General features: G+C 40.9%; 7 protein-coding genes across 16 annotated transcripts in view; 2 read left to right on the top strand and 5 right to left on the bottom strand.

The window, feature by feature from the left end:
* Positions 1-782: 782 nt before the first annotated feature.
* On the bottom strand, positions 783-15983 carry slc5a11 (solute carrier family 5 member 11). 2 transcript variants are annotated; one of them, XM_089018952.1, is made up of 16 exons: positions 15760-15983; positions 15324-15467; positions 14841-14912; positions 13896-14000; positions 13747-13806; positions 13564-13668; positions 13372-13477; positions 10383-10463; positions 10103-10308; positions 8452-8587; positions 6286-6393; positions 6062-6212; positions 5816-5984; positions 3568-3783; positions 1967-2099; positions 783-1105 (listed from the first exon to the last, which is right to left on the bottom strand). In XM_089018952.1, the coding sequence occupies exons 2-16, from the start codon at positions 15465-15467 to the stop codon at positions 876-878; spliced, it is 2022 nt and encodes a 673-aa protein (XP_088875078.1). In that variant the 5' UTR covers positions 15760-15983; the 3' UTR covers positions 783-875. The 2 variants fall into 2 exon arrangements, with proteins under 2 accessions (XP_088875078.1, XP_088875079.1); XM_089018953.1 differs by lacking the exons at positions 14841-14912; positions 15324-15467; positions 15760-15983 and having other exon boundaries at positions 13882-14000.
* Positions 15984-16586: 603 nt separating this feature from the next.
* grid2ipa (glutamate receptor, ionotropic, delta 2 (Grid2) interacting protein, a) lies at positions 16587-52546 on the bottom strand. Of its 4 annotated transcripts, none has more exons than XM_089019087.1 (23): positions 52252-52546; positions 48382-48635; positions 46585-46917; positions 44848-45002; positions 33076-33351; positions 31003-31088; positions 30848-30917; positions 30436-30732; positions 30014-30165; positions 29012-29158; positions 28457-28563; positions 28255-28375; positions 26788-27119; positions 23930-26035; positions 23412-23499; positions 22895-22984; positions 22591-22787; positions 21857-22012; positions 21035-21121; positions 20762-20891; positions 20540-20658; positions 20155-20319; positions 16587-19800 (listed from the first exon to the last, which is right to left on the bottom strand). In XM_089019087.1, the coding sequence occupies exons 1-23, from the start codon at positions 52331-52333 to the stop codon at positions 19720-19722; spliced, it is 5631 nt and encodes a 1876-aa protein (XP_088875213.1). In that variant the 5' UTR covers positions 52334-52546; the 3' UTR covers positions 16587-19719. The 4 variants fall into 4 exon arrangements, with proteins under 4 accessions (XP_088875213.1, XP_088875214.1, XP_088875217.1 ...); XM_089019088.1 differs by having other exon boundaries at positions 26788-27038; XM_089019091.1 differs by lacking the exons at positions 44848-45002; positions 46585-46917; positions 48382-48635; positions 52252-52546 and adding an exon at positions 44416-44556.
* Positions 52547-53422: 876 nt separating this feature from the next.
* Positions 53423-64171, bottom strand: e4f1 (E4F transcription factor 1). Its single transcript, XM_089018325.1, is given in 15 exon segments — positions 53423-54565; positions 54814-54875; positions 55779-55970; positions 56043-56241; positions 58932-59149; positions 59357-59456; positions 59611-59838; positions 59904-60091; positions 62095-62247; positions 62319-62439; positions 62525-62617; positions 62619-62707; positions 63181-63256; positions 63520-63641; positions 63861-64171. Coding segments are annotated over 15 exon segments (2295 nt in total). The 5' UTR covers positions 63949-64171; the 3' UTR covers positions 53423-54199.
* Positions 64172-64314: 143 nt separating this feature from the next.
* ciao3 (cytosolic iron-sulfur assembly component 3) lies at positions 64315-69305 on the top strand. 2 transcript variants are annotated; one of them, XM_089018320.1, is made up of 11 exons: positions 64315-64452; positions 65054-65149; positions 65230-65373; positions 65535-65664; positions 65850-65984; positions 66071-66189; positions 67245-67374; positions 67441-67513; positions 67579-67716; positions 67792-67949; positions 68919-69305. In XM_089018320.1, exons 1-11 carry the CDS (start codon positions 64387-64389, stop codon positions 69158-69160), a joined length of 1431 nt encoding a protein of 476 aa, XP_088874446.1. In that variant the 5' UTR covers positions 64315-64386; the 3' UTR covers positions 69161-69305. The 2 variants fall into 2 exon arrangements, with proteins under 2 accessions (XP_088874446.1, XP_088874447.1); XM_089018321.1 differs by having other exon boundaries at positions 64334-64452; positions 65292-65373.
* A 2223-nt stretch (positions 69306-71528) lies between these two features.
* Positions 71529-77114, bottom strand: hagh (hydroxyacylglutathione hydrolase). Of its 2 annotated transcripts, none has more exons than XM_089018322.1 (9): positions 76995-77114; positions 75607-75791; positions 74650-74714; positions 74078-74195; positions 73893-74001; positions 73677-73780; positions 72566-72667; positions 72400-72479; positions 71529-72321 (listed from the first exon to the last, which is right to left on the bottom strand). In XM_089018322.1, the coding sequence occupies exons 1-9, from the start codon at positions 77059-77061 to the stop codon at positions 72222-72224; spliced, it is 930 nt and encodes a 309-aa protein (XP_088874448.1). In that variant the 5' UTR covers positions 77062-77114; the 3' UTR covers positions 71529-72221. The 2 variants fall into 2 exon arrangements, with proteins under 2 accessions (XP_088874448.1, XP_088874449.1); XM_089018323.1 differs by having other exon boundaries at positions 75607-75833; positions 76995-77113.
* A 1749-nt stretch (positions 77115-78863) lies between these two features.
* On the top strand, positions 78864-80252 carry fahd1 (FAH domain containing oxaloacetate decarboxylase 1). Its single transcript, XM_089018324.1, has one exon. It carries the CDS (start codon positions 78928-78930, stop codon positions 79588-79590), a length of 663 nt encoding a protein of 220 aa, XP_088874450.1. The 5' UTR covers positions 78864-78927; the 3' UTR covers positions 79591-80252.
* A 9939-nt stretch (positions 80253-90191) lies between these two features.
* LOC148885795 (heparan sulfate glucosamine 3-O-sulfotransferase 6-like) overlaps positions 90192-101019 on the bottom strand; it is a 45912-nt gene continuing 35084 nt past the window's right edge. For all 4 annotated transcript variants that reach the window (XM_089018360.1, XM_089018361.1, XM_089018362.1 and 1 more), the window contains one exon: positions 90192-92540. In XM_089018360.1, coding sequence (XP_088874486.1) covers positions 91922-92540 — 619 coding nt within the window. In that variant the 3' untranslated portion in view covers positions 90192-91921. The remainder of the gene's footprint in view (positions 92541-101019) is intronic.

The raw sequence follows: 101019 nt of genomic DNA, 5'->3' as shown, positions 1-101019 counted from the left end.
CAAGCCCGGAAAAATACAGAGGGTTGTGCCAGGAAGGGCATCCGACGTAAAAGCTTGGCCAAAACAAACATGCGAATCAAACCCCTGAAGATGGAGGACACTGATTCGCCGTGGTGACCCCTTGAAGGAAAAAGCCCAAAGGAAAAGAAGAAGAAGAGTTGCCTGGTGCTATCCTTAAAAACCACACAACTTCTGGTTTTATTTTTTTCAGGAAAAAAAGCTTACAGGTGAAGTGTATTTCGTTATGTAATCCCTCGTTTTTCATGGTTAATGGGGAGCAGGACCACCCGCGATAGACGAAAATCCGCAAAGCAGAATTATATACAGTAATCACCTATGTGATAAAACAGAGGGAGGTGATAGGCGGGGCTGAGAAGATTCAAAGCCGATCCACATGGCTATAAACCATGAGTCATTGGGTGACATCAGCGCTGGGAACCAATCAAGCTACAGCCATGTACAAAACCTATGACTTTTATTCTGAACGTTTTTTTCACCCGAAAAAAAAAATCTGATGCATTGAAACTGCGATGACTGAACCGCAAAGTAGCAGGGATCACTGTAATTGTGTTTTTATATTTGTTTTTTAATTGGTACCCTGTTAAAAACGTTCAAAAGCTAAGGGACAACAGTTTAACATAAAATTCCCAAAGTTAAAAAAAAAATTGCTCAAGTCTGTAAAATAGTGAATGTACACACTTGAGTAAAAAAAAAACCTTTATATGTCAACACATTTTTTTTTTTCAAGTAAAAAAGTAAAATTTGGCAAAATTTGTAAATTTACACGTCTGATTGGTTGATTTGAAGCAAGTAGTGTGTGTACACAACCTTGTAAACTCAGTGAGACGTTCCTTGAGAAGGGCGAGGCAGCCCCCTCAAGCCCAATATGCGATGATGAACACAGCCAAGCAGAGACAAACGATGAGGTTGGCATTGAGCACCTGTTTCAGACATGGATTTTCTTTCAGTTGACTGAGGTCAGGGGCCGTTGCAGTCACAAGAATTTCCTTGGACTCCCTTTTCTGTGGTTTCAACCCACAGAGCCAGTAGAAAGCAGACAGCAGCCGTGACTTTGGTCTCACGTCGGAGTCCGAGCCTGACGAATCTGCAAAGGAAGGGAGATTGGAAAATAAGCGGTGGATGAAATGAGGTTAAAGGACAACCGACGTCTCCGGACAAGTTGTGTCCATAATTTGTAAAATGGCTTCAAATGACTTCTACTGGGTGTATTTTAATAAGATTCCACCGCATATAGCTATATTTTACATTTTAAGACTCGCTCTGAACATTCAGGAAGTCTTGTTTTTGAGTTGGTTACGAGTCCTCACGTGACGTCAGAAAAGGACCGCCTCCTGACCGTAAAAAAAGACACATTGTAGCGTCTTTCCATCACGTCAATGTATTTTGCTGTACTGTTTTTTTGAAACCCTTGTCTTACATCCAAAAGCTGCCAGCAGAGGGAGTCAAGCTCCATGGAAGGAATGTATCAGCCTGTGGAAACGAGCTGATTCATTCCTCACAGCTCGGTGGCCATTTTCTGCCTCTTTTTGGGTGAGACATTTCCCCCCAATATTGCCTCAAAATGGCACGGAATAAATTCTTTAATCGATTGCAAACATGTATGCTTTCCTCTTCAGAACTATTTGAAACATATTCATAACTGGATGTGTAACAAGAAAGCATATTCTCCGAATCTGAAGCCATTGTTTTTATTCTCCAGCAATGCAAGACGTCTTGGCGTGACGTCACGAACTGGGGGCGGGACTTTCTGAAAATGCCCAATTCGCAGCTCATTTTTTTGCAGATTTTGGACACTTTAAGTCATTTTTATTGGTGTTTTGCATTTGAATAAACATATCATACTGCGTGTTTTGGGTATTTTAGATGCTATAAAACGTTTTTTCTGGTGTCAGTTAAAAAACAAAAAAGTGACGTTGGTTGTCCTTTAAGTAAATGTAAAAACTACCTTTTCTTGTTCCGTTGTCTCCTTCGTTTCCTGTGACCGCGATATCGGCCATTTCATGATCCGTAACCTCCTCCTGGGGCTGCTCTGTGACTTTCACGGGGCTAAATCTTGTGAACCAAGTCAGACGATCGATCTAAATAAATAAATAAACACAAAATAATAATATCATAATACATTTAATTTATAAGTGCCTTTCAAAACTCTTAAGGTCACGACAGTCACAGGATAATCTTTTCTGTGGGTGACAGCCACACGCGACAGCGTCTACTCAACCCGGAAGTAACTCAAATAGATAGAAAGCTCGCTAGATAGCTAAAATACCCCCACAAAAATCGTATTTCCAATTTTATCTCATTCACTGCCAAATGTATTCGGGAATTGAAAAACATGACGTGGAGCACCGGATTTTGTTTTTTCTTGCAGGGGGCGATAAAGCGCTAGTCAGCCCTCTGGCAATGTTTTTTCCTCCCATGAAGGGGCAGCATTTGCCTTTTTGTACAACCGTCCCCACTTCAAGCTCATATAACTCCAGACTCATATAATTGAGGAATTAACTTTTTTTCTGATGAAAGAAGAGAATCTAAGGTTTCTTACACAGCATTGATTGTTTATATAGCCTTAAAGGACAACCGACGTCTGCGGACAAGTTGTGTCCATAATTTGTAAAATGGCTTCAAATGACTTCTACTGAGCGTATTTTAATAAGATTCCATTGCATATAACTATATTTTACGTTTTAAGACTCGCGCTGAATATTCAGGAAGTCTTGTTTTTGAGTTGGTGACGAGTCCGTACGTGACGTCACTAAAGAAACGCTCCTGACCGAAAAAAAAAGACACATTGCAGCAGTCCTTCCATCACGTCAATGTATTTTGCTGTATTGTTTGGTATGAAAACCTTGTGTTGCACCCAAAAGTCGCCAGAAGAGGGCATCCAAGCTCCATATAAGGAATTTATCAGCCTGTGGAAACGGGCTGATTAATTCCTCACAGGAGGTCGCCATTTTCTGCCTCTTTTTGGGTGAGACATTTCCCCCCAATGATGCCTCAAAATGGCATGGAATAAATTCTTTAATCGATTTCAAACATGTATGCTTTCCTCTTCAGAACTATTTGAATCATATTCATAACTGGAGGTGTAACAAGAAAGCATATTCTCTGAATCTGAAGCCATTGTTTTGATTCTCGAGCAATGCGAGACGTCTTGGCATGACGTCACGAACAAGGGGGCGGGACCTTGTGAAACGGAAACTTTCTGAGGTCATTTTGAAGCAGTTTTGGGACACTTGAAGTCATTTTTATTGGTGATTTGCATTTGACTAAAAATATCAGCCTGTGTGTTTTAGATGCTATAAAAGGTTTTTCTAATGTCAGTTAGGAAACAAAAAAGTGGTGTCGGTTGTCCTTTAAAACTCAATATTCTGAGGGTCCTCCAATTTGAGTGAAAATGACAAAAACCCCTGGCACTGGAGTGGACACATTTTCACACATCTGGCAGTGAATGAGTTAATATTGATTTTGGTGACACATTGATTGACTGGTTTGCACATCCACCTCACTGAGCAGAGGTTTGGTGATTGATTCGGGCCTTCTAGTCTTCACCTGCTCCGCTTTGGGCTTGTCAGTAGCCAGACTGACCAGCACGACCACGACGAGCGTGATGAAGGACAGCATCGTGGAGAAGTAGAGGTAATGCACCGATTTGACCACGGCGGGCCTGTTGTCTGGCTCAAAGCACAGTGGGGCGGGGTAGATGAAGTCCATCAGCATCCGGATGCAGCCGATCGTCAGACCTACCGCCACGCCCCAGAATGCACCCTGCCGGGGAGAGAGGCCAACGGACATGACATAAGTTCGGAAAATATGTTTGGGAACGGATGTCAAAAAAAGATGGTCTGCCACTGGCCTGCAAATGGTGGACCGGTTCAACCAGATTTGAATGTTTACAACACAGGTGAAAGTCACTTTTTGCCGGGGGCCAAATTGTAGTTGCGGTTTCCTCTCGGGGGTCGTTATGAATTTGGGGAAGCAATTAGAAAGTTTCATCCCCTGCACAAATTCCATAGAAAGCGCACAAGAAATTGATGAATAACTAGTTTTCAAATTTGAAGTAAAAAATAATGACTCTTATTGTGGTTTACGTGGGGCAAATTGACATTTTGGTTCGGACTTTAGCAAGCATCATGGAATTTGAAGTTTGTTTCTGCTTTCAGGGGCCCCTGGGCCTTGACTTTGACACCCTGTGTAATAAAGTGTCTGAGTTGTGCATGTTGACACACATATTATATTGCATCAATGCAAGAGCCAAATTGTCTTTCAAAGACAGTGAGAGTGGAAAATAGAGGATAACACATTAATAATACATTCACTGTCGCAAAAGGTTGATATATTTCCGGAGTATAAGTCGCACCCCCAATGAATGGTGTATTTTCAAGCGTTTTCCATATATATAGTGATACCTTGGCTTACAAACTTAATTGGTTCCCAGACAGTGTGTGTAAGGCGAAAAGTGTGTATCCCAAAAAATAATTTCCCATAGGAAACTATTGAAATGAGAATAATCCGTTCCCAGGTCCCCATAAAACATAATTTTCTAAGCTTTAAAACTACACAAAATGTACCTTATTTTATGTATAATAAATGTGCTATGGTATTATAATTAAAGAAATAAACTGTACAGTATAATAGAGTCGTTTTATTTCCCTTTGTGATGGTCGTGGCTTGATGGAATGGAGTGGCCGGTTTCATCAGCATTAAACACTTGATGAGGAACGTAACCTACTTTCACCATCTTGAGGAATGATCCCTTGTAGGTGCTTTGTCTGTGATAATTTTATCTAGTTCCTCATCAATTGTCTTCTGTTTAGCTGGGCTGATAGCTTTTTGTATCAAGTGTACAGATGGCTTGTGCGGGTTGTTTGTGGTGCCTGATTGATGGGATATTTTAACCTTGCAGTCTACACTCTAACTTTGAACTACCAAAGTTGAAACTCTCTCACTGTCACCTGCCTGTCTCTTTAATGTTTAAACCACCCCCCTCACTGCTGCGTTCTTGACCAATCACGTGGCTTTAACTGAAGACTGGGGGCGGGGAATAGAGGACAAAAACAGTCGTCTGCCATTTTGTTGTTAGAACGGGCTCGTTCGCGAACGACCCATCACTCATTGAGGCAGCTCTGTGTACGGAAAAGGTTCGTATGCCAAGGTAAAGTTTGTATGCCAAGGTAAAATTTTCATAAATGTAACGTTTGTCATTCGAAAAGTTCATAAGCGAAGGGGTTCATAAACCGAGGTATCACTGTACAGTATAAGGATCACCGGACTATAAGGTGCACCTTCAATGAATGAAAAAACATTGTCTAAACTCTAAATAGAATATACAGTGAGACCTCAACTTACGAACTTAATTGGTTCCCAGACAGAGTGTGTAAGGCGAAAAGTGTGTATCTCAAAAAAAAAAAAATTCCCATAGGAAACCATTAAAATGGGAATAATCCGTTCCCGGGTTTCCATAAAATATACTTTTCAACTAAATAAGCCTTAAAACTACACACAACATACCTTCTTCTATGTATGGGAATTTATTTTGAAAATAGCCATTGCTATCCACTTTTGGCCTCCCATGGACCATGTTTACCAAAAACTGCCCTTCAACTCGCTTCATGTTTTTTTATTCTGACCCAGGTAACACAAAACTATTATATAACGGTCGAACCCTTTTCAAATACATCCTTGCAGGGCTAAGATTTGGTTTCTCTGTGGTATTGAAACACGGATGAAGACAGCCAAGTGGTCACTGAGGGTCCAGAAAACAAATGCACCGCCCATGACCGCTTGATTGTACACACACCTTCTCATTAGTCCTGGTCCAGAAGCAACCCAATAGGAAGATGATGGACACGGGGGGCTGCAGGTAGGTGCTGATGGACTGGATGTAGATAAACAGCTGCCCACTTTGACTGGCTTGAATGACGGGAATCCACAAAATGGACACCACCACCAGTATGAGCACAAACACCCTACAGTGTAAAACATCTATTTTAGTGATCTAAAAAGAGAAGCTAAGGTAATATATTTCTTATTTAACCAAACGCACCGCCCCACGATCATGAGCTCCCACTCAGACGCCCCGGATCGGAACGTCTTCCACAGGTCGATGGTAAAAATGGTGCTCGCGCTGTTAAAGACGGATGTGAGGGAGGAGACTAGCGCAGCAATCATAACAGCTGTCATCAGTCCTCGGAGTCCTGAAAGTGACACAAAAGATATTTTATATGAATATTCAAAGGTAAAAAGAAGGACGTATCGAGTGGAAGTCACCTGCAGGCAGAAGCTCCATGACCAGTCTGGTATAAGCGGTGTCTGTACATCCGACTGGGTTGCCGCAGATCTGCTTACACAACTCTGGATCGGCACACGCCACATCATCTGGATGCATATATTTCAAGGTTCATCTGTGTAAGCTCTCAGTCGTACAGGAGTGGTCCAATGATGAGAAGGTTTCTTCAGCCGTCATCTGTACTTCTTTAAAGGCGTCGGACGTTTCGCTTCTTATCCAAGAGGCTTTGTCATCTAACTAAACTTTGCTGATAGTTTTGGCCCGATCCGTGCTGTTCCCAGCACTGCGCATTTCTGGAACGAGATATCCGATGTTGTTCCCGGGATCTGTTGCAACCACTCGTCGGGTTTGGGGGTCACTGCCCCAAGTGCTCCGACCATCACAGGCACGACTGTCACCTTTATCTTCCAGGCTCTCACCAGCTCCTCTCTGAGCCCTTGGTATTTCTCGAGTTTCTCATGTTCCTTCTTTCTGATGTTTCCATCACTCGGGACCACTACATCCACGACAACGGCTTTCCTTTGCCCTTTATCTATGACCACGATATCTGGTTGGTTGGCCATTATCATCTTGTCAGTCTGTATCTGGAAGTCCCACAGGATCTTTGCTCGGTCGTTCTCTACTACCTTGGGAGGTGTTTCCCATTTTTACCTTGGGGTTTCCAGTCCATACTCCGCACAGATGTTTCGGGAGACTATGCCAGCCACCTGGTTATGGCGCTCCATGTAGGCTTTCTCTGCCAGCATCTTACACCCTGCAGTTATGTGTTGGATTGTCACAGGTGCCTCTTTGCACAACCGACACCTTTGGTCTTGCCTGGTGTGGTATATCCGTGCCTCTATGGCTCTGGTGTTCAGGGCCTGCTCTATATATATATATATATATATATATATATATATATACAGTAAGACCTCAACTTACAAACTTTCTGTCTTACAAAAGCCACATTTATGAAAATTAAACCTCATAATAAGCACTATTTTCATAATACACACCCACCACGGCTGGGGGAGTGATCTTCGGCGGAAGCACACGACCGAACAGCATCAGAGGTTAAGTTACCAACAGTCCTTATGGAAGGTGACTCTCCTTCCATAAGCCATCAACGACCATCGAAAAGGTAAATAAAACTTTATTTTACAGCACAGTTTATTTCTTTAATTACAGTCGTCATGTAATGCGCCTCTCTTTCCAAACAGCAATTCCCTTTGACCTTCGACCTCCAACGCCATTCCATCAAGCCATGAATGACCATCACAAATGTAAATAAAGTGACTTTATGATACAATGCAGTGTATTTCTTTCATTACAATACAATAGCACATTTATTATACATAGAATAAGGTATGTTGTGTGTAGTTTTAATGCTTATTTAGTTGAAAAGTATATTTTATGGAAACCCGGGAACGGATTATTCCCATTTTAATGGTTTCCTATGGGAATTTTTTTTGAGATACACACTTTTCGCCTTACACACTCTGTCTGGGAACCAATTAAGTTCGTAAGTTGAGGTTTCACTGTGTATGTATATATATATATATATATATATATATATACATAGTAAAGTCTCGTTATATCGATATCGGATATATCGATAGTCCCGGTTATATCGATACTATTTCTATGCACGCACGGAGACAATTACATGCAAACAGGGTCGGATATATCGATAGTCCCGGTTATATCGATATTTTCCACCACTTGGGAGGTGTTTCCCATTTTCTTGGGGTTTCCAGTCCATACTCCGCACAGATGTTTCGGTAGACTATTGAATATCGATATAACGAGACTTTACTGTATATATACACACCTTCAAAGAAGTACAGATGACGGCTGAAGAAACCTTCTCATCGATTTCAAGGTTCAGTATTTTCTTGAACTGAAACAATCAGTTGAAAAGAATCGGATAATTAAAAAAAAATAAACTGTTGTTCAGGCTGCAGAGTACAATACTGCAATGTTGACAGCTATGCCATGTTAACACTGCAAGCTAACGTCTGTTTAAGAAGTACATATGACGTACGGATGAAGAAACCTTTTCATCAACGGCAAGCTAATATTTGCAGTATGTCAGTCACCAGTTTACATGGGCAAAGGGAACAATTATCGCTTTGAAGACTTCACGATTAAATGTGTGCGTTTCTCACCTGTGAAAAGTATCCTGCTGATCATGCCGGGCAGCATAATAGCAAAGAAAGGCAGAACCTTGAGGTAAGCAGCCAGCAGGGAGCCGCCTTTTGCATGGCTTAGCGATTTTGCAGCCAGTGAGCGCTGCACGATCACCTGATTCACAAGAACACACGAAGCACAGTGCTGCACATATTCGTTATCAATTTACATTTATACATACATTTATTTTTCGTCTCAATTACAACATTTCTTTGAGATGATATTTATTCGCAATATTTATGTATATAAACTAAAGGTCCCAAGCAGTGATCTGATAATCCATGTGGAATGACTCATGTTGCCTTGTAGTACACACCTCAGTGATGCCAAATTATATTCCTTTTATGACAGTCTTGTTTTTACAAATGGTGTATATCTTAGTAAAGACGCAAAAAAGGACAGAATACGATTTTAACCAGTGATTTTTGATATGTTCTATTTTGTTGAACTCGTTCACTGCCAGACCATGTGCAAAGATGTGTCCACTGCCGTACAAAGTACATTTATTATGCATTTTAAGACGGGTACAACGTACAAGAAAATCTGTACGGAATAACGCAAATTTGTCCAGCATGGGTACAATCCGGTATGCATTGACTGATACAAGCTTCAAAGAAAGCTGTGGAATATTCGTATTGTGTTGCTTGCAAAAAAGACGTGAAAGTAGCTGCCTCCGGTTTCTATGATTTAAAGACGCATTTTGATACAGAGCCATGCCAAAAACGTAGCAGTCTGGAAAACATATTGATCATACAATAGCATACAATAGAGAACACTGTAGTAATTAAGCAACACCTGTAATGTCATCATTTATTAAGAATATGTATAGAATGATATAACGAAACACGTGTACAATATAACATGTTAAACTACATGAATAAACACGTTTGAAAAAAAATATGGTGTACGATTATTTTGTATTTTGTAAGGGAAAATACGACAGTTTGTCACGGCATGGAGCCGTGGTTGACAGGTATGCCACTCCAGTGCCAGGGTTTTTGTCATTTTCACTCAAATTGCAGGACCCACAGAATATTGAGTTTTAGGACTACATAAACATTCAATACAGCGTTAGAGACCTTAGACTAAGAGTTAATTCCTAAATTATATGGGTCTGGAGTTATATGAGTTTGAAATGAGGGTGGCTGTCCAAAATACAATGCAATACATACATATCGGTTTATATCGCGTTTTAACAACAGCTGAATGATGGAACAAAGCGCTAACATGGGAAAAAAAACTAAATGCTGCCCCCTTGCGGAAAAGAAAAAAATATTGCCAGAGGCCATGGCCAGCGCTTTATCGGCACCTAAGTAGTATGAAAAAACAAAACCTGAACAAATTTCGGCATGGCGCTCTGTCATAGATTCAATTCCCGAATAATTTCGTGAATGGTAGTGAATGAGTTAATAAAGACGGAGAAGAGGACAGAAGAAGGTTTTCACCAGTAATTTTTTATAGGTTCTATTTTGCTTATTGCCAGCCAATTGCGGGGTCAATTAATTCTATTTTACATTAATAAGACAAAAGGAGCATTTAGACGACAATGACAAAAGTAAGGGTTTTTGACATGAACCTTGAGGGACACCGATATACTCTTCTCTTTCAAATAAATAAAACAAATCTTACCTGATCAGAACACCAGTACCACATGGAAGGAATTGACATGCCGATGATGATGCCAGGCCATGGGAGGTCAGAATCAACTGCGTCCCTGAATACGTGGAAGGAATCTTCTCGGGGGATACCGCACGTCGTGTTCGGCACGCGAACTGACGGGATGGCATTGAAGTAGCCCTCCATCAGAGCATTCCAGCCTCCCACCTTTGCAAAACCTTAATGCAAAAATGAAGCCAACATTAAAAAAAATTACGTCACTGCTAGCGTCATGGTTTGCGGGTGTGCTTACTAAAACCCATGAGGATGAGCGCTCCCGCCAACATGATAACTGTTTGAGCAGCATCAGTGTAGATGACTGCAGCCAAACCACCTGAGGAAAAAGACAACACATTTAATTTTACTTTGAAACAACTATCAAAAGACATTGTAAAATCTTATTGGCCATAAAATTATGACTACGGTACGAACTTCCACCAACACTGCATGTGGTGCATCAGGATTGCCTCAACCTCAAATAAATGCCTCGCTTGTGTGATTTCTCAGGTGAAAAAAATGGTGGAAATTACTTTTATAATTTACATGTATCACAAGTGGTCAATAAAATAATAATTCTTTTGTTTATCCTGTTGTCCGCGGACTGTTGAAATGTGCACTTGACCCAACAAAAATATCTTACAGTCATATAATATTGAATGAGTTCATTTTGATATAACTTCGTCTAAAGTGCAATAAAATTTAGTAGAGAAAAACTAGACTGCTGCTCACAAAGCCAGCCCCCCCCCCCCCTTTTTTTTCCAATCCAAATACACGTAAAGTCGTAGATAGTAGAACATGAGAATGGCGACAACGAGGGGACGAAAATAACATGTACCTTACACGCACGTAATTATGGAGGCTTTGATCCTCTACTTTTTCAGCTGGAACTGCTTCATGCAACAAAGAGGGTGCAGAAAGTCCTTAAGATTGAATGGTTGTCTGTGTCCTCACATTATTTATTTTGTTTTTTTGACTTCAAGATGGCGCCGTGACAGAGGCTGTCTTTACAGCAGCTCCTGTATTTGGTTTTTGCTTCTGTTAAATGAAAATGTCTCCACTGTGAGACTAATGAAGTCTAATGTAATCTAATCTAATTTGTATTTTTATCCGTTGAAAGGACAACCGATACAATTTTTTGGTTTCCTCACTGACATCAGAAAAACGTTTTATAGCATCCACGATACCCAAAACACGCAGGCGGATATTTTTAGTCCAATGAAAAACACCAATAAAAATGACTTAAAGTGTGCTAAAACTGCAACAAAATGAGCTGCGAATTGGGGATTTTCAGAAAGTCCCACCCCCAGTTCGTGACATCACGCCAATACGTCTTGCCTTGCTCGAGAATCAAAGCAATGGCTTCAGATTCAGAGAAGAAGCTTTCTTGTTACTCATCCAGTTATGAACACGATTCAAATAGTTCTGAAGAGGAAAGCATAAATGTTTGCAATCAATTAAAGAAGTCCTTCCGTGTCATTTTGAGGCGTGTGGACTGCAATGTAGCGTCCCTGAAAATGCACAAGATGGCGCACAAGCTCCGTTGGAAATGGGCTGATTTGTCTGCAGGGAATTTGTGTCGGCGCGTATCAAATACAGTAAAGTCTCGTTATATCGATATTCTCGGGAGTCGGAAAAAATATCGATATAACCGGACTATCGATATATCCGATCCTGCGGCATGTAAATTTTCTCCTTGCGGTTCATTGAAATAGTATCGTAATAAGCAGTACTATCGATATAACCGATATCGATATAATAATAGACTTTACTGTAGTTGTATTGGTGCAACACACAACGATTCACCATCACGTTATTTATGGGTTTTCTTTCTAATTTCGGCATCAACACGGATCAACACGAAGTTTTCAGACCAAACAAATTACCCAAAATGCATTGTGTGTCGCTTTCTTGGTCAGTGACGATACCTACCGTGATGTCACGTACGGACTCGTCACCAACTCAAAAACAAGACTTCCTGAATATTCAGTGCGAGTCTTAAAATGTAAAATATAGCTATATGCTGTGGAATCTTTGTAAAATACGCTCAGTAGAAGTCATTTGAAGCCATTTTACAAATTATGGACACAACTTGTCCAAAGGCGTCGGTTGTCTTTTAATGGAGCTAAGTGAGTCACATTCAGGTGGGTCGTCTGTGTAAGCTCTCAGTCGTACAGGCGAGGTCCATCGATGAAAAGGTTTCTTCAGCCACCGGTATCACCTCATAAGTATTCCTAATCCTATTTTGACGACAATGAGGTTAAAATCTTAGCGAAAGAACATAGATCAGGGGTCTCAAACTCACGGCCCGTGGGCCAACTGCGGCCCCGAAAGAATTTTTTGCGGCCCGCCTTGATATGAAAGATTAATGATAGTGCGGCCCGAATGATTGATACGAATGAAACTTGTGTGTGAAGCTGAACAAGTAGGCAAGAGAAGCCATGTTTAGGACAGTTCATGTTCAATATTTTATTTATGTGAAGAAAGCTAAAGGTTAAAGAACTGTTAATTCAGACATTTGTAACTATTAAAATAATGAGTTTTCATGTGGCTTTCTCAGTCGTCTGTATCTGCCTTATGATCATTATAATTATTTTATTTATTTATAATTGGTTAATTTATTTTTTGTTCATGTTACCATTTATTTATTTAATTCATTTTTTGTGTGTTAAAAATAAAGATTTTGAGAACATTGGAATGTTTTATCTGTGATTTTCTTGTGGAAATCATGATGCGGCCCAGCCTTACCCAAACTCTGCCTCTAGCGACCCCCGAGTAAATTGAGTGTGAGACCCCTGACATAAATGGTTTGAAAGGGGAGTAAAAGAAGCGATTTTCATAAAACAACTGAATCCTTCTTTAAACGGATATGGTGGGATGAGGTTCAATTTGGACCGTTCGTACAACAGCCTACTTAGGCAACATAGGATTAGGAATACTGATGAGGTGATACCGGTGGAAGTGGGGCAATCAGGCCAGTCGTTAGTCAGAAAAATAGTAACAATCAGTGAAGCAGCTGCAAGGGAGTAGTCCTCTGCTCCCCCCAACCTGAGAGCAGGGACCTGTCATCGCAGAGTCCGGCACCGCCATGTCTGGACAGTAGGGATATATATATAGGGCCTAAACTACCAGTAAGTCTTTAGTTTGCTGACGAAGTTTCTTGGATAAGAAGCGAAACGTCCGACACCTTCCAAGAAGTACAGATGACGGCTGAAGAAACCTTTTCATTCAGGTGGGTCGCTCACCTGCTATAGTGTAGAGAGCAGTGACAGACAGTAGAAACACGATGGCCACATAGATGTCCCACTGTAAAGCCAACTGTATGAACAAGACACCGGCGTACATGTCCACCTGCAATCACATACAAAAGACATCGATTAAATCCACATTTGGGCATCTTCAATTCAGTCGTAAAGGTAAAAAAAAAAAATTGATACCGATATCTTGGTGAAGATGTAAATAAACAAGGACAAGACAGCTATAAACAAATGTGTTCTTCTCCCGCCGTATCGCCTCTGTAAATATTCCGGCATGGTTGTGACCTGGTGGGAAGTGAGCAGAAAAATGGTTTCAAAATGATCCAACGAAATCCATGTACAGTACGCGTGGGCTCATTTTACCCCAGAGGCCAGATAAATGGGCAGGAAGATCCACGCAAGGAGCAACACCATGAACATTCCCTGTCACGGAGCAACATTGGACATTTGAGTATTTTGAGGCTCTTAAGAGTGACGTATCTCTCACCGGTAACTGACTTGGCATATCGTACATTCCACTCGTAGGCGATTGCCCCGATACCTGCTGCTGCTCCGGAGCCGGCCAAACCGATTAGGTGTCCACTACCGATGTTACTGGAAAACAGTGAGGCCCCTACCTGTAAAGAGAATGGATCTTCAAACCATCAACGAAGCTATTGAATGTCTTACAAAATGGAGTATTTTCACATTATTAACTCATTCACTGCCATTCCTGAAATTATTCAGGAAGTGAAAATATGACGTGGAGCGCCATTCCCGATTTTTCTTCGGGTTTTTGTTTTTCTTGCGGGGTGCCAATAAACGGCTGGTCAGACCTCTGGCAATTTTTATACGCCCAAAAGGGGGCAGCATTTTCCTTTTATCCACTGTTACAGCTTCAGCTCTTGTTAAAACGCTATATAAATCAATATGTATATATTGTATTGTATTGTATTGTATTTTGTACAACCACCCCCATTTCAAGCTCAGATACTTCCAGACCCATATAACTTGGGAATTAACTCTCTTTTTCTGACAAAAGAAGAGAGCCAAAGCCTGGTTTCATACCCTGCATGGAATGTTTATGTAGTCCTAGTCCTTAAAACACAATACTCTGTGTATCCTGGAATTTGAGTGGCAAAAAGCCCGGCACTGGAGTGGTCACATTTTTTGCACGTCTGGCAGTGAACGAGTTAAATAACTGAAGTAAGTGGGTGGGAGGGATATTGTTGGGATGTCCACTTGTGGTAAATATTTTCAAATTTTATTGTAGTAACCGAGACTTTGACAGTGAATGGATTTAAAAGGTGTGGCTTGGCCTGGTGAGTGATATGGGTGTCAAGCGAATGAGAGTCTCAAATTGTCTGAAAACGATACCAGCAACTGGGTCTGGATCAGTGAGGACATTTTGTCTCAAATATTTATAGATTTGCTTTATTTTTGTGTTCAGAGTTAGTCAGTTGCATGTTTGGACTCACCGGCCACCAAGTCATGCTCCTCCCTGCCATGAAGTAACCATCCACTGTGCTGCGTTTCGTCTTCCACATTGACTAGGGGGACACATGACATATTACGAGGACAGAAACATGAAGTTGTAAAATGACATTTATGATGTTCAATGACCACTTTTCCTTGTCAGGGAAGCTGAAACCAACATTAATAAGTCACGGTGTAGAACGCTGCATTTTCCCATGCATTACAAGGACCAGCACGATATACATGCTGAAGGCTTTTGGCAGATTAAAATAATCAAGGTTGAAACACGACTGGACAAAAAAAGACATTTATCAAACATCCACAAGAATAGATGAATCTCACTTCATGGATAAAACTTGGAATTTGTGATTGTAAATTTACCTTGCCGTGATTTTTTTTTTTAAATGGAGCAATTTTTCAATAATGCTCTTGTAATCAATCTCATTAGATGACAGACATCCTGATAACAACCATCATGGACTTACCCAAAAACCCACAGCCAGCACCAAGACAAAATAAAGCACCAGTACCACGATGTCCACGTTTGCAAAGGCAGCGCTTCCTCTACCTTGAAACTGTGTCGTAGACATGGTGCTCCCTGGCTGAGTGACAGCAAGATCTAAGGTCATCTGGAAAGAATCTTGATATTAACAATTGTGGTTAAAATATTATGCACTTCGTTCGTGAAAGAAGCACCACTTGCATTTACGCTTATATTGTACATTTTAAAAACGCCGAGTCACTGAATTTGTTTATTTTGATTAAAGTGCTGTCAATTCAAATGACGAAGATAACTTGGATGGTGAATCTGTCACAAATAGGGAAATGGCAATGGATTAAAAAAGAGACAAAAAAACAGAAGAATCATCAGCTGTCATGAATTCAAATAGTGTTATCATATTGTAAAGAAAAAAAACTCACCTCTGTGCGGGTTGCTAAAGACAATCTAGCACGACAGGGAATTGGCCGAGGAAGGGTGAATGAGCTCGATTCCTTTTGGCAGGAGAGCAAACTCCACGTTCAACATGTGCGCACGGAGTGTTAGTTAAATTGTAAAAGATTTATTGCCCCTCACTCGCACAATGCACACGTGGCAAATATATCAAATGAATGTTCATCTCACAAGTACGCATGCAACGGATGTCGTTACAGTGAGACCTCAACTTAAAAACACCTTCTTACAAACTTTTCGTCTTACAAACGTCACATTTATGAAAATTAAACCTTATAATAAGCACTATTTTCATAATACACACCCACCACGGCTGGCGGAGTGATCTTCGGCGGAAGCACACGACCGAACTGCACCAGAGGTTAAGTTACGAACAGTCCTTATGGAAGGTGACTCTCCTTCCATAAGCCATCAACGACCATCAAAAAGGTCAATAAAACTTTGTTTTACAGCAGTTTATTTCTTTAATTACAGTCCTCATGTAATGCGCCACTCTTTCCAAACAGCAATTCCCTTTGACCTTCGACCTCCAACACCATTCCATTAAGCCATAAATGACCATCACAAATGTAAATAAAGTGACTTTATGAGGAATGCAGTGTATTTCTTTCATTACAATACAATAGCACATTTATTATACATAGAATAAAGTATGTTGTGTGTAGTTTTAAGGCTTATTTAGTTGAAAAGTATATTTTATGGAAACCCGGGAACACATTATTCCCATTTTAATGGTTTCCTATGGGAATTTTTTTTTAGATACACACTTTTCGCTTTACACACTATGTCTGGGAACCAATTAAGTTCGGAAGTTGAGGTCTCACTGTATTTTGTCCATGAACAGGAAATTCACACAGAACTCATCGAGAGGAGATAAATATGTCTTTATGTCAGTAGCGGTGTTAAATATACAATAAATTATGCACAAGCAATACATTTCAGGTCATAAATGCACAGCCGGCCGGGAGAAGGGAGAACATAAATGGGGGCGATTGATTAGCATCAAGGGACAGCTTATTAGTGGTGACTGGTTTAAAATGACAGGTCAAAGGTATTCGATGCCTACAAAGGTCTGCATCAGGAATACAGTGAAAAGAAATACTTTGAAAATGAAGGCAACAAATTACATGAATAGAAATTGAAATTTATGAGACAAAAAATACTTTCAAGCAAGGGGGTCAAACTCAATTTTTGCTGCGGACCACATTGTCGTTACGGTTTCCTCTCGGGGGCCGTTATGAATTTTGGGGAAGTCATTACAATGTTTCATCCCTTTCACATATTACATACAGAGTGCACAACAAATTGATGAATGACTAGTTTTCAAATTTGAATTAAAAAAATAATGATTTATTGTGGCTACATGGGACATTTTGGTTCAGACTTTAGCAAGCAGCATGAAATTTCACAAGTTTGAATTGCTTTCGCGGGCCGAATGAAATGATGTGGCGGGCCAGATTTGGCCCCTGGGCCTTGACTTGGACACCTGTGCTATACAGGATTTGGTTTTAATGGTTGTGGTTTTAATTTTAGTGGACAAACAATTTTTACAGATGGATAATCTTGTCATTTGAGAGGGTGCAAATCATAATCTCACAAGAATTCCGTTGTAATTTTCAGAATAGGAGTTGCCATCACAAAGTCAAGATCTTATTGGAAGAAACTCATAATATCACGACAAAGACATCGAGCTTGACAGGAAAAAGAAGTTAAGACGCCATGGGATTAAAGTGATATGATTTAAAAGAAAAAAAGATAATTGACGGATGATAAATGTCAACATTGATGAATACGAACTGAGAATCTCAAGAGGAAAAAAAAGCAGAATTCGCAAAAACTGTAGCCTAATAGCATCGTATTTTCTGACTTACCGTCACAATCTCGGTCAATAAATATATTCTGCCATTTAGAATAAAAGATTTAGACAGAAACAGGTGCTCACCTGGGTGTTATACACAACATTGGCTTACATGAGAGGATGGAGTTTGCAGTAATTATGAGCTCTTTATGTACAGTACATTAGTGCAGCTACGACACGAAAAGTTAAAACATCTGCATATTATTATGAGTATTTCTTTTTCTCAATGTGTGCAGCACAAGGCAAACATGAGCATATTGCACACTGCCCGCTGTCAGCAGCGAGAAAATATTACAGTACGTGCAAATTTGTCAGAACATTTTCCAAAATAATATCTCGAGACAATCGCAGATATAAGCAACACTTCATGAAGACCTTTTTTTACATTCAGTATGGTGGGCAACTTAAGAAAATAAACAGAAAATACTCAGTCCAACTTCTCCTCAGACATCTATGCTACACATAAAGGATTTTATGGTGAAGCTACAGCGCCACCTAGGTATGTAGTGGCCTATATCAAAAGTAAAAGTACAGTATACGAGAAAAGCATATCTGTTTACGTAAAATGCTGCACACAGTTGGCAGAAATTGATCATCCATCTCTTAATCATGATTAATATACATTTGAGAAAGCAAGTTATCAGAATCAGAAAGCCTTTAACTCATTCAGTGCCATTCACAGATTTATTCGGGAAAGCTCCATTCCCGAATTTGTTCAGTTTTTGGTTTTTCTTGACAATGTTTGCTCTTTTCCACGAGAGGCCAGCATTTCTCTTTTTTTCCATGTCAGTGCTTTGTTCCAGCTTCAATTGTTGTTGAAGCGATATATAAATCAATATGTATGTAGGTACAGTGAGACCTCAACTTACGAACTTAATTGGTTCCCAGACAGAGTGTGTAAGGCGAAAAGTGTGTATCTAAAAAAAAAAAATCCCATAGGAAACCATTAAAATAGGAATAATCCGTTCCCGGGTTTCCATAAAATATACTTTTCAACTAAATAAGCCTTAAAACTAGACACAACATACCTTATTATATGTATAATAAATGTGCTATTGTATTGTAATGAAAGAAATATACTGCATTGTATATTTGTGATGGTCATTTATTGCTTGATGGAATGGCGTTGGAGGTCGAAAGTCAAAGGGAATTGCTATTTGGAAAGAGAGGCGCATTACATGAGGACTGTAATGAAAGAAATAAACTGTGCTGTAAAATAAAGTTTTATTTACCTTTTTGATGGCTTATGGAAGGAGAGTCACCTTCCATAAGGACTGTTGGTAACTTAACCTCAGGTGGTGTTCGGTCGTGTGCTTCCGCCGAACATCACTCCGCCAGCCGTGGTGGGTGTGTATTATGAAAATCGTGCTTATTATAAGGTTTAATTTTCATAAATTTGACGTTTGTAAGATGAAAAGTTTGTAAGATAAGGTGTTTGTAAGTTGAGGTCTCACTGTACCTGTATGCATTTTGGACAGCCACCCTCATTTCAAGCTCATATAACTCCAGACCCATATAATTTAAGAATTAACTCTTTTTTTCTGATGAAAGAAGAGAGTGTAAGGTTTGTAACACTGTATCGAATGTTTATGCAGTCCTAAAACTCAATATTCGCTGGGTCCTGGAATTCAAGGGACAATGACAAACCCCGGGCACATTTCTGCACGTCTGTCAGTTAATGAGTTAATATTCCCACAATTGGGAAATTTTCAACATACAGCAGCTATACACACACACACACACACACACACACACACACACACACACACACACACACACACACACACACACACACACACACACACACACACACACACACACACACACACACACACACACACACACACCTTACACCGTATATATAAACCTTCATAGTCTTACTTCAAATTATGACCATTATAAGTAACACTGTTTAAGATTATGGGTTTCAATCAAAAATGAGAGTGATGAGGGTTAGAGCAGGCCGTATGTTGTCACCGGCTATACCTTTGCCCATATAGTGTGTATGTGTGTGTGCGTGTGCGTGTGCTTGTGTGCGTGTGTGTGCATATTTGCATGTTTTTTCTCTGAGCTACCAGGCAAGCGGGGAGGCCATTCGAAGACTTCTTGGACTCTTGGGATTCTCGGCTGCCTGCTGATCACTGAGAACCCACTGTGGTGAATAAAAAATATCGTTTAAAAAAATACACATGACTGTCACAATACTAGTACACCCCGGCATATGTGTTGGCTTTATTTCGTGCCTGAATAATAAGGATGAGAATGTTTTGAGATTGAAGTGAGAAAACTTTGACGATTAGCAGTTCATGAGTAGCAAATAAAACTAGTGACAGCCATACAGTACAGAAGGAATACAGTTTTGGATTTGTTTGATCTCCGCACTCTAAGTTTGGCATTACAGGACAATTAAGGTTTGTCAAGTCAATCTATATGAGGGATGTGAAGGACACCCCCCCGCCCCCCAAAAAAAAAAACAACAACAAAGCATTCACACTTTCCTCCTCACCTCAAACTTGTTGATGAATTCAGCAAAAATGCCAAAAAAGGCCTCCGTGTCTGAGCTTTTGCCATCTTCCCCAAAGTAGGAGGCCGTTCGAGAAAACTCCTCCAGAGAGCTCTGCTGGAGAGACTCCAGAGACTGCACGGCCGGATGGCTGTTTTCCAGAAAGGTCTGCACAAGTCTTAGTCAAGGAACACGACTGCTAATACACAGGTGTCCAACTCATGGCTCACGGTCTCAATCTGGACCTCCATGTCATTGGCGCTATTTCACTTGACCAAATGTTCAAAACCAGTCATAAAATTCAGCTGAACACAAAGCAGATGTGATTATGTATTAATAATAAGATGAGGTTGTTATTAAGAATATAGACCCAGACGCCAAAGGATACACTCATGACGGCGGTGAAGCGGTCCTCAGTGGTAGCGGGCATTTTCTGGCAAGCCGAGCGAATGTTCTGGATGGTTCCGTGGAGGTCATTTACGTCGGATGTGATAGTCCTTTGGTTGACTGAAATGATTGAATTACAAAATGAGGACATTGAAAGAATTTAGAATTTTGAATTGGAAGAATTCATTACTCTTTTTCCAATGATTTCCAAGATGATAATCACCTTTGGCTGCAAGAGGAACCGTGGTGAGATCTTTGGAAAAATCCAGCACATCTGGAAAATGATGACACAATGACTTGACCAGAATGTGCAAGAATGTCGACTTGCCATCCACCGTCTTCGTTGTGCTCAGCTGCAAAGACGAATGAACAGTGAGCAGAATGAGAACCAAGGCATCCACAAAGCACCTTGCTATTTTGAAATCTTGTGGTGTTTATATATTTTTTTTAATCAGTTTTGAAAGGTGCCGCCTTTAGATTTTGTTGGATTGTATACCTCGGTCAGGAAGTTGATCTTGAAGCCAGTTGTCTTGTTGGTTTTAGGCTGGCTGTTATTCAGGTAATTCCCCATGGCCAACACAAACTAGGCAAAGAGGTACACCAGACACTAATAAACACAAAGTTAGTAGAATGCTAGCTTCCATTTTGGGACAGCCTTATTAACAGTGACCTTTGTTAACTTTGCAAATGCATGAAGTCCTAATTTATTTAAAAAAAAAACAGGTTTTCCTGTTTAATAAGAAGAATTTTAGGCCTTACTTGAATGAAGTCGAGTGAAATAAAACTCACTTGTACTCTGGCATTTGACTGAGCATGATTTAGACTTGATCTTAGTTTTACTCCCTGATGCTTTCTACTATCTTTGTGACGACTTTATTTTCCTGTATATGATAGTTATCCATGTAAAGTGCTTTGTTACAGCTTCAGCTGTTGTTAAAGCAATATATAAATCAACATGTATTGTATTGTAAAATAAAGGACAACAACTGCAACAGAAATGTCAAAATGTAATGAGACCCGAAACGCAAACGCCATAGTAACTCAGACTTTTTATTTAAGACAGTTATTTTATCATTAGTTTCAATTAAAGTGATGCTTATTAATGATACTGCTGTTTGCAATTTCGCTGCAACCTTCGTGAAGTGCACACTAAAGTCGAATAAAACAAGATAATTTGATACATCTTGCGAAACTGATCAATCTCCCCCATGATAGCCTACCAGAAGGGTGACCCCGAGTACCTGCACTAGTGTGGCTAGATTAATTTAAGATTTATTTTAAACCAAGAGAAAATCCTCCTTCAACCTTATGACTGTACCTCTAAAATCTTTGCAAGCTTCTTGCTGCTCCTGAGCTCCAAGGAGGCCTTGTTAATGCATTCGTAGGCCCCCCTCAGCTCTTCCGTCTTCTCCTGCAGCGAGCACTTGAAGTGTAGGCTCTCCAGACGGCTCTTGTATTCAGGCACTGACAGCATCTATTTTATTTAATTAGTCATAAAGAAAACCACAAAACTTCAGAAGGCAGTTCATGCATATGTATGCTACGCATGCTTATGTACGCCAAGAACGGTGGCAAAAACGAGTTGCAGGGGACTCGGTTTTTCATTCGTTTGAAAAGATAAGAAGTTACAGAAAATGGTGAATACCTCAAGCTGCTTTCCGACTATGAAAAATAAATTCACCTGACTAATTCAACTACTTATTTAGTTATTTCATAAAATTATTTTTTTTGCAGAGAAAACTGCACTGTATAAAATAATGCTAATTAATGTCATTAAAATTAAAGGGAATGAGTCGAGCTGCTTCGATCCAGGCCGGTTGTGTTCACACCCACAATGGCACAAAACGCACATTTTAAAATGTGCTAAGATAGACACATCTGCTACTGCACAGATTTTGACCGTGCCTCGGAGCAGACTTGCGCCAGTAACAACAAATAGAGCCCTACAATGTAATTTTACAAATGTAATCCATTTTACCGTGATATTTTGAGAGTAGTATGAGTAGTCGTAGCGATCCCAAAAGACACACTATTGTCTGCATTTTACGTTACCTCCTGCACAAACTGGTCCGGCTCGCTGAGTTTGCTTGGATCGTCCCTGTATTCTTGGTACTTTTTGACCTCCTCTGCGTCAGGGGCGTAGAGCAGCAGTTGCTTAATGTGCGACGGCTCCAGCCTGTCGGAACTCATGCTCATCAGTACACGACGGAGCTCTCCGGGGGACAGCTTCAGGTGAGCTATCAGGATGGCTGGAGAAAGAAAGGAGAGTAAAAAGGGGAGCATCGTGAACATGAAATGTTAAATTCATTTGAATGTAAATGTGAGGACTGTACACGGTGCGCAATTTCACACTTACATGCATTGTAGGCCTTCTTGTGCGATAGAATTTCAATGACATCTTTTTTCTTAAATGTTTCCAGTTGTGGCAACGGCAGCGGCGCAAGCACTAAAAATATGATTATGTTGAAAACAAAACATATTAAACATTTTTTTGAAATATGTCACATGAAATAAACAGTAGCCAAGGGTGTCAAAGTTTTTTTTTCGCAGGCCACATTGTAGTTACGGTTTTGCTTTGGTGGTTGTTATGAATTTGGAGAAGCCATTACAATGTTCAATCCCCTCCACATATTACATATTGAGCACACAACAAATTACTGAATAACTCATTTTCAAATTTGAAGTCAAGAATAATGACTGTTATTGTGGGTTACATACGACAATTTTAAATTTTGGTTCGGACTTAAGCAAGCAGCATGGCACTTGACATGCTGTATTTGCTCTCGTGGGTCGAATAATATGACGTGGCGGGCCAGATTTGGCCCCCGAACTTTGACCCCTGTGTCATAAGTGAAGCCAACAAATAAACTTACGAGAAGCTTTCTGTGTTCCAAAGTGCATCTCCAAGTCCAAATACTTCACCATGTCATGTAGTTTCTCATGGTCAGAATTTGCACCCAACTACCAAGACATACAAGGGGTGCAATGTTACTAATAATTCTAGAGTCAATGTAAACTATCGATAGAGTTGAACCCTAATGTTAATGCAATTTCAAGGAATTAGTTATTCCGAACAGCTATCTAAGTAAATAAATAAATAGAAGTAAACCAACAAAACGTCAGGTGGAAACATGTCTGTCCAAACATGGTCAATTTCAGATTTTTGTGTGTAATGAAAAAGCAACAACTCAGAACTATTAATGGAAGGAAGGTCCAGTGCCATAAAGGTCATCTGTTGGAATTTTATAGACCTGTTGCAATTAATAGGAAGTAAACTCCGAGATCCAAAGCACTGAGCCAATGCATATAAAAAAAGACGGCATACATTTTGAACTTAAATATCTAAAATGTAGCCTTAGCACCCTCCCCATCAAACTAGTCCAGCATTCACCTGGCCCCAGATGGTGCCTTCAGAGTTCTCCACCTGCTCCCACCGCAGCCTCTTGACACTCATGTGATGGGACTCCATTCTGGAGAGGGTGGGCCTGGGTAAAGGTGGAGGGGAACACGGAGGAGGCAGGGGCGGTGGCGGGGGTGGGTGAGGCCCCAGGTTCTCGGTGGGGTCAGATAGCGAGTGGGGGAGCGACTGGGGTTGAGCTTGGCTCTGAACCTGTTTGAGCTGAGACTGGCTTTGCAGCTGGTGCTGGGACTGCATCAGGTGGTGGGACGGTTGGGAATGAGGACGGGTGGTTTGAGGGGCTGACTGGGTTTGGCCATGCTGGGGGAGGGCCTGGAACGTCGAGAGTGTGGGCTGGAGTGGCTGGAATGTCGAAAGGAGTGGGTGGGACCTGTGATGTTGCTGCTGAGGATGGATGACTTGAATCTGGTGCTGGTAGTCCTGCGGGGGAGGTTGCGGGGTCATGTGGTGGATGTGGTGGATGTGAGGTGTGCTGGTGTGCTGATGAGTCTGCTGAATTGAATGGGGCCTCTGGGCGTGTGGCTTGATGGGCTGAGGCTGATGCGTTTGGTGGACCGTCTGGCCCTGAGGTGAGGCTTGGGTCTGTTTGTGGCTTTTAAAACTCCTTTGGCTCTGATGCGAAGGGCCTTCCCGGATCTTCTGAAAAGGTTGGGAGGAAGGCTCTTTCTGGACTTGATGGAGGAGCTCTGTGGAGGAGTGATGACGGGGCTTGGCTTGGTGCATCTGCTGGGACTGGTGGAGTAGCTCCATGGAGGAGTGGTGGGGTTGGGTTTGGTGTATCTGATGGGGCACCTCGTTGGACGTATGGTGGGGCTGCCCCCGGTGCATTTGGTGGACTTGATGGAGGAGTTCGGTGGAGGAGTGGTGAGGCTGCCTCTGCATCCTCTGGTGAGCTTGATGGAGGAATTCCGTCGAGGAGTGATGGATCTTGGGCTGATGGATTTGATGGAAGATTTCCGCAGACGAGTAGTGGCTGCTGGGTTGCTGCAACATCTCCGCTGGCACTGCTGGGTGGATCTGCGCTTGTTTCAACTGGTAGAGCATCTCGGCTGAGGAGTGGTGGGGCTGGGCCATGAGGTTTTGGTGGCTTTGAAAAATGCCTTCGGGATATTGCTGACTTGGGTTGGCCGTGGGGAGAGGAGGTGGGTGATGCGGAGGCGGTGCCGACCGGGACAGGCGTCGGTGGTGGTTCCTCTGGTACTGCGGCACTTGCCGCATTATAGAAAGAGGGTGGCGAAGGTGATGGTTGGCAGATTCTGGAGCAGGTAGTGGAGGTAAGGACTGGTGTAGTTCCTGGAGCGGTAATGGCGAGTGGACGTTGTGCTGGGTGGTCTGGACAGGCATTGATTGGTGGCTCTGGTAGATACGTTGCATCATTTGGTCCTCATAAGCTTTTTGCTCCTGGAAGGCTTGTTGCTCCTGAAATATTTGCTCCTCAAATGCTGTGAGCTCATCCAACGCCTTCTGATCCTCATAGGTTTGTCTCTCCTTAAAGATTTGCTCCTGGTAGGAATGACGCTCCTGGAAAGCTTGTTGTTTCTCAAAGGCCTTCAGCGCTTCATATGCTTGTTGCTCCTCGCACGACTGCTGCTCTTGATAGGCCTTTAGCTCTTGGAAGGCAGCCTGGACCTGCAGCTCTTCTTTAGAGGGTAACACTTTGTGCAAAGAGTGTCGTTTTGGTGGTGGGTTACTGCGGGGTGGGGGTGGGGGTGGTGGGCCAGATTTCCGGCGAATGGACACATAAGCTCTTGGCGAGTGTTCAGGAGTGTAACACTGCTGTTCTTGTTCCTGTTGTTGTGATGACGGTTTAGACAGCGCAGGTACAGCTGGAGGAGCCGGCGTGTCGTTGAACTGACCGGGCGGAGGCGGAGGTGGCGTCATGGGGGGAGGAGGGATGTGGTCAGAAGAGGAGGAATAGGTCAGGGAGGATGCATTATCGTCGCCGCTGCTGCTGTGGATGTCACTTGGACTGCTAAGCTCGGGCCCCACAAATCCGCCGTTTTCTTCTTCATCTATGGTCAAGTCTTCATCGTTATCTTCTTCCTCCTCATCATCTGGGAATGGAATCTGGACAACCTCCTGCCATTGAAAGGGGAGAAAATTGAAAATAAACTTCAGGATTGCTTGTATACTAATTGAAATGTGAAACTAAACAAGCCAGAGAATTGCTTATTTGCCTATTTCCAAAAATGCTATTGTGAGCGAGCCCTTGTGGTATTCCATTAATTTAATAAATTCCCCCACAATGTGTTTCTCTGCCCATTGCATGACCAGTTTAGGCCAGTTTTAAAGCAATGGCCCAAAAACAAATGGTGAGTCCTGAGGCATATTCGAGAACATAAAGCGCTGCCGCCAAGCATGAAATGACTTTTATTGCTTATAGAATAATGCCTGAGTGACATCCAGCACAAATTTACACACACGCTGGGTGACAAAAGGAAGAAACTAGCATAACCTGTGTTCTCTGCACTAAAACTAAATTAAAAAAATAAAACGAAATTTAAAACTTCAATACAATTAAATACAAATAATGAAAATAACACACAATAACATAAAAAATAACATTACATTTAAAAAGATAAATATAATTCAATAAAATTACATTAAAGTAAAAGAAAGTTAAGTCAAGGAAAGTTCAGTAAAATAAAATAATGAACTGAACCACTGTTAATTGTTCCACAGTCACCCACAAAAGAAAAATCTGCAAGATTTTAATGATTCAATACAATACGGGTTGACCCCTCCCACATGCTTAAAATGCATCTAGACTTAAAAATGAATGAAACAAGATCACTTCAGACTATGGCTGGAGGAACGCTGGATAGAAATACCTCTTCATAGTCATTTTCAGGAGTGAGAAAGTCATCAACGATTGACACTTGTTGGCCCAGCTGCTCACTAAGTGCGTCCAGAAAGTGGTCGGTGTCTTCAGACCGTGGTGGCTTTGAGAATGTATAGCGCCGTTTGCTGCTTCGGTGCGGCGGCGGACTCGAAGGCAAGTCAATGAGCTCCGGCGGCGAGGGCGGTGGGCTGTCCAGGCTAACGTAGGGATTGGACTCCCCGCTGTTCTGGCTCGTCGGGCCTGAGGGGTAGAATTGGGAAGCGGGGGGGCTCGGAAGAGGCTCTTGCCAGAGAATCGCAGACGGGGGGGCTTTACGACTACCTACGGCAAGGAGGACATACATGTGTTATGCCTGACCCTAAAGATTGCACACATTAAAATACATCTTAGAGAAAGTGAGCATGAGCAAACATAATTGACGGAAAGAGACCTTGCCATGTTTCCCATGTATTGTATGGATCATGAAATCCATGTTGGATTGAATAGATTTGCCTTTATTTGTCTCGCAGTGGAGAAATTTACATTTCACAGCAATAAAGTGATGATGGTAAGAAAAAAGGAAGAAGTGGAAAAACAAAATACAGGACCTGCTATAAAGGCAGCCACTCACAACAACAAAAACTGAATAACAAATAATGTGACACTTTCTACACCCTCTTTGTTGTATGAAGCAGTTCTAGATGAAAGAGGATCAAAGTGTCCTTTTTAACCAGTTGACCAGGGACGTCATGGTGAAATGTGCATGTCTGCTACAAGCTAAATGTTGAAAGCAAACACGAAGCTGTAGCATCCATTGAAGAAAGAGATTGTCTCACATCTCCTGTCCCACATAAATCCGCTTCAATTCCAAGCCACGACAGTTCCACATACGCATAACTGCACTGTGCTGACGCTCCTTTCTTCTCATCGCGGACTGCTTGAGGATTTTTTTGCATTGATGCAATGTAGCAATTTTTCGTCATTGCGTCGAGTCACTCCATTTGATGCCATCTTGAGAAAGACGACAAACATGCAGATGGCTGTGGCATATGCTAACGCATTTACTGCCAGACGTGAAAAAATATGTGCATTCCAGTGCAAGGGTTTTTGTCATTTTCATTCAAATTCCAGAACCCACAGAATATTGAGTTTTTGGACTACATAAACATTCAATGCAACGTAAAAGAGTTAATTCCTAAGTTATATGGGTCTGGAGTATTACGATGTGCAAGTGGGGGCGGCTGTACTAATAATAATCATCATCATAATCATCATGATAATACAAAAGGCAAATGCTGCCCCCTCGTGGAAGGGAAAAAATTGCCAGTGGTATGACCAGCGCTTCATCGGCACCCCCCTGTAAGAAAAACCAAAACACGAACAAATTCGGGAATGGAGCTCCACGTCATATTTTCAATTTCCGGATAAATTCAGGAATGGCAGTGAATGAGTTAAGTAACATGTGATGTAGGCGAACCTGTGCGGATGGGAGGCTCTCGATCCACCAAAGTTTCAAGGGTGGACGGAGGGCGAGTGTTCAGGGATTTGGATCTCTTGGCCGCATACATGTTCTCCAGTTCAGCGTACACAGCTGATAGCTTGCATGGGAGAAATGTCAAAGACATTCAATTGTCGCGCAAATAGTCATTTTACTCCAGACGAATCGGGCCGCCACGTACATTTGTGAGGTTGTTGGGAGTTTCTGGAAGAGAGGTTCCATCCCCTGACTGTCTTTCTCCTGGAGCCAACCTCATTCCTGCATCCTGTAGCGAGTCTGCACGGAAGCCTAAAATGATCCGGGCATTACAATGGGATAAACACAACAGTGCAATTAGTCTGACAACTGGGAAATATTTGTGTGTTATATAGTTGTTAAATGTGGCTTCTGCTAGGTATCCATAATGAGAACTGAGATTTGCTTACATCGCCGGGCCTATATTACATGCAAATATAGTTTGGGGAAGAAGACATTTAAATGAAAAAAAAATCTAAACCGGGAACAAGATTAAGTAGAGCTGCACAATTTGATATGCTATCTAATGAGATATTTATGTGGTGGAGACATTTTTATGGCCTCAACTACACCCCAGCAATTGCGAGAGTTTGCCCTAGTGTAATTGCCGAGTTAGAAAAAAAACAAATAATCATGGTTGCCTCGAATGAAAAATTCGCATTTCAAGACATGCTGGATGGTTACAATAAAAATGAAAATAAAAAAAAGTCAGAATCTGTACCCATGCTCAATTGTGTGCCAATGAGCAGGTCATCAGAGCTCCGCCCCCTCACACTGGTCCTGTACGCTGTGCCCGACACCCTCATGGAGCTGCTGCGGCGATGGGGCTCAGGGGCAACCTCTGATTCTGGAGGAGGAGGTGGTGTAACTGGAGAACACACACACACGCACGCACGCACACGCACGCACACGCACGCACACGCGCACACACACACACACACACACACACACACACACACAAATTCCTGTTTCAATGGGTTTGTGAGGTCCGGATAACTCCAGATAAGGAGTGAGGACCACCGTTGCTGCTAAATTTAGAGAACATCTCGTGTTCCGTTTGAAGACTAAATGTCAGCCCATTCCCCACTTCAACTTCTTGAAAAACAAAGAAATAAAAAGTTGACTTGAAACTGAAATAACAGCAGGAGTGAGGACTCTGAATGGCTACATTCAAAGTCCTCACCCCTGTATTGAATTTGGTTAAAATATCGTTTTACTTTTTGTGGTATGAACGTTTTCCTCTCATTAACCACGCACACACACACACGCACACACACACGCACACGCACACACACACACACGGTGAGTAAAAAGTGTGTGTATCCAAGTGAAATGAAAATACACACCGAAAAATCATTTTGTGAGGACCTCTCTGAAACTTGAACAGATGCATATCTAGACCCTCTAGAAGCCCTTAGAATGAAAAACTTGTGAGGACCAGCCAAAAGGTCCTCACTTGTCAAAAATGTCCTCACTACGTATGGTATAAAATGTGAGTGGTCCTCACAAGACTAGCCACACACACACACACACACACACACACACACACACACACGCACACACACACACACACACACACACACACACACACACGCAATGGTGGGGCTTTGGTAGTGATACACCTTTGAATAGCACCATCCAAATGGTGTGCAAGGTAAATAATTCAGCTCCCGTCGACCAATCAGAAGACAGAAAACACAAATCCATAAAGTTGTTCTCCCACCTGGCGCCTTGAATCCAAGAAAGCGCGAAATTTTGTTCTGGCAATGTGCTTGTTCTTCATACGTCAGCAACTGGTAAACAAATTGCCAGATGACCTGCTTGGCTGGCGTATCCAGCACCGGGAACACATCCACGATCAGTGTGTCAACATTCCTGTCACCATGGAAACATCATATCTTGAAATTAATTCCCCCACACACTCGTTCTTTTTCTTGACAGGTAGGTCACGCCCTCATAGCAACACCAGCTGAAAAAAGGCGCGTCACAACAACATCCGTGACACTTTGACGAAGGCGGAAGTAGACGCCGAAACATGTCAGGTATTTGAACACCTACAATACACTGTCTGTAAGAAAAGAATCTGTTTTAAATTAGATATCAAGTAGACAGGATGAACTTAATACAACTCTTTAATTTGCCCACCTATGCTGGAAGAAGTTCTCCAGAGCCTTGCAGATGGTGTACTTCTCCTGGATGGTCAGCAAGTGCTCCAGCTGCTGACCAAAGGTGCGTCCGCGGACTCGGATACTGGGTGGCAAGATCTCAGCCACCCACTGCAGGGAGGTGAGCACGGGTGAGCGAGCGCGCTCTGAGGCAATGACGCCACCGGCCGGGTCCTGCTCCGACATGGCGAACGAGGGCGGGCCGTCCTCCACGACCAGAGTGGGCATGGCACCGCTTCCCTGCAGCATGGACACCACCTTCTCGTGCGAAGAGGTCCTAAGGCCACACACATTATGGATAATGGCGGGTTAGCCTTAAAAGTGTCAGTGAATTACAACAGAAACCGACAACAAAAGCTTGTCCGCGCAGAAACGAATTTGATTGGATTGACCTCATATCAAGTCCGTTGAGAAACAGGATGCGGTCTCCTGGTTTTAACCCCGCCTTGTCTGCTGCGCTCCCTACACAGCAAAACAAGTCAAACCAAGAGGATGTTTGCTCACAAAAGCATCTGGAAACAAGCGTATGATTGGATGTCGGATTTACCGGGAATGACCGAGTCGATCCACACGGGAGCGTGACCCCTGAGAGTGAAACCAAAGCTCATGTTGCCTTTGCACACTCTCACCGTCCTAAAAAAAGAACAATAACTGAGATGCACCAACGGACATAACGTGGAAATTAGATGGTACCGCAGCATTGCGGGGAGGCACAGTTTTGAATGACACTAAATTACAACGTACTACAGTATTGGATCTTGTACAGGTCACTTGTACCTAATATAGCAAGGGTGTCAAAGTCATTTTTTTGCGGCGGGCCACATTGTAGTTACGATTTCCTCTCGAGGGCCGTAATGAATTTGGGGAAGCCATTAAAATGTTTCATCCCGTCCACATATTACATTCAGAGCGCACAACTAATTGATGAATTACTAGTTTTCTAATTGAAGTAAAAAAAGACTGTTATTGTGGTTTATATGGGACAATTTGACATTTAGGTTCGGGCTTTAGCAAGCATCGTAGAGCTTGACATACTTGATTTGCATTCGCGGGCCGAATAAAATGATGTGGCAGGCCAGATTTGGCCCCCGGGCCTTGACTTTGACACCGGTGTAATAAAGTGCCTCACCTGTCATCATGGAAATATGAAACGACAAAATAAATTAAACGGTTATATTTATTTAGTGATTTGTACTTTAACATTCTTTTCCATTTAACTTCACCATTTTTGGATTTTTTTTTAATCGCTGAATTTTCACATTTATCGTTCAAATACTAAGTAGAGACGAGCGGTGAGGCACCAGCCGGCTAAGCCTCACCATGGATTGCGCAATCACTATGCTAACTGTGCTGGCTTGCTCTGCAGTGAGACCGCATTGCTGTCCCTCTGCATATCGCTATTAAAGTGTTCAAAAGCTTTTAGTATATGAAGTAAATTTCTACCATTTAGCTGGTGTATATAATGTACAGTCACTGTACATTATAAATACTGTACTACAGTGTTTGTTTTATTTTTATCAAAACTGTGTGCATAGGTGAGGCACACAGTACTCCTGCCTCATGACAGGGGGCGCTGGTGATTAGATTCTTCTAGCGACTCCTCGGCTGCAGAATAATATAATTAGTGACAGCAAGCAAGCCATAGTAAACAGTTAGCAAGTTAAGTGCAAACATCCAGTAATTTTTTCATGTTGCTTGGCCTAATTTTGAGAATGGTGGATTATATATCTAAATTGAAAGAATCTTCTAAACTGGACTTTCATTCGAAGCAGGAGATGATAATTAAAGGAAGACCAACACCGGACTGTGTAGCTCACAAACGGTGAGGGATGAATGTAAATCTCCTGGACAGCTTCTCAGCTTTTTGGCCAAGAAGGATCTCATTGAAACTATTCCCGAAGCGACAAAGTTGCTCCAGCTCGTGCTCACTGTTCCAGCTACTACAGCTTCAGTGGAGCGGTCATTCTCAGCACAAAAGACTGAAAACATACAGTCGGAACAGGACTGATCAAGGACAACTTTCATCACTGGCAGTGATCTCCATTGAGACAGAGAGACTTGGACTTCATTTATAAGTAAAGGTAACACGATAATAATGTTTTCTTTAAAGCCTTTTTTCTATGCTACAGTTTGTATCGAGTATATAAAGAATGCTGACATGACATTTTAAACAAAACATGTTAACTGATGCCAATCAAATGGTGAATAAGCTACTCTGTGGAGTTCATATGTTTGTAAATCTGACTGTGATGACGTCAGTGCCTCACCAGCCCTGAACCTCACCGCACGTCACTGCTTCACATATAAGGTGCACCTGTGTATAAGGCACAGAGTCATCTGTTGAAAAAAAAATCAAAGCTTTTGGCAGAAAATACGGTATGTTTTGAAAGGAAATTATTAAAAGTCGAACAGTGGGTTGGGAGATGAAAAATTGATATTCTAAACAAAGCACAACATTCAAAACATCATCAGACTTTCAAACCATACTGAAAAAAGTATGTGAGAAGACATGAATATGATTTTCCCTCTTTTGAATGAATCAAAACAAGAAAACATGCATAAGCCAAGACTGTAATCAAGAGTAGTGATGAAATCATGTCTGTTTATTTACAACACTGACCTGCAGTTGGTTGCAGAGGTACTGGAGTGTCCAGCTATGAGAGACGTGGTCTTACGCATCCCGCGGGACGGTGGAGCGCAGCTTTCTTCCGCGTGTGTACGTGGCACAGAACTGGCGCGCGTGGAGACCACCAGGTGTTCGGGATGATCTTCGCTACGGCTGCGGCGCAAGTGGCTCCGGGTGGGGTCACTGAAGCTGCGCCCCTTGAGACGGCTCATTATGCTCTGGGAAACCACCTCGTCGAAACGCTCCCGATGCTTCTTGGGAATGAAGATCCTGGCCAACATTGTAGAGCACGGGTGTCAAAGTCACGCAATGGGGACTAAATCACGCCCGCCACATCATTTCATTCGGCCCACAAAAGGATATCAAGCATGTCAAGTGCCATGATACTTGCTACGTATGAACCAAAATGTCAAATTGTCATATGTAAACCACAATAACAGTCATTATTCTTGACTTCGGATTTGAAAACTAATCATTAATTTGCTGTGCGTTCTGTATGTGATGTGTGGAAGGGATGAAGCATTCGAATGGCTTCGCCAAATTCATAACGGCCCCCGAGAGGAAACCGTACTTCTATGTGAGTGCTTCCATTCGAAACAGAGGACTCCGGTTCTTTATACTGATGGTTAATTCTTTAATGTGATTTCACTTGCATGATGAATCACCAACGACACCACCCCCGTAGAACACTTTGCTCTTTTTTTGTCCGAAATAGAAGTTTTGGTCTTTGTCCTTTTTATCTTTTCCTTGCTAAACAGTCTAGCAATAAAGAATGTCCATTCTCGCCGTCTTCTCATTAAAATGAAACTTAAATAACGAAGCGCGGAATGTAAAGCCTGTACCGGAAGTGACAAAAACGTAATGTCAAGAAAATAAAGCACAGCCATCTGCTAGTCAACTATAGCAGTCAAAAACAAATGTATCAGCTGCATTTACAATGTGGCCTGGGGCAAATTATGAGTTTGACACCCTTGTTGTAGAGGTTATGCGGAAGGAAACTCTTAAGGTGAACGTTTCACTTGTAAACGTTGGCTTAAATAACACTAACGGATAAAGACAAACTTTAAGAATGTCTTTTTTCCCTCAATGAAATGGTTCAAAAATGTCTTCTCGGAAAGCAGAAAAGGGAAGTTTTTGGTTCATGCATTCCTTGTCTGGAATGTCTCTTGTTTGAACACAAAACAAAAAAAAACTTCTGGTGCCTTTCCCCCCAAAAAAGTATAAAAAGACACCCCAAGGCACAGGGCAATACCATGAAAGACTCCACTCACAACAATTTCCAGTCGCTACTTTTTATATTACTGCGCGTTCAGAGCCATCACGAGGAGCATGACAGAGCTCTAGCTTAGAATCTAGCGCTGCATGAAAAAAAGAATAGCAGCTCATTCCTATTTGTCTCTTCAACAAAAGCTAAACAAGCCTGACATACACTGTGGTACGTATGATGCCAATTAGCAACAAGAGCAGAATAATTGACCTAGAAATGCGGCAAATTTCACAGACAATAAAAAGTCAGTCAACGCAACTTCTCTACGACCAAACAGATTCACACATACAAATTATCCATACAAAGTAATTTGGCCCTTGGTTATTTTGTTTATGTCCCATATCCCTTTCTCCCCATCATCATCAGCGTCTTTTGTCCTCTCTCCCATAGCGTAGCCTTCATGCAAAGTCTTTGCATGTTCTAAAACGACCCACTTCGGCAGAGCCTCCACAGACTCGGGTACGATCAAACACAACACTGCTGAAAAACAAGGCGCGGTGGCGCACTTTTGGTTTTCAAAGATACTCCAGCTTTGTACGTTCGGAGGAAGCGAGAAGGGAAGACATGTCTCTAATTGGTGTGGGGAGTTGATTTTTTTCAGCCTGCGGGAGTATTAGCTGACGGGATGGAGTTGAAAGAGGTAAACTGGATTTTTATACTCACACAAAAAAGTATACATTTTAAAAAATGCTCTGATACAATGACATTGATACTACAATGTTTTTGGGTGCTGAGACTTGTTACATGTTCAATAAATTTTGATTTTCTACTTTTGAACATTATTTGGTTACAACTGCAATACGTAAAGGGGGAGAGAGCGAGAAAGAAAGAGAGAGAGACAGCGAGAGAGACAGAGAGAGACAGCGAGAGAGAGAGAGATAATCTCACATAGGAGAAATGTGAGAGCAGAGGTCTGGCACCGCCACCTCTGGACAGTCGCGATATATCTATAGGGCCATAGCTTCCAGCAAATTTTAGTTCACTGACGAAGCCTCTTGGATGAGAAGCGAAACGTCCGACACCTTCAAAGAAGTACAGTACAGATGACTGCTGAAGAAACCTTTTCATCGATTGGAGAAATACACAGCAGCAAAGTTATGAACAGACGAGAGAAGGAAATGAATAAGTAGAAAAACAAAAGTTTGGTCCTCCGGGCAGGGGCTCAGAGTCACATAGCTTCTCCTCCACATAGAGAGGAGCCAGATGAGGTGGCTCGGGCATCTGATTTGGATGCCTCCTAGATGCCTCCGTGGTGAGGGGTTCCGGGAATGCCCCACTGGCAGAAGACCCCAGGCACGACCCAGGACATGTCGTTGAACAGACTATGTCACCCAGCTGGCCTGGGAACGCCTCGGCATCCGCCAGGACGAGCTGGAAGAAGTGGCTGGGGAGAGGGAATTCTGGACATCACTACTGAAGCTGCTGCCCCCGCGACCCGATGATAATAATAATAATAATAATAATAATAATAATAATAATAATAATAATAATAATAAATTTTATTTCAACTGCCTTTCAAAGCTCTCAAGGACACTTCAAAGTCACAGACAAGCATAGATACAATAATAAATAAAATACAATTATAAATAGAATACAATAAATAAAATACAATTATAAATAGAAACAAGAGATAGAAAACACAGAAAATGGAATTTTAAATAGGTGGGTTTTAATGATGCCAATTGGCGACGAGAGCAGAAAAAGTGGCAGAAGTTGGATGACAAATAAATAAGTAAATAAATAAGCAAGTATCTGTACCTGAAAATACTCAAATATAAGTACTCAGTCGAAGATTTTTGTATCTGAAACGCAGTGGTGGGCCGTCAGAGCCAGCAAAGCCTTCTCTGCGGGCCTAACAATCAGACATCATTATCATAATTATAATAAAAGTCAATTTCATTAAAAAGTATTGTTTCTATATATATATATACTAATATATAATTATTTTACATACTGTTTTCTTGATGTTATATTATATCCATTTGGTTATGCTCCTTTCAGTGTTGTAGTTTTAGGTCAGTTTTTAATCCAATCAGAATTCAGCTAGCTTGTGTCGCCAGGCTGTATGAAATCTGACCGACGCTTTCAGAATCAACAGTGAGGGCGTCTGTGCGCTGTACATGAACGGGCACATGTAGTTGAGATAGCCAATCAGATCACGAGTTGGCACAGTAAGGCCAGCTAGAGGGCCTCGCGTTGAACATGACATGTACGCGTCCTGTGATTGGATACTCACTTTACCTCAGCTCTCAGCGGATGCAGTGCTATGCAAATAAACCAAGCTACAACAGATCAGACCCGGAAACTTTAGCAGAAAAACCAAGTATATCTACTCGCTTTTTTAACCCACAATGGCTGAAGGAGAGGACAACTCGCTGTCGCATGTAGGTAGGCCTATTCTCAAGAACAAATGAAAAAGATTTGTTTACTTTTATTTTCAACAAATAGTTCATTTTGTGAACGTCTTGTTTTTCTTATATTAAACTGACATTTTGTAATTTAGCGTAAAATCTTGTTAAAGATTGCATATTCTTGGTGGACTTAATAGAACTTTGTGGACAAATGATTTTAAATTTCCTTTTATTTTTAAGTGTTTGCAGTAGCCTGTGTTGTAGACGATTAAGGTGATGCCACGCCCCGTACTGCGTGCGTGTGCTTTTGAAAATGATATCTACAGCCGTTGTGTCATAAATTACGGTATTACGAGGGATATTTGTTCAAGTCGGACTAAGCAGGACTTCACTGAAGGCCTAGGTGTGAAATGCACGGACCGCCACTGCTGAAACGTATGCCACGCAACTCATTCGGGATGAGCATTAGCCACAATGATAAACCCATGTGATGTAATGTAGTTAGTAGGGTTGCAGTAAACACAACTTGTATGATGGTGTTTGTTCAGCATATCGCTCAAGCTGTTCATCCAAATGCTCAGGTTCCAAAAATAATCAATAGAAATTATACAAGTCACTGTAATTGTGCAGGAGACCAAGAGGAAGATCAAAGAGGAGGTTTATGGATGTTGTCAAAGAGGACATGAAGGTAGCTGGTGTGAGAGAAGAGGAAATAAAAAAACGGGTTAGATGGATGACACTGATTCGCTGTGGCGACGCCTGAAGGGAAAAGCTGAAAGAAAAAGAAGAAGTAATTGTGAAAAACGCCGCCCCCTAATTCATTGCAGGCTTATCTGCAATATTATCAAGTCTCAAATAATGGGGAAAATTACAATGTCCGCTTTTATTTTATGAGATGGGATAAAGCGGTCTGGAAAATGGATGGATGGTATTGATCCGATATACTTTTTATGGAGCATACAGACTGTAGTGGGGCAGGCTTCATCTGGGGAAAGAAAGAAAAAACTTCCAGGCAAGTAATTCATTAATATCCTAAATGTTCGTAAACGTTGCTGACATACATTCGGCGAAAGAACCGAGTCTGCGGAGAGAGTAGAAAAAAAATGTGGAGTGGGAGCTCTTTCTGGGCCAGGTCATGGAACACGGAAGCAACAGGGACACGCTTGCGCTTCCCGCTTGATGTAGGCCACACAACTTTTGACAATGACCATGCGTCACTGGCAAAACGCAACAGAATGAGGGTGACTATTGTCTACTGACAGCAAAACGCGATTTGATGGGATTAGTCCTTGTTGTGACATTCGGAAGACAAAAGTTTGCTTGTTGAAGTTGCATTCGGGACAACCAAATTGGAAGCAGGGCAGGAGGAGCCTATAATTAGGACTGATAAGCTCCATCAAGAACAAGGATGACAATTCCCAGTAGATGAATGCAGTGTGATGGGCAAAAAAAAAAAAAAAAAAAATACAAAATGACGGTCAAGATTGAGAGAGACTTTCAAGAATCAATCCCGCGTTCTTCCATCGCGATTTGGTTTGGAGCCACCAGAAAAATGGACAAAATCAGACTTCAACGTACAGTTCGGACAGCGGAACAAAATGATTGGCACTGCCCTAGCCACTCTCAAGGATTTGATCAAGAATCGAGACAGGGGCACAAATAAATCCTACTGGACCCTCGGTACCCTGCCCACCACCTTTTCCAGCTACTCCCTCAGACACGCGCTACAAATTCATGCGCACTAAATCCAGCAGACACTTAAACAGCTTCTTCCCTCCAGCCATTCACTCTCTAAACAGGAACCCAAATCTAACTGTATAGTGGCTCTTCACCATCCCATTTTAGTCATTGTAGATCCAGCTTTGTACTCACTTGAACCACTGTCACTGAGCGATATCACCACCAGCACCACAAACTTTGAGGAGCTCAAAGACATCTGCATAATTGCACACTTGTACTACCAATAGAGCGACTGACATTGACTCATTCGCTGCCATTCCCGAATTTATTCGGCAATTGAAAATATGACGGGGAGCGCCATTCCTGAATTTGTTCCAGTTTTGATTTTTCTTGCGGGGGCTGCCGATAAAGCGCTGTTGAGATCTCTAGCAATGTTTTTTCCCTTCCACAAGGATCGGCATTTTCCTGCAATTTGAGTGAAAATGACCAAAACCCTGGCACTGGAGTGGACACATTTTTGCACATCGTGTAGCAGTGAATGAGTTAAAATTATTCAATAACTTTCTGAACCAACTGTTATCGTCTGCCGCGTTTTCCCCACCTACATTTTAACACAACAAATCCGGCCCCTTTTGCAAAACGTTTGGATACCCCTGGTTTAACTAAATTGCTAACGTGGGAAAAAAGTGAATTAACAAAGCATTTTTTCACAAATAACGATTGCTGTGATTAATTTGGCAAGCAGTTCAGGATCTGGCCTGAACTCATCTAGGATGGGATCATGCACAAGTATCCCTAAGTGAGGATAAGCACGTAAAAATTTGATATGTTTGTGATGCTGCGTCAAATCACCTGCTTTTGGTGCCTAAAAAGAGATGAAGTGGGTGGATTTAAGACTGATTCCTCGTCTTATAATTACGACAAAAGTGCAGAGAATATGAAAGCAAGCAACCTGAATAGCTGATAAATAACAACACATCTTGATATCCACTGCGAGTGTTGACGCTCTTGTCGTGTTTCCATGCTGACAAGTGAAGTGGCGCAAACCCGAGGGGAAAGGCAGTTCTTGTTGCCTCAGCATCTCCTCACACAAGTCAGCACAAAGAAACATGCAAAAAAAGTGCTGCCATCAAAGCGAAAAAAAAAGAACATACCGAAAATGTCTGGCAAGGCTGCGTTCTCTTCCCATGGCTCTTTTGGGCTTTGAGGAAGCGGTGCTTCCTCAAATGCTTCCTCCCCTCAAGACCGGTGAATCCTCCATCGAGCGGGAGCAGGCAAAATCTCCCGGACAAGAAGCTAAGCAGGAGAAACAACGCATCCCGCCTCTCAAAAGTGCTCGCTGCAGGTTGGGGAAGATGCCAGAAGAATGACGGGGGAGAACTCACTCACACACACACGTGGAAGTCACGCTTAAAGGACTGGCTCATCTATCATTCAACGGCAACAAGAGAAAAAGTGACAAGCGTCTCTTCCGCCGGGAGATAAATGAGGACGGAGAAGTGACAAGAAATGAGGAGGGCCCAGCGGACCGCTGAAGATTGCGCGCGCGTGTGTGTGTGTGTGTGTGTGTGTGTGTGTGTGTGTGTGTGTGTGTGTGTGTGTGTGTGTGTGTGTGTGTGTGTGTGTGTGTGTGTGTGTGTGTGTGTGTGTGTGTGTGTGTGTGTGTGTGTGTGTGTGTGTGTGTGTAAAGCCCGATAAGGCATTCACTGAAACCCCAGACAATAAATGACACAGGGAAATACTTAAAGGACAACCGACGTCTCCGGACAAATTGTGTCCCAAATTGTGTCCATAATTTGTAAAATGGCTTCAAATGACTTCTACTGAGTGTATTTTACAAAGATTCCACCGCATATAGCTATATTTTACGTTTTAAGACTCGTGCTGAATATTCCGGAAGTCTTGTTTTTGAGTTGGTGACGAGTCCGTATGTGACGTCACTGAAGGAACACCCCTGACCGAAAAAAAAGGACACATTGTAGCAGTCCTTCCATCACGTCAATGGTTGTTTGGTCTGAAAAGCTTGTGTAGCACCAGAAAGAGCCAGAAGAGGGCGTCCAAGCTCCATGGAAGGAATTTATCAGCCTGTGGAAACGGGCTGATTAATTCCTCACAGGAGGTCGCCATTTTCTGCCTCTTTTTGGGTGAGACATTTGAATACATTATTTAATCGATTGCAAACATGTATGCTTTCCTTTTCAGAACTATTTGAATCATATTCATAACTGGATGTGTAACAAGAAAGCATATTCTCCTAATCTGAAGCTATTGTTTTGATTCTCCAGCAATGCAAGACGTCTTGGCGTGACATCACAAACTGGGGGCGGGATTTTCTGAAAATGTCCAATTCGCAGCTCAATTTTTTGAACGATTTTGGACACTTTACGTCATTTTTATTGGTGTTTTGCATTTGAATACAAATGTACTGTGTGATTTGGGTATTTTACATGCTATACATTTTTCTGATGTCAGTTAGGAAACAAAAAAGGGATGTCGGTTGTCCTTTAAAACAAGAACATTTTTCATAAGCCTATCGAAAGCATTTTCTTGACAGTTTGACCGCTACACTTCAAAGTAGACAAATCTTGTTTTGCCCCCCCCCCCCCCACCCCCACCCCCAAGTCCTGATTTGATTCCTGGTCACTTATCGAAAAAGGAGCACATCGTGACATTTTTTTCTCACCCGCACAAAAAAAAAAAAAACGTGACTGTAAAGTGTCCTTGAGAGTTTTGAAAGGTGCTTCGAAATTAAATGTATTATTACAATCACTTGGGGGGATGTTTTTTCTTTTGAAGTTAACAAGTTAATTAACTTCACTGCCATCCACAAATTTATTCGGGAATTGAAAATATGACGTCGTGCGCCATTCCTGAATTTGTTCGGGTTTTGTTTTTTCTTGTTTGTGTGCCAACAAAGCACTGGCCATGGCCCCTGGAATTTTTTTTCTTTCCACAAGGGGGCGGCATCCCCCTTATTTCCATTTTAGCGCTTTGTTCCAGGTTCAACTGTTGTTAAAGCACTATAGAAACCAACATGTATGTATTGTATTTTGGATTTATTTCAAGCACCCTCATTTCAAGCTCATATAACTTCAGACCCGTGTAATTTAGGAAGTAACTATTCTAAGGTTTCTTATGCCGCATTGAATGTTTATGTAGTCCTAAAACCCAATATTCTGTGGATCCTGGAATTCGAGTGACAATAACAAAAACCCTGGCACTGGAGTGGACACATTTTTGCACATCGTCTGGCAGTGAATGAGTTAATGCTGGGAGGAAGAACATTTTCAGGTGGAGGGGTCTTTAAAAAGGTGTTTGATATCAGGAGGGGTGGAAACAGTAATATCAAATAAAAGGTTTCACTATAAGGATTCCAATAGTGCCTTTTTTTAAATTTGGTTAAAATCATGTGGGACTACTACATTACTCATGTTCACCAAAGTTTCCAAAATAGAGATGAATAATCATTGTAGCAATCATATATTTCCCTGAAGCAACATGTCATTCTAATTTTGATTTCTCATCCCAACATTTGAGCATGATCATTTTTAATTAATTGCAATGGTTGAAGCCCAAGCACCTTCCCAACAATTTCCCTCAACAGCCACAAAAGCGCCTGACAGACGTTCGAGGATGCGCTGCCTTTTCTAATCACCACGCCTCCTGTGCGCGGCTTTTATGTGTTCACTAACCCGTGCCATTCGAGAACTGTCACTGTATCCAAAATGAAAATATATTCAAAGAAGTAGGCTGCTTATAAATAGTAGGCTGCTTATAAATAGAAAGTGTCTCTGGTGGGATGGCAAGGGAAGAGAGAGAGGGAAGACACAGCGTGAGTCGCAGGCTGGTGATAGGAGAGAGGCGCCATTTTGACACGCCACTCCTCAATCAAACCCTTCGGACACCACTCAGTCTTCATTTGTCATCTTGCAGAGACAATTCTCTGCGAAGAAGGTCATCTTTTTGGACCCTATTTTTTATTATGCTGATGCACATTCCAAAATTTGGCCAATTGAATAACTAAACTCAACCAATTAGATAGAGAGAGAGAGAGAGAGAGAGAGAGAGATTTAATATATATATATATATATATATATATATATACACACACACACACACACACACACACACACACACACACACACACACAGTAAAGTCTCGTTATATCGATATCGGTTGTATCGATAGTACTGCTTATTACGACACTATTTCTATGAACGCAAGGAGAAAATTTACATGCCGCACGATCGGATATATCGATAGTCCGGTTATATCGATATTTTTTATGACTCCCGAGAATATCGATATAACGAGACTTTACTTTACTGTATACATGTGTGCCACTGTCTCGATTCTCATATATATATATATATATATATATATATATATATATATATATATATATATCGTCTCGTATATATATATATATCTCGTTATATCGATATCGGATATATCGATAGTCCCGGTTATATCGATACTATTTCAATGCACGCACGGAGAAAATTACATGCAAACAGGGTCGGATATATCGATAGTCCCGGTTATATCGATATTTTTTCGGACTCCCTTGAATATCGATATAACGAGACTTTACTGTATATATATATATATATATATATATATATATATATATATATCACCAATAAAATATTTGAGCCCCCTTAAAGGTTCCAAGATATGAACTACAGGAAGAACAATTAAGTGTTTAAAAATGTCTTATTCTTGCATTTAATTTTACCACACAGTGAAGAACTGGCCCAAAAAAACGCCTTGAGTCTAGCTAATTTCCAAAGAATTTACCCGAGCCAGCCAGGCCATAATGTTATGATTCTGACTTCATTTTGTTAAAGGCCATTGTGACACATGTATCATCTTTCACTAACAATAGAGAAATCAATGAGTAAAATTATATGTTATATGTTTATAGTTTCATTTCAACAATTTTGTCCGTTGAAATTGTGAAGTGAACAGCGTCCAAAAGATGCTTGTGCGAAAGCAGCCAACAAGCACTCTGGCATAAAAACCATCCCAACTATGTTAACATCGCTGCTCCTCTCCAGATGTGCAAACCATTTTGTTGTCACATAAATGCCAATAAGCACCCCGAGGCAAAACTCTGCAGGACTCTCAGCACCAAAACAACATCACTCCACTATGCCGCCGCTGTGCTTCTTCTTCCAAATGTGTCACCGACTTCATCTGCCTTTCATGGAGAAAACAAACCCTGCATTATCTTAAAAAGACTCCATGTCACAGCAAAACAAGGAAGAGGAGGAGGGATAGTTTTGCATATCAAAGCCTCCCAAGGTCACAGTGCACCTGGGCGAGAAGTAGCAAGACGCAATTATAAGTTACAGCAGCTCAAGTTAGACTGAACAAGATTCAGGACTTTTTACCGCAGCCATAACAGTCCTCTGTGGATCCAGCTGATGCATAATAGATGGGACGCCTGTGCAAGGGAAAACAGAGACACATACACACACACACGCGCACGCACGCACACACGCTAGAAAACATTGTCGCAGTAACTTTTGAAAGAGGACATAGATTGGCTGGACAAATCATTAAACACACCAGCACAATAGAATGAGATGTTTGGGTGGAGATGTTTTCTTTCAAGATGCATTTTGTGACTGCGGTTGGAGTGTTGAGTGGTGTCAGCTTGACTGCATCCTATTGATTCGGTATCTCATTGTTTGCCACAAAATATTTAAAAACAGCCCTAGGTATGATGTCGTGCAGATGCACAACACTGCGCGAGGGGCTACCATAATTGTAAACACACCCAAGGTCAAATTATTTTGTGAAGGTAGAATTTTGGATGAATCGCTGTCGGCTTCTTTTTCCATACTTGGCGGTGTAGCTTATGTTGTCGCCATTGAATACGCCATTAAAAGTGTAGCGGAAGAAACAGAGATGCTGATAACGCCTTGTTATTTTTAACTAAACCAGAACCACACAAGGGATTACTGAAGACAGTAAAATTATGGAGAATGAAAAGTGACATCACTGAAAAATGATCCCACAAGTACTCACCTGAGGCAGCAAGTCATCATTTCCTGCGGCACAGGACCTGCAAACCTACAGAGCCTCGCGCATGTATGACCAAAAGTATCACTTGTATATTTTGCTCAATTTCGTAATGTGTGGTGCTCGTCGCAGAGCCGCCCAGAATTGGCTGCCGCGCCTCGGACAGCTCGGGAATAAAAAAAGAAGCCGGCGATGCGCTACACACTCGCACAAATTCACGTATCAAAGAAAGGCTGCATCAGAGCAGACGGAGAGAGATACGGAGACAAAAAAAGAACGTGACGAGCAGGAATATGGGATGAGTGACAAAACCTCGCAAGCCTCAGCAGAGTAGTCGTGTGTTTGGTTTCGAGTTTTGCATCAGGGGGGGACAGCGGAAATGAAATGCACCGCTGAAGAATTTGTTTTCCGTTCTTCCAGATGGTCCACGGAGCTTACCTGACACTTGAGATAAGCTGCTGATGCTCCTCCGTGATGAGGATGTCCGGCAGGGCCTCGGCCAGACTCTCAACGTGGCGCTCAGCTGCGTACTGCTTCAATACGTCAAACAGCTGCTCCTTCACATCTGGATCCTCGCCCAGCACTTCCTCCACCTAAGGTGGGGGAGACCCCAAATGATGACAACAAAGTTCTCACACGACCAGTGAGGCGATCAATACCAACTCGCAGGACATTCCAATTGATACAGCTGGCAGAAAGGTTACATTAAGACAAAAAAACAGTTAAATAACGAGAGATTTCTTGAACAGTTTTGTGGCTGAAATTATCTCTCCCCTCCCCCCATGCTAGTGTCAATGAAAACAGAGTATTAGTATTAGCATTACAAAAGTCAGATTTCATTTCCGTGGGTGTTTTGATGATATGCGCGCTCAATTTCCTGTCTACATTTTGCGATTTATTATTTTTGGACTTGTTTTTTTTAAATCTATTCTAAGAATGACATTCTAAAAGGAAAATTAAATTGATATGCAGCTGATTGAAGCTGTAAAATCTCCATGTAAAAGTTTACTCAAATAATGAACTTGTTTAGAATGGTTGTGTGAAGTTCATCCTGTCTACTTGATATCTAATTTACAGCAGATTATTTTCTTACAGACAGTGTTTTTTAGGTGTTCAATTACCTGACATGTTTCGGCGTATACTTTCGCCTTCGTCAGAGTGTCACTCTGACAAAGGAGGAAGTATACCTAAAAAAACACTGTCTATAAGAATCTCTTATTTAGAATGATTGATGATCACAAACGTAACAATAACTAAAACATGCCAAATGGATATCTTTTATTTTTGTAGTTTCGTGTTAAAAGATAAATTATATTTTTGGACGATGTTTGACCTATAAATCATATTAGTTTGATTTTTTTAATGAAATAAATAAAAATCTAGTTTCAAATTAAAACTATGCTAATAAACCAATTCATTGTAAATTTTTGAAACACATTTAAGTTGTAGCTTTCACGTTTGACTTTAATTATTTTACTATATTAATACATACATACTGTACATACATACATACTGACACTCTGACGAAGGCGGAAGTACACACCAAAACATATCAGGTAATTGAACACCTAAAAAACACTAAGAAAATAATCTGTTGTAAATTAGATATCAAGTAAACAGGATGAATTTAACACAACCATTCTAAACAAGGTTGTTAAAAATACATTTATAAATTCATTATTTGAATAAACTTTTACATGGAGATTTTACAGCTTTAATCATCTGCATATCAATTTAATTTTCCTTTTAGAATGTCATTCTTAGAATAGATTAAACTGTACATACATACTGTACATCACCTCAAAACCCATCTGTTTAAAATTGCATTCCGTTTAGTTTAATCAGCTCTTTTATTAGTTATCATTTTATTTATGTATAAATATATAAATTAATATGTATAGTATTATGTATATGTGAGTTTAAAATAATCTGCAGACAAAAAATGAGGTGAAGAGAAAATCACACCAAAGTACAGCAAACATCCCAAAACTCTTAATTCCCACACATTATATTGTGAAAGAAATTGTGAAGTTTATTTAACGATGCATAGATTTATTAAGCTTCCTGTTTTTTACATTTGTATTCTATACACCTGATCCAATCAATAAAGTCGAATTGCCTTGATGAAGCAGATGCTCAACGGGTCAAATTACAGAACGCAAGCACGCCACCCACCTTCTTGTTGAACTCCATGGCCTTGTGGGCTCGACTCTCCCTGACACTGTCCCCGCTCTGCGAGACCACCCTCATGCTGCTGCTTAGCCGCTTGGGCCGCCGCGCCATACTCAGCACCCCCAGACGCAACGGATGGCCCTGCGCCGCTTTGATCATGGCCGCCGCCGTCTCATGATGCTTGACCGGGATGCCGTTGACCTCCATGACGTAGTCCCTGACTTTGAGGCCGCTGTGGTTGGCCGCGCCGTCGGGTACGCACTCCTCCACCATCAGGGGGCTGTCACCCACAATGGTGAAGCCAAAGCGGCCGTCTGGGCTGGGAGTGATGTTGATCTAAGGGAGACAAAATGGCAAGTGCGGGTTTCACTTACAAGCGTAAAGTCACAACTCCTCCGGGATTTAAATGAATGGTAATGCGGTTAATCTGCACTTTTCTGCCCCCCCCCCCAAAAAAAAAAAAAAATAAATAAATAAAAACAACATTTTGTAAAGTTTTCCCCACATGGAAATAAATTTCTCTACAAAATAAAACAAGCAGTACTGTAACCCCTCGTTTTTTGCTGTAAATGGAGACCAGTTCCACCCGCGATAGACGAAAATCCACGGAGTTATATAATAATAACCCACGTGATAAAACAGCAGGGCGTGGCTGAGAAGATGCACAGCCAATCCACATGGATGTAAACCATATTGTACTGTCGTTGGGTGAAGTCAGCGCTGGGAACCAATCAAGCTACCATGTACAAAACCGCTGAGTCATTTGGCATTTTTTTTTACTCTCAATGTTTTTTTCCCGTGAAAACGAAATCTGTGATCCACGTAAAACCGCGATAATTGAACCTTCAAGAACCGAGGGATCACTTCAATGAGATATATTGTCTGAGCTTCTTGCCACTCGTAATATTAGCCGTTCTTTGCAGATGAAAAAGAATATATGACTGAGTACAGTTTATATTGTCTCTCCACATGCTATCCTGCCAATGTCTATGGTGTTTTGCACTGTTTTAGCATTAACATCAAACTGCCAAACTAAATGATCGAATCTCTGGCTATTTTAAATGCACAATGTCTGTTTTTTTTTCTTTTATGTTTAGTTTGTCAGTAAACAAACTGAGGGGCTTGAAACCGCTTTTCTGAAGAGTTGTTAACTTATTATGTCCAGAAAATTCTGTCACTGCCACAATGCAGTGCTCATATCTCGAATTTGCCAACGTCTACCATGTAAATTATGTCAAGAACGCACTGTATAGAAATATTTTTTTAAATCGTAAAACAATGATCAAATTAAATACATATTTAACATAAATGCTAAACAGAAACTGCACCATGATACGCATTTAACAAGAGTAAAGGTAAGAAAACATTTACTCGTCACGCAATGGAGAAATTTACAGCAGCAAGGTTATGAAAGGAAGTTTAACAAAAAAAAATGCAAACCAACATTTATAAAATATTAAATGCAAATGTATTGCAGTTTCAACTTACAGTAAAGTCTCGTTATATCGATATTCAAGGGAGTCCGAAAAAATATCGATATAACCGGGACTATCGATATATCCGACCCTGTTTGCATGTAATTTTCTCCGTGTGTGCATAGAAATAGTATCGATATAACCGGGACTATCGATATATCCGATATCGATATAACGAGACTTTACTGTAATTACGACAGAACTGTACTTGGACTGACGAATACAGAGGGACTCGGCAGTTATTTGCTGTACAGCTAGAGGGAGTTGCACATTCTGAACTAACAAAAAAGGGGTGAGAGGCAAGAAGCTTTTCAGCAGACAGTACCTGTTCAATTCGTGACACCACACCAATGCTGGGGGGCACCGTTTTGAGGGTTTGAGCAAGCGCAATCAGTGCCGGGGTGCTTAGGTTAGTCACGTCCTGGCCCTCGATGTCCACAACCTGGTCACCGGGCTGTAGGCCCGCGAGGGAGGCGCTGCTGCCCTCCACTACCGACAAGATGTAGCTGGGTCCCGTGCCACCTAGTCGGAATCCGAAAGCCTCGGGCCAGTTCTGATTGGTAGCGGGAAGACCAAGAACTGGAAAGTGAAATGGAGAGTTGGGATGTTGGTATGCGTGGTTGCAGTTTGAAGTTGCACACTGGATGTTCTTTCAAATTTAAACTTTACAATAAAATCAGATTTCAGATTTTAATCGACTCTCCATCTCCAGACAAGATCATACCTTTTGTTGAAACAATTTCCTAAAAAAAAAACAAAAAAAACATCCCTTTTATATTGCATCTTCAAAATGGCTAGATGGCTGCAGTCAGATTGGATTGGATTTGCCTTTATTAGTCTCGCAGTATATTTATTTATGTGATGGTGTGATGGTGATGCCATGCCATATGGAGGACATATCTGGGGTTGTCGAGTGCTGCTTTTTTTAAATTTATTGCTATGTTTTTGGAAATATTCAGCATGAGAAACTGTGGTTTCTTCTGCGCCTCGAAGGGTCAGGAAAAAATGTGACTTTGAAACTGAAACAATAAAATCTTCTAGTTCAGTTTCAGCTGTTATATATATATATATATATATATATATATATATATATATATATATATATATATATATATATATATATATATATATATATATATATTGTATTGTAATGTCAAATTTTTTTTTTTTTTGCAGTGAGCGAAAGCACAACGACTGTAGCGCAACCCAGTGGAGATGCTTGTGTATTACACAAACAAAAAGTCTCATATCCGGTTTTAGTGCACGTTACGATGTCAAACACTGATAAATACAAATCAAAGACCTGGCTTTGGCCATGAACGAATTTCTATTTCAAAGTTATGATGGCATCAGTTATGTACTTTTATTGTGTGTACCTGATTTTATTGTGTAGTCCCTCGTTTTTAAGGGTCAATGGGAAGCAGGATCACCTGCAATAGGCGAAAATCATAATTGTATCATGATAACCCACGAGATAAGACATATGGCAGTGTTGGGCGCGGCCTAGAAGATGAACAGCCAACCCACATGGCTGTAAAGTGTAAACCATGATTTCGCACTGTAATTGGGTGACGTCCGCGCTGGGAACTAATCAAGCTATAGCCATGTACAAAAACTCTGAGCCATGTGGCATTTTTTCTTTAATTCTGAACGTTTAAAAACATTGCGATGCACTGAAACCTCGGTAAGTAGCGAGGGATCGCTGTATAGTAATCCGAATTTGCCCCGCTATTTGTTATATGATTTTGGTCTGTAATGAAAAAGGCCATTCAAACAACAAAATCAACCACACACTGAAGGCCACGGAACAATGTTCATGTAACATTGATTCGCACTCTAGCAGGCTTTGAGGTGTTAAGAGTTCGTATTCCCGGTGCCTTGAATTTGGATAAAATTGAGATAAACTGGCAATGGTGACGGTTGCTATATATTTAGACTGCAGCGATGCCCCCGACTAGCCACCCCCTGGGGGTCACTGACCTCATTCTACTGGTTCCAGAAGGATTCCTGAGAGACTGAAAATCGCATCTGTATACATCAAATCGGACCATTTGAAGAGAAGGGATTTGTTTTTCAAACTTTGGTCGAAGAGTCATTCTGTTCAACTACTGGTCAAGGTGTGTTCCTAATCGTTTGACCTCTCATTACGATTATTCAACACAAATAAAGACAACTGTTTCCTCAGTCAGTGTAATTCTGAAAAGGATAGTCATCATTGGATTGCCACACTGTGTCCTGCACCCAATCGTCAAATTTCAATCCGATCTTAGTGAAGTGCAGTGACGTGCAGTCAGGAGAGGCAGGTGAGGCAGTGCCTCACCTGTCATCATAGAAATATCAAATGACAAAATAATAACAGTTATATTTATTCAGTGATTTGTACTTTAACGTTCTTTTCCATTTAACGTCACCATTCTTGGATTTTTATTTTTTTTTCCAAAGTCGCTGAATTTTCACATTTACCGTTCAAATACTAAGTGGAGACGAGTGGTGAGGCAGCAGCCGGCTGAGCCTCACCATGGATTGCGCAATCACTATGCTAACTGTGCTGGCTTGCTCTGCAGTGAGACCGCATTGCTGTCCCTCAGCATCTCGCTATTAGTGTTCAAAAGCTTTTAGTATATGAACTAAATTTCTACAGTTTAGCTGGTGTATATAATGTACAGTCACTGTACATTATAAACACTGTACTACAGTGTTTATTTTATTTTTATCAAAACTGTGTGCATAGGTGAGGCACACAGTTCTCCTGCCTCATGACAGGGGGCGCTGGTGATTGGAGATTGTTCTTGCGACTCCTCGGCTGCAGAATAATAGAATTAGTGACAGCAAGCTACAGTAAACAGTTAGCAAGTTAAGTGCAACCATCCAGTCACTTTTTCGTGTTGCTTGGCCTTATTTTCAGAATGGTGGATTACATATCTAAATTGAAAGAATCTTCTAAACTGGACTTTCAATCGAAGCAGGAGATGATAATTAAAGGAAGACCAACACCGGACTGTGTAGCTTACAAACGGTGAGGGATGAATGTAAATCTCCTGGACAGCTTCTCAGCTTTTTTTGGCCAAGAAGGATCTCATTGAAACTATTCCCGAAGCGACAAAGTTGCTCCAGCTCGTGCTCACTGTTCCAGCTACTACAGCATCAGGGGAGCGGTCATTCTCAGCACAAAAAAAGAAGACATACAGTCGGAACAGGACTGATCAAGGACGACTTTCTTCACTGGCAGTGATCTCCATTGAGACAGAGAGACTTGGACTTCATTTATAAGTAAAGGTAACACAATAATAACGTTTTTTATTTTTTTTTTCTATGCTACAGTTTGTATACAGTACATAAAGAATGCTGACATGACATCTAAAAAAACACGTTAACTGTTGCCAATCAAATGGTGAATAAGCAACACTGTGGAGTTCATATGTTTGTAAATCTGACTGTGATGACGTCAGTGCCTCACCAGCCATGACCCTCACCGCACGTCACTGGTCAAGTGGTATGTTGCTGAAAAGAAGAAAATTAGCCCAAAGGGGGAAAATGATCTCAGGTTATAAAAAAAATTGAAACACTTAAATGTCATGCAACACGGCGCCGCGAGAGTGGCTGCCTTTCCAGCAGCTCACGTATTTTGTTTTTCTACTTTCATTTCTTTCACTTTGCTGCTGTGAAATGTAAATTTCTCCACTGCGGGATGAATAAAGGCCAATCCAATCCTTAATACAGGGAGATGATTTAAGGATGAAAAAATGGAACGCCAATGCACAAAATGTGATTACGCAAAGGAAAATAAAATAACACGGAACACGCTAATTGTAATGCAAGTCATCCATCAAAACAGCAGCAAGGAAGCAATTCTCTTTTGTGCAACTGTTCAAAGTGGAAAGAAAGTGAGATAACGCGAGAAAGCCCAATTCGGAATACCAAAGTGAGAAAATTTTCAAAAAAAGACTATGAGAGGTGCAAAGAAATGTAATCAGCGTTAAATATAGTCAGAGATAAGTCTGAGTAAATTCAATCTCAACCACCACAGAAAAAGGTGTCAATTTTGCCAAAATACAAATGAGAAATATTTTCACGCATTCAATTCTGTTTCCCATTACAAATATTATTTCCCCTGTTCTTTACCCTGACAGAAAAGTTCATGATATCATATACAAATGAAAACGGAGTAGGGAAGGGGGGTGTAGATGACACTCACGGAAATCCTTGGAAGCACTTCGGGTGCCAGACTTGCTTTGGCGCAGAGAGAAGCGGCCCTTTCTGCTCAGAAAGCGCCTCATCCTTGCCCGGCTTGCGGCGGGGCACGTCCCGGCCAGCTTCACTCTTCGGCCCCCCTCGCCCTGGGGGGGGGGGGATCAGATACAGTCGAGGAGTACCCACACGACACCTCTCAACCCGGACGTGCACCCACCCCCAAAAAAAAAAATGCGCTCTTGCACTGGCTGCTTGAGAAACTGCAAACACTCCCTCAGAAAGGTCACGCTGGTGGTCCTAACGTGCGATGAGAACACAACTAAGGAGACTGAGGGCTCTTCTCCAGCCTGGCTGAGTAGATGACGATCGTAAAAGTGGGACAGGGAGTTCGGAAATGGTTCTTTGCAAGAAAAAAGGTACAGCGAAGCCCCATTTTTCTATAAATACCTTTCCCAGCTCTCTCTCTCCTCATACTCTGCTCGTGGACGCCGGGCCTCTCTGAGGGCTGGAGAGTGACCCAGAAACGGCGGCGTGGAGCAGCCACGGGAAATGATTTGAGCGTCTGTCTTCACTTCTGCGATGGGAGCGCCAGTGAAGAGATAAAACCTGATTCTCATTATGCATAAAAACAAACCGGTTTAGGCATGAAAGCCCCCACTCCCACATTAAAGACTAATCACGTGAAGAAAAGGTCAACTCAATATTGTAAATGACAAACTCAACTTCAAAGGTTGTTGAGTTATGGTTAGTGGTACCGTTTGTGGTACGCGCGCTCCCTCTGGTGTTACAAAATAATAATTAGTGAATGAAATGCTCAAACTGGGAATCAATTTCCGATGAACTATTTTTTTAGTGTGTGGGGCTAGGGGAATGTAGCATAAGCATTTGTTAAAAGCAGTTCAGTTGTGCTTCTCTTTAAAGTTTGATGTTATGAATAATTTATTAAATTAAAATAATACAGTAATTTGAATAATTATATCAGTTTTTATGCCAGTGCCAATTCTGATATTTTGCAGAATAAAATTCAGATGTCTGACTAATCGTTCAATTTTAAAAAATTCCAAAAAGATAAATTATTTCTTTTTGGTTATTTAATTCGGATGATTATGGTCAATTTTTAAAATCTAATATGGGCTAATTAAATCTAAGTCTACCAATCAACCAGTCGAGCCCTATTTAGAATTGTTTGTTTTATTTACTTCATTACGTTCTAATAAAAAAAAACGTCTGTGTGCAGTACATTTTCATCAAATTGAAAAGCCATTCGTACATTTAAGCAAGCAAAGTATTCATGTGCAAACTGCATAATTGAAGATATTGTCATTCACTCAGGTCTTTTTTTTTCTCGCAGCATTTTGACTCAATCACAACTGGACTGCCTTGGTTGTCTTCTTTAGACATTTCGTGTCAAACACCGAGAAAGTTTGATTCTTTTAAGAAAGACAACAACATACAGTATATTTGGACTTACCCTGCAAAGAAACATTCTAGCAAATTCTAACTTTGGAGTGTGAAGCATTGCAGTAAGTGGCACTCAGTGTCAAAAGTTGGAGAATGATTGCCATCCTGTTTTGATTTTTTTTTTAAACAAAATATAATTTATTTCATGGGGTCCAATGAGTGATACTGTTGAGCGAACAATTGGCCTGTGAAAATTAATATTCTTGGTCCAGGTACAAGAGGATGGAGATCTGCAAGTGACTCGGTTGGCAAAAATGTTTTGAAGTGCAGAGAAGCAATCAGGCTCGCACATATTAGGTTTCAATAACTGCAGATTGCAGTGTTTTAAAAGATGACTTATTGAGCGTATTTTGCTACACCGGTCCATAAGATTCGTTTATCCACATGCAGTCTCACTGAATAAAAATGAATGAAAAACTTTTGTGCTTTGTTTTTGTGCGGTCAGAACCGCTTTGACCTTAGTTTGTTCCTGGAGTGGCGCTCGTCCATCATCACACGATGACCGTCTGAATCTCCACCTCCTGTGGCGTCGTGATCACATATTCTTCCTCGTCCTGCAGATGAATCTGCTCCTCCACCATTTCCTCGGTCGTTACCAAGGCGACCGTCCCCTGTGCGGTCTTGACACCCTCGGCCAGCAGCGTGCCGTCACTGATGGCCGAGGCCAGCGTCATGGCCACCTGCTCCGTCAGGCTCTCGGGTGTGGCAATGGTGATGGTGTCGCCGCAGTCCATGATAGACGCGCCCTCCTCGCCGCTGCTCACGTTGTGCAAGATGATCTGGTGGCTGGCTGCGGCGCCGGTGCTGTGCGACTGGCTGACAATTTGCTGCACCACTTTGACAATTTGGTTGCCCATCTGTTGCGGGTGATAGAAACGAGGTTAGGAGGAATCATGTTACCGGCAGCTTAAGGGACTTTCACACCCTTTGAAAAAGCGGCTAATTGTGAAAGTCGTAAAATTATTTGGGACAGTTTTGCCTTTATACAAATGCCCTCGTTTAACATTTTTCCTTTTCCAATGTTTGGCTCATTTGTTGCTCTGACTTCCAAACACAGCCGATATGATAAAGCGGTTCAGAGAAAGGATAGGCTGTGAATACTGACCTCATTTTGACTGTCGTGAATGAGCGTGACCGCTTCTTCGTGTATTTCCTGTGTGTTTGAGGCTGAGGGATTCATAAGAAGAGTAGGAGTAAAATAACATGCAGCAAACAACAAAAACAAAATGCTAGAATAGTTTTAATGCTGAATAGACCTCCGGTGATTGGTATCACCACCGAGAGCCGATTACCTTGCAAATTGCTCACGTTGCCCCTCCCCCCCCAAAAAAAAACCAACTACAGAAAACTGAAAGGACGAGCCAAAAATAACATTTTAATTCAAAGTCTAAATCTGAGAGATAAATAATGCTTTTGCAAACAACTGCGAGCAAGATTGAAGACAAAATAAATCATAGGTTACACCCCAAAAAAATCTCTAAACTATATTTTCTGTCTTAATCTGGATTGGATTGGATTTACCTTTATTCGTCTCGCAGGGCAGAAATTTACATTTCACAGCAGCAAGGTTATGAAAGCAAGATGAAAGGAATGAAAGAAGTAGAAAAACAAAATACACGAGCTGCTGGAAAGGCAGCCACTCTCGCTGCCACATCTTCAAGTGAAAAAAACATGAAATCTATATAAGATTAAGAGTTGGAAATTATATATCTATGTTTTAACTGAATTGGACCAATGATTCTCTATTTGCCATAAAGTAGTTTTTGCCTCTTCCAGAACAATCACATTTATTACTTCACACTTTTAGGCAACAGTCGTTTTACATACGTTTCACATTGTAAATTACATAAATGGGTACACAAATTGAAATGTGAAAAAAAAATCAGTTAACCCCAATGTTGCATGATAAAACCAAACATTTGCTCAAGATCAATTTCCATTGATCCACTAGCAAGTTATTTTTTGTATTAACACTAATTTGCCACAAAAGATGGCAAAAACATGTTTTCCCCAAATGATGACATAACTTGTGCCAAAATCGACTGCAAAAACGCTCAGGGACTTGACCACTGTGAACTCTCACCTTGATTATGTACTCCTGCGTGTCTGCGACCACCGAGGAGAACTCCACTAGCAGCGCATGAGGATCTTCGGTGATGATTGCCGCTGCGCTGACATCATCACCGGTAAGCAGCTCTTCTGTGATAACCTCCTCCTCCATCTGCTGTTGCTGTTTGCTGGATTCGTCCCTATGACAACCCCCTAATGGATGTGACACACAATGGACTATCAGGCCTGTTGACACAAAATCTGTCTCCTGAGCACCATACCGACCTTTGGCGCGAATGTGGCGATTGAGAGTGCCATGCTCGGCAAAGCCTCGGCCGCACTTTGGGCACTTGAAGGGCTTTTCACCAGTGTGGTGGCGAGTGTGTCGTACCAACGATCCTTTCTCCCGGAAACCTCGGAAGCAGAATTTACACACGTAGGGCTTCTCCTCCCCGTGAGTTCGTTGATGCACCTGTAGAGCGTTCTAAAGGAGACAAGAGCCAGACAGATGAATAAATATAGGCTCACAAGGTTTTGTGAGCTACAACTGGCTAATAATAAAAAGAGAGACATGGAGTGAGATGTAGAAACAGTCTGTTGACAATGCCGACATTTTGGACAAAGCTAAAAATAATGCCAAATAACTGTGCAAAATATGATAAAAAGATAAGAAGCGTATCAAATATAAACATCTGGTTAAACAGCATTGCCCGAAAATTGAAACTCAAAATGTCTTTCATATAGAAATCATGGAATGTGAATTCTTCGGTGAGAAACGTGTTCCTCACTCGAGAAATGTTCAGTCAGCCACGCATGTAATTTATGACCACTTTAGTATCGGTTATCGGTTGCCGTCGCGAGTACCCGATAAAATGAAATCAGGACGCTATCAGCTCGATACCTGGTGTGAGTAATCCACCATTCCCAAACGGTATGCTAATCTATGCTAATGCTAATTTACCGTATTTTCTGTTGTATAAGACGCAACAGAGAATAAGGCGCATGGCCAATAAATTGTTTTTTCAAACTTTCTCCACATATAAGGTGCACCAGACGATAAGGCACAACTTCAAGGTATGAAACAAATTTCCAAATATAATGTATAGATATAGAAACATTTTCCAAATATAATATACAGTAAAGTCTCGTTATATCGATATCGGATATATCGATAGTCCCGGTTATATCGATACTATTTCTATGCACGCACAGAGAAAATTACATGCAAACAGGGTCGGATATATCGATAGTCCCGGTTATATCGATATTTTTTCGGACTCCCTTGAATATCGATATAACGAGACTTTACTGTATAAATAGATAGGTTTTCCAAATATAATAAATAAATATAGAAGTTTTACAAATATAATATATAAATACATAAGTTTTCCAAATATAATATTTAAATAGATAAAAGTTTTCCAAAAATATATTAATATATAACAGTTTTCCAAATACCGGTATATGAATACATACGTTTTTCAAATATGAGATAATAAGAATAAGAATAATACAATTCATTTATAAGCACCTTTCAAAACTCTCAAGGTCACTTTACAGTTACAGGATAAGTTTTTCTGTAGGTGATCAGCGGCAGCCACACGCGCCAGCGTTCACTCAACCCGGAAGTAACTCAAATAGATAGAAAGCTACAGAGGTTTTATAAATAGAATATACAGTAGATAAATGTTTTCCAAAATATAATATATAGAAGTTTTTCAAATATAATATATAAATATATTAAAGTTTTCTAAATATAATATAGAAATATAGAAATGTTTTCCAAATATATAAATATAGAAACATTTTCCAAACATAATATATAAATACATAAAAGTTATATAAATCAATGTTTTGTTGGATAATCAATATGTATTATATTTTCCAGATATAATACACATAAATATTTTCCAAAATATAATATATATATATATATATAGAAGTTTTTCAAATATGTATCATCAGTGTTTGAAATAATGTCTGCCCGGATGCCCGGGGAGTGCAACATTTACGTCGGGCGTTCAACATACAAAATGTCTCCGCCCGGGTGACAGACAACTTCTTCAAGAAAAAAATAAAATAAAAAATAAATGAAAACGTTTTTTTTTTTTTTTTCAAATCAAACGTTTGCTTTATTCAATAAAGCAAACGTTTCAATGTAGATTTCGAAATTGGAATAAATTATTCCGATTTTGAAATCTTCGTTCGGTTTGTAAATTTCAGAATTTCGGTTCGTTTGGCAATTTGCATACGCAATATGCAGCCAATCAGAAGCCTGCTTCGTGCTTCCGGACTTTCCCAAGCGTTATAAGGTCGTGCATTTGCATATCATTTTCCAAAGTAGATGCACCTCAGCCCCAGAAGAAAGATTCAAAAGAAGCTAACAAAATTTATGACGCTACAAAACGTAAACATCCATTATCCCGTGACTGTGAAGTGTCCTTCAGAGCTTTGAAAGGCGCTTAGAAATTGATGTATCATTATTATGATTAAAAGCATCATGAAAGAGGAGTTTATGTGGCTTATAGCAGACGACGCAACGCAAACATTGCATTGTGCAACATGACGAACAGTGTATGGACAAACGACAACTGGAGCAAAATCATCAGCAAGGGATATTTACGATAAATTAAGCAAGGGAGCATTTGTGGTAGGTACATCCTCAATAAAAAAAAATCCATAATACTTTGCAACAATGGTTTTTTTTGCGATTAGTCGTCTTATTGTGTTTCAAGTTGTGAAAAATGGAGCAGGCAACTTTATGGTCAGGCAGGCAACTTTTCAGAGTTGTCTGCCTTGGTGTCTGGTAACTTTTTGTCATGAGTTTTCAGACACTGATATAATATATAAATATAAAAAAAGTTTTCCAAATATAAGGCACGCCACATTAAAAGGTGCTACAGTAGAGGCTGGGGTTACACATGACTTCTACAGGAGGAAATGGAGTCAGTGGCTGCTGACAATAGTTACAAGACCTGTTGTGGCTCAATATTACTTTGTATATAAGGCGCACCTGTGTATATGACGCAGGGTCATCTTTGAAAGAAAATCAAGACTTTTGGGTGCACCTTATACAAAAATAAAATACTGTATGCGCTTTTTTTGCACACTGCCTGTAAATTGAAATATAGAGTCAAATTGTACAGAGTTGATCAATGCCGAGAATTGGGTCACCTTGGTCTTGTAGGCTTTCTTGCATCTGGTACAATGGTAGGGTCTTTCATCTGAGTGGGCCCTCATGTGCTCCCGTACGTGTCCGACGGTTTTGTACAGCTTGCCGCACTCACCACACTTGTAGCGCCTCTCGCTGATGTGGATGTCCATGTGCTTCTTCAGCAGGTAGCCACTTAAAAAGTCCCTCTGGCAGAGGGTGCACCTGAAGGGCTTGAAACCTGCAAACAGTCAAAGTTCATTCACTAAAAATGTTGCAGATATTTTAGGCTGACTTTTTTTGACACAATATTCAATGAAGTTGAACCCAATTTAGAATGACTGTAGCTAGGAAGTAGTAGCGTATGCTATAGCGTCAACACTCAAAATAGATCTCAATGATCTTTTGTTGACTGTGTCAGTGGCGTTTTTGTCCTCCGTCAACTTACCCAAATGACCTTTGACATGGAAGCGGAAGTAGTTCAAACCCTTAAAAGAGCGATTACAGTGTGGACAGGTGTACAACTTGGAGGCCGCCGGATCACTTTCCTGGAAATAGGAACAAAATAAGAATGCTACGAAAAGGTTTGTATGCAAATGACTGAAAATATTGTTTCATGAAAGCAGTGTGCCTTTCATGAAGCAATAAGCTATCTTCACCCCAAAATCATTTGTAAAATCCACTTTTTCTTTTCTCGCTTACCGGTGCCACCACTTCCACCAACTCCTCTTTAACTTGGATCTCCGTGCCATCAGCGAGAGGACAATCTATGACCATTTTCTCCAGCTCCTCATGTGTGGCTTGTGGAGCTTGCGGGGCCTCCTCCGTCCTCAGCGCAATGCCCGAGTTGAGGATGGCCTGGCAGATCAGGTTATCGCCGACGGCAGCAGCAGCAGCGAGGGCTTCTGCCTGAGATTGATCCACCATCACCTACGCCAAGAGGGAGAGTTGTACGGGTGTTCCAAATGTAACGGCGAGGCCTTCTGTACACTCACCTGCTGCTCCTGCGTTGTGCCATCCACCTCCATTGTGAAGTGCACCTCGTGGAGGACCTCTTGGGAATCCGTCTCCACCAAATTGACCACTGCTGTTTGCGTTTCGACCACCTGCTCCACCGCCGGTTGCTCTTTCTCCACCACCAACTCCCGTTGTTCGGTGTCTGCTTGAATGTCAGCGCCAAGTCCTGGATACAATTCCCACACACATTTCAGCGGTGTACAATGACTTGCCAAACAAATTCATTACATTGTAAAATACGATCTAAAATCATTATTTACCCACTGAAATCCATTAATCCATTCTAGCGACACCAACAATTAAGAAAACTAGCACATTACTGTACTATTACAATATGAAACACAGTAAAAGACAATGCGAACAAATCAGTGGTGGACTGTTAAGGCCTCCAATGCCTTCTCTGCTGGCTTAAAAATATTTGGATCACAGAGTGATGTGAATTATATTATGTCCATGAATTCTGATTAAATAATTCCAAATTGTCTTTCAGGTCCCTTTCATTGCTTTTCTCTCCCTGTTGTGCAGCTTTCAGGTGTGTGTTTTGGTATTTAAGCATTTAACCAATCATGTTTCAGCCATATTTGTTACCAGGGTGAGAAATCGACCTGGACGCCTTCACAATCAGTTCTGCAGGCCCTGCAGCATAAAGTAAGTGTCGATAATACTGTTGCTTTAACCAATCAGATTTCAAGTTGGCGACACTAAGGCCTTCACACAGGGCTTATTTCCTGTGTAACACTACCCTCTAGTGGACTTAAATCACACCACATTTTTATATGAATCGCAGTCGCAGCTGTAGTCAAGGTTATATCGTCATAAAATTGTTATTAAAGGACAACCGACGTCACTTCTTTGTTTTTTAACTGACATCAGAAAAACGTTTGATAGCATCTAAAATACCCAAAACACACAGTATGATATTTTTAGTCAAATGCAAAACACCAATAAAAATGACTTAAAGTGTCCAAAATCTGCCAAAAATTGAGCTGCGAATTGGGCATTTTCAGAAAGTCCCGCCCCCATTTCGTGACGTCACGCCAAGACGTCTTGCATTGCTGGAGAATCAAAACAATGGCTTCAGATTCGGATAATATGTTTTCTTGTTACACATCCAGTTATGAATATGATTCAAATAGTTTTGAAGAGGACAGCATACATGTTTGCCATCGATTAAAGAAGTCCTTCCGTGTCATTTTGAGGCATCTGGACTGCAATGTAACGTCCCACAAAAGAGGCAGAAAAATAGCGACCAGCTCCTGTGAGGAATGGATCAGCCTGTTTCCACAGGCTGATACATTCCTTGCATGGAGCTTTGACTCCCTCTGCTGGCGGCTTTTGGATGTAACACAAGGGTTAAAAAAAAAAAAAAAAAAAAAAAAAAAAAAAAAAGTACAAAAAAATACATTGAGGTGATGGAAAGACGCTACAATGTGTCTTTTTTACGGTCAAGAGGCGGTCCTTTTCTGACGTCACGTGAGGACTCGTCACCAACTCAAAAACAAGACTTCCTGAATGTTCAGCGCAAGTCTTAAAATGTAAAATAATAGCTATATGCGGTGGAATCTAAAATACGCCCAGTAGAAGTCATTTGAAGCCATTTTACAAATTATGGACACAACTTGTCCGGAGACGTCGGTTGTCCTTTAAGAGACTGCTCATATGTGTCAGAGAGATTCTGCTCTGACAACTGAGATGAACTTTTATCTGTTAAGATTGTGCATGGCACAACAGAAAGTTAATGTTCCATGGTTTTTTTTCTATGAAGAACACAGAGTTATTTAGTTATTTATTCCATCAATAGTGTTATTTATTTCCTGATTTTTTTTTCTGTGAAGAACTCAGAGAGGGTTGTTTAGATATTTATTTCATTAATAGTGTTATTATTTGTTTCCTGACTTTTTTCTGTAAAGAACCTGGAAAGGGTTATTTGGTTATGGGTGGCTTTCTGGAAAACATTTTTTTAAGCTCCCCTACGATCGTCACTTTTTCTGTTACAAACTGACACCGGGCCCCATCACAGAAGGGAAAAGTTATGTGGCCCTCACAGGAAAAAGTTTGGGGACCCCTGACTTAAAGTATAACAGTGCAGGGTAGTCCCTAAGTGTTGGCTATTTGTGAAGGTGTGCTAGGTGATGAAAATTTTGTTTTGTTAGCTACTGGCATGAATACCTTTCTTCCTTCCATCCTTCCTCACCAGAATCTCCTTGCACTGAACAAAGCGGATCTTCTCAGTGCAGGGTGTGAGGGACTTGAGGTGTCTGGTGAGGGCTCCAGACTCTCTGAAACACTGGCCGCAGAGCACGCAGTGGTACGGCCGCTCGTCTGTCCCCCAAAAGCACGTTATCAATCAGATTATTCTGAAAAGCGGAAACCCTTTGAGGATTTTACCATACCAGAGTGACGGCGGTTGTGACGAATCAATGAGCCTTTAGTGCGGAAGGAGTCGCCACAGAGTTCACATGCAAAGTTCTTCTGATCGCTGTGAGTCTTCATATGAGTTTTCAAGATGTTGCTCTGTTAAATCCCAAAAAGGTTTTAGTTGCGATTGCCTCTCTTGCTCGGAATCATTTGACTGAAATGAGTCTTATTTTTGACACACCGTTTTAAAAGTCTTGTCACAGAGGTGGCAAAGGTACCGGCCGTCGACGTTGACTTTGTAAACTGGCTTATCACCCTCAGCAATTGTTAGAAAAGGGGCCTTTCGGTGTCTCAGACTGCCTTGACAATTTCTGAGATGTGCTTTTTTTCCTGCAGCCTCGTCCCAGTGCTGCAGGGCTTGCACCTGCTTGTGCAACAAATGCATTTGACTCAACTTGCAGACAAGAGACAATGATGCAAAGAAAAAAAAATACAAACATATAAGAGTTGCTCACCATTGCAAACTACGACACCTACAATAATTTAAACCAACCATGTCTTTACTTTATCACTTATCTGTGCTGGATGATTATCAATGTCTAATTTGAAACAGATTCTATTTTTTCTCAGCAGGCGCTGCCTTGGCTTAAAGGTAATTTATGCACTGGACTGGTCGCCAAGCAATCACAGGGTTTATCCAGACAACCAACCATTGACACTGCCAACAAGTAGCAATTAAACTCACATAGGTCAGGTGAGTCAACCACTCTAATAGGGACCTGGTGTGACCTCTGAAAATTAGCATTCTTGTGACTTTTTATCTGGGTTCTTTTACTCCATTGTACAAATACTGTACACCTAAAATCTACACCATAAGTGAGTGAATGGGAAACTTACTGTCATTAATGTTGGTGCTCTCTGGCTCTCTGGCAACGTCTTGCACCGGTTGTGTGCCTCCATTGGCAGTCTCAACCTGTTGATACGGTCATGTAACTTTGAAAGATCTAATCAGAATCCTCTTTACTGATGAAAACACACAAGGAACTTGTCTCTGGTTGTTTGAGCATACTTATTTTACTGTTAGAAGCAACCAGAGCAAAAAGATCATTTGGGATACAACACATTATAACACAGCGAAGTTCTTGGAAAATATCCTAGGCTCATCAGTTGTGAATGTGGCCCTTCTGTTGCTTATTCGAGAACATTGAAACCCGCTATTAATTTCATTTGTCTTACCATTTGCTCTTCACGTTGACCGCTTGGCTCAAGTGTGCTGCTGTGATGCAGCTTGTGTTGAATAAAAGCCTCCAAGGTGGAAAACTCGCTCTGACAGCGTCCACATTTGTGCACGTCCTCGTCTAGGAAAACGACCGTACAAGTTTAGAGTGTTTATGCAGAATATAGATATGAACTTGTGTTCGTGTACACTTGAGACAATTAAAAACTCGTGTCGCTCATGACTCGTAGCTGCTTAGCTACGTGCTGCTAACAGTGTCGACATTTGGAGGAACTCTTTACTAGGCCCGAACGCTTAAGGTACATTTAGAAAGGCACATTTAGAAAGGAATGGGGCTAACCATCGTCGCCAAGGCTGGTGTGTATGGTGACGGTCTGGCTGCCGTCCTTCGCGTGTTTGTCTGCCGTAAGATTATTTTCGACATTCATGTCGTTCGAAGTCTCCGTGTGTGTCGCAACGCGGCCGCAGGGTGGCAAAAATGGCGGATTTACGACTCCGTCGCTATAACAACAAGGACTGCGCGCGCACGTTTCACCCGCAAAAAGGACATCAATTTGATCGAATTTAGAAACGTTTATTTTATTTTTCCTAAAGATCTTCTAGACAGTTAGCAATGATTGCCTTTAACAATGAGTGCCTTTATGAAGGGAAAATATTCTACTTTATGAAAAAGTATAAGCGGTGTAATGTAAAATACCGGTTGTATTTTAGTCTTTATAGGCTATCGTTTTCATTGTTCCGACAATTATCTGTAAAACACGTGACAGAAAACCGTTGGAGTGTGTGTGTCAGTGTACCGGATTACGAAATTTTCTACGTCGTTTACGACACTGAGATAAACAACGAATCACTTTACGGCAGCAGCGATGACCTCTGTGTTTAGCGGTGTGCTGCAGTTGACAGATCTCGATGATTTTATTACACCATCTCAGGTACTGTACATACAAATACACTCGATCTGTATTCACGCTTCATTCTGTACGGCGAGACTGTGCGCTTTCTTTAATGGAAGCCTTAATAGTAGAGACAGGGCTTGTTCACTGTTTGTTCACACAACCGGCACAAATTGTACAAAACATGTAAATTAGGCAAGGTAAATTAATGACTGTCAGACACTGCATATCAATTTAATGGCAATCATTCGAAATGTGGGGTCTCCGCTCATCTTGGTTTCGGTGGTTGCTGAGTCATTCTGACTGTCGATTTTGTTTACATACTTTATGTCAAGTCTAGTTAGTCTACCTAGTAGTACAAAGTATTATAACTGTTTTCTTTGTCCGTGTTAGGATTATTATTTAATTTTCATGTATATCAAGTCTTCAGTGTCTTTACCTCGTGATAGTATTATTTGAAACATTTTCTTTCAAATGACAAGTGGTTAGAATGTCAGGTTTACTGTTCTGAGTTTCATAGTTTTAACTCTCGTCTTGTTCTCGGGGCAATTTGGCCTCCGCCCAAATTTCATTATTCCTATTTGGAAGGGTTGTTTTTGATCAATTCTTTTTAACAACTACCTGCTTGACGTTTCTGTAGGAATGTGTCAAACCTGTAAAAATCGAGAAGAAACAGGGCAAGTCTGTGGCTAAAATCCAAATAGAAGATGATGGCACTTATGTCCAAATCAACCAAGTGAGTATAAAGGAATCACATTTTTACTTTATTTTTTGGAGGGGTCTCAGTGTCGCTTACGGATTGGCTTGCTTGTTTAGTCAGGGCAGACACAGAAGCTTGAGAAAGCAAAGATCACACTGAATGACTGCTTGGCTTGCAGTGGATGTATAACATCGGCTGAAAGCGTCCTCATCACACAGCAGAGCCATGAGGAACTCTTCAAAGTACTGCGCAACAACAAGGTGGTGACTTCAGTCCATCCTGACATTGTCGCCCTGATGAGAGTAACTGTTACATGACCAAACTCGATCTCAAATCAATTGAAATGCCATTAATCGGTTTCATAATGAGAAATACAATAGAAAATAGATGTGTTTATTTGACAAACGCGCTCCTGCGACAGGCGAATGCAACAGAGGAAAAAGTGGTGGTGGTGTCAGTGTCACCTCAGTCCAGAGCATCTCTCGCCGCATTCTACGGGCTCAGCAGCAGTGAGGTGGGAAGGAGGCTTACCACTTTCTTCAAAGGCCTCGGTGAGGTTTGATGTCAAAGGCCTTCTCATCTTCAGGAGCACTGACCTACACACACAAGCTAAATTATAATATTTGTTTCTGTGAAATTGCACTTTGTTTCACTTTCATGTCTTTATTTTGGGCTTTATTCCTCTTGTAACTTTCGGTTGATTCATTGAGAGCTTTTAAGAATGCCACTTTTGCAGGCGTCCATCACGTGTTTGACACGAGCTTCAGTCGGACCTTTAGCCTGCTGGAAAGCCAGAGAGAGTTTGTGGAACGTTTTCAAAGAAAAGAGCAAGACAGCCGAGCTTTGCCCATGATGACATCAGCATGTCCAGGTATGTTGCAAAAAAATCAAACATTAAGCTCATCAGATTGTTCACATCTTCCGACTTGCTCTTGTCTTTTATTTATTTTTGCTCAGGTTGGATCTGCTACGCGGAGAAGACACATGGAGATTTTATTCTTCCTTACATCAGCACCACTCGCTCCCCTCAGGCGATGATGGGCTCTTTGGTCAAAGGCTATTTTGCAGAACAACAGGTGCAGATGCAAATTTTCAAAACTATTTGAGTGATTTGTTTTCTTGGGCAACATCAAATCGTAAAATAATATGTCGGGCTGGATCTGTCCCCTGGGCCTTGAGTTCTACACCTGTGCCTTAAAGGACAACCGACACCATTTTTTTTTTGTTTCCTAACTGACATCAGAAAAATGTTTTATAGCATCTAAAATACCCAAAACACGCAGACTGAGCTGATATTTTTAGTCAAATGCAAAACACCAATAAAAATGAGTTAAAGTGTCCCAAAACTACGTCAAAATGACCTCGGAGATGGCGAGTTTCAGAAGGTCACGCCCTCTTGTTCGTGGCGTCACGCCAGGACGTCTTGCCTTGCTCTAGAATCAAAACAATGGCTTCAGATAAGGAGAAGATGCTTTCTTGTTGCTCATCCAGTTATGAATATGATCCAAATACATGTAGTTCTGAGGAGGAAAGCATAAATGTTTGCAATCGATTAAAGAAGTCCTTCTGTATCAATTCGAGCCATCAGGACTCCAATGTAGCATCCCAGAAAATGCACAAGATGGCGCCCAAGCTCCATTGGAAATGGGCTGATTTGTCTGCTGGGAATTTGTGTCAACTAGTATCAAATAGTAGTCTTGGTGTAACACACAACGATTCACCATTGCGTTATTTATGTGTTTTTCTTCTAATTTCGCCATCAACACGGATCAACACGATGTTTTCAAACCAAACAAAGTACCCAAAATGCATTGTGTGTCGCTTTCTCGGTCAGGGGCGTTCCTGGCGTTCCTGACGTGACGAAAACAAGACTTCCTGAATATTCAGTGCGAGTCTTAAAACGTAAAATATAGCTATATGCGGTGGAATCTTTGTAAAATATGCTCAGTAGAAGTCATTTCAAGTGATTTGAAGTGATTTTACAAATTATGGACACAACTTGTCCGGAGGCGTCGGTTGTCCTTTAAAGTGACACTTTTGGCTGTGTGAGATTTGTATCCTTGTCAGTCATATGAAAATAGTAAATAAATCTCAACATGCATTTTAATCTGAATGTTATGAATGTCATCAGGGCCTGACGCCACAGCAGATCTATCACGTGGCAGTGATGCCCTGCTTCGATAAGAAACTCGAGGCCTCCAGGCCGGACTTTTACTTGAACAAAGCTGAGAGCAGAGAAGTGGACTGCGTCATCACGTCCGGTACGGCCTCAACTTCCATCGCCATGCACATTGTGGAAGAAACATCATCTCTCTTTTCCTCATTAGGAGAAGTTCAGAAAATGCTGGAAGAGGAAAAAGTGACTCTTAATGAGATACAAGACGGCCCCCTCGATACTCTGTGAGTTTTTGCCCTTTTGGTGTCGTATTTTACTTTTCTTGCTGTTCATGTCATTCTCTTTCCAGTTTCAGTAACGTGAAAGACGGCGAGTTTCTGAGCCACGCCGGAAGCGGCTCAGGCGGTTACCTCCACCACGTCTTCACTTATGCCGCCAAGCAGATTTTTGGAGAGGAGGCCAAAGAACTCACCTATAAGACCCTCAGGTGAGCCCACGAATGAATTGCGCCCATAAATAGCGATGGCGACTCACCACCGGCGCTTCCATGTCTTTGCTGCAGGAATAAGGACTTCCAGGAGGTAACACTGGAGAAGGATGGCGCAGTGGTGCTGAGTTTTGCGTCAACATACGGCTTCCGTAACATCCAGAACCTGGTGCAGAAACTCAAGAGGGGGAAGTCGCCGTACCACTTTGTGGAGGTCATGGCCTGTCCCTCAGGTTTGCAAAAATATTCCACTTTTTTTACTTTAAAATACATACAGTATACCACATTTTCTGGTGTATAAGGCATACTGTAGTTTAAGGCGCACCCCCAATGAATTGTGTGTTTTCAAACATTTTCCATATACAGTAAAGTCTCGTTATATCGATATCGGATATATCGATAGTCCCGGTTATATCGATACTATTTCTATGCACGCACGGAGAAAATTATATGCAAACAGGGTCGGATATATCGATAGTCCCGTTTATATCGATATTTTTTCGGACTCCCTTGAATATCAATATAACGAGACTTTACTGTATAAGGCGCACCGGACTATAAGGTGTACCTTCAATGAATGAAAAAAAGTTTTCTAAATAGAATATATGAATATATAAAAGTTTTCCAAATATGAGGCACTCCACATTATAAGGCGCTACACTAGAGGCTGGGATTACGCACTACTTCTTCTACGGGGGAAATGGAGTCATTGGCTGCTAACAGTTGTTGCGAGACCCATTGTGGCTCAATATGACTACACATATACGGCACACCTACGTATAAGGCACAGGGTCATCTTTTGAAGAATATCAAGGCTTTTGGGTGGTCCTTATACACCGGAAAATACCGTATATATAAATGACATGCAACCATTAAGCAACGATGAATCCATTATGAAATGTATCAATTTTTGATAATTGATGAATCTTGTCCTGTTTTTGAATCAAAATTGTCCCAAGTGCATCGAATTTCAATTTGTCAATAATAAATATTCAATTTCTGCAGCCTTCCATGAAAGTAGACTTATTAAATTTGAGTTGATTCCAATTAAAACATGGCGAAAACAACGCTCAACATTTTCTGACATGTTACGAACCAAACCAAGAACAGAATCATATCATTTATATTTGTGAATTCTATGACCTGTCATCAATTTGAAATCATGTCCCACATAAGGTTTTGGGTTTTGTATCATTCCCCAGGATGTCTTAACGGTGGTGGTCAATTGAAACCCTCCCCTGGGCAGAACCCAAAAGAGTTCCTACAGAGGGTGGAGTCACTCTACAAAGCAGAAGTATCTCAAACGCCGGAAGACGATGCCCGCGTGGGCGATTTGTACCAATCGTGGCTCCGCAGTATGGGCGAGGAGAATGCCAGGGAGCTGCTGCACACCAACTACCACGCCGTAGAAAAGCTGACCAACGGACTCACGATGAAATGGTGACACCGCGCAACCGTCCAACGACATGTGACTGCAGCATTTGCGTCCTTTTCAGTGGCTAAATATGTGAAATGTTTATCAAAAGTTTCAAAACGGATTCAGTAGAAGCCCACAAATAAATTTTGACCAAATAAAAACGTTAACCAGAGTTGGTTATTTTGTCTTTTTTTATTGATTCAACATTTTCTAATAAATGTGAAGATAACAAATTTGCAACCAAAATTAGTAATCAACGAAAAGTGTATAGGTCTAACACAAGGGTGTCAAATTCATTTTTTTTGCCGTGGGTCACAGTGTAGGTACGGTTTCCTCTCCGGGGCCGTTATGAATTTGGGGAAACAATTAGAATATTTTATCTCCTCAACATATTACATACAGAACGCACAGCAAATCAACGAATAGATACTTTTCAAATTTGAAGTAAAATAATGAATGTTACAATGGTTTACATGGGACAATTTGAATTTTGGTTCGGACTTTATCAAGCATCTTGGAATTTCACAAGTTTCTTTGCTTTCGCGGGCCGAATAAAATGATGTGGCGGGCCAGATTTGGCCCCCGGGCCTTGACTTTGATACCTGTGAGTTAAACTCTTAACTGTACAGTTTCAGGTGTGGACAATGTTCAGCAGCACAGGATACCATTCAACCTCCGACCGCTCCTGCCTTCAATCAAAGACACATGGACCAGACCGGTCATATAACAAAAAAAAGCACAGGAAATTGAATGATGTCATTGTTGTTTGGTCTTACTGCAAGCAAAGGGGTGGGAGTCTCATCTTAAGGCCGTATTAGCAGTTGTTGTACAGTGATCCCTCGCTACTTCACGGTTCACTTACCGCGGTTTCAGTGCATTGTGGATTTTTTTTCCAGGGGAAAAAAACATTAAGAATAAAAAAAAAGTAAAATGACTCCGAGGTTTTGTACGCGGCTATAGCATGATTGGTTCCCAGCGCTGACGTCACCCAATGACAGCACATATTTCATGGTTTACAGCCATGTGGCTGTCTTATCATGTGGGTTATTATTGTGCAACCCTACTTCGCGGATTTTCGTCTATAGCGGGTGGTCCTGGTCCCTTTTAACCACAAAAACGAGGGATTATTGTACAGTCAAACCTCGGTTTTCGAATGTCTCGGTTCTCATCCCATTCGGTTTTCAACCAAAAATGTCATATTTTTTTATGACCGAAATGTAACGGTTTTAACGATAAATTTACATCACTTCCTTATATGTCACGTCTTCCTCATTGTGACCGACGCATGAATATTGTTGTTTTATATTTGCGAAAATGCAGACATATTTGGTTAAGATCTCCTGAATAGTATAATTTTAAAGCAAGCAGAGAATGGTTTGAAAAGTTGGCGTGCCCTGTGTTTGCCCAAAGACAGCTGAGATAGGTGCCAACACGCCCCGTGGCAGAAAGAAAATTGGTGAAAATAAAAGTTTGTTTTTATAGAATTTTACACGTGACCTGCTCTATTATTAAGTTTTTATCCGGTTTATGCGATGAAATTGTTAAAAAGTTGTTTTCTAGACTTTGAACGGATTAAGATTTTTGACATTGATTTTAATGGAAAGCGCTGTTTCGGTCTTTGAACAAATCGGTTTTCGAACAGGTTTCTGAAATGGATTATGGTCGAAAACCGAGGTATCACTGTATTTCCTTTCGAGGTACAGTACAATGATTCTCTGGTGAAAACACTCGCGAATGTAAACTCGATCCGAGAAAGAGATGAGCGTCGAGTATCTTCCTAAAAGGTTACATACATGCGCAAAGTTATTTAAACAGTAATGAAGGCTAAAACATTTCATGCCTAGCAACAGCTGACGCCTATTTACTGCACTGCTTACTCACCTGAAGTTACTTAAGATACGTGTCATGGGCTCCGAACAGACGTCGTTGTGTTGGTACAAACATTACGTGACACGGTGTTACATTTTGTCCCTGTAGAAGTAGACAGAAAATATCTCCAAAACGTCGACAAATCCATGTACTGTATTCAGGTGGGTCGCCCTGATCGAATGGCAACGCAAGATGGCCGCCCGTGGCGCAGTCGTTACACCTGCTAATAAATTCGGCCAGGTTAACAAATCCAAGATGATGTACTGAAAGAAATAATTACGAGCGTCAAGGTGGAGAACGTCAACTAATCGCGAAACGGATGGGGCATTCGAGACATGAAACTAAAGAATAATCATGCAGCCACCGTTTGCATTCATAGTGTCATCTCGTATGCTGATTTTTAAAGGCAACATCCTTGTAATTAAACATGACAGCTCATCCTGCTCTATTATGTACATAAAAGCATATACTGCACATACCTGTTTTTATTTGACACTCGTCGTATTCCCAAATTATCACGATGACGTCACAAGTAGCAAGACATTTTAATCGAGCCAGAAACATTCATAAACATTATGCAAAATTTACACGGACATATAAATTAGCTTCACTGATAAAGATTTGCTGTACACATTCACCTGCATGACGATAAACAAACGGCCTAAAAGTGTACAATTCAAATGCCGAGCCCTCCACTATTTGCATTCTGGTTTAGTCTTATTGCTTTAGGAAATAATGAAAAATAATGTGCTTGTATTTTTCATACTTTAGTACTCAACCACATAACGTTTCATGTTGACACAGTGGGTAGAGAACGCAGTGTTCAGAGAATGCGTAAATCGATGAACAACTTCCCATAATTAACGATTGGTTGTTAAGCAGAAACCCCCCTTCTTGAAAATAAAACATAGTTCCAAACAGCTTAATTTGTTTAGGAAACAAAATCCACCTGGAAATACCCTAAAACTACGTTTTGTTCTGACATAATTAAAGTAGCCTTATATGCCTTATATTATTGAAAACATTCCCAGACAGATGCCAAACACAGAAGTAGCTCATTTCAGAGCAATATTGGCCCTCAAAATAATTAACTTAAACCATAATTAAGTATGAGCACTGAGGAAGAATGAGTCGATCCCATTGTTGCATTCAGACAGTTTGTGGAGTACGGATCCTCATATCGCAATGACATCAGCGGTCTTAAGTCCACCGTGCATCGTCACTCCTTGGGCACTCGGAAGACGTCCTTCTCTTTCCGGAGAAACCTCATGGCTTCGATTGGATCGGTCTGCTTCACGTGCTCTTGTACGGACTTCTCTCTGTATTGAGCATACAAACTTGATGAAGTTCAACCACATTAATTATTGTGTGCGAAAATATTAAAGGCGTGGACATACTTGACTCTCATAAATGGGTTAAAGGTAAATTCATCAGCCAAAGTGGATGGGATTGTAGGTTCGCCATTGCTGCATTGCTCCTGCAGGAATAAGCATACGTTTCATTCATGATCATGTGGATGAGATCGATGCGACGACTGCTTGAATATGACAAGCCAATAAATACCTTTGCCCATGCTAGCTTCTTTTGAATGACTTCATTTTCAGGCTCAACGTGGCGTGCAAATTTCAGGTTGCTGACAGTGTACTCATGACCACAGTAGACCCGCTAGAGGAATAAAAAAAAAAATCAATAAATTAGATGTGTTGCTGAAAGTAGCGGTTGAAGGTTTATTATTACTATAACAGCTATAATAATTTCATGCCATTTTGCAGAAATAACATGTATTGTTATTATTATATGACAGCATTAAAGGACAACCGACGTCTCCGGACAAGTTGTGTCCATAATTTGTAAAATGGCTTCAAATGACTTCTACTGGGTGTATTTTAATAAGATTCCACCGCATATAGCTATATTTTACGTTTTAAGACTCACGGTGAACATTCAGGAAGTCTTGTTTTTGAGTTGGTGACGAGTCCTCACGTGACGTCAGAAAAGGACCGCCTCCTGAGCGTCTTTCCATCACGTCAATGTATTTTGCTGTACTGTTTTTTTTGAAACCCTTGTGTTACTTCCAAAAGCCGCCTGTAGAGGGAGTCCAAGCTCCATGCAAGGAATGTATCAGCCTGTGGAAAAGAGCTTATTCATTCCTCACAGGAGATGGTCGCCATTTTTCTGCCTCTTTTGTGGGACGTTACATTGCAGTCCAGATGCCTCAAAATGACAAGGAAGGACTTCTTTAATCAATGGCAAACATGTATGCTTTCCTCTTCAGAACTATTTGAATCATATTCATAACTGGATGTGTAACAAGAAAGCATATTTTCCGAATCTGAAGCCATTATTTTGATTCTGCAGCAATGCAAGATGTCTTGGCGTGACGTCACGAAATGGGGGCGGGACTTTCTGAAAATGGCCAATTCGCAGCTCAATTTTTTGCAGATTTTGGACACTTTAAGTCATTTTTATTGGTGTTTTGCATTTGACTAAAAATATCATACTGCGTGTTTTGGGTATTTTAGATGCTATAAAACGTTTTTCTGATGTCAGTTAAAAAACAAAAAAGTGACGTCGGTTGCCCTTTAAATTTGCAATCTGATGTGCATTGGCTGAACATTTTAGTGCTTAACTAATAACATCCTTAATTACGCTCAAGACAGTATTTGATGGGCACCGTTTCAGCCGGCAGGCGTCCCAGAATTTCAATCAAGGCTTTGTACATCTGCTCGGCAGTGCCCTCAAAGAATTTCCCGCAGCCAGCAACAAATAATGTGTCCCCTATATGCAAAAAAAGGCAGTAATATTTTCAAGGAATTTCATCAAACCCATTGCTCATGTTAGAGAGACAAACAAAGCAGCTCTTAATCATGCTAACAGTGTGCTGTCGTACCTGTGAAAGCTGCGGGAGGCTCCGAGCTGCCATCTTTGGTGACGTAGTAGCAGATGTGGCCAGTTGTGTGGCATGGCGTGAAAAGACATTTGACATTAAGTGAGCCAACCTGGGAAAAAAGCAGCACGTCACCAATGTCAGTCGAAAATTGTAAAGTCGTTGTGGTTACACCTTCACCGGCTTACTTTTAAATTGTTGCCGTGCGAGACTTTCTTTGTTATAGCATCGACGCGATCGTCTCCTCCGTATACTTTAAGGCCGGGCATGAGCTTTACCATCTTCTCATTCCCACCAGCATGATCCCTGTAAACAATTGTGCCGAAAATGTCTTGACTGTTTATCTAGCACATGAGGGTCTGAGATGTATTCAATATTGTTTGGCAACACAGATTTCACCATCCTGTGTCATTTATAGCTCTGACATTTAGGAAGATAATAACAACTGTTGACAATTCTAGCTAAGTCATAAATGTTACTAAATCTATTACTACATTATCCATTTGATGTGCTCGGAAAAAAAGACAAAAAAAAAGGGCTGATTTGAAATCAGCTCAGAAAATGTTCACTTGCATTTTCTGGTAAAAAAAAAATGCACATTTGTCAAGCTGTGCAAGTATTCATCAAAATCAAGGCAAATGTTTATGCATAAAAGTCATATAAAATGCTGAATTATTTGAAACATTATTATTGTATTGTTTAGAATAGTTTAAATGTGAGCAATAGATGGTTCCCTTCAGTGTTTTTTGGTGCAGTGTACCAGTGGTGATGGGTGGTCAGAACTGTTGTGAGCCTGACGCCATGTTTCCTGACTGCCTCCACAACCTGCAATTAAAAATATAAAATTAGAATAAAAAATACTATCTGACTTGCTAAACAACTTTGCTTGACCCCTCAAATTTACACAGGAATAAAGTTTTGTATTTTACAAATGAAGGGATAAACGTTTGAGGATTTGGGGTGTGAGTAAAGTATAACTTCTTCTTTTCCTTTTGGCTTTTCCCTTCTAGAGGTCACCACGGCAAATCAGTGTCCTCCATCTTCAGAGGTTTATTTAACATGTTTGTTTTGGCCAAGCTTTTACGTCGGATGCCCTTCCTGACACAACCCTCTGTATTTATCCGGGCTTGGAAGCGGCATAAGAAGATACTGGCGTATGTCCCCTTGTGGCTACAGAACAAGGAACTCTATGAATGTCATAAAGATTAAGATGCTTAGTAAAAGGCTCCCACACAAATTATATTTTTATGATATTTCACCAACTAAACCAATGACAAAAAAGGTTGGTCTCTGTCAATACATATGTCTGTTTATTTGATTTTTTTTCATGTGCACAGAACACAGAATTGGAGGCGTTTCTAACGCAGATTGTATCACTCCCTTTAATTTCTTCTCACATTTTTCCACCTCATATACATAACGTTATTCAGACAGTTCTGCTTATAGTAGCCCCACGACCATGTCATTCATTATCATGGAGAAATACAAAGTTTGACTTGAAAATAACCAGACACCCCCTACTTATGACATCAATAGCTAGTGCATTGGTATTGTGCTGAAAAAAACACTTTTAATAACATGACACACCTTAAATAGAAGCAGGAATGAACAATGTTGGGGAAAACAAGGGGTTATCCTTATTTCCATGGCTGGGTGAACAGAGAATGCCTTGTTGACCCTGAACAAGATTTGAACTCAACTCCAAAGTAGGACAAACCTTGACAGGTTCCACTGGGTCCACTATTGCTGCTTCTTTGGTGTCTGTGTCGATGAGCAAGTACATGTAGTTATCACTGAGGGCAGGCAAAAGTTCAACCCTCATGTTGGCTTGCTCCACCACTGATGTTTTCCTCACAGTGCTGTGCAGAAGAGCCACTGCTTGGACCTTGACTTCCACAGGTGCTTCGGAACAACGCAAGAGTCAATCACTGACGTAAAGTTAACCTGCAACGTGTGATCACGTGATAAACACGCTGTTTTGTGCTCATATTTAAAGGACAACCGATGTCACTTTTTTGTTTTTTAACTGACATCAGAAAAACGTTTTATAGCATCTAAAATACCCAAAACACGCAGTATGATATGTTTATTCAAATGCAAAACACAAATAAAAATGACTTAAAGTGTCCAAAATCTGCAAAAAATTGAGCTGCGAATTGGCCATTTTCAGAAAGTCCCGCCCCCAGTTTGTGACGTCACGCCAAGACATCTTGCATTGCTGCAGAATCAAAACAATGGCTTCAGATTCGGAAAATATGCTTTCTTGTTACACATCCAGTTATGAATATGATTCAAATAGTTCTGAAGAGGAAAGCATCCATGTTTGCAATCGATTAAATAATTTATTCTGTGGCATTATGAGGCAACATTGAGGGGAGATGTCTCAACGAAAAAGAGGCACAGAATGGCGACCTCCTGTGGCCACCTCAGTTTCCACAGGCTGATAAATTCCTTATACGGAGCTTGGACACCCTCTTCTGGGGGCTTTTGGGTGCAACACGAGGTCCCCAGACCAAACAAGTACAGCAAAATACATTGATGTGATGGAAGGACCACTACAATGCGTCTTTTTTTCGGTCAATGGCGTTCCTTTCGTGACGTCACGTACGGACTCGTCACCAACTCAAAAACAAGACTTCCTGAATATTCAGCGCGAGTCTTAAAACGTAAAACATTGCTATATGCGGTGGAATCTTATTAAAATACGCTCAGTAGAAGTCATTTGAAGCAATTTTACAAATTATGGACACAACTTGTCCGGAGACCTAGGTTGTCCTTTAACACTTCATTTTCAGTAATTACAATATCAAGAGGTATGTAGATTGGTGGCTAGGTGGATACGTGGTAGGTGGATACGTGATAGGTGGATAGGCGAATAGGTGGATAGATGGATAGACGGATACTTCGGTAAATAAGTAGATAGGTATTTAGATATGTGTTATGTAAGAGACAGTACGTATTATGGTTGCTGTCAGGAGAGCAGAACAGCGCGATTTCTTCATGTGTCATAAAGCGAAATAATGTGTCGTAACGCAACAACAGTAAAAGACGATACAACGCAAACCATACCGGACGTGAGAAGTTACATATGAAGTGTGAGCCTACCGAATTTTAAGGCTGTGGCGACTCCGACTAGAGTGCAGGCACTCCCCACGAGTGACTTGAGTAACATTACAAACGCAAAAATCAACGAGTGGGAACCAGTTTGGTTATCGCTTTGTTCCGTCTTCGTCACGAGTAACCTCTCAGGTTCGACCAATCAAATTCGGGGGAGTGGATTGGCGCAGAGGGCAGGGGCGTTATGTTTGGATTTCAGAAACAAAATGATCCATTCCATTATTATTTTCTTCTTTTATTATTGTATCAAATAATTTTTCAAACATAAAATGTTGTTATTAGTTTGCGTTATGTCAAGTTGTTTACAAACGTACATTAGGCTCGTCGTAGCTGAGGTTACACAGAACATGGTCAGACAAAATTGACATCAATTGACGTAAATAATTCCGTTCGTCCTCACAAGAGTCGCAGCCACGATGGACCCGATCCCAGGTGTCATCGGCAGTAGACAAAGTACACCCTGCACTGGTTGACAGCAAATCATATGGCCCGCATACCATTCTATTTATAAGCGCACCTTGGGACAATGTATCATTATACTGTGTCATTAACCTGCGATGCACGGTTAGGGAAAATTAGTGTCAATTAGAGTACTCAGGCACGGGGGGAACATGCAAACGCTACACGTGAAGTGGGGGAACATGCAAACGCTACACGTGAAGTCAGCCGTCATCTGTACAAAAGTGAAGGTTTCGGACGGCCTCCTATCCAAGAGGCTTCGTCAGCTGACGAAGCCCTAGGAGGCGAAACGTCCGAAACCTTCACCTGCACTGTGAAGCTCACTCCTGTACGACTGAGAGCTTACATGATGCCCCTTGCAAAGTCTTAGTTTTAAAGGACAACCGACGTCACTTTTTTGCTTCTTAACTGACATCAGAAAAACGTTTTATAGCATCTAAATTATCCAAAACACGCAGTATGATATGTTTATTCAAATGCAAAACACCAATAAAAATGACTTAGAGTGTCCAAAATCTGCAAAAAATTGAACTGCGAATTGGGCATTTTCAGAAAGTCCCGCCCCCAGTTCGTGACGTCACGCCAAGACGTCTTGCATTGCTGGAGAATCAAAACAATGGCTTCAGATTCGGAGAATATGCTTTCTTCTTACACATCCAGTTATGAATATGATTCAAATAGTTCTGAAGAGGAAAGCATACATGTTTGCAATTGATTAAAGAAGTCCTTCCGTGTCATTTTGAGGCATCTGGACTGCAATGTAGCGTCCCAGAAAAGAGGCAGAAAATGGCGACCAAGCTCCCCGTGAGGAATTAATCAGCCGTTTCCACAGGCTGATAAATTCCTTATATGGACCTTGGTCGCCCTCTTCTGGCTCTTTTTGGTGCAACATGACGTGTTCAGACCAAACAAGCAGAGCAAAATGTATTGACGTGATGGAAGGACTGCTACAATGTGTCCTTTTTTTCCAGTCAGGGGCGTTCCTTCAGTGACGTCACGTACGGACTCGTCACCAACTCAAAAACAAGACTTCCAGAATATTCAGCGCGAGTCTTAAAACGTAAAATGTAGCTATATGCGGTCGTTGTAAAATACGCTCGGTAGAAGTCTTTTGAAGCCATTTTACAAATTATGGACACAACTTGTCCGGAGGCGTTGGTTGTCCTTTAAGGTAGTAGCAGCTCGTGTTCTAGTACATGTGAGTGCCCGAATGAATGAAGGCGTTGGTGGAGTGTACCATATATTAAGATGTTCTTTTTTATAGTCATAAATAAAACATCACAATATAACTTCGTCTTGTTTCTTGAAGAAAAATTACATAATAATGAATTAAAAGTTATTGACACTTGTCCTTTACGACTCGCCGTAGCTCATCGTCAAGTAACACATAGGGTCGGTCAAAGTTTACTTCGACGAGTGCACTCTGCTCGGAACCTGCGATAATTTCCGAATATTATTACAAATGTCCACAAGAAATATATCCCGATTTTGGGAATGGGGGAGGAAGATAATTTGCGTGGGCAGAAACTACGCGGAGCACGCAAAAGAACTGAAAAACGCAGTCCCAACTGAGCCAGTTCTGTTCTTGAAGCCGCCTTCCGCGTACGTGCGGGAGGGTTCGCCTATCCTGTTGCCCTTCTACTCCAGCAACCTGCACCACGAGGTGGAGCTCGGCGTCGTGATCGGCAAGGGGGGCGCCGCAATCCCTCAGTCCGCCGCTATGGAACACGTCGCCGGCTATGCGCTGTGCTTGGACATGACGGCCCGGGACGTGCAGGATGAGTGCAAGTCCAAAGGTCTTCCCTGGACGCTGGCCAAGGCCTTTGACACCTCCTGCCCGGTGAGTGAGTTCATCCCCAAGGAGCGCGTTCCCGAGCCGGGCAACGTCAAGTTGTGGCTGAAGGTCAACTCGCAACTGAGACAGAGCGGCTGCACCTCCGACATGATATTCTCCATCCCGTACCTCGTTAGCTACATAAGCGACTTCATCACCTTGGAGGAGGGCGACCTGATCCTCACCGGGACCCCCAAGGGGGTGTCGGCCGTGCATGTGCACGAAGAGCTGCAGGCGGGCATCGATGGACTTGTCACAATGACCTTCAAAGTTGAGAGGAAAGAACACTAATCGTGGATTGAACACAATTGGGAAGAAATAAAATGATGATTGAAGGGCTAATTTCATGATTCGGGCCAATGCCACTTTTGGCCAGCAGAGGGCGGTGATATACCTTTTTTAATAGACTGTCGCTTTATAGAGCATGAAATGTCAGGAACGGATCTTGAAAACTTTCCCCAGTTTTTTAATTAGTCTTGTGGGCAAGAAAAAAATGAAGTTGTGTTTTTATTTAGTCAACAAATATTTTAATAAGGTCGGCGACGAACAATAGGATATATTTTAATTCTCGAAATCTCCACACCTTTATCATTTTAAATCATCACTTCTGCAACATTTCAAGAAATTCGCAGTGTGCCATCGCTGGTGTTTTATATGAACCTACCGTGCATTTTTTTTTAGAAAATTAGGAGGAAGCCGCAGTACAACGAAATGGTAAAATTATATGACAAGATCAACTTACAATCACAAAAACCACATGTTTTTTTTGTTCGTTTTCAGGTCTGATTTAAACATCTGGTCAAATTTGACCAGACCTTAGTTGTTGGAAAACCTTGTCCTGCGCTTGAGGAGCATGTAGAAACCCAATGCTGTGTCACTTTGTTTGCTTCTGGAAGCATAAAATAAACCTGTACCTGACAACCTGAGAAGTCTGGAATTTTCAAATGGAACGAAAGACGTTTTGTATTTGTCCACAACTTTTGATGCCATATAATGGTTTACTGAGCATGAAGCTAGCACGGCATTTGTAAGACAATCTTGTCTGAGATGCACAATCTGTATTTCTCTTTGTTTTACAATTAGTTTGACAGTAAATTGTATCTGGATATTAGTTCATTCATTCATTGGTTCATTCGTTGGTTCATTTGTTAATTCATTGGTTCATTCGTTGGTCCATTAATTGATTCATTCATCTTCGGACGTCTGAGAACGGCACCTCAAAATGAAAGGCAAAAAGAAAAGATATATATATATATATATCCCTACTGTCCAGAGGTGGAGGTGCTAGACCTCTGCTATGATAGCTCCCTACTCTAAGGTTGGGGGGAGCAGAGGACCATTTCCTGAGGCTACACTGATTGCTTCTATTGTCCTGACTGATAATGGTGTACGACTGGCCCGATTTCTCCATTTGCTCTGGTATCACCTCATCAACATAACTAAGCCTTTGTGGTAACACCTTCAGGAGTGTGTTGTAAGAATGATGCACATTAATCTACACCATCATGCCGATTTAGTGAAGGGTTTTGCTGTTTTATATGATGATTGATTTTTTACTCCCCTTTCAGACCATGTATTTTCTTTCGCTAAGATTTTAACTTCATTGACGTCAAATGAGTGGTTGCTAGCTTTTTGGTGCATATGTACTGCCGATTGAGGCCCACTATGATTATCCCTGCGATGTTGATAGTCTTTTTTTTAAAATATGTTTAGTCTCAGCAATGTATTGCTCTTTACAATCTTCATTTTTACAATGTATTGAATAAACTACATTACTTAGTTTTTTATTTGGCAGCCTATCTTGTGGATCCACTAATGTTTGCCTTAAAGTGTTTATCGGTTTGAAATAAATAGGAATTTCGCTGACAACGCCTATTGGATAAGAAGCGAAACGTCCAACAGCTTCAAAGAAGTACAGATGACGGCTGATGATACCTTTTCATCGATGGACCACTCCTGTACGACTGAGAGTTTACACAGACGAAAAAGAGGTCACGTTGATCTTCGTGTAGGACTCGGTCTGGCAACGTCCATCTGTGGTTCCTTCTAAAACTCGAATGCTCATTTGGATCAATGGTTTCCCCCGCCAGCATTTGGATGGAGTCATGGTCTCGCACCAGGTTTCTGCTTCAGGACAAGATAGATATACTGTGAGATTCATTTTCCATTCCAGCCGTGTTGTCTGGTTGGGAAGATGGGGTGGGAGGTGGGGGTAAGTGATTGTGTTCCTGGGGTAATGCTTGCAGATTTGGATTCTTCAGATGTCCCTATTGATGCACATCTGCTGCGGGTTTGGTTACAGTGCGTTCCCACAGGCCTCTGCACTTTCAGGATCAATCAAAAGTGGCGCGGCTGTAATGTGAGTTCGTGCACTCTGCCGTCACTCACCTGGAGGGTGTTTCACACTGCACGCAAGTCACCAGTGGAGCAGGCGTTGCACTTCTGATGAAAATGTACACTTCAGCTTCGGAAGTAAAATTTAACTCATTCACGACCAGACGTGCAAAAATGTGGGATTTTTGTCATTGTCAATCGAATTCCAAGACCCACCGAATATTGATTTTTAAGACTACATAAACAGTCAATGCAGAATAAGAAACGTTAGACTCTCTTCTTTCATCAGAAAAAAAAGTTAATTCCTAAATTATATGGGTCTGGAGTTATATGAGCTTGAAATGAGGGTGACTGTCCTAGATAAAATGCAATACATACATATTGGTTTATGTAGCACTTTAACAACAGCTGAAAGAAAGCGCTAACATGGAAAAAAGGGAAATGAAGGGAAATGCCCCATTTTGGAAAAGAAAAAATATTGTCAGAGGCCATGGCCAGCGCTTTATCGGCACCCAAGCATGAAAAAACAAAACCTGACCAAATTCGGAAAGGGCGCTCCATGTCATATTTTCAATTGTCGAATAAATTTGTGAATGGCAGTGAATGAGTTAAAGAATAATCTAAAAATGTCTCTATAAAAAATGGAGGTCAAATCAAGGTTTCAAATGTGCAACTGTTTCAGTACTGGTACTTGTTACGCAACTTAAAAAGCAGCCGAAGCCCAAAATTGACAACAGGAGTTTGAGGTGGGAATCCTTCCAAGGACATCCGTTTGTAGGCCTCTGTGTGACTCTTGCAGTGTCTCTGATGGAACCTGCTGATGACGCTCAAAAACTCAGAATCCACTTGCCTGCAAGCACATCTAGTCCGGAGGTGTCAAATCAGATGCTCTCACATTAAAATGACCACTTACTTTGGTATAAAAGTGAAACAAAAAGAATACAATATATACATGTCGCTGAATTCACATCTCTACCAAAGGAGTACCGCAAGGCTTATGTCAGAGAACCTTTTTATTTTCCATTTGCATCAACAGGCTGTGTGTGAATCTATAAAATGCATTTCATGGCTATCATGCAGAGGACGTTGTGATTTATTGCCGTTCATTCTTTCTCATTCAAGCATTTGAGTTTTTATAAGCTAACTTCTAATGTGGCCCGTTCTCGTCTGAGGACTTTGAAATTACCGGAAGTTACAAAGACAGAAAAGACAAAGCTCAAGGTCTTCTAAAACGCAAATACTCATTTTTTAACTCCCTCACATCAAAAGTCGTTTGACAGTCTGGAACTCTTTACAGCTTGGAACTGAAGCCCTCAGAACCAGTTACGCCCGATAGAGCCTTTTGATCCACGCTGAGTGACAAACAGCATGAGACCACTGAACAGTGCTTATGTGTTTATGATTTGTTACTTATGCTAAAAACGTTTATGGACTTTCTTACTCAAAACCACATATTCGCAAAAATATAGATTCAAACGTATCACGTATGTTGACTTTTTCATTTTTTTTTAATTCGTGTGCTGCTGGCTTCTTGGCCAGGTCACCCTTGGGATTGACACCTTGATCTCAATGGATATTATTTGGATCAATCAAGTTTATATAAAACTGGAAGAGTCACACAAAAGTTCAGTCAAGGTCATATCAGAATCAGAATCAGAATCAGAATACCTTTATTCGTCCCGCAATGGGGAAATTTGCAGTCCACAGCAGCAATTGAAGAGGGATGGGGTTGGGGTGGGAGTGAAAGGATAGAAAACAACATATTCTAAGCATAACAAAATAAAAATGTCAACTGTATACTGTGCAAATGTAGATGTGCAAAAACCGTTCTATAAACAAGACTGTACATAGTGCAGAATCAAGAGATGCATTAAGATATATTGCAACAACCCATATTTACAAGTGTCCAGTTTTTTTTTGTTTTTTTGTTTTTTGTTTTTTTTTTCACATGTGATCATTGGGAATTGTGAAGCCTGACAGCAGTCGGTAGGAACGAGCGGTGGTACCTCTCCTTCTTGCAGCGCGGGTGTAATAGTCTCTGGCTAAAGGAGCTACCCAGAGCTGTCAGGATGGGCAGGAGGGGGTGGGAGGGGCTGTCCGTCATAGCTTTTAGTTTAGCTAAAAGCTATGACGGATGTACCTTTATTCGTCTCGCAGTGGAGAAATTTCCATTTTACAGCAGCAAAGGAAGACGAAAGGAAAGAAAGAAGTAGTAAAACAAAATACAAGAGGGAGCTGCTGGAAACTCTCGGGGCGCCATCTTGAAGTCAAAAGAACAAAAAAAATAAATAAATAAATAAATAATATAACAACACAAAGACAGGGAGTGTAATTCATTCTTCCGCACTTGTTGTACCCTCTTTGTGACATGAAGCAGTTCTAGATGAAAGAGAGGATCAAAGCGTCCTTTTCAGCAGCGGATCAGGGACGTCATGGTGGAATGTGCATGTCTACTACAAACTGTAGCATCCATTGACAAAAAAGAGATTGCCTTACATCTCCTGTTCCACGTAAATCTGCTTCAATTCCAAGCCTCGCCAGTTCCACATACGCATGGAGATGCACAAACAAATATTAGCAAGTTGACACATGATTAGCTTTCGAGTGCTGCATCAAAAGATCTGGCAGGCGGAATAAGGCCCCTAGGCCTTGAGTTTAACACACACACTATAAGTGTTAACCTGTTATTGGGGAAAATGGCAGGTTCTTACAATCCATACTGTTTTTTTTTTCTTCATCACAACCGTGGCATTTTATTTAAAAACAAATCTGAGAAGAAAGTTGGATCTTAACTGTGTGTGCATGCGCGCATTGAGGATGAGCATTGTGTGTGTTGCGTGCTGCTCTGAATGTCAGCAGTCTTTGCTGCGGTCAAGTTGAAAACAGGGGGGTGGGGGGATCGGAGGAAGTGAGTCACTGAGGATGCAGGAAAGCAATCAAACACTAGACTTGCTGTACAACATGCTCTATACAGTATATGTTATAAAGCCACTTTTGCATGAGCAAACCTCCTATGTCACAGGTGTCAAAGTCAAGGCCCGAGGGTCAAATTTGGCCCGCCAGATCATTTTATTTGACCCGCTAAAGCTAATCAAGCATGTCAAGTTCCATGATGTTTGCTATCATCTGAACCAAAATTTCAAATTGTCATATGTAAACCACAATAACTTACATTATTCTTGACTTGATATTTGAAATTCATTAATCTGTTGTGTGTTCTGTATGTAAAATGTGTACATTCTAATGGCTTCCCCAAATTCAGAACAGCCCCCGAGAGGAAGCCGTAACTAACTACAATGTGGCCCGGGACAAAAAAATGAGTTTGACGTCCTTGCACTACGTGAACAAGTGCTTGATTATTGTCTTATTGTCATTTAAATTTAGAACATACACTTAGTTGAGATCCTTCTTTTTTCATGAAAGTGCTGTGCGCCAAAAGTAAAGCAAGCAATGTATGAAAGGCCGGGTGCAGCGCTCTTCTATTGACACTGATCGGCTGCGCACATTGTGCTGGAAGAGCCCAAATAGAAGAAGAAAAGTTAACTATGCCATGCATTATGGAAAAATTGTTAAATTATGGCATTATGGAACACGGTTAAAATCTGTCTTGTGCATTCCCAAAAAGCCACATTCCAAACAGCTTCCACGCTTCGACACAAAGTCTATTTTCACTTTTAGAAAGCCTCATTCATGCGTGAGAGTTTTCCGTCCATTTTAAAACGGCGCTCGCTGTTGTTGGGACCTCATCAAAGTGCCCACGTCGCTCAACTTTGGTTAAAGCATCTTGATTTTTGTAAACAAGTACGCAATGAGACAACCTGATCAAAAATCCCTATTTGTAAAAGGCCAACTTGAGCTTCCATACGTTTTGAACACGTCGTCATTTGGTTTGAGCGTGTAAGCCAAATGGCTTTCTCATCAATTAAAGATGGGAGTCACTACTTGAGATTCCACGAGGCCTGAAAACCACAAAGACAAGAGAAAAATCTTCTGCGTTTCTTTCCTCAATTCAAGGAGACTGCGGTGCAGGCTGGAAAATGAGTCCCACAAGCCTCACAAATGAAGCGGCTCCTCGCAAGAGAAACCGCCTCCTTTTTTACTTTCTAATCATACTTTTTTTTAGCTACTTTGAAGTAATAAACTTTTTTTTCAACTGGGTGTTTCCTCCCCTCCATCTTTCTCAAAAAGCAGTCATGACCAAAAAAAATCTCTCATCGCCTAATTTCAAATAGAGCTCCAATTTCCACTTTCCCACAATGGGAGGAATTGTTGGTATGCATTTAAACTGTGGCGTGAAAAAAGCTGCATTTCAGCTCAAAAAGTTCAACAAATTATCTATTCCCAATGAAAAGAGAGCTTGTGAGACCGTTCAGTAATTTGTTTTTCAATTGTCAAAATGACATAAAATACGGATAAAAAAACAGGAAAGTGAATTCCGAGATTTATTTCTTAGACGTTGTACACCTTTGAAAAGAACTATGAAAAAAATTACGCAAAAAAAAAAAAAATGACAACCTTGTGGTACTCCAAAATACCGACATGGCTACCGTGGCTACATCAGAGAAGCGGTCCCCAACCGTTTTTTTGGCCCATGGATCGTTTTAACGTCAGACAATATATTCAGGGAGCGGCCTTGAAGGTATGACGGGCAAACACAACAAAATAATCTGATACGACCTGGATGAAATTTTTGCTATTATCAAAAAATCAATACTAGCTAGCTTTCCATCTGTATTTAATAATGACATTCAGTGTCTTAGCTAACTAACTATCTATCTATCTAGCTAGCTATTAGCTATATGGCTATCTAGGTGGCTAGCTACCTAGCTAGCTATCCGTTGGCTAGCTACCTAGCTAGCTATCCGTTGGCTATTAGCTATCTACTAGCTGGCTAGCTACCTAGCTAGCTATCCGTTGGCTATCTATTAGCTATCTACTAGCTGGCTAGCTAGCTTTCTGTCTATTTGAATAACTTCCGGGTTGAGTGAACGCTGGAGCGTGTGGCTGCCGCTGCTCACCTACAGAAAACTGATCCTGTGACTGTAAAGTGACATTGAGAGTTTTGAAAGGCGCTTAAAAATGAAATATTATTAATATACAGAAATCATGACAAAGGGAACGTCATACCTGGCCGCAAGTATGACCTACTAGCTGGACCTTTCCTAAAATGTTTTTTTAACTACCGTATTTTCCCGAAATTAAGTATATCAAGTGTGAATCAAGTGTATCAAGAATGAAATACTATATGTATGTAACAGAGGATCCGATCATTTTTCAAAACAAAATGTTCAAAATCCAGAAAAAAAGGAAGTACAGTGAGACCTCAACTTACACACCCACCACGGCTGGCGGAGTGATCTTCGGCGGAAGCACACGACCGAACAGCACCAGAGGTTAAGTTACCAACAGTCCTTATGGAAGGTGACTCTCCTTCCATAAGCCATCAACGACCATCAAAAATGTAAATAAAACTTTATTTTACAGCACAGTTTATTTCTTTAATTACAGTCCTCATGTAATGCGCCTCTCTTTCCAAACAGCAATTCCCTTTGACCTTCGACCTCCAACGCCATTCCATCAAGCCATCAATGACCATCACAAATGTAAATAAAGTGACTTTATGATACAATGCAGTGTATTTCTTTCATTACAATACAATAGCACATTTATTATACATGGAATAAGGTATGTTGTGTGTAGTTTTAAGGCTTATTTAGTTGAAAAGTAAATTTTATGGAAACCCGGGAACGGATTATTCCCATTTTAATGGTTTCCTACGGCAATTTTTTTTTTGAGATACACACTTTTCGCCTTACACACTCTGTCTAGGAACCAATTAAGTTCGTAAGTTGAGGTCTCACTGTACTGAAATATATTTTTCTGCGTGACCCGTTACCAAATGATGCATGGACCGGTGTCGGTCCGCCGCACGGGGGTTTGGGACTGCTACTTTAGAGTACCCTCCTCGTTCCAGCAGCTATTCTCATAGGTCACCCCAATTGCTTTTCTCACATCATTACCAGGATTTAGTGACAACCACAAACCACGTTAAAAGTCATATGGCTTTAATGGGACGCCCTTGATACCGAACATAGTCAGCTTTCGCACGGAGCATGCTGGGGCTCGACCGACCGCTGATGAATTTTGGTGAGGGCCGACTCCAAAACTGATGCCAGACTCATAAAACAGAGGGCGAGTGTGACAGAAGCGCCGACTGCTATTCGAGAGGGCGTGCAGAGACGCAGGACGATGGCCAAAACATGTGGCCGTGTTTGCGTGCAAAGTCGTGGGCAATAGGCACTGACCTAGTCATGCATCAGCATGAACTTCTACAATATTGGAAACTCCGTCATCCAGTCCTTCAGACTTTGGCGATTGACTTCCAGGGGAGATTAAAACTCTCATAGAAACCCTTTCAGAAAGATTTCTTCACAGAAGAGCATGTCAAAATGCTGAAAATATTTTAAGCGAAGTCCCCAAGAGGCTTGACATATTCAATTGTGTTGGTAGCCTTGCCATCTATGTTGTTCTTTTCATTTGCCTTGTTGCTTGGCTACAGTACAGTTGTGTATGCCAGCGGTCGCCAACCTTTTTTGCCTCATGGACCCCTTTAATGTCAGACAATATTTTCAGGGGCCGACCTTTCAAGTGTCATGGATAAATACAATAAAATAATATACGATCTGCATTAAAAGTGGTGGTATTTTGTAAAAAATATATAATAAAGACAAATCATGACATGAGGAACATCTTGTGACCTACACTGTGGTCATTTAAAGGACAACCGGCACCATTTTTTTGTTTCCTAACTGACATCAGAAAAACGTTTTATAACATCTAAAATACCCAAAACACTGAGCTGATATTTTTAGTCAAATGCAAAACACTAATAAAAATGAGTTAAAGTGTCCCGAAACTACTTCAAAATGACCTTGGAGATGCCGAGTTTCCTTGCCTTGTTCGTGACGTCACGCCAGGATGTCTTGCCTTGCTCTAGAATTAAAACAATGGCTTCAGATTCGGAGAAGATGCCTTCTTGTGTTCTAATTTGAAACAGATTATTTTCTTACAGACAGTGTATTTTAGGTGTTTAATTACCTGACATGTTTTGGCGTATACTTTCGGCTTTATCAGTGTATCCTCTCCGGCAGCGCAGGTTGAATCTCGAGTGGTTTCGATAGCGTGCACGTTTCCTTGACAGCTTTTCTAGGAGGTGAAACTCATTGACGCATGTCTCTCCAAAACTTTTGCGTAATAGTTGTATTACGTTCATCCTGTCTACTTGATATCTAAGTAGATATCAAGTAGACAGGATTAACGTAATACAAATATGCTTTCTTGTTACTCATCCAGTTATGAATATGATTGAAATACAGGAAAGTCTCGTTATATCGATATCGGATATATCGATAGTCCCGGTTATATCGATACTATTTCTATGCACGCACGGAAAAAATTAAATGCAAACAGGGTCGGATATATCGATAGTCCCGGTTATATCGATATTTTTTCGGACTCCCTTGAATATCGATATAACGAGACTTTACTGTAGTACTGCAGAGGAAAGTATAAATGTTTGCAATCGATTAAAGACGTCCTCCCTTATCAATTCGAGCCGTCAGGACTCCAATGTAGCGTCCCAGAAAATGCACAATATGGTGCCCAAGCTCCATTGGAAATGGGCTGATTTGCCCGCTGGGAATTTGTGTCAACTAGTATCAAATAGTAGTCTTGGTGCAACACATAACGATTCACCATCGCGTTATTTATGTTTTCCTTCTGATTTCGCCATCAACACGGATCAACACCAAGTTTTCAGACCAAACAAAGTACCCAAAATGCAATGTAGTCTTAAAACGTAAAATATAGCTATATGCGGTGGACACTTTGTAAAATACGCTTAGTGGAATTCATTAGAAGTGATTTCACACATTATGGACACAACTTGTTCGGAGGTGTCGGTTGTCTTTTAAGCGTGCCTTCAAAATAAGATACAGTATTGCACAAATAAAGAGTGGACGAAAAATCCGACACACAATAGCACCTTCCGAAAGCAACTTTACAAATATGTTTTCTTTTTTTTTAATCCTTTATATGTAGTTCCATTTTGGCGGTAACTTATCACATGACTAGGAAGCACCACCCCTCACCTGTGTAAAGGGTGACAAACAGATGACGGCTGTAACAGAGAAGCCAGTACATTTTCAAAATTAAATATTTTTAACTACTAAAATAAATAAAAATGAAGGAACATAAGCTATTTATTCTTTCTGTGGGACTCGGTACCAATCCACAGTGCAGGGATTGAGGACCACTGGTGTATGCGACAAAAGAATAGCAAAATCAGAGCCCCATCTCGACAATGGAAGGCTTCAGACTTTACATGCCACTTCACCCAAGTGTCACCCAAGGACACAAAATGCGCGAGTCACGGCGGCCAAGATTTTCTTTTCAAGGCTGGACAAGTGGTTTCGATTCCAATGCAACATTCAAACGCTCCGGTGCGACTTTTCTCTGAGTCAGAGCCAACTTTGCTGAAATGAACCACAGACGCCGGCTGTCATGGAAGATAGAACTTTACTTGGTTACGGAATTTCAAATGAAACACAGTTGGCACCCTAGTATAGAAAACAGATTTCCTTCTAAACAGTAAATGAAGTGAAAATAGCAACAGTCCAGTTAAGTTAATACGGTCAACTAAAATGAAATACTGAAGACAGTGGTTCATCATTTAGCAAGTAAGGCATTCACGTTTTGGTGTGTAATAAATACATTTTTTATAAATCTTTCTTTTGTTTGTAAATCAACACAAACTATAAATATCAGCTTATTAAATTCAAAAATATACTTAGAGGCAATGTTTTCCCTTTGGTTCAACTCGTCGTCATCTTCCATATATGATGCCAAACAAACAAACAAGCAAGCAAGCAAGCAGCGACCTACCTTAGCAGAGTTGGCAGTTTTTTAACGCGACAACAAAGCAGTCGCATGTCATGGTGGTTGTTACGGCGACGCGAATCGTCTGTCCGCCCACCACACTTTTTTTTACTATTTATTTGAATTGATTTTGTGATTGGGATTGATTGGTGGATGGCAGTGAGCTCCCCCCCAATCAGTGGCAACACAAGACGCTTCCCTTCAAAAGCAGATTTGTGATGACAGTAGCAATGAAAGTATGAAAGTGAACCCTCATACACACAAAAAAATATTATATCCATATATACAGTAAAGTCTCGTTATATCGATATTCTCGGGAGTCGGAAAAAATATCGATATAACCAGACTATCGATATATCCGATCCTGCGGCATGTAAATTTTCTCCTTGCGTTCATAGAAATAATATCGTAATAAGCAGTACTATCAATATAACCGATATCGATATAACGAGACTTTACTGTATATCTATAAATTATTTTTTCCCCTTTCAACCAGCTGCTTGCACAATCAAGTACGGGCTGTTGGAAGTTAAGCTATTTGTATTTGATTGTTGTTACTTTAGCTCCATGTGAGTTCCGCTTGCAAGTGAGAAATGTTTTCTTTCTTGTTTTTGGCCTTTCTTTGAATTATAAATCGATGGTAAAACGGTTAAATATGATAAACCCACAAACATTCTGTCAGAGCTTTCTGAGTTATGAAAGGGAGAGTATGCCGTTTTGCTCCCCACAAAATTTTGGACATATTTGTGAAAACTATCAGTATAAACCTGACAGTACTACAATAATAAAATGATCTTTGAAAATAATTCAGCCCTCTTTGCACTGTTTTGATTCTTAAGAAATCTCAGGCACAAGAAATACAAGTTAGCAAAATTTGTACTGGCTATTACGTTTATCAGCTCTTTTTGAGTTTTAATTGATTGGAAATTCCAAGCAACAAAACTTCAAACAGATGCCATTTGGTACAATCCAAACAACGTCATAATATCCAGGAGCTTCTTTACATTTCTAATGCTTAGCTTAGCTTAGCGTTGCTATTTTGTTGCCTTTTATGTGACTATTTAGCACAATTCTGCATTTCTATCACTGAGTGTGATTATGAATGGAAAGATTGTGAGATTCAAAGTTGGGAGGGAAGTGAGGGTCAATTCAAATATTGAGTTTTTCTTTTTTTATACATATAAATTATATTTTTATAATTCTTGGGAATTGAGGGAAAGTCCTGGAGTCCCCATCAATAGGGCAGTCGTGAAGCTGGTCCATTTGGAGGTCGCTATCTGTGTCTTGTCACATTTGGTTCCTGAGACGTCAAAGTCAGGCTTTTTTAAAAAATCTGTGCTGCCTTCCCCTGTTAGTCCCATTCAAAGTCTTGCCCGCTCATTTTGTAGAAGTGTTGGTTGTAAGGTCTGTAGAAGTCTCTGAGTTTCTGCAGTACGCCGGTAGGAATCTGAGGATGCGGTCTCCCCTTTGACTTCCCCAAACAACGAGGTCTGCTGCTTCCTTCAGGTTTCTTCAAACAAGGAAAACCTTTGGTCTCATTGAAGTAGAAGTGCTTCTCGGAAACGACCCTCTTCAGGCCTAGGAAGTCCTGAACCCGAGCCATCTCTCCGGCGGGATTGGACACCAACCGCTCGCCACAAACAAAAAGAAATTGCGACAAGGGGAAGTACTGAAGCCAGTTCTCCAGATGTTTGGCGTAGAGGCCGATGCGAACGGCGCTCCACGATGTGTCGATCAGGCCCGTTGTGGCGTTCCTCAGGGCCAGGCTCTGAAATGAGGGAAGTCCCGGGTTCTTGGATAGAGTTTGAGTATAGTCAGACACCGCTCGGGTCACAGGATCCCGGACCACCACGATGAGCTTGGTTTGGCAGTTCAAAGTGCAGATGCGGCTCGGAGCCTCTTTTGTGACAAAGTAGCTGGGGGTCTTCTCCATGGTGATCTGACCATCCAGAGTCCGAGGCATCAAGTTCCTAAAACAAAAATCTGTGTGAGTCATTTGTATACACACACACACACACACACACACACACACACACACACACACACACACACACACACACACACACACACACACACACGCACACGCACACGCACACGCACACGCACACACACACACACACACACACACACACACACATGCCCACGCCCATTTATTTATTTGTTTTTTTTACAAATGACCATTTAAAAAATGTCATAAAACATCTTTAAAACATGTTTTGAATTCTCTAAGAACAATTTGACCGTCGGGACCACATTTTAGGTCCCCATGGGTAAATGGATTCCCCCCGGTCTGCATGCAGTCAGGTCTAAGTCCCCACCCGGGAGCAAAAACGAGAATACACACGGATGTATTGATTTATTTATTTTTTTACAAATAAAGTTATTCAGTCTTTTAAGTGATGACACCTTTGAGCGATAACCATTCCCAAATTCATTTTGTTTTTGTCTACAGTTAGCCTTGAATGGATACAAAAAGTATTCTTGACAGACAGATAAATGTCTTCACAACAAAAACACTTGAAACCATCTTTATGAGCACCACCAAAGAAATATGGTGGGAGGCCAACCACATACAACACAACATACTCCACACCCTCTCCAATAAGTACCGTCCTCTCTCTCAATGTCTGATGTGCCTTTTTTTTACATCCCAATCAGCCATCCAATGGAAATGTTATGTATAGCAACACAGACACGGCAAATCAACCATGCATGCGTTTTCTCAAAAATGTCTGTAATACTCATCCTGTTTAGAGCTGCGGTCGGTATGACGTCGGAAGGGCTTGGGCAGCGGAATCTGACTCGGCTGATATATATATATATATATATATATATATATATATATATATATATATATATATATATATATATATATATATATATATATATATATATATATATATATATATACTGTGAGATACTTACAAAACCTCAACTTACAAACTTTTCATCTTACAAACTTCAAATTTCTGAAAATTAAACCTTATAATAAACACTATTTTCATAATACACACCCACCACGGCTGTCGGAGTGATCTTCGGCGGAAGCACACGATCGAACACCACCAGAGGTTAAGTTACCAACAGTCCTTATGGAAGGTGATTTTCCTTCCATAAGCCATCAACGACCATCAAAAAGGTAAATAAAACTTTATTTTACAGCAGTTTATTTCTTTAATTACAGTCCTCATGTAAAGTGCCTCTCTTTCCAAACAGCAATTCCCTTTGACCTTCGACCTCCAACGCCATTCCATCAAGCCATCAATGACCATCACAAATGTAAATAGTGACTTTATTATACGGTGCAGTGTATTTCTTTCATGACAAGACAATAGCACATTTATTATACATAGAATAAGGTATGTTGTGTGTAGTTTTAAGGCTTATTTAGTAGAAAAGTATATTTTATGGAAACCCGGGAACGGATTATTCCCATTTTAATGGTTTCCTATGGGAATTTTTTTTTCGAGATAAACACTTTTCGCCTTACACACTATGTCTGGGAACCAATTAAGTTCGTAAGTTGAGGTCTCACGCACGATATATATATATATATATATATATATATATATATATATATATATATGTATATAGTTGTTGTTTTTTTAATAAGCATACCAGCATGTATCAAAAACATGCGTCAAAGTAACAAACTAGTCGCAAGCCATGTGGCTTTTTATCGCGACCTAAAACCAAAATGACAGACATCCGTTGATTGCCGTCTACTCCCATGGAAACATATATGTTTAGCAAATGTTTCAGACTCTGCCTATAGCGCTACGATAAAAATGTTTAAGTGGGAAAAACGTGAATTGGGTAGTCATGGTTACGACAATAACAGGAACTGACAACAAGCAGTTCTGCAGTCAAAACATGGTCCTCGTCAGACGCGAAACAAAACTTGAAAATGTTCGTTTTTCGTTATAAAGTTTAACAGTATTAATTAATTTGTGAAATTGGGCTTTTTTTTAAGTTGGTCTTCGTCAGCCACTTTGGCTTGTGCCTAATTTTGCCTCTGCGGGTGGAACACATACGCCTCATTCGAGCACGCCACTTCAAAAAAAAAAAAAAAAAAAAAAGGAGAACATCAAGAGATAACCTAAACACACATCGCTGCACATGGAAGCACCCCAAAATTTGCTCTGATTAAAGCCGCATGGACTCTCTTTGGGATCTCAGTCCCAAGGCACACCAGAACCCACACTCCACGCCCCCATTCCCCGATACCCCTGATCAGTCAAAACCACAAAGACTCATGAAACACTTAACGGCAATTTCCTACAGATTTCCAGCGTCTCCTGTTTTCTTCCAGCAAGAGCAAGAAAGGAGGAACCTTTCAGCACCATCTTCTAAACTCCTTCTGGCCTAAATGTGTTTAGAAAGCCCCACCAGCGTAGCCAACCGCTGAGCTTAGCTTGTTTTCTTGAACACATGGGGAGCAATGTTGAAAGATCCATGCGTTGGCTTCTTCAGTCAAGTGATCAACAATAACGTCGTCCCTGAGTTCATGTTTAAACTCATCAAAGTTACGTCCCCTATTCGCTTCTGCACAGACGTTGTCACTTCCCGGACGCCAACCATCTCACACAGATGTGTGTGTGTTTGATTTTTAGCCCGGCCTACAAAATTTTTGGCTGGCTGTTTATTACGTATAATGTGGTTTCTTCCGGGATTCATTCATGCGTCTGGTCTCAACACATTCAAACCGTGTGAGGCTGAAACGCTGTAGATTTCAAGACACAAATTGTTTTTGAATGAAATCTCTGTGCTTCGATTTCCCGAGGCGTTCTCTGAAGTGATGCCGGAAAAATTGAGCTTTTTTGTGGCTCAGGTTCAAACAAATGACAGAAAGAATAAGCTGCTGTGTAAAAAAATGCGAGACACATTTGTTTTATAATGGCCGCATGGCATGAAGTGTCAATAGCAAGACATCGTTCATGAGCAGTTACGATGCTTGGAGGTTCAGGAGAAGTGCATTTACAGTATATTTTCATAGAGATTGTGGTTCATTATATAATCTGTGGAAGCAAAGAGGTTGAAAATCATCAATTGGATATTTTTATATCACTTGGCTATCTGTAGGAAGCAGTATGCAAACCATTATTTTAAATAACGGGATTAAAAACGGAGCCTTGAGGGTCCCTGGACGTTTATTTGTGCAAAGCCATTTTACAAGATACAATATTAATCGTGTGTCATTTGCATTCAGTCGTATTTTCAGTTATATTTTCGACTACTACTACTATAATAATAATACATTTAATTTCTAAGCGCCTTTCAAAACTCTCTAGGACACTTTACAGTCACAGAATTCTAAAACAAAAACAATAATTTTAAATGACATGGGACTTTAAATCGCACATCCACCTTATCTTGACACAATGCAGTTACATCTATCAAATATGCTTTGTTATACTTGCACTGTGTACAGTTCTTTTTATGAAACATTTTTGCACAGTTAAACATTTGAGTCTTATGACATTTCTATATGCATAGAATACTTTGTTTTTATCTTTTCACACCCCTTTCAATTTTGCTGGTGTAAATTCAAAATGTCCCCATTGTGGGACAATTAAAGGCTTTCTGATTCTGATTAAACAGAGAGCATCAGTAACTCTGAACACGATGGGAAATTTGGGAAATGTCCCAAAATTCTTGTACTCACCAACAAAAAGAACCGGGCATCAATTCGGAGTAAGGTTGCTTTAAACAATTCTGCGTGTTTAATTATGTACAAATGCATTTTTACCATATTCACAACAATAGTTAAGACCCTATGTATTATTATTTCAAATCAATATAAATAGTCTACACACAACTTGGTGAATCGATGCTTAGGCAACACAGGTTAGGCAACATTCGTAATGCTGATGAGGTGATACCGGTGGGAGTGGGGCAAACAGGCCAGTCGTTAGTCAGGAATGTAGGAACAATCAGTGGGGCCACAGGGAGTGGTCCTCTGCTCCCCCCAACCTGAGAGTAGGACCTATCATAGCTGTGTCTGGCGGGGATATATAAATAGGGCCGATACGACCAGTAAGACTTTAGTTCGCTGACGAAGCCTCTTGGATTGGAGGCGAAACGTCCGACATCTTCAAGTACAGATGACAGCTGAAGAAATGAAGTTCATTTTGGGGAGGTTTAAAAAAATGACACTAAATGAAATAATTTCATGACTTTTTTTGTCCATTATATCCTGTAGATTCTTGAGATAAAACAAAGACTAATTTCTGGTAGTTGAAAACAAACAGATAAGAAATGAAGACAACCAGACTGGACCGAACCAAATGAAAGTACGGTATTTTCTGGTGTATACGCTGCACCCAAAAGCCTTGATTTTCTTCAAAAGATGACCCTGCACCTTATACACCTTATATCTTAAGTAATATTGAGCCACAACAGGTCTCGCAACGACTGTCAGCAGCCATTGAATCCATTTCCCCCTGTAGAAGAACTAGTGCATAACCCCGGCCGGCCTTTACTGTGGCGCCTTATAATACTATATCATATATAAATTTTACAGATTTACTTTTTCATTAATTGAAGGTGCGCCTTATGTATGGAAAAAGTTAGAAAATACACCATTCATTGCGGGTGCGCTTTATACTCCGGTGCGCCTTATACACCGGGGAATACGGTATGTACTGCAGCTCCATCAAACATAGAACCGATGCACACAAACAACACTTTAGCAGGCGTACGGCATGGGTGACTAGAACTCTAATTACAGTCACCATCCACAAAAACAAAACTGTCAGTGGTAACGGAGACTTAATTGTGAATAATATTGAATAAGAACCCAAAAATGCAGACACCGCTGAAACGAAAAACACCAATTACAGTTACCGCGCATAATGATTTATTTGTTTTAAGTGGATGATTCAATGAGTGATTAATGGAGTTGTGGCGCCACTTTGTTTGAGAAAATATCTTAATTTACCCATGTAAACATTACGACACATGCTAGTTAAATACAGTGAGATACGAGGTCATTTCTTCCATGTCCACAATCGTAAATCATAAAATAATCTCCAATCTCATTACTGCATTAAGGTGCAGTGAATCCCTTCCACCACCTGGAAAATAGCACACTAGTATATTTTTATTAGAAAAACAGTCATTATATCAACAAATGGAAGCTAAAAAACTGAAATAATTGGTGCATCATGATGAGTTCAGTAAAACAAGGAAGAGCTTTCAAACTACGACTGAGTAAAGTGAATGTCACGATTTGCAAGGTGGTGGACCCCAAAAAAGCAGGCAGGGGGATGATCAGGGTGTATTTGACAAATTGTATTAAACAAAGTCGGCAGAAACAAAATCTCAAAACAACAAAGTCATCAAAACAAAAAGGTCCAAAGTAGCAAACAAAACAATGAGTGAAACATGACAAGATGAAACAAACCTGACGGGGTGAAACAAACAATGACCCAACACTGAACGGTTGTGCCGGGAGTCCTTTTAACTGCCGCTGATTAAAACAACCAACACCTGTGTAGCTGCAGGCGGGGGCCCTATAGTGCCACCCGTTGGTTGTAAACTGAAACGTGACAATGAAGTCATTTGTCAAAGAGGAAAAACAATATTGGCCAGTAACTATTTTTATATTGTCTTTCTACATGTGCAGCGACCGCTTGTGTAAAAAAAACATCTTAAAAGTTTTAGAACTGAGAGCAATGCTAGTTTTTTTAGCTTGTCCAAGGTGTTTTCCATTATGTATTAGCATTAAGACTAAAGATTGTCATGATCTGGCTGGCGACCAACGGGTAACGCTGTCGGCCCTGCCACGCAGGTGTTGGTCGTTCCAATCAGTGGCAGTCAAAAGGACTCTCGGCACGACCATTCGGTGTCAGGTCATTGCATTGTGCAGTGTATTGTGTATGATTTGTATATGCATTGTATGCTGTGCATGTGTTTTCTGCACCCTGTCAAGTTTGTTTCATCTTGGCAGACTTTTACTCTTGGTTTTCTTTGATACTTTGTATTTTATTGTTCAGATGATTTTGATGTTTTACATTTTGTTCCTTCTGAGTTTATTTTAATAAAATTTGTCAAATACACCTTGCAGCTCCCTCCTTCCTGCTTTTTTTGGGGATCCACAACCACCATCACCACCTTGCAACCGTGACAAAGATGAAGTTTGAATAAACGCGCAACTTAAAATTATTTTGTTTTAAATTGATTTTGACAGGAAAACCAATTGGAAATGCATTCAACAGCTTGAAGCCATTTTTTCCTTTAAGAATAATTCACTATTTAACTGCTGCTTGTTAGCCCCAAGTCGTCACATATTGATCTAAAGCTGACTTGAAGTAATTTGAATCACTAACTACTCCAATGGTCGCTGAGATAAAAAAGACCATTAATTGATTCTTATCCAAGTACAGGAGCTGCAAATGTCTCATTGCCGCCTGTCTGTCCCCGCATTATCTGTGTCGAATCAATATGTCTGTCTCGATATGACAGATTGTTTCCAGTGAATGTGTGTGAGTGTGTGTGTAACGATGCAGATGAGAACCTCTCTGAGATTTGCCCTTCACCAAAGTGTCACTTGGGTAATTGACCACAAATTGTTCATCCTATGTCCTCATGACTAATGAATGTTGTCAGCCTCATCTCAATGAGTTTCGTTCACATCACGCAATCAATAAAAGACATTTTGTCATCATAAATTTGCGCCTGTGTGAGGTGCTGGGGGACAAATATGATTCATTTCCTGTGCACGTTGTCATGCATGTAAATCTGATCCAGTTGTGGTCTCGGTATTGATGTTGAGGTACCACTTTTCGATAAGGATGCCGTTTGTATAAGTGGGTGAAAGGGGCGGGGGGGGGGGGCAGCGAGCAATTGACATTATCAGAATTCTTGAAATATTTTCTGTGATTCTTTTTATATTTTAAAAAAATATGAATAATGAAAATTTATTGTTTCATTTATGTGGGATGATATTGGGAACAAGAAAACATGAGTAAATAAATAACTCCACATCAATAGTTGACACATTTTCATATTTCTTTTTTGAAATAACCGAAACAACATTATTTGAAATGACAGGAGGTTAAAGGCAGACCCTTGAGGTACTCTCATAATATATACGAATGAAATGCTGTGACTTAACTGCTAATCACAAATTTATTCAGAAATTGAAAATATGACGTGGAGCGCCATTCCCGAATTTGTTCGGGTTTTTGTTTTTCTTGCGGGGAAGGAGGGTGATAAAGCGCTAGTCAGACCTCTGGCAATGTTTTTCCCTTCCACCAGGCGGCAGCATTTCCCTTTTTTTCCATGTTGGCACGTTGTTCAAGCTTCAACTGTTGTTAAAGTGCCATATAAACCAATACGTATGTATCGCGTTGTATTTTGGACAGCCACCCTCATTTCAAGCTCATATAACTACAGACTTGTGTTTCTAATGAAAAAAGAGAGCCTCAGGTTTCTTGCGCTGCAGTGAATGTTTATGTAGTCCTAAAACTCAATATTCTGTGGGTCTTGAAATTCAAGTCTTCTTCTTTTCCTTTCGGCTTTTCCCTTGACGGGGTCGCCACAGCAAATCAGTGTCCTTCATCTTTAGAGGTTTGATCCACATGTTTGTTTTGGCCAAGCTTTTACGTCGGATGCCCTTCCTGACACAACCTCTGTATTTATTCGGGCTTGGGACCGGCACAAGAAGATGTATGTCCCCTTGTGGCTGTAGAACAAGCAACTCGCACGTAAAAGGCTCCCAAACACAAAATGGTCATCGGCACAGCAACATTCAAAAAAGCAAACAGTGACAATGACAAAAACCCTTGCACCAGAATGGAAAATTTTGGGGAAATGTCTGGCAGTGAATGAATTAATTATTAAAAACAACTATGGCTTATAATGATAATTTAAATTACATTTCAAATTGTTTTTTGTGTGTTGTCCATTTCTGCTCATCTATGTATTATTCAATACGTTACAGGTATATTGTGAAAAATTATATGAATTATTCCACATTGCTGCTGTGGACTGCAAATTTCCCCATTGCGGGACGAATAAAGGTATTCTGATTCTGATTCTGATTCTGATTAACTGTCTGGTGAATGTTGATGGTGAAATGTTCAAGGGCCACGTTAGATATTTAACTCATTCACTGCCAGTGGTTTTTGTCATTGTCACTTCAATTCCAGGACCCACATAATATTGAATTTTAGGACTACATCAAAATTCAGTACAGTGAGAGAAACCTTAGACTCTCTTCTTTCAATATAAAAAAGATTTAATTCCTAAATTATATGGGTCTGGAGTTATATGATCTTGAAATGAGGCCGGTTGTCCAAAATACAATGCAATTCATACTGATTGGTTCATATAGCGCCTGAACAACAGCTGAAGCTGGAACAAAGCGCAAACATGAAAAAATGGAAAATGCTGCCTCCTTGTTGAAAGGAAAAAAAACATTGCCAGAGGCCATGGTCGGCGCTT

This window comes from Hippocampus bargibanti, linkage group LG17 (assembly GCF_051943395.1).
Source record: "Hippocampus bargibanti isolate YZ-2025 linkage group LG17, ASM5194339v1, whole genome shotgun sequence".
Taxonomy (NCBI): domain Eukaryota; kingdom Metazoa; phylum Chordata; class Actinopteri; order Syngnathiformes; family Syngnathidae; genus Hippocampus; species Hippocampus bargibanti.
This window is presented reverse-complemented; position numbering and strand designations above follow the sequence as displayed.

What these genes read in the sequence shown, in the direction of transcription:
- slc5a11 (XM_089018952.1), bottom strand. Translation starts at nt 15,467, where the DNA reads ATGACCTTAGATCTTGCTGTCACTCAGCCAGGGAGCACCATGTCTACG. An exon ending in CCATTTATCTGGCCTCTGGG is followed by an intron (nt 13,669 to 13,746) that starts GTAAAATGAGCC and finishes ACTTCCCACCAG; the next exon opens with GTCACAACCATGCCGGAATA. An exon ending in ACAAGCCCAAAGCGGAGCAG is followed by an intron (nt 2,100 to 3,567) that starts GTGAAGACTAGA and finishes TTATTTATTTAG; the next exon opens with ATCGATCGTCTGACTTGGTT.
- grid2ipa (XM_089019087.1), bottom strand. Translation starts at nt 52,333, where the DNA reads ATGAGGCGCTTTCTGAGCAGAAAGGGCCGCTTCTCTCTGCGCCAAAGC. An exon ending in CAAGAAGGCCTACAATGCAT is followed by an intron (nt 22,788 to 22,894) that starts GTAAGTGTGAAA and finishes TTCTTTCTCCAG; the next exon opens with CCATCCTGATAGCTCACCTG. An exon ending in CGGACCAGTTTGTGCAGGAG is followed by an intron (nt 22,013 to 22,590) that starts GTAACGTAAAAT and finishes TAAATAAAATAG; the next exon opens with ATGCTGTCAGTGCCTGAATA.
- ciao3 (XM_089018320.1), top strand. Translation starts at nt 64,387, where the DNA reads ATGACCTCTGTGTTTAGCGGTGTGCTGCAGTTGACAGATCTCGATGAT. An exon ending in CTTATGTCCAAATCAACCAA is followed by an intron (nt 65,150 to 65,229) that starts GTGAGTATAAAG and finishes TTGCTTGTTTAG; the next exon opens with TCAGGGCAGACACAGAAGCT. An exon ending in GCTATTTTGCAGAACAACAG is followed by an intron (nt 66,190 to 67,244) that starts GTGCAGATGCAA and finishes GAATGTCATCAG; the next exon opens with GGCCTGACGCCACAGCAGAT.
- hagh (XM_089018322.1), bottom strand. Translation starts at nt 77,061, where the DNA reads ATGTTACTCAAGTCACTCGTGGGGAGTGCCTGCACTCTAGTCGGAGTC. An exon ending in GACGCCTGCCGGCTGAAACG is followed by an intron (nt 72,668 to 73,676) that starts GTGCCCATCAAA and finishes TTATTCCTCTAG; the next exon opens with CGGGTCTACTGTGGTCATGA. An exon ending in AACCCATTTATGAGAGTCAA is followed by an intron (nt 72,322 to 72,399) that starts GTATGTCCACGC and finishes TGCTCAATACAG; the next exon opens with AGAGAAGTCCGTACAAGAGC.
- fahd1 (XM_089018324.1), top strand. Translation starts at nt 78,928, where the DNA reads ATGTCCACAAGAAATATATCCCGATTTTGGGAATGGGGGAGGAAGATA.